General features: G+C 42.5%; 3 protein-coding genes and 1 long non-coding RNA gene across 6 annotated transcripts; 2 read left to right on the forward strand and 2 right to left on the reverse strand.

The window, feature by feature from the left end:
* Positions 1–685: 685 nt before the first annotated feature.
* Positions 686–9,933, reverse strand: LOC133465938 (uncharacterized). 2 transcript variants are annotated; one of them, XR_009784786.1, is made up of 3 exons: positions 9,788–9,933; positions 6,514–6,632; positions 686–1,217 (listed from the first exon to the last, which is right to left on the reverse strand). It is a non-coding gene; the product is annotated as an uncharacterized LOC133465938 (long non-coding RNA). The 2 variants fall into 2 exon arrangements; XR_009784785.1 differs by having other exon boundaries at positions 6,514–7,481.
* Positions 9,934–18,029: 8,096 nt separating this feature from the next.
* actb2 (actin, beta 2) lies at positions 18,030–21,625 on the forward strand. Its single transcript, XM_061748497.1, has 6 exons — positions 18,030–18,183; positions 19,340–19,469; positions 19,549–19,788; positions 20,095–20,533; positions 20,613–20,794; positions 20,871–21,625. The coding sequence occupies exons 2-6, from the start codon at positions 19,347–19,349 to the stop codon at positions 21,012–21,014; spliced, it is 1,128 nt and encodes a 375-aa protein (XP_061604481.1). The 5' UTR covers positions 18,030–18,183; positions 19,340–19,346; the 3' UTR covers positions 21,015–21,625.
* A 5,903-nt stretch (positions 21,626–27,528) lies between these two features.
* On the forward strand, positions 27,529–80,206 carry tnrc18 (trinucleotide repeat containing 18). The gene is given in 32 exon segments (XM_061750330.1): positions 27,529–27,733; positions 29,261–29,616; positions 43,106–43,246; positions 45,989–46,090; positions 46,224–47,984; positions 50,967–51,051; positions 51,236–51,450; positions 52,292–52,438; positions 52,683–52,867; positions 54,037–54,436; positions 54,575–55,501; positions 55,689–55,834; positions 55,911–56,044; positions 56,123–56,236; positions 56,342–56,537; positions 56,615–56,921; positions 57,793–57,938; positions 57,941–58,019; positions 60,951–61,130; positions 63,019–63,455; positions 63,750–63,887; positions 64,702–64,843; positions 64,953–65,070; positions 67,010–67,085; positions 67,425–67,533; positions 68,769–68,885; positions 70,284–70,430; positions 74,257–75,750; positions 75,753–75,970; positions 76,067–76,303; positions 76,434–76,508; positions 77,471–80,206. Coding segments are annotated over 31 exon segments (8,988 nt in total). The 5' UTR covers positions 27,529–27,733; positions 29,261–29,408; the 3' UTR covers positions 77,678–80,206.
* Positions 80,207–85,202: 4,996 nt separating this feature from the next.
* Positions 85,203–105,823, reverse strand: slc29a4a (solute carrier family 29 member 4a). Of its 2 annotated transcripts, XM_061750332.1 has the most exons (12): positions 105,681–105,823; positions 102,645–103,009; positions 100,525–100,656; positions 100,344–100,457; positions 99,566–99,694; positions 97,224–97,298; positions 96,845–97,113; positions 94,177–94,297; positions 93,897–94,084; positions 92,045–92,285; positions 91,544–91,693; positions 85,203–85,317 (listed from the first exon to the last, which is right to left on the reverse strand). In XM_061750332.1, exons 2-11 carry the CDS (start codon positions 102,877–102,879, stop codon positions 91,557–91,559), a joined length of 1,641 nt encoding a protein of 546 aa, XP_061606316.1. In that variant the 5' UTR covers positions 102,880–103,009; positions 105,681–105,823; the 3' UTR covers positions 85,203–85,317; positions 91,544–91,556. The 2 variants fall into 2 exon arrangements, with proteins under 2 accessions (XP_061606316.1, XP_061606315.1); XM_061750331.1 differs by lacking the exon at positions 85,203–85,317 and having other exon boundaries at positions 88,586–91,693.
* Between the last annotated feature and the right edge of the window lie 7,052 nt (positions 105,824–112,875).

A 112,875-nucleotide genomic window follows, 5' to 3' on the forward strand; every position in this document is an offset into this window, starting at 1 on the left:
TGTGTTTCACTGTGTGAGGTCACACACCAGATATTGACTTTTTATTATTATTCCGACTATTATTACGTTATTTTTTTCAAATGTGTGCATGTCATCCGCTCCACCCAATCATCTACGTTGATTACCATACACGCACATTTACAAATTTTTTGTTCTTGTATTTGTCTGTTGCACTGCAATTTGTCATTGTTTTACTTTTACAAGCACAAAGGAATGTGTCATTAATTAATGGGAAGTTTTTTTGTTTCGTTTTTGTTGTGCCAAGTTGTCAAAACTGTATATAATTGACAGTGAACGTTCATTTTTCCATTGACTTTCGTATTTAAGTATACTGAAAAAATATATAAATGCAACACTTGCTTTTGCTCCCATTTTTGATGAGCTGAACTCAATGATCTACCTTTTTCTCCATCCATCCATTTTCTTTACTGCTTATCCTCACCAGGGTTGCGGGCTGCTGGAGCCTATCCCAGCTATCTTCGGGCGGGAGGCGGGGTACACCCTGAACCGGTCGCCAGCCAATCGCAGGCCACATAGAAACAAACAACCATTCACACTCACATTCACACCTACGGACAATTTAGAGTCCTCAATCAACCTACCACGTGTGTTTTTGGGATGTGGGAGGAAACCGGAGTGCCCGGAGAAAACCCACGCAGGCACTGGGAGAACATGCAAACTCCACATAGGCGGGGCCGGGATTTGAACCCCGGTCCACAGAACTGTGAGGCAGATGTGCTAACCAGTCGGTCCACCGTGGCGCCCTTTTTCGACATGAAAACCTTATTTCTCTCAAATACTGTTCACCAATCTGTCCATAGCTAGTAAGCAATTCTCCTTTGCCAAGATAGTCCATCTACCTCACAGGTGTGGTGATGCTGATTAAGCAGTATGTTTAGCACACAGGTGTGCCTTAGGCTGCTCACAATAATAATAATAATAAGAAGAAGAAGAATCACCTTTTATTGTCATGAACATGCATGCATGCATGCACACGAAATGTGTTCTCTGCATTTTACCCATCACAGCGAACACATACACAAGTTAGTGGAACACACTGGAGCAGGGGGCAGCTGAAGCGCCCGGGGAGCATTTCGGGGTATCAGTGTCTTGCTCAAGGACACCACAGCCGTGAGTCCGATGGTCCAGTCGGGGTGTTGAACCTAGGTCCCCCACGGTGGCAGGCGATGATCTTAACCATTGGGCCACGACTGCCCCTAAAATGTACAGTTTTACTGTCGTGGGCGGATACAGCAGATTTGAGACTGGTGGTTAGCTAGCCGTCGCTAGCTTCCAGGGAGGGACTACACCATAGTTAGACTTGATACGCCAGTGCGCTGCAGCAGCAAGGCCCCTATGTGGCAGCCATGTTGGGAGGGTCGACATTTCCATGAAACATACACTAACGTACCGTACACGTTTTGAGGGTGGAAACTCACACTAGCACAGGGACAACATGAAAACTCCAAGCAGGAGGTCCTGAGCTGAGATTCGAACCTGGAACCTCTTGACTGCGTGGCACACGTGGTAACCACGTTTTTTCATCGTGTTGCTAATATTTTTAAATAGTAAGTGATGTACCTTTCCAGCTGTTTTATACCTGAGTAGGTCACCCCCCCACACAGCCCCACCCCCTGCAGAAATGGGCTTGGCCATTTAGAGTAGGCAAGGTAGTCCTAGTTTTTTCTTCATAAACTGTCACCCAAACTCTAATGATATAACACCGCCTTCTCAAACTGCTCAGATGGACTCTCAAGTCATGAGGACGACGGGACGTGTGCATCGTCACACAAAGCTCCATTGATGGCAAGCACGCACATCAGAGGGAAGCAGCGATCTGGCTCTGTAAACAAAGAGGCCAAACAGATCTTGGCGTGCATCTTGTGGGTGCATGTGCATGAGTGTGCAATCAAACACACGTGCAATAAGCATTTCAAGCCATATTTCAGTCCAAGTGAAACTACTGATGTAGCTCAGCCTTTTAAGTTTTGTGCACAGTGAGTGAGCAGTGGAGTCTTCAAAACCTCATTGGCAGCCTGAACGTTATTGATGTTGTTGTTGCTATGCAGAGGGAATCTCTAAGTTGTGGAAATCAACCATCGGAGGTAAAACAACCCTACTTTAAGTCAAAGATGTCTTGTCAGCGGCTCCCTGTGACCTTAGACCCGTTATAAACACATTGAAATGAAAACCCTGTCAGGAATAAATTATTCCCTTTTTAAGAGGGGGGTGGGGGGGTAACGGTGTAAAATCCCCATTTACTCAGTCAGGAATTAGACTCCAAATTCTGTGTTGACTAAGGACTAAGAAAGAAAGTATAACAAATTTTTCCCCTCTATCAAGAGGATTACACGCAAACCGAGAGGAAATTCCAACCAAGACTTCTGTCTAGCTTCAAAGTGGCCCCTATAAATCACACGTTATGGACAAAAGTATAAGAACAGCTGTTTCTCACAGAAGGAACTAATCATGATAGAAAATATTGAGCTGGTCCCGTCATTGCAGCAACAACTGTTTCCACTCTTCTGGGAAGAATTAGATTACAATACTGTATTTTGGAGTTTTTGTTTATTCATCCAGGACATCCAAGGAGGTTTTAGGGACTCAGAGTTGTGTTTTAGGGACTCTCTAGTTCTATTACTTGCAGTGCAGCGTTTGACTTTCAGACATTTTAATCTTTTGCCAAGGTGAACTGATTAGATTTTGTAGATCACGTCATAAGTATGGAAACAACATTATTACAATTTCATGGAACAAATTTTAGAATTTAGGTAGTAAATGTTGGTAGGTGCTTCTGCTAATGTTTGGGCCAGCAGAGACGGCCTTGCTGGCCATGATGCCGCCACAATAATTAATACAGTCAATTATTAAGTCAATCCAGGTCTGACAGTGGCGAAAGCGTGCTTATTTTTGCAAACCCTGAATGCTTTAGAAATCTTATTAGGTTCTGAAACGTACCTAATGTCGTGGCCAGTAAATCCATGTTGAAACGCTACTAAATGCAGTATGCAGCTGTGACAACAAATGATTGCAGATGCGTTACTAAAGAACGCTCCGGCCCACAAATGACATGGAGAGGAAGGAGAAGTGGGTGATGTCTGCTTTGCAAGATGTAGACTCACAAACTGGGCTAGCTGCCTGCTGCAGTGATCAAGCCGCACAAACACACACGGTGTACTGCACACACACTCTGACAACCTGACACACTTGCTGCGCTCACTACACCCGCAGATGGCGCAGCACTACATTGTTGCAGTAAAAGACAAAGATGCCCAATTAGCATCCTTTTTTCCTCACACACCTCTGAGTGTGGACCAATGACAACTAAGGTTTCAACAATTGCGTCACTGTGTGTGCCAAATATGGAATATCACTGACTTGACCAACCCAAAACCAGATTACCTGTATTCATTTTTTTCAATTTTACTATTCTTGTATGTGTTATACTTTGATTGGTTGTCCTAGGATCAGAGATTCCTAATAATAACCATGTGACAAATATGGAAATATGAGGTGTATATATGTCGCTGATGAATGGCAGAGGGAGGGAAGTGGACCAATGACCAATTTATTTATTTTTGGCCATTGTTAAGGGAACAGTTGAATTGAGCATTTTCTGCAAAGAAACTCCATTATCACAGCTGGTGATTCTATTGATTGTATTTACTCTATTCATGGTGGGACTTAGCCCTCCTCATTTCTCTTCCCTGCATCATACAGCTGGGTGGGTCATGTTTCCACACAAGCAAGAGAAACAGCCAGGATCTCATGTCTTCTCAAGACGAAGCGCTCCTGAAGATACGAATCAATCTCGGCAGGTGTTGGACAGCTTTCGCTGGGATCAGGCATTTTATGAAGTGAAGAGACAAACAAGAATCACCACTTCAATGTCAAACCATGACCAATTTGCAGCTGTCTAACTCTATCTATCTGGGCCCTATCTTTTTACAGTGTCTCACAAAAGTGAGTAAATATTAAGTTTTTACGTTTGTTTATAGATCTTTTCATGGGATAAAAACAAAGAAATTGCACTTTGCGACAATTTAAAGTAGTAATAATAATTTATAAACCGCTATCAACAAAAGTGAGAATAACCCGACGTGAAAATGTTCAAATTGGGACCATTTAGCCATTTTCCCTCCCAGTGTCACGTGTCTCGTTAGTGTTACAATGTCTCAAGTGTGAATGCGGAGCAGGCATGTTAAATCTGCTGTTATCACTCTCACAATTTCTCATACTGGTCACTGGAAGTTAAATATGGCACCTCATGGCAAAAAACTCTGAGAATCTGAAAAACAGAATGCTGCAATCTATTTGTCTGTTCATTGAAGTGATGAATCCAGACATGTTTACATCCACAAAGGAGCAACATCAACTCCATCAGGCATCATTAAAATGTGCTCCAAAATTATTGGACTCCAGGTTAAGGACCTCTGCTCCCTTTGGACAACACAGGTGGTCCAGAAAGCAAAGAAAATTCTAACCCAACCCAGTCATGTACTTGGTGGTGAATTTTCCATAAGGTACTCAGGTCGGTGGTATTATGTGCCGGTCCGGAAAACAAACCCTTTTATCCCTTCTGCAATAAGGTTGGTAAATGCACAAAATAGGGAATACATTGAGAAGCAATCATTCATTCTGCATGTCGTTCGGCTGTACAGTCACTGGTTGTGGTTGTTGTTGTGATGCCATGAAATATTAGTGTGTATGTGTATGTATATGTATGTGTATGTACATATATCTATTTCCTTGTTGTTGTTACTTTTTTATTATGGACGGGTTGATTGTAAAACTGAATTGTCTTTCTGGGACTCATAAATAATCTGAATCTGAATCATGACCCCAGGTGGTATTGCTTTTCTTTCTTTCTAATTCATTTTTTTTTCATTTAATACAGAGCTGTGATACAAAATTGAATATTAAATCATTGTGCTCCACTAATTCTCCCTGGCAAAACACGGCAGGAAAAATGTGTGACATGACCAGGAAAAAGATCAAGAGCAATTCTTTTGAACTCTGTTGCTGCCTCTACAATAAAGTTCAGTAAATGCTTCTAATTGGACTTCATTTATAATGAGAAATGAATTATAAAAGTTTAAAGGCCTGTTTAGTTGAGGCAGATAAGTACACAAGTGGTTAGCATGTCTGCCTCACAGTTTTGATGTTCAGTGTTTGAATCCCTGCTTCGGTCTTCCTGTGTAGGGTTTGCATAATTCTCCCTGTGCTTGCGTGGGTTTACTGCAGGTACTTTGGCTTTCTCCCATAAACATGCATGTTAGGTTCATTGAAGACTCAACATTTTCCATTGGTTTGAATATGAGTGAAAGGATGTTTGTCTATATGCGCCCTGTGTTTTGGTGGCAACCAGCTGTGCACTCATGACTCAAGAGGACAAGTGCTTTAGAAAATGGATGGATGGATGTTTTCACTGATATTTGTGAGCAGGATGTGGCATTAAAAAAAAAAAGTCTCTGAAACAATGGCCACAAAACTCAGTGGGCTTTGGTGTGTACCAAGCCCATTTTATTTTGGTCTGGATCTGGATATCGGTGCAGATCTAGATGCATTTTTCTCCACTTTGGTCAACACTAAACATGGGGCATTTTTCTGACTTCCCAGAGAAGACCATTGAGCTGGGGTCAAACTTTGGTATAAAAAGCTGAAATCAGTTAGAAATTCCTCATCCCTGTTCAAAATGGTAAAACGTCAAGCGCTCAATGAATATGAAAGAGTCTCAATTAAAGCACTCTATGATGCTATCTCTGATATAAAGACGTGGCGGTTGTCTAATAAACATGTTAAGCGCTGTACTGTGTATGTATCCGTTGAAAAATGTGAAAAGTTGTTGTTTGTCCAAGGATGTCAGAGGACCTTTATTAAAGTTGAGGGTGCCATATGCGTGTGTGTGTGCGTGTCATGGTACAATCATAAAGGAATGTGCATTTAGTTTGCGAGGGTGTGCACACACAGCTGCAGCCCAACCAAGGGCCTCATCTCCTTTAACAAAGAAATGGAAGCCAGAGCAACTGGGTTACCCCTCAAACTCGCCATTCTGCCTGACAGCAGTCAGGTCAAAGGTCACAATGGAGCAGTGTGTGTCCCCATGCGTGTGTATGCTTTGGCATTGCCCCCCCCCCCCCCCCCCCCCTCCGCTTCGCTTATTGTCATGGCAACAGCAAGGCAGCCTTTACACAGCGTGCGTGCATGTACGTATGGACTGTCTGGCTTGCAGCTGACAGCAAGATGTAGGTCAGTCAACAGAGATGTGAGCCATGAGTAAGTACACTAGCGCTTACATGATCATCAGTGTGTGTGTGTGTGTGTGTGTGTGTGTTTGTGTGTTTGTCATGTAAGGACATAAATGTGTTTACATGGACAAATTATGTGTGTGTGACTGAGCATGATGGAGGTGGCATGAGACATGTGGCTTTTCTTCTGAGGGTAAAAAGGAAAAAAAAAACATTGATACTTCTGACCACAGGGGAAACTTGATCAGGATGCCGCTAAAAATACCTTTTTCTTTCTTTTGACACATCCTGTCCACATGAATGCACTCTGCTGTGCGTGGCGCAAGTATTCCCACTTCCTTCCATGTCTCCTCCTTGTTTGTCTTTTATACCGGCTGCTGCTTCCTTTAGGCACAAGAACAAACCATTTGCACGCTACTATATAAAAAATAGAAAAGCGCAATTGTATATGTTTATAATGATAATGTGTACTGTGCATGCACTTTTTTCCCCACTAAATTCTATTTTGGTTATATTGGGTCAGCAAGGCCTTCTCCGCTGCCCTAAACACTATCAGAAGCAATGACCTATTTACAACCTAAATTGTAATATTTCTTCCATGAAATTGTATTAATTTAATTATTTAGTCTATCCTCTTCATTTCTTAGCATTTCTCTTGGCTGCACTGTTTCCATTATGTATATGTTATATTTTTCATCCTATTAGATTTCAGCCGCTATGTGCTGCCATGTCAGTCTAGTCTGCCCAGGGCCTTCAGAATCAGTAGCGCTTGCTGACCTAACATAAATTATATTAGCAATGGGAATGTTTCTTTAAGCAGTCAGATTTCAAATTCATCCTCACGGGGCCTGTCAGATATCTATGGGGCCAGCAAACTGGCCTTCGATGATGTCATCATTTTTCTGACCTCTGATTGGTCGGTCAGAGCAAAACCTGTGACAGATTGGCAAAACATATTAAAAATGCAATAATCAGCATCTCTGGGGAGTATGATTTATTGTATTTAACTGTTTTAATGTTTTGTCACTTTAGGCCCAAATGCAGATAGCGTTCACATCCTGTCTGCAAGCGTTATGACAATCAATGAGACCCTCTCTCTCTCTCTCTCTCTCTGCCTGGGAGTCTTCGAGTCTCTTCAGCGGAGTTTAAAGGAGCTCCAGTGTGCCACCCACTGGCGACAAGTGAGCATTGCATCACCCACAGCATCCGTAGAGAATAGATGTCACGCCACATCTGTGAATGGATGAACAGTAGCAGGTGTTGTTGGCAATTGCCACCACTTTCCCAGCCCCCATCCAGCCACCCCCATCCCCTTTGGAATCCCCCCACCCTCATCCACTCTCTTTCCCAATGTGTCTTCCGCTACACCCCCTCCTTCCAGTCTTTTCATCTTTCTTTTTATTGGCAATCAGGACTTTTTAGATGCTTTTTGCTACAAAGAGCTGATGGGGCCTCCCCTTAAGACACAGGTGTCAAACTCAAGGCCCGGGGGCCAGATCTGGCCCACCACATCATTTTATGTGGCCCGCGAAAGCAAATCATGTGTGTGAACTTCCATGATTCTTGCTCAAATCTGTTCCAAATTTTTGTTTATTCATATGTAATAAATAATAATGAACTATTGTAAGCACGTTTTGCCTCCAAACCCCTTTTATAGTTACTTGAACAATAGTTGAACAAACCATTATCCTTGACTTCTGATTTCCAAATTAGTTTTAATTAATTAATTAATTTGTTGTCTATGTGTAATAATATGATGAGGCAATAAAACATTGATATGGTTTTACAATCATAATGGCCCTCTGAGGAAAACCTTATCTATAATGTGGGCCGTGACAAAAATGAGTTTGACACCCCTGCCTTAAGAGCTTCAAATACAACACAGCAGTTGTGGGCTCTGCCCGCCTCTTATTACACAGCCCACTGCCCCCCACCCCTCCAAAAGGATTTTTTCCCCCTATACTTTTCAAACGCACATGCATGTACAGGACTCGAATTGGGATATTTAAGCACAAAACTGCTGTCATTTTAACATATACTGTATGTAATTTTTTTTGCCAATTGATTTTACAATGTGTTTTTTTGTTCTCACTGTTTGAATAATTGATGACTGCGAACCTTTAATAGACACACACCATCTGCAAACACATGTGCCAACACACACACGCTCTGTTAAAAAGTACTGAATATGTAATCAAACTCAGCCCTTCTACTGTAAGCGAAGGAAGTAGAGTAACAATCATAAAACGTCTCCATCCATCCATCCATCCATTTTCTGAGCCGCTTCTCCTCACTAGGGTCGCGGGCGTGCTGGAGCCTATCCCAGCTGTCATCGGGCAGAAGGCGGGGTACACCCTGAACTGGTTGCCAGCCAATCGCAGGGCACATAGAAACTAACAACCATTCACACTCACAGTCATGCCTACGGGCAATTTAGAGTCTCCAATTAATGCATGTTTTTGGGACGTGGAGGAAACCGGAGTGCCCGGAGAAAACCCACGCAGGCACGGGGAGAACATGCAAACTCCACACAGGCGGGGACGGGGATTGAACCTCGCACCTCAGAACTGTGAGGCTGACGCTCTAACCAGTCGGCCACCGTGCCGCCCCATAAAACGTCTCTAAGATCCCAAATGTTGTAAATTTTGGGGCTGGGTTTGCTATGGTCCTGATCTACTGCCTATATTCACGCTTGCTCAGATTTAAAACGTCTGTAGCTTCCACTCGGATAGATTCTATTGAACAAAGTTGTTCCAGGAAAAAAAAAAAGAAAAAAAATGTGACTAAAGAATTCATGAAAATGTCACGTCACTGATTTGCAAGCACCGTGAACAGCATTACATGAGCAAGGACCATATTGTATTTCAATTTAAATGTATACAAATTACAAGAGATTATAAAAGTGAGGCGGCACGGTGGCCGACTGGTTAGAGCGTCAGCCTCACAGTTCTGAGGACCTGGGTTCAATCCCCGGCCCCGCCTGTGTGGAGTTTGCATGTTCTCCCCGTGCCTGCGTGGGTTTTCTCCGGGTACTCCGGTTTCCTCCCACATCCCAAAAACATGCATGAATTGGAGACTCTAAATTGCCCGTAGGCATGACTGTGAGTGCGGAAGGTTGTTTGTTTGTATGTGCCCTGCGATTGGCTGGCAACCAGTTCAGGGTGTACCCCGCCTCCTGCCCGATGACAGCTGGGATAGGCTCCAGCACGCCCGCGACCCTAGTGAGGAGAAGCGGCTCAGAAAATGGATGGATGGATATAAAAGTGAGTTTCTAGGAGAGGATTCCAACACGGATGAATGAAAAAACTGGAACTTTGACATAAAAAGGTCCACTGACCTAGTTTTACTTTTGTTACCAAAGAAACAGGAGACAAACAAAGCAAAATGAGGCGTATGGTGACACATACCTTTTTCTCATACACACACACACACAGACATTATGTTTCTCAATGGGTCTGCTAAATCTTATATAACTCGCAACCTTGGTATGTTCCAGGTTATCACCTTACAGTCTCACGAAACAAGAAAGTCTCACTCACTCCATCTTGTATCTTTATGTCCTTCCCCACCTTTCCCCTCTTATTGTCCTCTTAACTCTTTATGAGAAGAGAGTGTGTAAAAGCAGCAGGGGAATTGCAAATTAAAAAAATAAAATAAAAAAAACAGATGCACAGAGGTGAGGAGAGTAAACTCAGGAAGGGAATGTTAAAAAAAAAAGAAGATGTGATCCAATATGAAAAGGGAAGAGGAGGAGCTATGTGGGAGGAGGGATTTATAGCACTACCCGTCCTTAAAAGGTAATTCAGTCCAGGTGATTACCTGCAGTCAACAGCCAATCACTGCAGAGAGCTGTCAACCTGCCAATCAGTATTTACCACTAGTAGAAGAACACACCATGCCGGTTTTACAGAAGAAGAGTTTCCATTTTAACCCCCCCCCCCCCCCCCCCCCCCCCCCCCCAAAAAAAAGAGGGGAAGTGAATACCACACAGCTTGTGTTTTATTGTCAATGTCTTTATGTCTCAAAAGTGTTCTCTGTCAATTGACTGTCTGCTGTCGTACTAGAGCGGCTCTAATTACCGGAGACAAATTCCTTGTGTGTTTTTTGGACATACTTGGCAAATAAAGGTGATTCTGATTCTGATTTTGATACTCATGAATGTAAGTAAGGAAAGTGGTATTGACCTATATTGTGGGGCCCTCCAACTGTGTCCGCTTGGGCTCCAAGCCTTCCCCATAATGATTCCATAATTCCACATAACACTGACGCACTTGTGCATGTACACACTTACACACAAAAGTAGAAGAACACACCATGCCGGTTTTGTAGAAGAAGAGTTTCCACTTTTAAAATACCCCCATCCCTCAAAGAGGAAGTGAATACCACACAGCTTGTGTAAAGCACCTTGTCGGGAACTATGCCGAGGGAGAAGCGAATTTATTGAGAACGAAAGAGAGAAGGGAGTGGTGCTTTGTATAACGCTTGTGAGCCCATCTTGACACAAATACAAGTGTCACAGTTATAACGTGACGCACTCCAAGAATAAAAGACAAAACACACAAAGAGATAAAATGATGGAAAATAAATGTGAGGCTGTGTGTAAGCAGTGAAGTTGCGGGATTAAATGTGATAGGTGCAGTGTCTGAGTCAGGGATCTTGCCAAAGTTGCCTAAAACTTCCTTCCTCATGACTAACATGCATGCTGACACTGCAGTAGATGAAAGTGAAGACGATCCCGTGTTCGTCCGCATCCACTATGTCCATGTGGCGATACCATTAAGTCCATACCTGCAGACTTGTCACCTTATATGGTGCCTCATGTTGTAGGAAGTGGAGGAAGTGCCTCTGTACGTAAAATGACAAGCTCAGGGTTTCAGTGTTCACTCCGGCAGCTTTAGGGGACAGCATTGAGCAAACATGCACCCACACCAGCTGCAACCACAGGTTGTGTTTTTCCACTTCTTTCAACAACACACATGTAGAGAATAGTGTCATGACTCACACATACCGTATCAGGATGGAAGAGTGCATAAAGGGGGAAGATCAGAGGCAAAATGTTCCTACTGTTTGGTATAATAAAAAAAAAAAATTAACCCACTAGTCTTAATTTACCCTCTTACATGCCACACATGAAGTGAAAAATTACTCATCACATTATGAAATGATTAATCTCCTCTTCTGCACTTTCCAGAGACGGAGCATCAACCAAAAGAGAAGTGAAAGCTTTGAGGCCTTGAATTCCCCTAATCTCACTCACTCACTCACTCACTCACTGCATGGACAGAACACACAGTTTTAGGAGTTTATGAGCACACTTGCACACCACACAGTGACATGCACATCATTTCATAGTCCTGAGAGCATTTGAGATTGCATCCCATGTGACCACGGTTGCATTCCTCAGATTGCTGTCATGTGACAAACCTAAAGATCTCCTTTTATGGACGTCAGATTTAGCAAAAGGGTGTGGCCTCGCTCATTCACGTCCAGGTCAACAAATAGATAGAGAAGAATGTGCAAAGCTGCGCACACAGACTGCAAGATTTTCGCACATCTTTGCTAATTCAAACACAAATAAACAAAGACAAAGCAATGAGAGTGGTGACATCACGCTGTCCTCTCCAGTCACAAGGACGGTGAGACATGAAGCATGCATGAGATCAGCATGATCTTTGCTGTGTTGCGTTTCAGTGGGCTATGATTGTCACGCAAAAAGAATGTCAAATTAGGCACAAGTCAAGATGTAAAAGCACAAGACAGCATGAATATTGTCAAATGCTGCATTTTTACAAAAGGTTAATCACATCTGGCCTTGCAGCCCTGTAATATTCATGGATAAATGTACCTCTTGTACTGTACTTTCTACAATAAAAGCTGAGTAACTTGTTTTACTCTTTTGACTAAGCTAGCAGGACTTGTATAATGCTAGCTTTTACTTCATCAAATCAGTTCTGTGCATTTTTTTTAAATATATATCTATATGTCAATGTCTGAATTTTGTAACAGATCTCAATTATGTCATGCTGATGTAACACATTGCTCCACAACGATATTGCTCAACGCAGACTTTGTCCACCCCTCAGTTGTTAAAAACATGTAGCTTTTTTGTGTATGCCACTAAACTGAAATAAATGTTCTTAATGACTCAACACATGACTTTGGACCATGTGAAAGATAATATTGGGGGGGAGGGGGGGGGGGGGGGTCATGGGGAGGATGTTCATTAGACAAGCGTAACAGGAGAACGGAAAGACTTAAGAAAATGCTGGAATGACACGCTTTCAACCAGGGAGCCGGTTCTATACTTCCGCTCTTGTCCACTTCCTGCCTCCTCTGCCGCTGCTGTCATTTCCTTATATGGCAGACACTGCCAGCCAATCATAACAGAGAAGCCTGCTGCACTGACAACCAATCAGAACAGAGGGTCCTGTTCATTCAAACTGCTAAAGATGCCGGGCGCTGCTTTTAATGATGCGTTCAATGTATCTCGGAGATCGGGATTATTTCCCTTCTTTATCAAATTTACATGACATATTACTTAGACTTTGCTCGAAGAATATCTACTCTGTGAATGTTTGGTATATTATACTGAAACCGAAATCAAAACAAAAAAGATGGTGGTTCAAATATATTTAACAAAAAAAGGTGTGCTGATCCACCTAGCTAGGACACTTCTATGAGGTTTCTAAAACGTCCATTCATCTTTCCATACATCTGTACCGCTGGTCATCACTTTATCATATTAATATTCATTCTGTAGGCAAAAGAATGAGAGGAAGAAAAAAAAAAAACCTAAAACGCAGCGTTAACTTTAACTACAGTAAACCATTTGGTGTCTTTATTACGTCACATACCAATGTCCCGCCTGACCGTAACGTCGAGAATATTAAAGAGTTGATTGAAAATGCCCCCTTGCTACGTCATATAGGCATCAAAGAGTCATTGTATATACGCTAAAGCTATAAATTAATCGTGCTCGTACACTCTGAATTCCACTGATATCGTCGCTACTTCGACAGAGAACTTCCAGAACTTTCTCCTGCTTTCATCGCTTCAAGCATCCAATTGAGGTAGGATGGCTATTTATTACCTGTTTAATGCTGTGTTGTTTTTCGCTATTGGTACAAGGATAATGTTATTTATTTGCCGGACTGGAAATCTAGGGGTGTTTATTTGTACAAGTGAACTTGTACTGCATATCAAAATATCCTTGACTGGTTTAGCCATCAGAATTCATTCTGTTGTCTTTATCTTTTCATTTGTTTATAGAGGCTGTGTTTTTGGGACATGTTAGTTGGTACAAGTTGTGGACAGGGCTTTATTTAATGGAATTTGAGAATTAAATACATGGAACTTTGATGAAAGAGTACTGATTATGTAAGGGAAGTGGTGCATGTTAGTGCTTTTAGAAATAGTTGTTTTTTTTAAATACAATTTCAGAATACGTGAAGTTTTGATGAAAGTAAGAAACTGATGTTATTTAAAGGCACTATTTTGGGGCATATCAGTGAACCTGTGGAAATCGTAACATTTTTTTCATACAATTTGAGGAATACATGGCACTTTTTGAGTAAAGAGTAGGAGTAAAGGCCTGTGATGTTATGTAAAGGAACGGCCAAACGGCTGTGTGTCCATGGGTGTGTGTAGGCGGCTGGATTGTGTCACTTGTTGGTGTTGCTGAAGAGGGCATGATGGGATGCGGAAGATCAGGAAGTTGGAGCCCTCATTGTTGCAAGAATGTAATCAAAGGAATGCTAGCATCTGAAATGTGTCAAAACAAAAAGGAGTCTTCCCAACACAGTTGGCTGAGGATAGATAAGCCGGACTGAATAAAGTGTGCGTGCGTGTTATTTTTGCTGAACATAACATTGTATTGCTGTATTATGGCTGTATTATAATACAAAATTGTGTTCTTTTCAAAATGTTGCATAATATGACGTCTATGCACTTTGATTTAAAAGTGATGCTTTTATGTTTAGTTGTCATTTGATGGTTGTGGTGGTTAAAGTTTTGCTCAGTTGTCTGGTTTCCTGAGAGCATGAAAGGGCACCCAAAGCCTTATCTTTGAGCCAATTGGAGCTGTGAGCACTGGGAGGAAGTCAAGTGGGTAGTGGGGAATAGGAACACACGAGCAGGACAGGGGCTCTGTTGTGATTTTACGAGAAACAAAGAAAAAAAACTGCATTCGAAGACTAGGCCTCAAAGCACTGCACTGCATGTGCTTATTATATTTGGCTTTAGAGAATTCAATTGTCCAATACATAAGTGGGTCATGTACTTTTGAGGCATGTGATCATTAGGTCATAATAGTCATTGTATAAAATGTCTAAAGGCCAGAGCAGCTTTGGGCTAATCAATTATTAGTTTAAGATGTTTGTGGCCAGATATTTACTGTATGTGCTGTGATCCAGATCTTAACTGGTTTCTTTGACACATGATGTAAAATACTGGTCAGGATCCCTTGATGTTCTGGGGGTGTGGAGGTGAAGAATTGGGGGTTGTAGATGAAATTGGGATGTAAATGGGAAGCTAATCCAATTTTAGCACGAAACTACAAGCCAGATGGCAGACACACACACACACACACGCACAGCTGGTAACTGGCCCATGCCTTGGAGTAAGACTATCGCCGTGGTGACCCATGGATCAATGACGCTGCAGATGACCAATCTATTGGCTGTTTCATGAAAGCAGGGTAGAGATGAAGGGGGGGGGGGGGGGGGCAGGAAGGGGAGGAGTGAGGCAGCGTTTGTGAATGGCGTTTCGTTTCGCCGTGACCAGCCACAGATGGCAAACAATAGGTGACTCGGTTACTTTGCATTAGGCTGCGGCACAACCTCCTTGCTTACCTTGTACGATTGAGGAAAATGACGCACTCAAATTTAGAAAATGTGAGTCACTGCATTGAATGAGGAAAGAAAAAGTCCTGAGATTGCTGCATTTGGGTTAAATTCAGACCAGACATTACATTTGATGGTTGAAATATTGATTTTTTTTTTTTGTCGTCATTATTGCAATAAGGTTTTTGGCAATCGTGTGTGTCATGTAAAAGTAATTTGCATCATGGCATTTATTAGCAACAGGTCTTCAATGAATCCTGCATATTTGCTCACATTCTCACCTACTTATGGAAAATACGCTGACTTTGCTTTAACAAAAATCTGCCTTTACAAAGATCGGTACTCTAGACCTATCGAACAACGTTTATGTAATTGGAGTTGCCTTGTAATATTTATATTTATGGCATTTAACTACAGTAAAAAAAAAAAGTATGATGCATTGCAAACTACACTTACACTAAGTGTCCAGGCATGTTGTTATTAATAATGTTAATTATTAATGTTGTGGGTCTTGTTTATTCGTATTGTAAACCCCCCTTGTAGATGGTCCAAATATCAAGTGATGTAATATGTTAGTAACGATCAGTGGGCCATTTGGGCATGAATAGAAATTTGTGGTCGAGGAACAGGAAGCTACGGTACAATGGATGACGTAAAGCAGGGAGTGGCAATGAATGCGTGGCCCAACTCGGCTGCCAAGCTGGTTGGTTTGCTCGTTCGACTTTAGTTTATGACCTCGCACGAGGGTGTCGCAACACATTTTTCAAATCACTGGCAAACTGTTTTGTATTGGAACTGCACTGCATATGGCTTGTTAGATTTGTTTGTGCGTGTCTGCGTGGATGGTGGGTGTTGTCGTTATATATTGTTTGGCTGACATGGGTCAGCACAAAGCAAGGCTCATTTTGCTGTCAGAATACAAACACATGCACTGTCATCAGAATGGGCTTGTGCTTATTATTGGCTGTCGCCCTTTGAGTTGCACACTCATATATACACACGTGCTTTAGTGGTTAGTTACCAGTAGACTTGTATATTGACGCAACAGCTGGGTGATCAGCTGTCATTGAATAAGATGATAAAGTAAATATAATTTATGTACCAGAGCCCCAGGCCATTCAGCACATAGTAAATTGTGAACTTTCATTTTTGTTGTAATTGATCAGGTATATCAGTTTGTATATGGCTTGTAGTGTCCGAGTTGAAAATGGACCACCCACTCACCACTCGTCGTCACAACAACAGTTCAAGAGCTTGTGTAAACTGCTGTCTAGATGAGACATTCTGATATATGCATCTTTACTGATGCAGGTTCAGAGAGCATGTGATATAAACTGGCAGTCAGGTTGTAAATACTCTCTTATGATACGTGAGAAGGGTCCACTCAGGACACTATGCCCAACACTTGAAGAGGTGTTGACAGCACACCACTTAACTGGACTGAACAGCTAGCCACATATCTAAATAGCATGCATATCCATAAGCCTTCTTGCTTACACCCACTGGGAGGTCATTTAACGCAATGATTAAGTCACATCATAAAAGTAAAATCTTGTCACATGGTGGCGAGTATCTTGGTTGTCACCATTGTCAAAGTGGGCTCCACAGGAACCACGAGTCACTCACTCACATCCGTGGAAACCTCAGGGCACTCCTCTTGGCTGGTTAAACATTTCCCAGCCAATCCTTTTTATTCTTTACTGGCACCAACTTGGTGGAGGAATCCTCTCCCCAGCTTTTGACATTGAGATTTATCACAGGTCAAATTAATAGCGTCCTTGTAAAATTCAAGTTAGGATGATGAGAGTGGAGGGTAAACTTTTGAGTTTAAGGCCTGTAAATCAATATGTGATCCCGGTGGATGCTTGGACACCCCAAACATGCTTCTTTCTATCCATAAAGTTGACACTTTTCAGTATGAGTCAGCACTCTAGATTAATGTAACTGATTTGCCTTACATTTCATATATTATACTGAATAACTAAGAACGTGGAACCTTTGAGAAAATGGCTTATTTGGAGTATGAGTTGCTTCGCTCATCACATTTGGTCATTATTGTGCTTAAGATTGTGTGTGGTATTGGCGAATGTCTCACGGCTTGTACTGTTGCTGATTTAAGGGAATCTTTGTGGTCATAATGACAGCAGCTACGATATGCATTTAAAGCGAGATGAGGGTTAGTGGACAAGGTCCATAGAAAAAGACATGGGAGTTGTTGCAATACTATAAGAGGAAGTTTTAAGAGGAGGAAGAGGTATGGTTTAAACCTTAAATGCCTGTATTCTACACATTTAAATGCTGGTGTGTGTGACAGATGTTAAGTGGAGGCCTGGGGGTTTCAGTTGGGGTACCATATGGGGAGGCGAGGGCCTCTCTGACTGCACATGTGATCACAGAATACTATTTTTTTTTTTTTATTAGTGAGAACTATCCCCATGCAAGCAAGCAGGCCTTGGCAAAGAGGGGAGAAAGGGGGTGGCCCACATAAGTGGTCTTTCCCAGTCTCCCTCTTATGTGTGTCATGCTAGTGCTGGTGATGCTGTGTCTCACACTAACCTAATAGCTGCTTTGCAAAAAAAAAAGTGCACCGCAACATCAGCATCACCTCATGTAAATCTGATGTATCAGGGCAGCATTTAGATAATTGCTTTCACTGAGAGCGGTGTCCAGTCTTATACATCTAAATATGACAAAGACCTAGTTCTTGTGACAGTTTATGCACGACTTAATTTAATGTATACAATGCTCTTATTGAGGGATTAAGCTGGCTATGTTCTCCACATCAATCCATTGCCACTTTATTTTCGTCAATTCTTGAGCTATGATCGCCTCCCTCTCTCGTCGCCCTCAAATCGCGAGCCGCTCAGTGCAGCGCGGCGTGCACGCGACGTACCCGGCGCATGACGCTGGACCAATCAGAAGGCGCGATTCCCAAAGTTTACCTTATATGGCATGAGCCGGGCCACGGAGGTCGTATAAAAACGGAGCGCCTCGCAAGAGCTGATTCACTCTGAGCACCGTCACACACAGCTTGTGCGGGATATCATTTGCCTGAAACCACTTCCCTTAAAGCGAAAAGCCCCCCCCGCCCAAAGGTAAGGAGACTCACTTTATGGTTAATGTAAACATTTACGCTGCTTTTATTGTGTGTCAAAAATTAGTAACTGAAGTGATGTAACGCGGTTGACAATTGGTTGCGACCACGAGGCTCTATTGTCTGCGCCACGAGACCCCATTTTGCGATTAAAGCTAAATTTATTCAAGTCCTAAGTGCGGGTTCATGTTATTGTGTTGGTGTTCCCAGCCTACTGCTGGCTGTAGCCGTCCTTGGCATCGCTGCACTTCAGTCCGCTTTGTAACCGGCTTAATGATGAATGCCAGCCTTGTGAGTTGCGCTTAGCGGTGGCTTAACGTGTATTTGACGACGTACACTTGCAAGCACCCAGTCTGGGCGTTACTACGGCTTAACTGCTCACGTCGAGCAAGGTGGTTCTTAATTGGCGTTGAGGGTGTCTGGACCCCGGCCGGCTGCTCCCTTTGTGTGAGCTGCGGCGGGGTGTGACCTACTTTAGCATGTTAGCTTTGTTAGCTCCGCCATTGTGCCGCCTGCCACCGCCCTTCATTATGCAACTTGCTTCGGTTCAGGCATTTCCGCTTCCTGTTGGCGCATTTAAATGTTAAATTATTCCACGTTCTTCAGCAAGGGATAGTAATGTTAAGTTAAATAAAATAATTATAATTAAGGCGTGGCTTTCCGGAAACTGCATGGTTTGGACTTCACTAACGAGCATGACTCAAGTCAGCCGGTGCCGTAGGGGTCCATAAGATGGCGTAAACTTTAAAAAAAAAAAAAAAAGCAAAAAAAAAAGCAATGACTACAGGTTATTTCATTTACCAGCGAGTCACTCCCCCTCAAAAAAAAAATAAAAAAAAATGGGGCAACGAGAAGGGAGGCTGTAACAATGGACTGGAGGGAGTGGTCGCTGCAGTACTAGTTGACTGCTCTCTACTCTGCCGGTAGCTGCAAAGCTGCTCAAAACGCGAACCATGCCCTTATATGGTAACAAGAGCACACAGCGCCACTTTCTTTTGTCTGGCCACAAGGAATTTGGCTCGCGCACTCCCCCTAGTGGTCGCTCGCGTCACTAACTTGCGCAAGCAGGAAGTTGGAGCTATGACAAATCAGTGAGCTCAATACGGATGTGATACTTAAGTGTTAATGACTTTCTTTTTCTCTCCCCCCCCTTTCAGTTCAGCCATGGATGATGAAATCGCCGCACTGGTTGTTGACAACGGATCCGGAATGTGCAAAGCCGGTTTCGCTGGAGATGACGCTCCTCGTGCTGTCTTCCCATCCATTGTCGGCCGCCCCAGGCATCAGGTGATTTTGCGTTTGGGTACACAGGAAAATGGTTTTTGTAAGGCTTATGACATTGGTGTTAATTCTTTTGTCTTTTTAGGGTGTGATGGTCGGCATGGGACAGAAGGACAGCTACGTTGGTGACGAGGCTCAGAGCAAGAGGGGTATTCTCACTCTGAAGTACCCCATTGAGCACGGTATTGTGACCAACTGGGATGACATGGAGAAGATCTGGCATCACACCTTCTACAACGAGCTGAGAGTTGCCCCTGAGGAGCACCCTGTCCTGCTCACAGAGGCCCCCCTGAACCCCAAAGCCAACAGGGAGAAGATGACCCAGGTATGCATTAAACTCATTGCAGGAGTTTACCACATTTCTCTTCCTCCATTCGGTTCTCAGTCACCTTCCTCCCTCTCTCCATCCAGGATCTCTCTATGAGATGATCTGTCATCAACAGGTCCCTTGCCTGTGCCTTTTTCTTTCTTTAGCTGATCAGTAGCTTGACATGCACAAGTGTGAAGGAATGTTGAATTTCTGCACCTTTTCTACTAATGTCAATCTGATCTTCACAATTAATGCATGTAGAAAATGTAAAGGTGTTGCTATGGCAGTCATTCTCAAGTGTCCCCTTTTTTCCCCCCACAGATCATGTTCGAGACCTTCAACACACCTGCCATGTACGTTGCTATCCAGGCTGTGCTGTCCCTGTACGCCTCTGGTCGTACCACCGGTATCGTCATGGACTCCGGTGATGGTGTGACCCACACTGTGCCCATCTATGAGGGTTACGCCCTGCCCCACGCCATCCTGCGTCTGGACTTGGCCGGCCGCGACCTCACAGACTACCTCATGAAGATCCTGACAGAGCGTGGCTACTCCTTCACCACCACTGCTGAGAGGGAAATCGTGCGTGACATCAAGGAGAAGCTGTGCTACGTCGCCCTGGACTTCGAGCAGGAGATGAGCACCGCTGCGTCTTCCTCCTCCCTGGAGAAGAGCTACGAGCTGCCCGACGGACAGGTCATCACCATCGGCAATGAGAGGTTCCGTTGCCCCGAGGCTCTCTTCCAGCCTTCCTTCCTTGGTATGTTCAGTGGCAAAGCCTAAAATGCATCCAGAGTGTCTTGTCTGTGCACCTGCTAACAAGTGCTTTGTACTCTTAGGTATGGAGTCGTGCGGCATCCATGAGACCACCTACAATAGCATCATGAAGTGCGACGTTGACATCCGTAAGGACCTGTATGCCAACACTGTGCTGTCCGGTGGTACCACCATGTACCCCGGCATTGCTGACAGGATGCAGAAGGAGATCACAGCCTTGGCCCCATCTACCATGAAGATCAAGGTGAGAAACTGGTCCTCTAATGAGCAAAGCAAATAAATTGATGGCATGTGTGCTAATGGGCCTTCACCTCCTGCAGATCATTGCCCCACCTGAGCGTAAATACTCTGTCTGGATCGGAGGCTCCATCCTGGCCTCTCTGTCCACCTTCCAGCAGATGTGGATCAGCAAGCAGGAGTATGATGAGTCCGGCCCCTCCATTGTCCACCGCAAATGCTTCTAAACAGACTGTTCCTGTTCCCCTTCCCCAACCAAATGCCCAACATTTTCAGCTCTGTGCAAAACGACCACAACATTCTCATACATATTCAAGCGCAGAGCCTGTTGACCAATCATTGGCATGGCTTCTGTTAGTTTTCGGCGCTTGACTCAGGATAAAAAAGAAACTGGAACGATGGTGACAGTAATGTTTGGCAAGGTTTAATAAAGCACCCCAGGGTTTCTGCAGTTACATCTGGGGACTTAAATGTACATGTATTTCTTTGAGTCATTCCAAATGTCTGTTTAACTGCATAAGACGACATGATTCCAAATGGTAACTGCATTGTTCAGACACGTATTTGCCTCTGTGAAGGCTGCCCAGTGGTTGGTGCATACTTAAACATGGTGGTAGTATCGCTTGTATGTAAATTATGTCTGGGTTTTTTGTACTTTCAGCCTTAAAAATATCTTGGTCCTGTTTTTTTTGTTTATGCAAAACCCAGTTGTGACCTGTTCTTCCCCCTGTTGGCAGTTTCATCCCCAGGGTGGTGGGGCAAGGGGTCTAGAGGTAGTGGGGTGCCAGACAAGTACACCGACTATCCCAATAAAGTGCACATGTGTTCAGACCAGAAATTTCTTGTTTTGATTTATTTTAATGTACCATATTCAAAATTTGATTTGTCATTTGCTATGCGCGCCTCTGCCTTGTAGCAGGTACTTGACTTTCCAAAGTGCTCTGCTTACTAGTGCTTATTGACAGCAGTTCAGTTCTCACTTGTTTCCCAATATGCATTGATGATGTGACCAAAGAATGTGCTTAAATAGCTGAATACAACAGCTGTGCAAGCTTTGGTAGCTGTTTCAACCAGGAAATTGCAAAGCTTAAGTAGTTAAAGTAGGGGGAGGTATTGCCACTTATCACAGGCTAACTTTGGTACATAGTTTGCTGTCAATGATGTTACTCCCGAGAAAGTAAATTTCTTCAACTTCCAAGTTAATGCATTGCTGTGATAAGGGAAAATGGTCCCTTAACCAGCATTATTGCAACAGCACTTTTGGCTTTTATTTTTTTTGTAAATTTTAAACTAGTAGTTTGGGATTTCCTGTCAAAAGAAAATTTGAAAAGGCAATGGTTATGTTCAAGACTAAACCCCTCAAAGCTTTCCATTTGGCAGAGTTTATTATTGTACTGGTTAACGTAATATGCTGCTGAAATGAGTGCTCTAGCCTAATTTCCTTCCAATTACGTAAGGACTGTATATTTGCTCATATGGGTGGGTCTCACTAAATGTGTGCAGTTGCATATTTTAGCCGCCAGATAGAGCGCGAGTCATTAAATGCGACAACATGGATTACTAACAGTACAGAAACGATAATGCATTGAAGCCAAGTGTTTGTGTACTGTGTATAGTTAGGCCTTAAGAGCAAGATGAAATTTACATAAGACGAATAATGGCAAGGAATAAAAAATTTTAAATGCTAAAAAGGATTGCATGAGATAAAAGAACAAGATGGTTGATGCTACCCACACCTCTTCGTCTATGTATAACAGGCAATGACAGCATATATGCATCAGTCGCTCAAGTCTCACGCAAGCCCATTAATCAGGCCGTTCCGCTATTACGAAGTACGGTACTGCTGCATAGCGCGACGCGATGGTGAATGATCATCCCAGATGGCTGGCTGAGGATACATAAATGTTTGTGAACGTGCATTTTTAGAGCAGATGTATATACAAAAGCAAATATTTGTGTGCTGTGCTTTTATGAGTGCATGCGTGCAACTCTTATAGCATGCAAACAAGCCAGCTGCATTTTCCGTGTGTGTGGTTTCAGTATTGGAAATGTTTTTCTTATTCCACTGCAGCCCCCACCGCCCTATGATTCTGCTGAGACTGCTTCCCCTCTTAGATCATTTTACTGCCCTGCCAGCAAAACACTCACGGGCAAGAGGAATAGTGCTTGCTGGGCGTGTAGTGTACTCAATTGTTTCTGATCTGATGTGTACACACGTATATAACTACACTTATTTGATTTTTTTTTAAAGAGGTAATACAATGAAGATTTTACGTGGTCATTCATTTACTTCTGCCGAAAGGTCTACATGTCGCCATTGAACCTCTACACATGTAGTACTATTTTTTTCCCAGCAGATGAAGCCAATGCACCGCAAAAATCGTGTTTGGCATGTTAAAAAAGGGGATTGGCAGATAGATGACAGAGGGCCTTCTGAAAATAAAACATCATCATGCTGCTGCTGCTCTTCCTATTATCCTCAAGTGTTCAGAAGCTTCGTGAATGTGAAAATACTAACCCACCGCTCAGTTTTTCCTGAAAATATCATTCGTCCGATTGACTGATGCCAGCAGATGTGGAGTTTTTTCTTTCAGCGAGGTTAAAACTGAGAAAACCCTCTGAATAATGAACAGGAGACTCAAGCTATGCACCTATTTTTGCTCTCTTTTCCATAGCCATATCTAATAATATGCTTTGCACACATGGGGGCAAAATTCATACATGAACATAAATTAATGCTGACCTACAAATTGCATTGGGGTAAAATGATCCCATCAAATATACTGTAGCTAGTGAACATATTTGTCCTGCGGATCCCAATAGAATAGAGGTTTAACAAATTGGAATGATAAGGTTTCCTAAATTTGTACATGGTCAGAATATTGACGTGGACTGTAGGCTTAACCATGAAGGAAAACTTTTTGTTCCGTGTTGACCTTTTAGTGGTATTTGTAACATCTGGCATTAACCACCCCAATCAGTTTGCAAACACATTGCAGATTCATCTAAACATCAAGTATCCTATTTCAGTTATGGTTAAAAGGTAGTAGTAGAGCAGCAAGGTGACCTAATAGTTAGCACGTCGGCCTCCCAGTCCTGAGGTTCAAGGTTCGAATTTCGTGTGTGGAGTTTGCAAGGTCTCCCCGTGCTTGCGTGGGTTTGTTCGGGGGTTCTCCAGCTCCCTCCCACACTCCAAAAACATGGATGTTAGGTTCATTGAAGACTTCAGATTGGCAATTAATGGTTGTTTGTCCGTATGCCCCTTGCAATTGGGCGGCAAACAGTATAGGGTGTACCTCGCCTCTTGCCCCAGAGTCATCTGGGATCGGCTCCAGTTAACCCCAGTCCCCTAATGAGGACAAGCACTGTAGAAAATGAATGATTGAATAGTACAAATACACAAGATGGCTGAAAGGTTTGCAGCTTGGGCATAAAAACAACGTTGTTGCTCAGCAGGAAAAAATATATATATTTGATGTACAATGGAAAGTAGGAGCAGTAGTTTTGTTTGATGGAATGACCTACCGGGCAATGTTTGAGGGACCGAAGCAGTCTATTAATTCTGCAAGAGTCTCGCTACTGCATGGGAGCCAACCGCACTAGAGAATGTTAAATTCGAATAAATGGATTGCTTTTGGGCCTTAGTTATTTAGTACTGATGATTCCCGATTGAGTGTCTTGATTATTGCAGCTTTCAAGGCTAAAAGCAGTGAGCTGGAAACTGTAATATCTATCTGTTGCCTGGCAACAGCAATAAGACAGTAATTGAGGCAGCTTGTTGAAGATAATTAGAGAAGGAATGAGGATTGTGCAAATAAAAGAAACACAAATACAACAGCAAACCTAATGGGAAATTTCGGACAACTGAGAGAAAAGAAAAATGGAAATAGTATCAGGTCGGAAACGTTGCAGGTACTTTTTAATGCAACCCTCCTTTACAACAGCATGACACATGTGTTGCATTTGTGGGTCCTTGTGGTTTGCCGATTGTCGGTTCTTGAGGAAACCCCTGTGTTTTCTCAGAGCTCTGACCGCACGCCTCCTGCACAGGAACATGCACGACTCAAAATATTTGCTGTGCGTACTGCAAGCTTGCCATTGCCCATTGCATGTGACTGTAAATATTATACCATCGATGCTGAGTATCTTTATGCATTTTTGTAACATGACTAAGTGAGTGTGACATGTGACTGTATGTGTAAGTTCTCCAGCACCGAACCCCCCTAAACCACACACACACACACACACACACACACACACCATTAACACCACACCCACTTCCAGTAAAACGCTGCAAGGCACCATCTGGTGATTGACAGGTACCCCATGAGACCAGTATATGTACGTTGAAGTGCTTCATATGGGGGTTGGTGTCACTCATGGCAGAGGGTCATGTTTATTGCATCCGTATGTTTCTTTCTATATCTTTCAGGCCATCAGAAACCACAATGCTACAATTAAGCCTTGCTCAGATTAGCCGTGCTGCAATGCAGTGGTACTTGCCTCAATTCCAATAACAGTAAGGGCTGAGAGCATGAGATGGTGAAGGATTTAGCTTCGTGGGCATGCAAGCCCCCTCAGCGTAAGTGTGTAAGGGAGCGGAATGGGTGAGGTCATCTAAAAGATCTGTTATTTATTATTGCTGCTCCCATGGTTGTGGAAAATAAGTGTGAATGTGTCTCTTCAGACTTTATAACGAACTCAGGGGTGAGTGCTTATGCAGGGGACACATCTTCCTGCATTTATTTATTTATACATCCTTTCCAGAGAGCAGCGAACCTCCAACTGAATTAATCAATGCTGTCTCTGTGCTCAGTCCCCTGTGGGTTTATGCAGTCACATGCTCAATCAGATATTCTTGTCACCAACTCTAATCATTTACCATGTATTGACCAAAACCCCCAACAATATTATTTTGAGATCTGCTTTCATGAGGGTGAAATTGGTAATAAATGTAGATTTGGTGTTACAATTGTGCGTCGTATGCTGTGATTTTTGTAGTTACTGACATTACTGCTTCTGCAGGATGGCTGTCAATCATGATTAATATGTGCTTTTCATCTGCAGCTCAACAAGGATTTGTGTAACGGTGTGAAAGCAGTAAGTATTAAAAAACAGAAGAATTCATTCATATGTTCCACTGTATCAACTTTGGCTGTCTTAAAATGGTTGTGGCATTACATCAAATCACAATAGTGACGTTTTGGATTGTATATTGCATGAGCTCAACTTGCTGAAAGAAGGTTTCATGTTGTTTAACAGTTGTGATTCTTCATTGCAGAGTCTGCAATAACATAAATTGGTTCTCAGTAGTCCATTTCTGACACAATAAAAAAATGGGCCAATAGACGTGCTGTAAATAATATGCATCGTGTAAAACGTCCTAACTGTTCTGCATGATTGAAACCACCCACCTCCAAAGTGGAGATAAGACCCCCACCGTCGCCGCAATATTTGACAAGAAAAACAAGGAGAAGATGAAACCTGCCGAATACTTGTTGGGTGAAGAGAGCAACAATAGGACCCTAATCTGCACCCATTGTCTGGATTCTCAGTCGAAAGGAGGAGAACAATGGGAGCCTCGGTCTCCTTGGAGGGCTCAGCGCACACATCTGATCCCAGCCTGGACACTCCCTCCCCGGGTCCTTTCGAGGGTGAGAGTCGCCGCGAGGTTCTCCGGATGATCGGCCTCTAGTTCTACCTCATCCGGGATATAGTGTCCTTTTTGTGACTAATGGTGATCACGTCGAAACGCGTGTATGTAATTTGGGTTATCCCTCCGTTTATTGACGAAGCAGGACGCGATTCTCTCTTCAAGGACTTGCAGCCTCCTGGTTTACGTTACCGGAGGATCGCCTTGAAACCGACACTACTGAGAGAGGAGGGGCTGGAGGAGTCGGGTCGGGGGGTTGGGGGGCATGGGCAGCTTGAAACCGCGTCAGATTTTTTAATCAACATTTGTTGGAACTGCGTAACGCGCACTCGCGCAGCTTCAGAGGCACTGGAAAGGAGGAGAGCATAGGGAGCGCAGTATGAAGTTTCGGGTTCCCCTTGCAGCAGTTTTTTTTGTTTGCATAAGCAAACTAAAACAACGGCATTTTCCTCCTCTTCTGATGCAAATTTGAATACCCACTGAATGCCCAAAGAAGGCATCCAGCGCTGCACCACCTTCCTTTGGCTTGATATGGGACATTTGCATCTGGAAGGCTCCGTTAGATAAAAACCTGAAAAGCAGTCACGGTGGTTTAGCATATTCCTCCGACTATACGATAAAAACCCAGCATGGTCTTGGCCGAATTTAGATGAATCTATATATATATATATATATATATATATATATATATATATATATATATATATATATATATATGGGTATATGTGTGTGTGTGTGTGTGTGTGTGTGTAATCACACAGTGGGGAAAAAAACAGTTTTTAGCGCTTCCCCCGTGCTTTGCGCGTCCACTCTAATCAGCGTGGAGATGGCGAGCGTGGGGGTCGTCGTCTTCCAACCAACCATCCCAGCACCCCTCGCTTTTGACCGCGCAGTCCAAAAGAGAGAGGGGACCTTGAAACGGCCCTGCCTTTACTCGCTCCATAATTTGTTTTATAGTGCTGGGAAGGGGCCAATGTTTGGAATATGATCGACGTGCGACTTAGCCAATCAGCCAGGAGATTTTGTCAGCCAATGGGCGTGGATTTGTTGAGTGGGCGGTGTCAGCAATGAGGGCGGGGCTTGTAAAACAATGCTATGTTTCATTGCTGAGGAGTAAACGGACGAGACGGGGTCTCTCTCTCGCTCTCTCTTTTCCCTCTTCCCCCCCAGTTCACCTTCGAGTGAGCCTGGAATGGACTACAGCAGTTCTCCAAGCAACTTGGACGCACTTTGCGGGACTCACTGGCAATTAAAAGTCGTCTCCTCGCTTCCTTAGCACCCCTCCCTTTCCAAGTAAGCGCCTTGACTTTGTTTTCGTACTTTTCTTCGGTGGCCTTCCAGAAGAACTGTTGCGATTTCCTCGCCATTTCTTCCAAGATAGGTTGTTTTTGGTCGGGCGCGTAGGTTGTTGGCGGTTGTGAAAACACGACTTTTAAAAAAAAAAAAAAAAAAAAATTTTTTTTTAAACATCACCCACCTCTCCTCTGCCCGAGAAAGTTGAGCCGTTCACGGAATGGTTGCAAACTTTTGAAACGTGGCTCCTATGTCGTGTTTCTCCGCCACATAAACACGAAGATCACAGCCCCAAAATGCTGCCTTTACTCCGCACAGGAGTTAATTAATATCGATGGGGTTAGGAAAACGTGTGTTTTCGGTGCTGCGTTCAAGAAAACAAAACTGTGTTGTCGAGTGAGATCCTGCCCGTCTGGATATCACGAGTCCGTGCTGTAATGTTTGCTTGCAGCATTTGAAGGTTACGTCCACTTTCGCTCCGTTTTCTCCTTCTAAACAAACCGTGTTGAATCACATTATGCTTAGCGGTGACTTTGCGTTATTTTGGTCTTGTTTCGAGGATCCGATTTGCATATTTTAAAATAACTCGTAAAAAAAAAAATCGCAGTTACTTGCCCCGACACCTTTTAAAGTTTACTCGAGTGTTTTGAATAGTAACATAAAAGGCAGCAAATCATTTATTTTACACTTGATTTGAGACGTCGTGGTCGCTCGCAGAAAGTACATTTACAATGTCGGTCGAACTCTTTTAAAAATATCGACTCAAACAATGTACATCGGCGACGTCGTTTTATGTTAAATGAAATTTTTTTTGTGTGTGTGTCCTAATCGTTAAGTTGCAGAAATGCCCCTAAACACAACAAATTGTGTGCAACAAGCACATACCGACTCTGATTAACGACGACAGCCTATTTCCACCTTTTATTTTTAACACGTCCGGAATGTGCATTTGCTTTATATTGACGCTGCATTTGCTGGCTTGCGCAGTGACTACAACATAAAGTGTTAAAATTGAGGTTAAATGGTGAAGCTGCCCGATGTGAAAATGCAAAAAAAAAAAATAATAATAATTAGAAATAAATAAAAAGAACGTATGAGTTACGGTGCAATAATCGGCGAGTATGTTGACGGCGGTGCGGAGCAAATGACCCCCGGTACGTCCTGGTCGTGTTTCCCCGGGAAGCGAAGCTCGGAAGCGGCTGGCTGCTCGCTGCACATCGGAGGGGCGCAGCGCCTCTTTTACGTTTAACCATAAGATTGTGGATTTAAGCACAATTGCGATTAAATGATTTACTTTGGGTTCAACTCGTATAATCCTAATAGCGAACCAACAGTCGCTTGAAGTGTTTTTTTTTCTTTCTCTCTCTCCCCTCTCGAACTGCGTCATTGCACATATGCGCCTCTTAGTCGCCGAGATTATGAAAAATATATAAACATATCCGTCCCTTATATAAATGTTGATTTTTCCGCTGTTCTAAATCAAGTGATTGGTTGTTGTTGTTGTTGTTGTTGTTTTTTGTTTCGCAGGTCAGCAGAATGGCTGAAAATGAGTCCGAATCTCCCGGACAATTTAAGACATTATTATTATTGTTATAGCCAAAACTGGCTTTTTTTTCGGAGTAGTTGACCTATCCGAAAGGACAATTTCTTATCCTAACTTTCCCTGTTGTGGATAATGGATGGCAGAGATTTTGGAGCTCCACGTTCCGTCCACGTCCCTCCCCCGTTGTTGGCGGGGCTCGCCGTGGAGCCTCACCGACTCGGGGCTGCAGGAGCAGCCGGGAGGATCCCTCCTTCCCCCGGCCACTTGGCCGCCACTCACCCGCCACCTCTCCATTCCCGAAAATTCTTACCATCGGCCATTAACCTGCACACGCACCACAGTGAGTACATAATCTTGCACTGTTTGAATACCACCACGTATGCCATAAAATATACTCCAAAGGATAAACTATTAACTTTAAAGGCGGACTGTTTTGCGTCGCTTGGCATGCGTGTTCAGTTCTGGATGATGTTATAATGTGGCAAACTAGACCAGATGTCGACTTGTTTTATGACGAGCAGTGGCTGTAAAATGATAATAACAATAAAAAGACGCTGGGGCATGTTTGCGATATGAAAGTAAGGCATCGTGGGAAGATTCCCACGGTTTCGATGGACAGCACATGAGTGGAAAAGTACTTGGTCCAAACAGGAGCACGGTAGTGGGCTGGCGAGAGTGCAGTGCTCTTGGATTGCATGTGCACCGTTAAACCGCCATTCATGTTTCAAATGTTGCTTGTGCGTGTTTGTCAGAAGTGGTCTGCTCGACGTGTGATGTTGCAGCAATGTGATATTTATACCGCTGGCTGGGCAGGACTGCAGTGTTTATTATAGTGGCAAATGCATCCGTACGAGTCGGGTGCACAATAATCTTGGAACATTCTGCCAGTGGCTGCTGCGCCTCTTTTCATTACTCCTGTTCTGTGTGTTGAGAAATCTATATTGAGAAGGGCCAGCCGAATGCTTTTATGCGTTTGCTGGATAAAGGGACTTTGCTGTAAACCATTAAACCAACCTCCTTGTGTTATTTGTAGCTGATTAGTGAGTGTTTTTGCAATACCTGACCAGTCAGTAGATCAAATGAAGTGTTTTTTACTCCCTTCTGAGCTAGTGATTTATCTTCAGGTTGCACTGCCGTGTCACGTCTGCTCCTGCTATTAGTAATGGAAGTTTTGTGTGTGTGTGTGCATAGTCTTGTGGTCAACAAGGGGAACGTCAGAAGCCTCTAGTTTCTAAACACAAGTTGTATGGAGGAAAGGTTACATCTTTGGGTGTCTTTTTTTGAAAATGGAAAGTCTGACAAATACTGTCATCATGTTACATCCCCCCTGAAGTCATGTCGCTGCAGACAGATATACAATTACAGTTTCTCTGGTTTATGTTCAAGGGTAAACCCCTTGAGATTCTAATGTTTCAGATGAGCGCCATTCTTCGATCTTATTGTCGAATGTGGTTTGTGTCACGTGGGGTGGCAATGTATGATTAAACCTCTGAGGTGAACACGATCCATTTTTTTTTTTGTTACACAATTTTACTTCTGATTTGTTTGAATTAAAAAAATAATAGTGGAAATGGAAAAAAAAATCTGTTCTAGAGACAAATTGTTGCCACTATAGTCTTTATTAAGTATACAGGCAATGTTTTATGTCACAGGTTAAGTGCCTCAAGTTGAAAAATAAACCATACACTGTTAATATTTAGACGTAAAAACAAAACACTCATCCATAGTGCTGAAGGCGTAATGGCAAGGTGACAGACGTCGCAGATGTCATGAATTGTCTCCAAAGTGTGAAACTAAGTTAACTGCTCTTAAAGTAAAAACAGCAAAATGTCTGTCTTAACTGTGACAGCAACTCACTGTAACGAGGTGCGTCAACATGCATGACGGCCAGATGTCATTGGCTTTGTGCGGCTTTAGAGGCATATTTTTCCCAGAATTGTACAGCGTAAGGGGCATACAGCTTTAGAGGTTACACTCTACTCCATGTAAAACGAAACGCGACCCTCTAAAGTGTTCATTTGTGTGTGTGTGTGTGTGTGTGTGTGTGTCCATTCACCCCCCCCCCCCCCCCCCCCCCCCCTCCTCCCCACACACACACATACAATATGATGCCGGCTGTGGAATCAGCATTAGGAGTTAAGAGCATATTGACTGTGTGTGTTGCAGGATGACAATTTTTGCTGATGATCTCGACAGTTTCTCAAGTGTCATGGGGAAACATTTATAGGGCAACTGATCAAAGCAGTGGACATTTTTTAAATATTTGATTTCGATATATACTACTGCGATACTGCGCTGTTAAAAATGACAAGAGTCCAGTTTTTTTTCGTACTGGTATTTAAAGAGTGACAGTTACACAGCAGACGTAAAGCAGCAGTTTGTGTGTGTACAGCCCTCTGTAATGGGCAGCGCCCCACAAAAAACGTCACCCCCCCATAATGTGTGTTCGCAGTGAGAAAGAAATGGCCAAAAGCCTTTGCGGTCATCCGCAACTCATTAAGAAAAAAGAAGCACGGAGAGAGATGTGGAAATGTTTTGCTTACACGGCCAACAGTCAGGGCAAGTAAGTCTGCAGAACCTGATATGAAGCTACACTGACGAGATGCGGGAACAACTACAATACAGTGTGGCCAGATACCCCGCAGAACGGCATCGTCAAAGAGTTCCAAGAGCGACAGATGAGACAATGTGACACAATTTTCAACAAGTTACCTTAAAATGGAAGTTTTATTTTGTGACAAGCAAACCTGTGCCGCACTAGTTGCATTCGAAAAGGAAATTAATCAATAGCATGTTTGTAGATGAGCCACCAACTACGCAGTTGCATTGAGTAATTATACATTTCATTAAGACCTACGCTTGTAAGTAACGATGTAATGTATTTAATATGAAAGAAATAAAATGCTCTAAAATATTGGAATACTGCGTCATGTGTTAAAGCTTATATATGAAATTGAGATTTATGTAATGATTTAAACTCATGATTCTGATTCTGATTCTGAAAAACATCACTGTTAAGAATTTTTTTGGATTTAAAATTCAAAAGAGATTGTAAAATGAATTCAGAGATTTGTTTCTAAATGCATTACAAATGTTTGAAGTTAATTGCTGAATACGTGTGCAAAGACTGAAAACTATGTAGTACTCAATTGTGTAGAGTTAAACTGTTTTTCCTCATTTCCTTTTGCTGCGTGACACACTTTGGAGTGTTTGGTGCCCCACCCCCACTGTATAAGAACTTGAGCACCTTCGTTTGCATCAGCGGTTATCCAGCGCAATTGCAGTGTGCAGTTTACTTGCTAGCTATGGCTACATCCTGAGGATTACGGTAATACTGCCCATATCAAAACCCCCCCTGGCCCTGCAAGTTGCACCCCCCACCCAAGACATGCAGCCCTGTGTGATCGCACACATCCCACATTCCAATTACTGGCAATGGGCATGAGAAAGATGCTAGAAGAAGTAGCATCAATTTTCCCAGGTTGTAGCAGTGGTATTTGATTGACAGTACATAGGACATGGTTTCAGCGTGTTCCCTCAGTGTTTGAGAATGGAAAGAAGAGCTTGATTATTATTTTTTTTTTTTACATTTTGAGGCCTCATTTTATACCCTACTTATTTCAAAATTAATAGGGTTGTTAACAACACTATTTGGCCTGTCAAATTTAGAAGACATTTTTACTTTGGGGACTTTAGTAGTTGAGCTGCTGAGTCAGATTTTTTTCTCAAGAGGGAATGTTTGATAATTGTATTTGAGATCTGTCATTGTCTAATATTATTTTGAATTGCTTTTACCAATGTTTTAGGTTTTTGCCATGATATTGCTTCAGTATCAGTATCGAGGTACTTTATTCTAGGATTGTATAGTGTCGAATTCCTAATTATGGTATTGTGACAACACTTCTTTAATCACCCCCCCCCCACCTTTTTTTTTTTTTTTTTTTTGAACTTATTTTTCTCTGAAAAATCTTAAAAGCATCTTGCATTGTGTGGACTATTCACTGGGAGGGGTGTGAAGTGAAATTGACCCAATCACTGTTACAGTCTAGGCTGGCAGTTTAAACTCTCCTTATGAAACGGGAATGCGTTTTGTTTCTGCCCACACACTGACCCTCTCCCTCCCTGACTCTCCTCCCCTCCGCGCACTCACCAGCCTACATGCCACTGTATGAAACGGGTCGTTTGGCTTTATGGCTTCTCTTCAATATCGAATCCCCAGAGATTACATCAGCCAAACAGGTCTGAGATACCAGTCCCGTGCTTGCAATGATAAAACCCTGGCTCCGCGATGTGAGAGTTATTTGGTAATTGCAAATGGTCGCAATGTTCCACTTTTAATTACCACAAATGGCTTGAATCCAGAATTCAAGCCCCGGTCAGTAATCAAATGAGCCAAGCTTGTGTTTTTGTTGTAGCGAATGTTTATTTTATTCATTGTTATTTTTGGCTGCACTGTTATAGCAGATTGGACTGCTGTCTCACACCCTTATCTCTCAGGTGTCTGCCTTAACATCCTTTTACACAACCTGTAAAAGCTGGTATTTTTCCATTTTTTGCCCTTGCCGCTGTTTGGAATCAGGGACCAAGTCGTTCCGAGCTAGACTACTACCAGAACCGAAACAGAGCTGGGATGCAGTCTCTGTGTAATGGTTTTCTGCAGTGCAAAGAGCGATGTGTAAGGTTTTAACACCTGACACTCACTTCTCCTTCCCTGCTATGTTGAAAATAAATTGTTGCTGTACCACAAGTATTTTATACACACCAGATGCTGGCGCTGACGTCGTCTTGCGTCTAATTATCTGATTTGTTGTTTGATATGTGGCTGTGTGAAAGCACAAACAGTTGTGGTATTATCTTGCTTCGCTGGGTTCTGAGTAGAAATCGTCTGTTATGCCTTGTATACATCAATTTTGTCAGATGTCGGTGTAAAAGAGACTTAAAATTTTCACCTTCTCGATTGAGTCTCCCTTGCAACACTGCATACTTGCAGTTAGATGTCAGAGTGAAGCACATTAACAGTTGTGTATACAAAAACACACACACCCCAGTGATTCTAAGCTTTCTGTCTTGCACTACTTTTAAACTGTAAACAATTTGCTATCTCTTCCATTATGTTTACAATGATGTGATCTGAATCACTGTACGTCTACCGGAGATCTGCTGAAGCCTTTCGTCACCAGATTGAGGCCATCTGTCCTGCTACCTCCCTTGTGCATGGAGGGCAGCAGATGTAGTACCTACACAAATGTAACTACACTGATGAATGAGACAAGGCCAGAAATATCTTTCAACATTACTTTTAAAGCTGGAGGCATTTAAAGGCTATTTTCTTGTGTTCTCACAATCAAGACAGTGTTTAGTTGCACAATTCACTAAAAATGCCCCCTTTCCCAGATTTTGCAGTATTTTCAACCCTTTGTGCTAACTTTCACTGCATTTCCCAGAAAGTGTGGTGTGTTTTTCCCTCTAAACAGCTGCTGTCGACTTGGTGCGCAGCATTGCCTGTGAGCAATGTGTATTGTGGATATAAATCCCAGATGCAGATGCGAACTGGGTGTCAGTTGACTTGCTTATGTGTTTAAAAAAAAATTGTCCATTATGGCAGATGATTACTTTTTGCTGAAGCCTACTCCCAATGTTTTGGAGTAGCTTTTGGAACAAAGCCATACTTGACTGGGGCGAGGGGGTGTCCCTCATCTGTGAGGCTATTCTGCGGTGCCACGCATGCTTGCACAAGTGACCAAATGACGATTGGAGAGAGTGAGGGGCCAATGAAGGTGTTGAGGTGAGGGCTTGAGAACAAACTGAATAGGAAGACTCAATTGGCACTGCATCCCTGAGGTGGGAAGCATCTTTTTTTTTTTTTCAGGGGATAAGATCTGGGATTTGTTTGTGGGAGAAGGAATGTCTTGTGTGTGGGAACAGGAGCATGTGATTGTGCTTATTGCTGCTAGGGCCAGGGGTTTCCCCCTGGGACTAGCTGCAAAGAGATTTATCCTGACCACAACGTACTCATATACAGTCAGATGAATGTTGTAGTTCTTCAAATGCGCTCTCTTTTTCTGACTCACACATATGCACACTGAGATACTCGAGTGCAAGAATAATTCATGCAGTTTGTAGGGCAGGAACGTGTTGTTTTAGCCAACACCAATTTGTCTTCCACGGTGCTTGGATAGCGTCTGTTTACGTTAATATTAATGTAGTAACTGTGTGTGTTTATATATGAGAAAAGCACAGTCCTGTGTGTGTGTGTGTGTGTGTGTGTGTGTGTGTGTGTGTGAGAGAGAGAGAGAGAGAGAGAGAGTGTGTGTGTGCGCGCACGTGCGCAAGAAGACGGAGGACACGTCCCCTCTCAGATAAATTGAATCTTTCAGGAAAGAAAACAGGCTCTTTAAGAGAAGCACAAGGCACTGCTGCCCTGCTACAATAAACCTGTCAGAGGTAGACAAACTGCACACAAGCACACCTAGCACACAGCTGTCAAACATGAGACTGATAGACTCGTGTGTGTGCGCGCGCGGGCACATTGGATGATGCACAAATGAGCATGCTGTAGCATGTTGAAATACCCAGTGCATTAGCTAACTTGTCCGCTCTGCCACAACCATCCCTCAAATTCAGACAAAGGTCACATGCAGCGTGATGTCTTGTCTTTTTGCTTGCCTGGTGAGTCTCTGCATGTCCCCTTACAAAAGGTTAGATATTTGTAATAAGACCCTATAATTACTGTCTCAATGTGTAAAAGCGCCAGAGAGAGGGAAAAGTGCTATTCCGACACGCTGATCCTTCCTTTGTTTAATTAACAATTGACTGTCATCTTCGCACTCCACGCTGTTTCTATTGTATGTCAACTGTGCAAGCGAATTCCACACTTGTTCAACACTTCTGTTTGTGTGTCACTCCTGTCACTCCAAAGCATATGCTGTTTGAAGCAAGGAGGTTCATTAGTACCTCTTCCAAGTAAAAATTGTCCAAGGTGAGAGGTATGTGTTGATCATAATTTTTGGTTGATTTACCTAGCAGTTGCTGGGTTTCGGGACTGACTGGTTGGAGACTTGAGAACTGCTCTGGATGCTTGCAAACCATTGTTTACGGCATTTAAAGCTTTTCTTCAGCCAAGACAACATATTTTATAGCAGAAATATCTCACAACACACCACCAAACAAAAATAGCACAAAAAGTATATGCAGCATTCTTAAATACACAGGTTAATTATGTACCTTGTGCAGTCGAGTGGAAGAGCATGTAATTGTTCTGCCTGTCACTATACGTCACTGGCACGGATAGATGAACAAAGTTCAGTTCAATTTACTTTATTCATACCTGTAGGTAGATTTGTTTCGCAGCACAGGTTATACATGTAGACACAACGACCACAACAGTAGACAGAGATAAAACACAAAGATTAAAAGTATTATCCAAACCTCACTTGTACCTTGTGTGCACAATGTTACTTTGTTGGTATGCCTTGTTTATCTCTATAATCACTGCTGGAACAAAGCAATTTCTATACCGCTTTGTTTTGCATTTTGGGACTGTGAACCTTCGCCCTGAGGGAAGGAGGTGAAATTCACTGTGCAACAATGAATTGAACAATTCATCTTCTAAGATTGAGCTAGTTAACCACTGTAACTGTCTGGTGTACAGGGATGCTGGACTAAGCTGTGACTCACCAATCAGCCTACTCGACCAATTAAACATTTGGTTCAAGGCTTTTTTGTTGTTCAAAGATAAAACATGACACGAGAGAAAAAGATAAAATCGATTCAATAAAAGCCAAATAAAATAGGTTTGTGGTTTTGCCAACATTAAAATAAGCCAGTTTCCTCAAACAAAACAAACACTCTTGCCTCTTTTTGCACACAGCTTCACAATTTGCTTCGAACTTCAGTTTTTGAGTCAACAATTGTCCCAAGATATTTGTACGATTGGACATTTTCCACTGTTAGACCCTTAAGAGGTGATGTGTGTGTGTGTGTGTGTGGGCGTTCTTTCTAAAATCGATGATGATGTCTTTTGTCTTCTGTCTTTATTGTCTTTCATGGCACATTAATGTGCTGTGGCGCAGTGGTTGGGAATCACTGGACTAAGGAATATAAAGGTTGGATGCTAGGTGGAAAGATACCAAAATGTGTGTTAAATATACAGTGGTGCTTTGACTTGTGAGTTTTCTTTGTTCCATGACCAAGCTTATAACTGTAAACACTGAACACAAATGAATAGAAATGCCATTAATCTTTTCCAGTGCCCCAAAAAACACCAAAATATATATATTTTTTTTTAGTAAGAAAAATAGCATTCTACAGTATTGTACTTAGTAAAACCTACAGTGATAATATTTATTTAATGTAAAGAATTAAACAGTTTGGGCATCATGATAATTTAGGGGCATTGTGCTGCTCATTCTGGTGTGTGAGCCTCGGCCACCAGGGGCAGTATAATGCCTACAGATATACTACGGTACATATAGATTTGATGATTAAACAAAAGAAAACTCCCGACTAAGCTGCAATGTTATTAATCGTTTTTATCAGTAGATAAAGAATATATAGCTGTGACTGTAATTTTGTTTGGTCTGTCTGCTTGTGTTCAAATATAAGTTTATAAGGTTTGTAGTTGGTTTTATTAGCCTGTTGAGGGCGTTTTGCATTGTGAGTTAGCATTAAGCTAGTGGACTTTCGTAAGACCAAATTGGGCCCTGGTTAAATACACAACGTGTAATTCTTTGGTTATAATGAAAACTTCAACTGGGAGTGGCAATAAACAGCTCAAAGCAAATACATGGCCTCTTTTGTATAGAAATGTTTACTATCTGCCAACCTGCTGCTTGTTGTGAAGTTCGCTGCCACAAGAGGTCGTACTCATAAATCAAGGTGCCACTGTATTCGTATATTTTCACAAAACCTTGCAGAGTCGTCGCACTCCAGCCAAGGAAGCAACCACATTTTTGGTTCAGATCTAAAGGTGCGACTCAAGAGATTAATTTTTGCTGTTCGTGTATGTTTGCATTTAAGGCCAACTAGCGTAGTAAACTATTAAATCCAGTGAAAAAAGCTTTTTGTGTGTGAAAGTTGCCACTGACTTTGTCATCTGCATTACCTCCACCTGCAGGATTGGAATGTAATAGTCTTGCCTAGCATGTGATGGTTTGAAACCAAAAGTCAGACGGACAAGCTGAGATGATTGATTGGCCTTGGCAGAGGCATGCGCAATCCTGACTTACTTTGTTTCCAAAGTATGTGCAGTAGATATTTGAGATACCAAGACAATCTCACTGCTGACAAATGCCTCCTTTTCTAAAATATTTGAATATCAACTGGGAAAATTGTCTGTGCTGTGGTTTGAAATCTTTGTATCAAAGAGCAGCAAATGGCAGTGTCAGATAATCTGAAACATATCAGCTGCATGGTATTTTCTGTAACGCCAGTCAATGCTCAGCATGTAAGTGTTTCAAACTTTTAACATGTGAATGGCTCTGTTGTAAATCTGCATCCGCCTTCTCTTGTATAATGGAAAGAAAAGTTTCTTATGGATACCAGTGGCAGTGTGGTGCTTGCTGGTGGTGGCAGAGACCAGAGGCAGAACAGTTTTATAGTTTGGATGTTTTTTTTCTTCGAGGAAATAAAAACCAGAAATCAATCAATGACCCCCCCCCACCCTCATCACTCCAACTACTGATGGATAACAGATGGCGCACGTGTGTGTTTGTGTGCGCGTAGGTAGGACATTTCACATTTTTTTGTTTTTGTTTAATCTTTTTTTTCTACGTTTTATTATTATTTTTTCGATCGGATTTTGTTATTTATAACCATGTGCTCATGATTTTTGTACTCCTTAAGTCCAATTCACCGATTCCATTGTTGGCCATGGCATCGTCTTTCCCCGAATTTATTTCCAACAGACCTTTTTAGTCGCTTTCATCGAGGATCTGAATATGGAGGCTCAGGAGATGCTTTGAGTCAGAGCATGTTTCCTGGCAACTCACTCATACCAACATGGCAAAGTAACCATCTTGTGAAGTTGGAAGAATGGATTCGGGGAGGAATTGTTGAAGGGTTGAGAGATGTAGGCAAAAAGAAAGACAGGTAATGAGATTAATTCCAAAACATTTAAGGACACATTTTCCATTCAAGCTACTTTGGATGTTGTTTCTGGAATGAGGAGAACAATCTTTTTTTCTCTTGTACTAGTCCTCCCGCTTTCCTCTCCCCTTCAGTGCGCATAAAAACAAAAAGGGAATTTAGGATGGTACAGTATCTTTTCCCCTTCAGTGTGGGTCACACAATCAACCAGCATGTCTACCAAGAGATCCTGCTGTTTGATTTATTCAGTGTGTGAGAAGAGGCGAGAGTTGTGGCATAACAACTTGTGGCTGCTTCGCCATGACAATGCAACTGCTCACAATGCCCTGAGCATCTGACAGTTCCTGGCCCAGAAAAACTTTGCCATGCTGGAGCAACACATTACGCACCAGACCTGGGTCTCTGTGATTTCCCGCCCCCATTTTCCAAGTTCAAAGGGGTCATCAAAAGGGGACTCGTTTTTAAGATTTGGACGACTTCAAGATGGCCATGATGACTGAGCTGCTGAAGGTGTGTGGAAAAGAAGGCTGGGAAAGTGCATTAGACTCCAGGGGGGATTACTTTGAAGAGGAGAACCTATAGTTTGGAAATATACCTTGCATGACACCAGTCCTGGAACATTTGACACACTCGTTCGTATATGTGTGTGCAAATGGAGCCTGGGCCTGTAGGCAGCTGTGATGCTGAGAATGATCCATACCCCTCTGTGCAACTGTGCTGCTTAACGTGTGTGTTTTTTAGTGAGGCGCTGCTCTTTGGCCTGAAGGAATGTGATCTGCTGGGGAACTAAACCCCTGTGGCAGGTGATGATTGGATGCATTGTGTGTAAAAGTGTGTGACTAAATTTCTCTCACACCCACCCACCCATACGCACTAAGTAGCAATTTGAAAGGGGCATAAATAGATCGAACCAAAAGGTAGTTGTAAAAAGACTGCCTCAACAAATGTTTGTAATACAGTATAGGTTTGTTTTTTTAACTCAGGCCTTTTCTGTATAACATGATCTTTATTATTCTTTATATTAATTACATTACATTTATTTGCATTGTTTTGCTGTTGCAATTTAGTGTTGCATTATATGTTTTAAGCACAGTGTAGCGCACATACACCACACACACACACACACACACACACACACACACTGAATGTGTACTCATGTAGCATAGACACACATGCATACTTGGAGAGGCAGCTTGACTAAATGTGTGTAATGGGGCAGTGCATAGGATGAGCCATATACTGCTAAATGTGAGCGTATGTTCCTATTTTGGTGATTGATTGGAAAGTTTTATTTGGTATTGATTTGAACACGTGTTTGTGTGCTGACATACTGCAGTTTTAATGTACTTATTTAGACGCAGAAGGAAATTCTCAATGGCGTGTGTCTTGCTTCCCATAGGACTAATACACACATGCACACTTCTCTCCCCAGTCTCCACGTAGGAGAGGAGAAAGCACCCTTTCCCCTACACACATGGATAGTTTTATCAGTGTAATGGCTGTGCACTGCTTTTGGTTAATGGTCTGGGTGGGGCAGGGCGGTGGTGGGACACCTAAGTTGAACACAAAACCTTTTTCCAGCTCTTGAGACGTACGTTTGGAGGAAGCAGTAATAGTTCAAAGGTTCAAAGTTTGCTAATGGTCAGATGGTGGTTGGAGGAGCCTACTTAAAAACTAGCCTGATAAAAAGTATCAGTGCTGAGTCAAGGATTTTCTTATACGGATTAGGTAGTCTTAAAGGTTGTTTGATTGATTTCAGCATTCTTTGAACAGTGCATCCTGCATGTGTCTATAATGAGGTTAGTGTGAGTTAAGTAGACGCAGTGGACATCATCATGGTCCAACTGATGTCTGTTTGTTGTAATAATTAAGTTAGAAATGATGTCTGCTGAATCTGAAATAAACCTAATAAAACTTAATTACATTTACCCCAAAAGGGAATACTGTATAGCAGATAGTAGATAGATACAATACAACCTCTAAGATTAATCTCTCTCCGTTCCGGTACAGACGTCGACCGGCGGTTTGTTCGTATTTAAAATCAATCACAATCTGTTCCAGGGCCAAATACTCACCATCATAAAATATTAATGAAAATCGTAATGTCATTTACACTAACATTTAAACATTAACTGTCACAAGTATTGGAATAAGTTTACCGCAGTTAAAATGGAACATGTTCTGGATCTTAAAGTGGCGCTATAAGCAGGCCCAAAAAAATGGCATGTAAATTCGACACACCACAGAGAAGAATGTTAACAAGCCTGCCAAATTTTAATGAATAAATTATAATTTTTTTAAATCGCTAATTATATAAAATCAGGTTTCAGAACTTGAATATTAAGGGCCACCACTCAGCTCTCAGACGCTGTGGGCGTGTTGAACGGATGCACCAAAAGGAATCAAACATACTGAGGGGGTGATAGCTTATACGATATCAAAATCACATTAGGAGGCTCAACTTCAAAATCAAAGGTTTTTTCGTGGACTATAATCATTAAAAATAAGCACACGTCAATTTAGCCTCGCTGTTGGTGACATAATGTCACAGCTGAACATCAGCACCTGACGACAGCGGGATGGTAGGAGGAAGCCCAAGTAGTTAGACATTCGGAACTGCCCCATTCAAGTTACCCAGGAAGCCATGTTGTCTCTGAAAATTTACAAAACTATCCGCCGTAAAATGCACACTGCAGAGTCAGGTGGTGGTGTTGATGTTCAGCTCGCCATCTGCGTGTCTTTAAAAAAAGTCACTCCATTTTTATTATTTCCTCTTTTTTTGTTTTGGAGAGCTTAAAAAAATCTCACTGAGCTGTTCTATAAATTGAGGCATCCAGCGAAGATGCATTTTCGGGGTGTAGCCATTGTTAGCTTGCTAACTGCAAGATGGAGTGGTAAATGGGCCTTGTTATGGAAGCTAAGCACAGCTAACCCACAAGTGAGTTATATCGAGGGGGAGGGAACTCGCGTTAGAAAGTATACGCCCCCAAGCCTCCTCACGGGGCTGTGTTTTAGTCCCGCCCACAAAATCAGGAACATTCAAATGGTGAAAAAGATGCTGAAAGTGATATCTCAACAATTCAGCACTATATTGTTATAAGTCTGCATATGTTTTCAGCACTTCAAACATAGTTAATGTATTTAGATACAGAACATTGATATCTGCTGACAGCCCCTTTGATATTGACAGATGCGTTATAAATGACAGCAGTTGGACTTTTTGTGTCACATTTTTTGCCTGAAAATATTGTTTCTATTCTGAATTGTATGACTTGGGCAGCATCGTTAAGAGTGTGAGAATTTGAAATGGTTGTGACACCTAAAATGTCTCTGATGCACTTATACTTGTCGTTGGAATGCAAATCCATGCGGCATAGTTTGGCTCAGCTCAACACAAGGTGCCCTTGTGGAAAAAAAAAAGAGAAAAAAAACTTTGTCAGGTTGAGTGAAGCCAAATTCTCCTATATTTCTTCCTCATAAAGCTTTCATTCCTAGTAGAGAATGTGACCTCAAGATCCGACCAAATGGATCATTTTGTTGTATTTTTTTTTTACATCCGTGTTCTTTCTCGACAGTGATTACACACGGTAAACACTTGGGGATTAATTGTACTGTATACACACAGGTATACACACAGGCTACAGGGTATTGTAGGCTACTGTATATTGATTGGCTTCGGTTGGTTATTACTTTGGTAGTGATGATTACTATGGAGCCTGACAGTCCTTATTATTTTTTTCCAGGTGATGCCTTCCCAACGGGATCCAATCCTTTCCTGGCTGGTTATCCATGCCCCTCCCCCTTGAACTCTGACCCTTCATACAGATCAGCCAATCCCGGTGGTTTGCCGATGGCTCAGCTCTGGGCATCACACGCTCACGAAGGTAAATGGATGCAAGTCCATCAACCCCCACCATAAAAGACACAAATGACGTTGTGTTGTCGAAAGAGTGCTGTCACTCTGCACCCGACATTTGCCCCCAGAGGCCTGTTCTTCTTCCTCCCAGTGTCATCACCCCCGCCAGTGGCGTTCTTTTCCATTTCTCTTTCTCTGCTGCTGGTAGCTCTGCTCCTGGGTCTGTCCTAAATGTGTCTCACTTCCTCTTTCCTCCAGTCAGCGGGTCTCACTTTCACCTGCCACATTTCGCTGTAATGTGCTATCTTCTTGTTCTTTTTTTAAAGCCTCCTGCCCAACATGCTCTTCAACTCTCTCTACTGCCCCACTTTTCAACATTTTTCTCTCCCTCCCTGACCTAGCTTTTTCAACACACATGCATGCATGTATGGATGTATCAATGTCTTTTGTGTCCTCCTGGGAGTCTTTGTCCTCTGTCCTCTCCTTCTTAACTCTACTAAGTGATTGAATGTGTGTGCCCTCTTTACTTGTCCCCTGATTAAGTCTCGCTGGAGTGGTGGAAAGTGTTGAATGAGGCACATCTTGCAATGGCATCTGGGAAAGGTTATCGAAGGAAGGACAAATAGATCTAATTTGGGATTTAAGTCCAAAATTGATTGCATGGTGTACCTGACGGAGATCTCTCAAGACTTTATGGTGATAAGTGACAGTTTTGTTCCACTTCATCCCCATCTTTGTGCAGTTAAGACAGACCATCACTGTCATGTGAATCTCCGTATAGCACTATGATGAATTACGAACAATAAGCATTGGTAGCTCACAGAAAAACTGAAATAAACCCTGTCTGACCTAATATTCAGGAGATGATGGAATAGATGGAAATTGGACATAAAACTTCACCTGAATTAAGGCACCGGGATCTTGCTAAAACCCCACCGGCTCACTCAAGAGGCCATAGTCACGGATATAAGTAAAATCCCTCATGGACTAAAGGAGGTTTTAATGCCTGGTGCCTGGTTGTAGCAGCAGACGAAGGTAAAAAACTAGAAGCATTTCTGGGCAGCAGATAAGACAAGTGAGATTTTGGATATGGTTGGGACGCACCCATGCCTCACAGGACGTCTGTATGAAAGCTGTGAGAGCTCAATGCTCGCTATTTGCTGTGTTTAAATGAAGCTCAGTGACAAAGCTACCCTGCATTCATTTCCCCTCTCAGTGTAACACTGCCTTTTATATTTCTACCTCACCGTGCCTTCCTCTATGCACCAGCACTGCTCGCCTCTCAATTTCTGCATCTCACAATGTAGACAGATTTATACGCTGGTTCTGTTCCTCAGCGTTTCAGGCAGGAATAGCTGCGGCATCTTTTGAGATGCCATGGCAAGACAGTCCTGGGCAGGTGGGAATGTGTGGCAACACCAGTCAGCATAGCAGTTACAAACAAGCACATCACGAGCATGAAAATAAAAAGGGCCTTTTTTTTTCTCTTTTCTATATTAAGAACAGGTCTCTGAGAGCAACAGCTGGCTCTGAGGCAGATTTGAGTCCACTGCTGACCCCACATATGGAACAACTGAGTGCAGGGGGGGAATGAGTGCAAAGTCTGATATGGAGTATGCTAGATATTGTCATGCTCAAATAGGAAGTTCAGATAAGCATTCAGACTATGACCCAATTCAATTCATTTTCCTTCTGTGCACAACTTCATTGGATCTGAAACCAAATAATATAATCAGTCTTTTTTTGGCTGAAATTGCAGAAGTTTAACAAATAATATTAACATTCAAAGTTACGTTACCTGGTAAAATCCGTCTGTTTAGCTAATATGAGAACTGTCAAGGAGCTGCATGGGATGAAGGCCATCATTAGGTTTCGTGCTGTATATATTGCATGTTTATGGAAGCGGCAATCCAACTCTGAAATGTGTTACTCTACCCAGATATAATGTTTTGTAATCAGGCCAAGTTCCTTGAGTGCTTCTAAGCGCAACCAAATTTTCTTAAGTGGATCTAAGCCACAACTATTTCTTTTAATCAGTATTTTCTGCTTCAGGCACTTGAATATTAAATGCTAGTTTAGCAATATATGAAGTATATAGAGCTGGCCAGTCGTGCTTTGAGTGTTTGAAAATGATAAAAGCTTCAACTGCCATTGCAAAATAATGTTATCATCTTGTATGACATGGGACGTTGTACATTCTAGTGACCCTTGTATTATGCTAATAGGCTATTATTATTGCTCTGATTATTAGTAGACCTTTTATGAATCTGTTGGCCAGATTCCTCAAATGGTTAAGGAAAATTTATATTCAGTGCTCAAAATAAAGTACTCTCCCCTTTTGAAAAGTATTTTTTTTAAATAAATTTCTCAGAAGACACAAGAAAAAAATTCTTTTGTGGTGTGATTCTTGTGAATTACAGTTTTCTCCAAAATAAAATTTAGCTTTGGTGGACTTTAATTGGTGTCTACTGATTTTTGCAACTTTAAATGAAGGAGTTGAAAAATTGCTTTCTGTGCGTGCACATTGACAAATCTAGTTTGCAATCAGTGACCCATATTACTATGTATGTATATCATAAAAAATGAAAAGAACTGAAAATCCGAAAAGAACCTTATGGTCTTCTGACAAATCTGTTGGCGTGAACTTATTTATGTGGCGCAGTGTACATGATCATTTAAATGACTTGAGTGGATTAAATGAATAAAGGCTACAGTTCTGTTGTAATATTTCTAAACGTAATCGAATGACGTTTTCTGTTTATGTCTCTAGGCTACCCACTTCCTGGCAGCCTGTATTCAAGCCCTTACCTATCATTGGGGCACTTGGACCCTCCCTCAATCTCCCAAAATCACCTTTATGACTCTCATAAAGGTCAGTCACTGTGTCTTCCTTTTTTCTCTCTCTCAGTATGACTGGTGCAGATACACTCTACCATCTAACTTGTCCTCATGTCCAAAGGTGTGTATTTGAAGTTGGCTTTCTTTTTTTTCTTTTTTGTTTTTAGAGGGCTTTTTCCTGCCAGCTGGTATTAGCCAGTTACCCCTCCACCCCCCATCTGCTCCTCAAAGCACCCTGTCCAGCTCAACACCGCCCCAAAAGGCATCCCGAGATGGGGGCAGAGAGAGGTCCTATCGGGGAGAACGGGACAGAGACCGAGAGCGATCACGAGAGGAGCTGCGACCACACAGTGTGGTGGACCTCACGCTGGATGGGAGGAGTGAGGAAGACCGCCGGGGGCGACCTGGGGATAAGGAGCGAGAGAGAGAGCGGGAACGAGACACAGAGAGAGATGGATGGTCCCTACATCCTCACCACCATCAACAAAAACCAAGCTGTCAGCCCTCCACGGGGGAGCACAGGTCAAGGCCATCACCTGCGCTCCCCTCATTCCCTCCAAGTGGCAGCGGAGGCATGAGCAGGCTCCTTGGACATGAAATGGACCGAGGGAGTCGGGACGGGGAGGTGGGCTCAAGATCCAACCATCACGCGAACGGTAACGCAAATTTGCTGACAGCCTCTCACTCAGAACGACAAAGGAGGAATGACTCCACGCCAGCAGGGACACTCCACTTCTCCTACGCCCTTCCTGCTTCCCTGCAGTCCTCCATCACTGCTGTGCCCCTCCCTCACCCACTCAGAGAGTCCACGAGGGAGCAAAGAGTTAGCGCGCCGACATATGTACCTTCTGTGGAGGTTTATGATGAGCGGGTCGGCCCCATCCAGATCGCATCACAGGCCCGCGACAAGCACGGTGACAGAGACAGAGAAAGAGAAAGAGACCGAGACAGAGAGCGAGAGAATGATAAAGAGCTGGAACGGGAAAGTTATAGATTTCCTGAGAGGAGCTTGTTAGAGCATCCTCGACTCTCCCAGCCTGGCGACCCAAGCAATCATCGAGAGGAAGGTTCCGTAATTTGTTCCAATGGTTCCATTGGCAAGCGAGGCCAGGACTCCTCACACTCTTCCAATCAATCAAGGTTTAGCCCAGAAGTCCGGGACATGTCCAAACACTCAAGCCGTCTGGGCTTAGAGCGGGCTGGGGTGGACAGAAATTGGAATTCCATCAGTCCTTTGACCAACTATGCTACCAGTCAAATGGCTGCCCTCGCTGCCCAACACGGACACGCACACACACACTCTTCGCCACACAGCCAACCATCACACAAACAAAATTCCCATTCCTCTCACACAACGAACCGGGCCACCAGTAACTCTAACTCACACAGGCATTCCCCGCAAACACACCCCACCGAGCATGGACAGAGCCGCACGGGTGAGGAAGGCAGTCAGAAACTCTACTTGGACCCGTCAGCCCTTTACCGACCAGGAGTGTCCACTGGGGGGGAGAGAGCTGCTGGCCCTTCAGAGGTGTCAGCCATGCAGAGTCTCATTAAATACAGTGGGAATTTTGCCGCTGAGGGGCCCGCCTCCTCCTCCAGACTCACCGCAGACACCCGAGGGCCCTTCGGAGGTTTGGCTAGTATTGGGATGGAAGCTGCTCGAGAGAGAGAGCGTGAAAAAGAGAGAGAAAGGTCAGTTGTTGGTTCAAGTACTTCTGGGTCATTGAGGGTGCCTCCCCAGCTGAAAAGAGAGCAGGATCGGCCCGACAGCGCCCGCTCCTTTGGTCGAGAGATTGAGGGAGAGGTGCGCCACCCTCCAGTTGGCATTGCTGTTGCTGTGGCCCGGCAGAGAGAGAGCACCAGCAGTAAACAGACCACTGGATCCACAGACCCCCAGAGAGCCTTGCTGCCAACAGCAATTAAAGGTATCGATTGTTTTTGCTGCGAGAGAGTGCCAAATCATTTGTGGTGCATTCTTTTTCCATACCTCTGTATTGCCAATTAGTCACTTCAGATCACACATTTTACAGTGTCTGGTAAGATATTACAAGTTTCTTTCGCCTTGCACTTTCAAATCACACGCTGCTTTGTAGCTCCCTCCCAGTGATACTGCAGGGAACTTAGATCTACTTCGTTAATTGAACCAAGAGCAAACGATCCCTCATTTTGGTTTCTATGAATTAATAATGATTCATTTTTCTTTGGCTCAAAGTCATATTTCCCCAGCTCTGTTTGACTTGAAGGCATTCATGTCTCTAATGTGATTGGACATCTTTTTGTCCAGATTACTAATTGCGTCATGTGATGCATTTTGTTGTTAGGCTTTTTTTTTTTTTTTTTGGGGGCGAGTCAGTTGGCTCTCCTTCTGCACCCTTTCTGTCTCTATCCAAATGTCTCTTTTCTGTCTGTCACAGCTCCAAGTGTTTTTTTTTCATCCTGTGCTCCCTTTTCATTTCCTTCAATGTCTCTACTTCTGAGTTATTTGGCAAAGCACTCCCTCCTTGTCCCACCTCAGGGCCTCCCCCCGCATCTCTCCGCACTCTTTTCTGCAGCTTGTGGGCTGCCTGCAGTTCCCAGCCTCACCTCCACCCACTCCACATTAAACATGGCATTACAGAGTGCAGCTAAAAGCTACAAATAAGCCTTGAATGACAATAAGACCATTGGTTTGTTGCTAAGCAATGATGAGCTTCGAGAGTGATGGACTTTGTTTATGTGTGAAAGACTGTGAGTTTTTGTGAGGTACAATAGATGACTCGTGGAGTGTTTCTTAGCTGTGGTTGTGCATGCACGTCCATTCCTCGTAGGGGCTTTAGTCTATTCTTTGCTGGGGATGACTGATTTCTCAAATAGCCCCCTGTCTAAAAGAACCTCTTAACAAACAGCTGAGGATTTGCTATGGAAAAATACAAACAGAAGGAGTTGTGGATGCAGGAATGGAAATGGGCAGCACTGTTGTGATGAGACCGGCAGATGGATGAGACGAGAGAGTTCTCGTGGGATGCAAAGAAGAGAGTATTAGGGTGGTGAGCAAGGGAGAAAAGGTGGTGGCTAATCACTGGCTTTGTGATGCACAGAGGAGGATAGCATGTGGGGCAGGCTCCCTGTAACCTTGGTAACAGTCTTGAAATCTTTCCTGCGGAGCATGTCAGGGTTGGTTAAAGTCCCTTGTCCCTACGCACACACACACGCGCACACACACACACACACTCTCTGAAAGGTCCAGCACAGTTGTATAAAACCTTGCTCTCCATCTTTGTACCTTGGGGACCTTGAGTCAGCTTGGCTGGATGGCGGGCTAGAGTGCAAAGAGATCCTCATGTTTATTCTTTCCTTGATAGAGCGAGGGCATTGCCCAGTGAATTGTTGTACCTTTAGCAACTTAAGTTTAAAGTTCACTGTGCATCCAGACAGCCACTAATATACTGTGACGCTCGGCTAATTAGCCGTGGAGGTCGACAGACTAGAAAAGACTATGTTGAAACAGTAGTAGTATTGTCTGTAATAAATGTATATTGTATACTGTTGCGATATGTAAAAAAATATTTAGGGCTGTTAGCTGAAGTTGCTGCAGATACTTTGAAAGAGATTTTAGTTGAGTATTCTATTTTTTTTGTTGGCAAATCCATCAAAACACAAATGTAGAAGGAAGTAGGCTACTGAAGATGTATACGTACATTATTTTTCAAGGACACGTGCCATGGAATAGTGGTATATAAGAATTGCACATGTACAGTAAATGTAATATGAAATACGCTACATTAGCCCGGTTTACATGCATTCATTTCTGTCATTCCAATCGAAGGTAAAAGGTAAACTGTTTTCCATGTGATGTGATCTGTTCGGATCTGGTGTTTACATGTGCCACTACATTCAATTAGAAGAGCCGTTTTACATACATGTGACATGAGGAGATCGATGTCAACATCACACGATTTATCAAGATGGAGGTCATTTATCCATTTAGCACAGTTGTTACGATTGTTGTTACACTTTTATTAAAGGAACAGCTTGATTAAAAACAAAGTTACAAGTCATAAAAACAGCTCTGGTAGGAAGCCGCATTGTTTTCAAGTGCGTAAATGATAACGTCACCGCGCATTTACGTGAAGACGGATCACAGCCCGACACCATTCACAGTTCACAAGACAAAAATGTATTTCTGATATGCTTGGGAAAACGAATATTCCACCCGTGTGAATCGGAATAAAATTCCATTCGGATTTGGCCCGTTTATTCCCATTGAGATTCGCATTTTCATTCGGTTTGGGATCAGAATACAAGGCTCCATGTGAACCAGGCTATCGACGCAAAATTATTGGCCTATAATTTCCACACTCTCAAAAGGTTTTGCGTGTTTCTGGGAATTGTTGTCCATCCATCCAGAGGAACATTTGTGGGGATTACGGTCAGGGCTTTGAAGTTGTTAGGCATTTATCCTGATTGTGGATTGCTTAATTAAGGGATCACATGATGAGTCCCACATAATATATAATGTATAGTATAAGTGTAGTCAGTGTTAATATACCACTGGAAGACTTCAAAATGTATCTTTATTTGAATTGAGGCCTGACTACTGTGCAGGATCTGTGTGACATGTTGTCATAGAGCAGAGGCAGCAGGAAGCTACAAGACATCAAATAGTGTGAATCCTGTCAGGTCAACACTGTGACGATGCGTTTTAATGGTCGGTAAGATTTAGGTCAACCAACTGACCTGCAGTTAATTAATCTCTCATGCCCACTGCCTTGTTGTCGTGTTCTATAATGAAGCCAGGTTTTGATATACAGCAGTCTATCATATACTAAAGTCGAGCGTTGGCCAAACACATTTTCTCAACCCTGTTCATCATTTCCTGACGCCTTTTACCCAGACTATATGACTGGACTTGTCTGTTGTCAACATAGATGAAGAACGAGGTGAAGAGCGTGTTCGTCATCATGAAGACCGAATGCTCGCAGGCCGACTTGAACGTGATGACAAAATGCTCAGGTGAGTCAGACATTTAACAGTGATGGCCTGTCTTTAATTTAACTGATGATTGAAATAGGCTCCAAGTCTGGACATTTATTTTTCCAAATCAGGCGTATAACCTTGTATAACTGTTACATGCATCAGTTACATTGTGTTGTCTATGCAGTTTGCTCCTTGTTTATCTATTTATTTATTTTTGCAGAGACCCCAAAGAGCTGTCCGACTTCACCCAGTTGCACCCTCCCCTGCTTTCAAGCAGCTTGACGCCCAGTATGATGACAACCAGCCTCATGACCCCCAACCTTATGGTGACTGGAGGGGCGGGGCGATGGCATCCTGACCCCTCAACTCTGACCTCTCACCCCTGGCTGCCTCGCCCTGGAGCCCCTCCAGTTTGGCTCTCCAGCTCGCCATACGGTATATGGATAGACAAATTATTTTATTGGTTGTTACACATTTGTCCTGATGATCTGATTTGATAAATGCATTGCAAACAAAAGTGATCCTTCATATAAATTACTTTATTCGCTGATGCATTGTAAAACAATACTAGTAAAGCAGCGTGAGCTTCTGTTTTATATGTAAACGGGGCCCCACTGCCAGATGTGTGCAGGTGCAGCATTCTGTGTGTTAAATAGGCCACCGTATCCCTTTTCGGATGACCTCTATGCTGCCCTCTTTGACATCTGAATTTTTCAACCTGGTGCTAAGGACAGTCTAACTCACGTTAACACTACTATACGGCATGCTTGTGAAATTCTACATGTGGTTGCGTAGCAGTCTTTGATTGGTGTAGTAACAGAGGGAAGTGTTAGCTTTCTCTCAAGTGGTTGGTGCACCAGCAGTAGCCTCCCGGGGTCAAGTGCCGCAGACATTCCTGAACTTTGCAGGACATTCCAGACCTATGCCTCATTCCCAGTCCAGAAATAACCGCGTCATCACTCACACATTTTTAACTGTACACAGAAAACACATGCCAGGCGTACAGAGCTCCCCAAGGGTCATCCCAGTCTAGACACTTGAGGAAGAAAAACACGATCCTCTCAGAAGGAGCTAAATTCAGTGTGAGCCCCCTGATATAACTCTCGTTACGTCCTCAAAGTGGGTATACATAATGGATGGAAAAAACATGACGTCCAAATGTTACTTTTGAGCTTTGTTAGGAAAATGTTTGTCCTTGTCTCTTTGGTTTTCCCTCCTCTGTCTGCCCTTTATCCACTTCCCACCAATATGCACCCTGCCACCTGCATTTTGTCAGGCTTGAGCTCGCCCTCCCTTCACCAGACGCTTCCCCCTGGCTACCCACCATCCCTGCCAGGCTCCATACCACCTCCCTACCAGTTTGTCAGAGACTCACAGACTGGAAAGCTTATAGTCATCCCGACAGAACACCTGCCCCATTACGGTATAAAAGCCTTTCTCTATTTCTCTCACTTTTATTCTTGTAATGTCTGACAATGATAATATGGTTAAAATTGTTGTTACTATACAGTACAACGCACTGAGAATAATCCAATCAGTGTAAAAGTTGGATATAACAATGCCATCAATTCAATAATACATTTTGATTTTATATTTGTTGCTACAACAGACTGCTGTGTAAAACGTATGTTTAAATATTCCTGTCGTCGCCCTTTCATTGCGAGCAGGAGGAGACTTATTGGAGCGTGGGCCCCCTGTGTGGCCTGGGGTATACGGTACGGGCACATCCCTGCAGCATGCAGCCCATCTCCAGCTCATCTCCCAGCAGCAGATGCTCCGACAACAGGAGCTGCTCATGATCCAGCAGCATACGGCGCAGGTTCTGGAGCTGCAGAGGAATGCGCAGCTAGTTGTAAGTGCTATTTGTGCTCTCAAAACACAGTGGGTCTGATTTACTAAGTTTTGCATGTGCAAAAAAGGGAATAAACTTGATTGTTCATGCAAACAGAGGTGGAAGCTGATCTACTAACTTGGGCGCACTAGGATTGCGCCTGCCAAAAGGTCAATATTGCTGGGGAGTTCATTTCTTGTCTTCTGGGAGGAGGATAATTCAGCACATGCAATGTGGTGCATTAAACCTGAGAGGAATTGCAATATAGGCAAAATGAGCGGCAGCACCGAGAACTTTTATGCTTGTGTAAACATTTTTGAAATGCCAGAAACAAAAAAATATTGTGACATATGGTCTGTTCTGCAGTGCAATTTTGGAGCTCACCTATGACAAAACTCCCTTCAACTCTGCATTTAAGAGCATCTGCATCATTTCAGTGCACTGTGACAATTAGTGGTGCCCTCTATTAGAGCATTTTTTTGGATGTGCTGTCCCAAGTTTTAAACGCATTGTTACACAGGATGGGCAGGTACATCCAATTTGCATGCACTCGGGGCATGTCAAACAAAATGTATTTTTGATGTAGTGGCTGGCTTCCCAAAATTATTATTTTTGTTCTAACCGTTTGTTTGACGTCCATGCTAACACTTCCAATTCCAACACTTCAAACTTAATTTTCCGCTTGCGATGGTCTCTGAAAATTCTCCATGGTAAAAACCATCAGAGGTACTTAAGGCACAAAACCCTCTTTAAAATAAGGTGGCCTCCATCGATTTTACACCTGTTGCCATTAGCGCGTGCCATCTTTTATTAGAGTGAGTGAATATGCAATTTAGAACCTGCTATTTGGGGCTCTTAGTAAAAGGTCGCAATCTCAGTTGTTCATGTGCAACACGCCCACCGACAGCTCACTCAATCTGTTAGTGTGAACACAAAATTTAGCACCTGCTAAATGGGTCCTTTGTAAATTAGACCCAGAGTGAGCAGATTAATAGGTAAAAAAGAGATTTGATAGAAATGTGTACGTGTACTATCGATTGAAAGAGAAAGACGGTGCTATTACTGGCTTGTATGTCTGTCAAGTCAAAACAAAGGAGACTTGCTGAGAGACTCATGATTAGAATATCACCTAATATGTTTGGAAAGCTGTCAATCAACACATTTATAAGCAGTTCATCATATGCTTTTAGGAGCATTTAAAGGCCAGCGAGCACCTGCCAGACACTGATGACAAAGCAGACAAGCAGAATGCCGAACCCAAACCCCGGCCAACCTCAACATCTTCGCCCTCGCCTGTCCTCCAGCCCCGCAAGCCTCCCCCTTCTTCTCGCTCACCGACACCTTCAACGTCCTCCCTCGCCCTCCTGCCACTACTGTCCTCGCCAGTGATCAACCTCAAGTCAGAGGAAGCGAGGCAGAGAGTGTTGTCTCACCAGCCCGCGCCCCTGCCACACGCACCCTCCCCGTGTTCGGCCTCGCCACCTCCAGCTTCACCACTCCTACTGAAACACGAGTCTGCTGATGAGGGACGGGCGGAAAGGGGGGAGCGAAGAGATGGCCATAAGGCTGCTTTTCAAGGAATCTACTCAGGTGAGTCATTAAGTTACAGTTTAGTTATGTCATGGACCTTTTCCTTCAGAATGCCAATATTTTGCTGGGCGCGTGAGGCTGTTTTTTTTTTTTTTTTTTTAACTTTACTAACGTGCTATTTTTTCTTACTGGTTACAGAAATCTCACCTGGTTACCCTTACCAGTCGACCACTACTCCTTTCGGTGCGCCTGTCCCAACTTATCATATCGCAGCAAACACAGAATGTCTTCCCCGGCACCACTGCCACTCTTTGGACATGAGTACCTCCTCCTTGCCCTCAGCCCACCTCCATTCAAGGCTGCCGGATGCTGACATCAAACGGCAACAACTGAAAACAAAGAATGAGTCATTCCTGAAACAGGAACCTGTCGTGGAAAAGCATCAGTCGGATTTGACGCCAGAACCACTGGTTCCTCTCCTGCGTAGCTGCAGTCCGGTGGGAGCTCGACAGAATAGACAGGACGAAGGGGGCTCGCTGAACCTTCAGCCGATACCTCTACAGCTTCCTAGTCCTCCACCGCAGCAGAGCCAGAGAGTGGATGAAGCCAGGCTAGAAGAAAAGGAAGGACAAATCAAAACAGAGGTGCAATCATATCGGTGTCAGGAAGCATATTCTTTGCCACTCGATGGAGCTGAGCCTGAAGCAGTGGTTTACAAGGATCCAGAGCAAATGCAATATCCACCCTCCATCACAGCAGATCTGGACAGCCAGCAATCCACTAAGCCAGGCACCAATGCTATATGTGAATCCCAACAACCACCTACTCCAAAGCAACACACTCCAAGTCGGAAGGAAAACAGCAAAATCCCTGCCACCTCCGAGTCACCACTCGCTCAGATCGTTGGTTCTGAAGATCCCATGGCGGGGATGCTTGCTCTGCTCACAGCCAGTGAAATGTCTCAGCCATACGCCCTCAGCCAGACGACGACAACGCTCATCCAGCCGACTGAAAACTCTGCAGACTGCAGCAGCGCTGGTCCTCTGGAGATAGTGGCGCTGGAAGGCATGGCTCTGCTCAGCCAAATGGCCCAGCGGGAAATGGAGAACATCAGCATGGAGCAGGGTGAGGAGGCTTTTTGAAAACAAAAGGATTGAGGATAATATAGACTACTCACCAAAAGCTTGGAATTTTCTGGTGGAATTTAAGGTTGAACCTTAAATGCACTAAAACCTTGCAAAATGAAAATGTTGTATTTAGGTACTGATAAAAATCTACCCTGCGTCTTTTCTCTTCTCTGCATCCCATTTAGATTTGGCAATTGAGGGTTTGGATTGTCTTCTTGAGGCAAGCAGACAGATTCTACTCGAGGCCATAGAGAAACAGTCCCACATTGATCTGCCCAGAACACTCGATCCCAACAGGAAGTACAGCTGGAGGCAGAGGAAGGAGGAGCCGGTATGAAGATAAATATATCCATCAACAAAGGAAAAAGTGGAAAGGCCTCAACTTTTTTTGTCTCTCTTCCCTGCAGCTCTATAGCAAAATGTCCATGGACATGTTGGACGCGGTGGAGGTGGAATATCGCATTCGCCTCGCTGAGCTGCAGAAAACGTACAAAGAAAAGCAGAGAGAGATGAGCAAGCTGCAGAGACGCAGAGAGAAGCAGTGAGTGCACACTACACATGCCAATGCTGCCACATCACTCGTGCATACACACACCTTTAACTCTTCTCGTCACGTCAGCGAGCGGCAGCAGCAGGACGACGATAGGCGGGCTTTAACTAGGCGAGGCAGAGGTCGACCCAGGAAGAGAAAACACTTGTCCACACCTCCCAAACTGGACTGCAGGCCTGCAAAGTGAGTGTGGCCCACCTAGGTGTATCTATAAATCACAACATGGCAGATTTGACCCATTTTGCAGTTTTAAGTGCGTCCTAACGTAAAAATATTCCCTTGTCTCAGGGTGGGTAGGACAGTGCAATACTCGGAGGACTCTGAAACTGGGGAAGGACACAGAAAAAAGTTTCGGGTGTCCAAAGAAGATGAGGAGACGGAGATGGGAAGTTTCGGCGCGAAGATAAAAAAGAAGAAAAAGAGCAAGGGCTGGAAAGACCAGGATGCACCCAGCAGTCATGTTTTAGAGGTAACCAGCTTGCAAGTGCGTATTGTTTTTATATTCCCAAACTGGCCTATTCCATTCCCCTCTGATTAATGATGTGCCCGTGCCGTTCTCAGGGGCCAAAGGTGAAACGTGGCCACGTGTGTGAGCAGGAGCAGCTAGCGTCCGACCTCAACAGAGCGCTTTCGCTCTCGCGGCTCGACTCCATGGGCGCATCTCGCAAAATTGCTTCCAGCTTTAAAGGAGAGTGGCCAAGGGGCAAGACCGCGGACAGCCAATCGAAGGAGCGAACCATCCATACGTCGTCTAAAGGCAAACACAAGTTGGCGGCAAAGGCATCAGAGGCCATACGGAAGGTGAAAGGTCAGAAGAAGACTGCTTTTTTCTCCCCAATGAGATTAGAGCTCAGCAGCTGCTCTAACAGTGAGTACCTACTTCATAAACAAACTTCTAAGTAATGTTTAATTGGGAGTCCGAGAGAGCTGAAAAATACTTTTTAGTCGGAAAGATTTCAGAACTGTTCACATTCTAGGTGGTTTTAGGCCTCCACACATCAACACAAGTCCTATTCTTTTAAGATTAAACATTGTTACGTTCAAGTCATTTTTAGAAACAGAAGTCATTCTCCATTACATTAGTCACCATGAGTTCCCAAACTTTGTGCTATGTGATTGTGGTTAAAGTCCATTTGTAATAGTTCAATGTTTAAAAATGTTAAAATTCCTAGTGTATGTCAATTGAAATTTTGAGCTTAAGATAATTATTTTTAGCTAATTAAAAATACTGTAGCTGTATGGGGTGTGTACAATACTGTGTAAAAGGTCACCACTAGCTTGGTTGTTTTAAATAACTTTTGCAGAGCAGTTATGGTAAAACAACAACAATAGTACAGACAAATACAGTTAGCAAGAATACCCAACAAATACCAAACTGATTTGCAGAAAACTTTGTAGCGATCAGGCCAACATTTTATTTAGGATCTGAACAATGTTTTCGTAACATACAGTGAAGTTTGTCTCAATTAAAAACTAAACTACAATGTTTTTGGGAGGGCTGGAATGGATTAATGACATTTGAAGCAATTTCAATGTGGAAATGTATTTGTTATGAGTAAAGGGAGTTACGAGCTTTGCCACAGAATGAATTCAACTTGTAAGTCAAGGTACCATTTTATATGTTCATTATAGCATTGCTAAAACAACACATGTAATGGGAACCCAATATTATTTTGCACAGTACCTCCCAATTTTTGTTATTGTTGACTAAACTATTGACCACCGTGTCCTTGTACCAGACTCTGATTCTGAGGGTCAAAATTCTGCAAGAGGGGGCTGGCCCTCTCTCTCAGGGACACGGTCTCACGGAAACCTGACCCGGAAGAGACAAGCTGCGTTGTCGCCAACCAACGTGCTGTGCAGTGCCAAGTCGCAGAAGAAGAAGAAGAAAAGAAGAAACACAAGCACTTATCCCTGCTGCTGGAGGAAGCGGGTCTGAGCTCGTCCGACGACTCGTTCGATCAAGGTTACTGACCCCGTCTTAGAACCCCGCACTCTTAAGTCAGACGAAACCTCTGTTGAGTCTTGTCACAGCTTGTCTTTGTTTGCCCCTTTGCTAAGGCAGCTTCCCCCCACCCCCCACCCCCCCAGACTGTGCTTTAGCTTGACCATCCCTACCTCTCTCTTGCTGCTGGTTTCTCTGCAAAGTTGCCTTTGTTTTTGTTTTTTTGTTTTGTTTTGTTTTTTTAAAGAGTTTACATATTTCTATGGTGTTTTTATTGCCTGGATTGCAAAGCATTTTGTAGAATTTGTACATTGAATTGAATCATTGTGTGAACTGTGAGATTTGTTTTCATAAAGTTGTATTGCAGTTTGGTACCTATAAAGCTTTATTAAAGGTTTGGACTTGAATAGTATGGAAAGCGAAAAGCTGTGGTCCTTGTGTTGGCTTCATCTGTCTTGTCCGTCTGTCTTGTCATTTTGTCCAATTGCAGCTTCACATGTCCTCCCAGAGCCTTCTGTTTGTCCAATATCCCTCAGTTTGGCCCAGGAAAGGTTGGAAAGACCGCTCAGTTTCAGGTTGCAAAGACATTTATTAGTTTTTCCAAATCTATTGTGGTAGCTTCATCGTCTAAATGAATGTGTTACATTGATCCAGATGATGCCACCAGTTAGACGTATGGGATATTTGGACAAAAGAGCTCCTTGTCTGTCAACTAAACCTTCCAATAACACTTTCGCCCATTTACTTTGCTGTCAACCTCTTAGCACTGTCGGCCACCTTCCCTCCCTCCACCCCAAATTGTCTTACCCGTGATGCTTTTGAGTGTCTCTCTGCCTGTTCCACGTGCTTGTGCTGCTGCTGCTGCCGCTACTACGACATTACAGAAGTTTGGCAAGGACTTGCTCAGCCTTAAGCCTGATCGCTCCCTCGCCACAGCTAGTCTATGCCGTAGCTAAAGCGTGGCTTAAGCTAGACTGTGCTAAGGCGTGGCTGCGCTAAGGCTAGGGTGCACTCTCGCCGCCGTGCTGCCCCGCCCTGCCCTGCCTGAGGCCACACCCCTGTCACCTGCTCTGTAAGTAGGACGTGCCCCTCTATTTTCTCCACCGCTAACATGGACAATGCTATATGGAAAGCCGTTTCAGCATTTATTCAAAATCCTCTATATCCAGCTTAAGGTCTGTACTAGTTATCGCTGTCCTCACTAGTAGGACAACTACATGTATCTAGTTTGGCAAAACTACAAGTGGGTATTTTGATGGTACTAGTTGGGTCCAGGAGGCTACTAGTGTGTGATGCATGCCTACTAGTTCAGCCTAGTTTTGTTTATTGTGCAGCAGCAGTGTTCGCTAGTGAGGTTTAATTGCATACCAGTAGGACAAAACGTACTAGTAAGAGAGTCGTTCTCCTAGTGTGCTGAAGTGTTTGATTAGTGAGGACAAAGAACACATGGACTTTAAGATGGATATCAAGGTTATTGAAAGAATGCTCAGACTGCTTCCTGTAATGCTGAAATTAAAAATTCATTCACAGAATATTAACTTCAACCTGATTTTTATTTTGTAATATTGCCACTGACAAATTCGAGCGTTTTTCTCGAGAGCCATGGTTGCACCCTTTCTACCTATTTCTGTCACGGGATGGCTTGTAGACATTAAAAGCTACGCTCGCGATGTCGAGCTGGCATGAAGGCTGTTACCATGGTTACTCAAACTTTGTACGAAATGGAAAGCAAGGGGCCTCACAGGGCTGTCCTCTCAGTGCCTGCCTTGTCCTCTGTTGTCTGCCCGCGGCTGTTAACACACAGCGGATTCACAGTACCACTTATGCACCACATCTGCTTCCTAGATCTACTGACGCTGGAAAATTCATTTTAAAATCTGCTTCCATGTTTTGACAGTATCGCACAGACAACAGCGTTGACCTCAAGTGGTTTAACACACACACGTTTCATACAGTAGCTGGTCAATTTGAATCACGATGAACACTGTGTACACCAACCAGCCACAAAATGTATGACCACGTGCAAATTATAATTATATGCAAAACAAGAGCTGGCTCAAAATACTATGCATTTACAAATATGATAATGTAACAATGAGAGCAGGGTCGAATATTTTGGTTACCTCAATTAGGGACATGAGTCAAAGAAACCCGTATAGGAACAGTTCTCATTATGATGCAGTACAGTTGTATACCAATGCAATCTGCAACCACAGTAAATATCAGTCAATCAAAACTGAACATTATCCTTGTCAAGGCAGAATATTTGATACCGCTCTTGTATTGGATTGTTATTTTCTGGCTACTCTCCTGTACTGTGCATCCACCCCAGTGTTAACACTCTAACCCCCTGAGGAAACTTTCCTCCTGCTCATCTGTTGGACCTAACTGCTTACTACCAGCAACACACCGCTAACCAGCAGTATGCTTCAATATCTGTGCGAATGTGTATGTGTGTGCGCGCACGTTTTGTTTGTTTGCTGCAATGTCTTGTCACCGTTGAAGGGGGAAGTGGATTCCTGCTGTTTTTATATTCCCTTAAGGGCTTTTAAATAATGTGCAGTAATGTATAGGTCAGAGGTCACATGGTCTTTGCCATTGTGTGTGTGGATGTACAGTAAATGGTATGTCTCGCTAAATGCACGTATGCTGTGAGTTCGTGTGTGTAGCAGAATTTTGATTGCACAGCATACACGCTCTTGGATGGTGTTGCTCTGTTTGCACTGTGGGTTCCATTCGCCAACATGTACGCGTGAACGAGTGAGAGTGTGTGTGTGTGTGTGTGTGTGTGTGTTTATTCAGTCCAGGCTGCTGTGTCATTTCAAGCAGTTCACAAAATTCAGCTTTTGCGTATCGAGTCTTATCAACGAGAGGTGTTTTTCTTTGTTTTGTTTTCTTGCTCTGTGAGCACCGTCACATCCATCTCTGAGCAAAATGTCTTTTCCGAAACAGAATCTTCGGATGACGATTACGAAGATGACTACAACAAGGAGTCCGATTCGGAAGACGGGGGCTGCGAGGAAAGCGGCCTGGGCCTGTTGGCCAGGTTCGCAGCGAGCGCTCTCCCTGTCAGCTCCGCCCCTTTGAGCCTTCTCCCTGATGGCAAATACCACAGCCGGCCAAGCACTCTGGGTAAAAACACAACACACAAAAGCAGAGTTGCAGCGTGGGTCGATGTGGATCGTTTTGTTGCTCAAAAAGAAAAAGGTTATCAGTTATCTGCTGTGTGAACAAAAGGCTAACCGATGTGATGGTTCCTCTGATTGTGCTTTTTGTGGTTGAGCAGGTTTATCTGCCTGAGTGTTTTTTCAGCACTGCGGTTTGGCAGTGTTGTTAAATATTAATTCATTTCCAATTGTCACGTTGCGGTGACTGTAATGTTTTAGTCTTGAATTATGCATCTGTTTAGATGTAATCAATAGTAATTAGTGATTGCAGAGAATCCAACACATTTGCATGACTTTACACTGACCGACCACAACATTATGACCATATGCGCCATCTAATGAGATCCAATACAAGAACTTTAAAAAAAAAACAATTCTAAATAATAATGCTGACCTGTGTCCAAAACATTGGAAGCAGCTGTGAGTATGATGTAGTGCAGTTACTGTATATACACCACTGCAAAGTAAAAATGAATACAGTCAAACCTCGACACCTGAATTACATTTTTTTATAGGTTTTTCCCAATTGATTTCCAATGATTGGAAATAGAATTAATCTGCCCTATCACCAGCAAGCTCCTTTTCATTTTTACACATTAACATTAATTTCTTGCGTCATTAAAACAGTCACTCCTTTAGCCACAGCAGCTGCCTTATTGCCTCTTTGTACTTGAAAATAGTACAGCTGGTATATTTCACTAAACCAAACTGTAGTGAGATTATAAGCACAAACACGATTCTCATCTTTTTAAGATTTTATTTCATTCTTCCCCCCCCCAACAGTATTGCATTAGGCACTTGCAGTTTTCAGTTTTTGGGGAGCCATACTGATGGCTAATTTACAGTAAAAAAAACAAAAGATACCTAAAATAGGTGACACACGAAGCGAACAATGTTTACGTTGTGCAAGAGAAGGCAGAAACTGAGCATTGGATCCTGTGACTGTTTGCAAATTGAAACATAAGTGAATCGAAGGAAGATTTATTTGAAAATCTTGCTCGTTAACTGATTTGTTCGTGAACCGAGGTTTGACTGTACCCGTTTAGCAGTGTCAAAATACAGAAATACAGTGTTGCTAGGTGAAAAACCGCAATAAAGAGACCATGTGATTTGTTTATAGGCTATATAGTTCTACACCTTCCACACACTTTAAACACATTTAAACTTAAATAAAACACACTTTTTAAAGTCTGCCTTAGTGGCTGTTCTCACTCTCTCACTCACACATTTCTCCAAATAAGAGGCAAAGCATGCATGCTTCAAGCTGTTTATTTTGTCACTCCCAGTTAGTTTACTGTAAAATTGACACACGAAACAAAAGTGCATTAAACAATGTACATATAAAACACCAACATTTTCAACAAAACCACAAAAGTTTTTAAAGGAAAGTCCACTAGCTTAATAATACCCTATAATGTAAAACGCTAAAGATGGACTAACTCAAATTAGCATAGATGGTACGGTAATCATAAACCTTTAGAGAAACTGATAGTCTATGTTCTGTGACTACAAACTATTACTGGAGATTATTTGGAGACATTGTTTGTGTTTTCTTGCTCTTTTTCTATCACGTAGCACGTCTTTCAGTGGCCCATGCTGCTGCCTGGCATGTTGTGGCACAGCATGGTACTGCACTGAAGGCTCACAACTCTAAATTCTGACTTCCCTGTTCAGTTTCTACTGTAAAAAAGCATTTAAAAAAAAAAAAAAAAAAAAAATGATTGCTTAAGAATCTGCGATGTAGCACGGTACCAAAGGTGAACGCGACGGGGAACACTATATATGCATGTGTGCGTGGACATAAGCTTCATTTGAATCTTCAAGATCATGAGACTCTGTCCTCTCCCCATCAGGGTCATCAGAGTGCGAGTGGTCCGACTCCGGTTCCGACTTGCGCCTGAGGAAATTCCCCTCTCTGCTGCATGGCAAACGCTCTGCGCCCGAACTCCCTCTGTTGCCCCCAGCGACCCGCCGCATTGAGCAGCGCAGCCCGAGCAAGCGCGACGAAACGCTGCCCATGAAACGCAAGCCTCTACCCATCACACAGCGTCCCTCGTCTCGGGCTCAACGGCGATTCAGCTTCGATATGGCGACCGCTTCCGGCGAGGACGAAGCCTGGAACCGGCGACGCAGCGAGAGGATCTTCCTCCACGACGCCACCGCCTCGGCCAACCAGATGTCGTCCTTGTCCGGCGCCAGTCAGAGCTCCTCCTCCACCTCGGCCCCGCCGCTCACCTCTAAGCCCATCTCCAGACCCAAACAGTCCCCTCCCAACAGAGATGCAGTGAAGGTACGTCAACTGGGGAGAGACTCCTTTTCTGTTCCATTATCCACTTGTTTCCTCTCAAAATCCGCTCCCTACACTGTGTGTGTGTGTGTGCGTCACAGTTCCAGCAGGGTTTCCCAGCACTTCAGTCACTGTAGCAACCCCCTGCTCTCTTAAATGTTGTTGACAAGATAGGACAACTTCAGGCATCTCTCACCCCGTGTGCGTGTTTGTGTGCGTGTGCGTGCGTGTATGAGTCCAACGGCTCAGTCGATCTTCTCGTCATTCTAACGATGTGCGTTCTGACGTGTAAAGCAGAAAAAGAAGACGAAGGAGTCCTCCTCTCTGCCCGTGAGCCCGTCCACTCTTGGTAGTCCACTGAGAGACGGCGCCGCGGCTCTGAGCCTCAGCCCGGTGCGGAAGAGCCAATCGAAAGCCAAGACCAAGGCCCGCGAGGTCAGTGAGATGGCTGAGGAACTGAGACGTCATTAGACGGCATCAACTAATTGCTTATTATCCTGGCAAGGACGAAACTAGAATGCTGCAGTTAAGACATACGTAAATGTGCGCAAATACATTTCAGTTTCTAGAATGCGCACGCAAGTCTTGAGTCAGTTAAGTGCCTGCTAGCTTCTGTTTTGCCTCTGAGACATAAAGTAAGCCTCTTGTATGGAGTTGATTGTGACATTTTGTCCATCTGTTAGACATCTTGAGCAACTGTGTAAATGTTAAAGGCTGCCAAAGTGTTAGTAGGACTTTAGTGGTTTGGAGGGGAATCTTTCTTAAAGCAAAAAACAGTACAGAGATACCGACTTGCCGCAACATTGAGCATAATCTAATCACATCCAAAATCTTCCTCTATAAAGGTGATGACCGATTATTATCTTGTTGATTATTATGGTTGTATTTTGCACTTGTCGTATGCCTCATACATATTGAGAGCTACATTATTTTCCCCCTCTCATGTAGCTAAATTTGGCAACCAAAATTTGAAAACTATCTCTCAGTATGATGCAGTGATGCTGAACTACACCCACGATAATAAACAGTCTATCAGAATGATTGTTCCCCCCGCCCCCATACTGCCCTTATATTGAATCTAATTACATTATTCAAGTGGTTATGTAGCCAGCTGGTATAAATAATACCAATAATAAAAGGGCAATAGAAAACCCCATTTCCTCAAGACGAAATAAATGTTTCTAAAATTCAATCAAGGAATATAATGTGTTAGCAGAAAAATAAGGGCCCTGCGGCGTGTGATTTGCAGCAGTCCAGGGGAGCAGTGAGCCGGCTGATGGAGAGCATGGCGGCTGATGAAGACTTTGAGCCCAATCAAGACAGCAGCTTCAGTGAAGACGAGCTCCTGCCGCCACGCAGCAACAGCGTTCCCGAGAGGTCCTCGACACCTGGTCAGCGTTTACTCAACGAGAACGTCATAAGAACCTGCACACGTGTGTGTGTGTGTGTGTGTGTGTGTGTGTGTGTTCATGTCCTGTAATTCGTGTTTGATGTGTCCAGCTCCAGTGCAGTGCGTGTTGGACAAAGACTCTTTGGCCGACGGACTTCGAGTTTTGATCCCGATGGACGACCAACTTCTGTACGCAGGACATGTACACACTGTGCACTCACCTGATATGTGAGTATATAAAAGATTTACATAGATACTACAATATGTATTTTCTATGCATTTTTGTCTAAAATATGGTTACAATGTCTGTTTTAATGTTTCATGTGTGTGTGGATAGGTTAAAACTTATTAAAAATGTTTTCTTATATGGTTTCTATGTTGTGATTGTTTTTTTTTGTTTTGTTGTTGTTTGTTTTTTTTTCCTATTGTGGGTGCGTCCAGAACAGGGGTTCACTCACCATAATGCATTTTGTGGGGACTCTTCCTCATCATATAATTTCTTGTGCATTTATGTTTTTAATTGTCATGTAAGTGCAAATTGAGGGCAAAAACTCCAATTCTTACCAAGAATATTTGTCTTATTTCTAGTCCAAAGTCTCAAAACAAATCTGATTACACTACAATAAGACTCATCAAAATAGACCGTTTTCACTTGTTTCAAGCCAATTTTTACTTGAAATGAGTAGAAAAAACTGCCAGTGGAGTATGTTTTTAAAAATAATTTTATTTCCTTACTCTAATTCTTTGAGAGATTTTGAATTTTTGTAGTCTAACTGTAATGGCAAAATCTAAAAACAATAAAACATGTAGGGAAGCTTACCTTTTGGTGAGTTCTGCTATGAACAAGATTGTTTACAACCTGTTATTGATTGATTTTAGTGGAATGTTTAATCTAGACAGGCTGTGCAAATCAATGTGGAAGTTGGCTTGTTTTCAGTGATGGGTTTTGAGGCTACACTGCATCAAAGAAATTCAGTGCGGTGCAGTCTCTTGCTGTTTCATTTTCAATTTCATGTGCCAAAGTGCCTTGGGACGCAGTGTAGTGCATTACAGGAAGTCCTCGAGTTACGACGCACTCGACCTACGACGTTTCGACTTTACGACGCCCGTGCCTCGTCCGCCATTTTGTCCCAGCACCATAGTGTTTCTGCTTAGCTAGTGGATAGTGCTTGCCTTTTTCGCACTCCTTTTTTCACATTCTCAGCAGTAATGGCAAGTACAGCATCTTATTTTTTTAGACGAAGTGTTAACCTTTCCTGCTACGGTCACCTGAGGTGTTAACTCCCTTCTCGCGTTGCACAGCTGAGCTGGGTGGCGGCGACAATAAAGGCACGAAACACCGATTTGCTGCTTTAATGGCTTTATTAGCTCCTCTGCACATTCAACACCAACGGGTCCTCCGCTAATCGCTACTCTTCCCCGGTCGCCGTCACAACACTTGCTACTGTACACACTCGCACCGGCGCGCACTCCTTCCTCCTTCGCAGTCCCGCCGGACGATGCCTGCGCAGTCCCGTCTCACTCACACATCGACGCACACGCCCACACACACTGACCTTGCTGTCACAATCACGTGGGACAATATCCGTAACAGAAGTATTACGCCGTAAATTTCGATTTTAATGGTGAAATCCGACTTACGAGGAAATTCGTGTTACGTCGCCAGCGTAGGAACGGAACTCGTTCGTAAATCGAGGACTTCTGTACTTAACATCTTAATCACTGGAAGCAAATCAATAAGAGCCTTTGACAAACTCTGAAATGGGGAAAAAAAACATCAGCTCTATTTTGCTCACTTAGATGTGCTCAAATCCAATGTAATATTTTAGAGGAATGTAAATGTGAGCTGTGCAACAATCGAGTCAAAGTACTGTGCATCCATAACTTAATGCAAAAATATCTCTAATTAGACATTTATTATAAAGAATGTGGTATGTGAAGCCTTTGGTTTCTTTTCTTGAGAGGCAAGCAATGTATATGTGTTAAATGGAAGTACCCTGCAAAAAGTAGATCGAATATGATGGTAAGTCTCAGCCAGCTACACTTAATTCAACGCACTCCGAAATGATGCAATGTGGCGTCTAGGTAGGAAATCCCAGAAAAAAAGTGGATGTGGCTCTTCCATTTGTTTGCTGCACATTGACCTTCCTGTAATTCTGGACTGCAGATACAGTGTGGTGGTGGAGGGCGAGAGAGGGAACCGGCCGCACATCTACTGCTTGGAGCAACTGCTGCAGGAGGCTGTGAGTAAACTGGATGTCACTCGCATGAGAATGGCGGGGTTAAATGCGCCACATCGCTCGCGCTCGTATTTCTAGTGACACACGAGAGGAGAGCCGCTGGAGCTGAAAGTGAAACATGAAACATGCATGAAACAAAGTAGGTCATACGTCATGTGACGGCCACATGCGCTAAACCTCCCTGAGCTCTCGCCTCTCGCTTATTCAAGTTGGTCTCAGTAGTCTTGATGAAATAAATCAACGAAGCTCATTTGATGTTGGTAAGAAAGAAACACTTAGCGTGCGCTAGCGTGGCCAGTGTTGTGCTGACATTTTCAAGCCTTTATACTTCTCTATGTTCAGATCATTGATGTGAAGCCTCCGTCGGTGCGCTATCTCCCCGAGGGCACCCGCATTGCTGCCTACTGGAGTCAGCAGTACCGCTGCCTTTATCCCGGCACGGTTGTCAACGGTACGTGAGCGCACGCACACAGAACTTGGATGCCATGAGTCATATTCAATTTACAATTTAATTGTAGCTGGCAGCACAGACAAATGTGTAATATCAACTGGGTATTGTTATACCTGATCTTAGTCACATGTAAGTGTAAATATAGCATACAGTACACACCTATTAGCCAAAGCAAGCGGTCAGGAAGGTTTTCATTTGACAATACGGTATATTTATTTTTGTGGTTGTAGTCTGCAGTTCATCATTTACCGGTACAGGTTTTGGGAGGAGCTGTCAGTGTATGCGGTGTAGAACTTCAAGAATTGGCCTTGAAAGTGCTGAAAAAGCCTTTCCGTTGACATTAAACATGGACCAGATCATTTTTAAGGCCGCTTTACACTTAAGACAAGCCAGAATTACTTAACGGAGACATATTGTTCTTTTTTTTTTTTTTTTTTTCTTCCACACTTTCGAACCATTTCCAGGTGTCTGAATAACATGTCTGTGATATGTTTTGGCAAAATACCCCCAAAGGATCAGGACCGATAGACATAATTCATCAGCATATTTCGTGCAATGGTGCAATTGGCTTGTTTTAGGGGCAGATCTGTTAGATCTCATTCCTCACCACATACTGCTGAGCCAATGGTGAATCTGGCTTTTGTTGACATCCTAATGCACGTAGCTAGGTGGCAGTGTGCGCTGCGCCTAGCTGCTTATTATTTATTACTCGTGAAAGCTGAGTGCGGAAAACAAGCGAACGCCCAAGACGACAATGCAACAATGCGAAATCTTACCTCATGAATTTTTCTTACTTCTAGTGTAAACATCCTACTGTACTGGTTACATTGTTGGCTAATGCTAATATTTAATAACACTACAGCTCTGCTTACCTTTTTGGCTTTGACTTGATAGTTCTTCGGCAGTTGTGTCAAAGTGGTTCTTGATCTTGGTCGGGCGTGACTGCCAAGTCGTTTGTTGAGAAACTGTGTGGGTTATTATGTGAAGGCGACTCACTCACAGACACAATTAAGGGAATAGGCAGTTGACAAAAGATTACTTTGCTATTTAATTCCCCTCTGACTAAATGGTGTGAAGCTCGTGTTGTTTTTAAACTCAGACTGGATTAATTAATATCAGTAAACGATAAGCAACAATATTAATCACAATGTAAGGATAAACAAATTGAGACAGTTGCTCAACTTCCTGTCAAATGCTTACTCGCAATTTGCCTCTCCCCCCCACCCGCCAAACAGGAAGTTCCGACATCGACGAGAACGACGATCTCATCACTGTGGAGTTTGACGATGGCGACACAGGACGCATCCCTCTCTCTCACATCCGACTTCTGCCTCCGGACTACAAGATCCACTGTGAGCACATCATTAACATATACACTGCTCATGCACAATTGTTCCTTTTTCTTTCCTTCCCCATTTCTACACAGAACAGCGAGCTTGAAACAAGAAAAATCAAATGCTCCGAGTTGACAAAAGAGGACAATTGTTTTACACAGTCGCCTTTGGGCTTTCGCTTGACCTCTGTGGCAGTAAAACACAAAGTTGGTTTACTATTCAGCTTGGGGGTCTTAGGTCACGCCTGTTTTTATTTGCAAGATGTGTGTGTGGTGGGGGGGTCACAAACATTTTTTTTCACTGCTTTTTAACCCTTTGTGTCCACACAAACTATGTTTTAGGTCACAATGAAGTGACTTGATAAAACTTTTTATAACAGCAGTTCCAGCGTGGATAGATAGATAGATACAAGTTTTTCTAACCTTTTGGCTGTCTGTTTTTTGCTTGTTGTGTTTTGCTGACTTTAGTATATATGAATGTGACTCTGCTACTCTCAGTGCAGACAGACACACACACACGTACATTTTCCTACATTTACCCTTGTTCTCAAAATAACTTACTTCGGGCCTTTGATTGGCCGAGCTGGCCTTAGGGTTACAGCACCACCTGATGTTTTAACTTTATCTTGACAGCCTACAAATGTATTTTTTAATCTACAAAAACAAATGTGTGTGTGTATATAATGCTTAAATCTTAAGCACAAAGACTCAAGCTTCATTGTTGTGTATATTTGCTAAGCTAAAGATAAAATGGAGAGAAATTGGGCAGAGGCATTAAAGAGACGCTAAGCCTCTTCCCAACCTGTCGATGAGACCTCTTACATTGCAGTCAACCACACATTTGACATCTCTCACTTGCTAACGCCTTCAACCCATTTTGCAAAAGTGTATGTAACAAAAATAACTAAGTGAACAAAGAGTTTTCCCTCAGGAGATTATTGCTCCATTATACAAAAAACAAACGAACATTCAAATCCGTCAAATTAAGAGACAACTTTTGAGAAGATGAATCGAACTAGAAACACTTCCAACCACAACTTACTGTGCCAGGCGCTTGAATAAATATCTTCCAGTTTTGCAGCTTAGGGACTTCTGGCATGTTTTGTGTTGTTACTTTGTGAGAGAATAAACTCTGGGGGGAACTGTCACAAAGATCATCGAGTGCTAAATGTCTTCTAAAAAATAGATATTTACTGTAGTCCTGATTGGGGATAAATGGTTTCTGGTTTACTGATAAACTGCAATAAAATCGATTTATTTAGCAGCACCATAACGCTGATAATTTTGGTCACTACAATCGTGATACGGAATGTTCATCCAGTTTTTCAGTATGGCAAACATATGTATTAGAATGTGTGGTGCCACACAGGAAGCATGAGCCCTAAATCCTGTTGGTTATGTGCCCCCCCCCGGGCAGGCGCCGAGCCTTCCCCTGCACTTCTGGTGGCCAGTTGCTCCCGCAGGAGGGTACGCAAATGCAGCAAGGAGGGCAAAGAGACCAAGACTGATGAAACTGCTCCAAAAGTCAAGGGGAAACCTGGTCGCAAGCCCAAACCCAAACCAGGTGAGCTCACCTCACACAAAAATGGTGGAGAACAACAATACGTAAATCATTCTGAGATTTATGATGTGAGTACAATTCAACAATAATGTGTATTTCATGGATATAACAAAAATGAAAACTGCAAATCCTTCTAGAACGCAGAGGTGGATAGAGTAGCCAAATATTGTACTCAAGTAAGAGTACTGTTACTTTAGCATAATATGACTCGAGTAAAAGTAAAAAGTAGTCCTTAATTGCTTGAGTAAGAGTAAGAAAGGACGCATTAAAAAAACGACTCAATTATTGAGTAACTAGTGAGTAACTTCTGATTATTTTTTTTTTAAATCAGCACGAACGTCAAGGAAAATAAAAATAAATAAATAAAATATGAATGTGTAAATTCAGATACTGCTTAATCTAAAATCTTTGTAAAATAACAAATTAAGGCAAATTCAGCACTAAAAAATGGTCTGATACAAAATTGTTTCCACTTGTTAAACAGCACAATACTGTAGGCTCACCAGGCAGATTACAAAAACAGGATATAAAAAGTATACACACCCCTGTTCAAATCCCAGGTTTTTGTGTTGTAAAATAATTTTGACCAAGATAAATCATTTTTAAACCTTTTCCACCATTAATGTGACCTAGAATTTGTACAACTCAATTGAATTTCTTTTTCTTTTTTCTTTTTTTTTTTTTTTTGAGAGGGGAGGTGAAAATAAACAACTGAAATAAGCTTGCATGAGATTGACTTGGACTTGACATTTAACTTGCTGCCTTCTTGGCCAGGTCACAATTGCAAAAGCGATGTTCTGTTTTAACTGCTCTTTTACCTGGTTAAATAAAGTTTAACTAAACTTAATAAAAATAAATGTGCTTGCACAAGGATGCAGTCCCCCTTATAAGTAACATTCAAACTCATGTTCAACGGGAGTCCACACACACCTGCCACCATTTAAATTTTTAAGTGGAAAACATCAACACATGCATAGGGCCTTACAGAAACATTATTTGCATTAGCCACTAAAATGACTGCATGAAGAAGCTGTGTGTGTGTGTGTGTGTGTGTGTGTGTGTGTGTGTGTGTGTGAGAGAGAGAACAGAACGTACCCCAGAAGATGCATGTTTTACAGTTACTTGTTACAATAAAATAAGGCTAATGTTGCCTTATGCACAGCCAAAACAACAGCAGAAACATGTGCAAGGCAGAAGTGGGCTGAAATAGTTGGGGCAGTGTCAATACTCCGCTACATGTTAAAGCTGTTGTTTTTCATAGTCTGTAATATAAACAGGAGTCACGCGCAGCTGTCACGATTCACTTCGATTGGCCCGCGAACCCCAATGGAGACTGTGTGCAGACATGTGACTCGCTTGTGTCCTTTGACTGGTGAACTTGATTCAAACATCACTGTGGTAACGTTGGACTGGAGCAACGGCACCCGATGCGGTAGTCGAAAACCAAAGTCTAAAAATAGATCGTGCGTGCAATTATTGATAAATGAAAGTAGCGAGCGGCATGTAGCTTATTGTAACGGAGTAAAAGTACCATTTCTTCTTAGCAACCATACTCGAGTAAAAGGTATGCTTCATTCAAACTACTCTGACAAGTACAGTATTTATACAAAATGTTACTTGAGTAAATGTAACGCCATTTCAACCCACCTCTGCTAGAAAGACAAGTTGATATTTCCCACTGGAGGTCAAGTATCTTAAAAATAAATCCGCAATCACTTTTGCTTTTATTTGCCTTTATTCTGCCCTTCTTCAAGTAATTCCTTGGGCCCAGTAAAGGATCATTCCTCTCACATGAAACTAAATGTGTTTGCATAGAATTATAACTAAAGAAATTAATTTCACATAATTTGCCTTAATCCTCATGATGGACAGAATGTTTTTCTGTTTTAGTGTTTGAAATATCCATTAAAGACAAATGCCAGCGTCATTTGTGTTAAGTAAGAAAAATGGAAACAAACCTAATGTTGGACTCCTACAGACTATTAAAGGGCTAAAATAGAACTAGCCAACATTATGTCATTGCTTGACGAGTCATAGTCCTCAAAAAACAAAGTAAGCAAGGCTAAAAAAAAAAAAAAAAAATGTCTAATCATTAGATCAATGCTGTCAGGACCACTTTAGTCTCTTGTTTTATTTGCTCAAACAGCCTTTTGTTCTGGAAGGACCAGGCTACTGTAATTTTGAGTCTCATATATGACAAGTTGCAAGACTAAGCATTTTCAATTCTGCCTGGTTTCCCTGCTGGTTTGTGAAGTGCAAAAGTCAGAAAGTGGCACAATGAAAATTAGACAATATCCTGCGTAAAAGTTTCTTTGTCGTATAAAAATAAAACTTATGTAGGCTACGTAGCTGGAAAACATTTGATTCATTGTCAACCAACTACTGATGCTGAGATTTTTTTGTGTCCCAGGTCAGTTTTATTTGGACAAATTTTGTGTATAACAGTATTTGCAATCTTAACATAGGGGGAAATTTTAACGGGAAAAATATCTTTCTTCAAATTTCAAAATACATTCAACATTGCAATTGTATTATTATTTTTTGTTTGTTTGTTTATTTGTTCTCCTTATTATAAATAGCACAGACAACCCAAAACATGATTTGTTGCACGCCCCCAGGCAGAATTCCTGTAGCACAATCATTTGCGCCTCGAAACCCAATTAAAAAAACAAAAGTCATGTCTGTCATGCATGCTAACCTGATTAAACACGAGGCTGCTGATCAAGAGTTAAAAGGAACAGGAAGTCCAACAGACCTAAACTGAAGCAGCGCTTACACTATGTTCCCGTGGCAGTTAGTGATTGCCATGGATGCCTGGCGAGTTGTTTCAATTGTCCAAAAATTTGCAACAGCAGTCATGGGTGCAGATGAGAAACTTGGTTGGCCGTAGTAGGACGGGGTGAACGCAACAAAACGTGACAATACGTAATAGATCAACTTGAAACACAACTCGGAGGCCGTCCTTGGTAGGGCTCACATTTTCTGTGAATAATGGCTCTTTTGGCATGTTTTGGTACAGAAGACGGATTAGTGAATCAGTTGTTGACTGAAAAGTAACATTAGCAAACATTTATTTCGACTCTGGCAGGGCAACAAACGCTGTCCAACTCTGCCTGGCCTCTACGTTTCATCTGTAAAAAGCCTCGACAGAAACATGAGCGATCCCATCAGTACTTGAGGGAATGTACTGGCGTCCGTGGTAAACCGCGGCCTGAAACGTAAAGCGCCGTTGATGCTCCGGGACTCGGCAGCCTCGTCCCAGCACGGCCTGTCACGGACACCTTGATAGACCGTGAGAAAACTTAGCAAGACTTGAATACTGAGAAACGAAAGGCCAAAATCCCACGATGCACTACATTTCCATGGCTGCTGTGGCCGCCACGAACATAGTGTAAACGTAGCGTAAGAAAATTACTCCAGAAAGATCACTCGTAAGTAGGGCTCGGACTTCATTCTTTGTTGGACAGTAACGAATGACTTCCGAATGAGAATCGAATTGTTACTCTTTGTACTAGCAACATGACAAGTGGCCACCATCTTTGTGGAATTTAAAAAAAAAAATGAAATGAGCACTTGAAATGTTTCTAAAATTCTCCATAACAAATAAAATGTTGAAGCACATGAACTATTCTATTGCCCACACTGCTCTTCTCACCAATAATCTTCCATTTGCGCTTGTTAAGTCGAGTTTTCAGGGCAAATGCCGCCGTTTGGAACGTCACGGTAATTTTGACGCGTCGACGTCTTGGAATTTCGGGCCGTGTGAGTGATTGGTGGATATTCTTAACTGAAACTAAACTTTGGTGTTGTTGTTTCCACACACCCCCAGAAATCTCCTTGAGCTCTGATTGCAAGGAGAAAACAGAGTCTCCATCTTGCACCCAGGCTGCAGACAAAGCCCAGGATTTGGCCAAAGCCGCCCAGGAGAGGGCCTTGTCAGTCAAGAAAGCAAATCAGGAGAAGCCCCGGCCTGCCTCACGGCCCGCAGTTGGGGGACAAGCAAAACCGGGACACAAGAGTTCCATCACGTCCCCTTCAAGTAGTCCTACCTCTGCAAGACCCAGAAAGACAGGCTCAGCTCCTGCAGCTAAACCTAAAGCTAAGCAATCTTCTTCACTCTATCCATCCACCTACGGAAAGGTCCTGACTGTGGACCTGTACAGCCAGCCTAATCTGACCTCATACAACGGCCAGCGTAGAGAGAGAGAGAACAGCAACAATGTTAGTACATCCAATAGGCCTGTGTCCAGACCCAGCATGACAGCATTACCAAGTGCAGCAAAGGCCAGTGTGTCCTCAACTCCCAGGTCCGCCTCTACATCCACAACCAAAAATAAACCCTCCTCGGACCGTCACGGCAGCTCCAGACCCGTCGGATCTGTTCTCCTTTCCAGCCCAGTTGCAAGGCTGTCAGCAGGCAAATCCAGCTCCTCTCTGAGTCCTAGACCTTCATCAGCAACTCTCTCTGGACCCAAACTGAAGATGCCGCCCGAACAGTTGTCATCCAGGCCCAACTCCATCTCCAGGCTCAAGCCCGCCTCCAGGCACGGGGACGTGGGCGCGGTGATGAAGCGGAAGCCCGTGTCCGCCGAGCCCCTCGTCAAGCTTGATCACGAGGGCGTGACCTCGCCCAAAACTAAAAAGACCAAGGCTCTGATGTTGCTGGAGGGCCAAAGTGTCAGACGGGATCCTACACCCATGGCCACAGCTGAACAGAAACTGCTCAAATCAAAGCCAAGAGGTCCTGAGTGCGAGTCAGGCCTGCGCGACAAAGAGTCCACTTACACTGCGCAAATACTGGCTAAAGAGAAGGCGGAGAGCCACGGTAGAGGACAGGAAGCCGAGGCCAGGGAGGGGAAAGGCAAAAAAGAAGAGCAAAAGCAGGAGGACAGAAGGAAGGAGAGGAAGATAAAGGAAGAGTCTCCAAGCAGCAGCAGCAGCAGCTCCGAGTCAGAAGAAGAAAGCGGCAAAGGGAATGTCAAGAAGAAGAAGAAGAAATGCACCTCAAGCTGTTCCTCCTCCTCTTCATCCTGCTCCGGCTCTTCCTCATCTTCATCGTCCTCTTCGTCTTCCTCCTCATCCTCGTCATCGACAGATGACTCCTCCTGCAGCTCTGACGAAGAGAGGACCCTGACCCCTACTCTGGGCCCGGTCTCTCCTTTGCCTGCAGCACAGGACAAAGTGAAAGAGGAGCAGCATGAGGAAGAGGAGGATGTGAAGGGGGAGCCAGATGTAAAAGTGGAGGAAGAGGAGGCATCTCCTCGCTCCCATTCTCCGTCAACCCCTCAGACTCCCACCGCTCCAGTGAAAATAGCCAAACCAGCCACGGCAAGGGTTCCGGGCAAAGGGGGCGTCCTCCTAAACCGAAGCCCAGCGGAGGAGAGGGGAAGGTGGGGAGGCCGAAGCGGAGAGAGGGGGTGCACCTCCCCACCACCAAGGAGTTGGCCAAACGGCAACGGCTTCCCAGTGTGGAAAACAGGCCTAAGATTTCTGCATTCCTTCCAGCCAGACAGCTGTGGAAGTGGTTTGGGAAGCCCACTCAGGTGAGCAGTGAACCCTCACGCAGATCGCGGAGAATCACCCACCGTATTTCTTGTTCCACTCTGTGATCGTCTCTCCTTTGAAATCCCCTTTCACAGAGACGAGGGATGAAGGGCAAGGCCAAGAAGCTTTTCTACAAGGCCATCGTGCGTGGCCGAGAAATGATCCGCATCGGCGACTGCGCCGTCTTCCTGTCCGCCGGAAGGCCCAACCTGCCCTTCATTGGTCGCATCCAGAGCATGTGGGAGTCGTGGGGCAGCAACATGGTGGTCAGGGTCAACTGGTTCTACCATCCAGAGGAGACCAACCCTGGCAAGAAACTCACTGACAAGAAGGTAGGAAGAGGTCCCAATAAAAGAGAGATTAGCAGTTATGAAGGATGGGACTACATTGCTATTAAATTAAACGTTTTGCGGACTTTTTGATGAATTTTTCTCCTAATTGTGAAATTTTCTCCCCTATGAGAACTGGGAACAAATATGTGGGCAGTCATTACCAGCAGCTCTGCATTCTTCTATTCAACGAAAAGACTTCATGGAGGTAAGAAATCGGATTATTATGATTATGATTATGATTATCTCCTTAACACTTGCCCTTTTATAATCCCCAATGCTAGCTGATTTGTTAGCCACCTAGTAGGACATATTATACGACAACAATGAGCACGAGCACGGCACAATTCCTCAAAAATGCATGCAGCACACTTGTTTGACCTTGTCCAAGGTTATTGTAACACCCAAAATGTGTCTTCATTGCTAATGAATGTTATATTTCACCCTGGAAAAAAGAATGAGTAAAACAACATAACATTAAACTTGTTCGGTTTTTACACATCTCGTTAAGATTTGACACCATTTGAGCAAGAATTGGCTCATGTTATAAGATGATGAAATTTTGGGACACCCTGTCTTGTGTTTGCAAGATTAGAAAATCCTGTTAAAGTGCTCTGAAGGGCAAATTGTTACAATTTCATTGGCATGTATGATGGTAACCACTCGAAAATGCGATGATACATCTCAAGGGGTTTAGCCATATGTTTTTATTTACCAACAATAGAGAGACATACAATGTCTCATATTCGACGTTCACCTATTAATGAATTTCTTTTTCAATTTTGTTTCCATTAAAAAAAAATATATATATATTTTTTTTTGTAAATGTTTTATCTTTCTTTTTGGGGGGGAGGAACCAACCCTGAAAACGCTTACTGGCAATAGGACCCCCCCCCCCCCCCAAAAAAAAATCCCAATGCAATTAGAATGGCCGTCAGTTATTTGCAGATTTTCGCTGTTTGCGGTTGGGCCTGGTCCACGGGATTGTCAAATTAATAACAACCTGACCTGCCCCATCTGTCTGTTTTTAAAATCAAGGTTGGCCCACCTCTGGTTTACACCGTAATAAAATCTCTTTGCTTAAAAAGTACACTGGTAAAGGTCTATGACCCGTGATGTATGCGGTATGCATATGCAGTCATTCACGTGCGTGTTTGTGCCTGTGTGCAGCGCGCCCTGTACCAGTCGTCGCACAGCGACGAGAACGACGTGCAGACAGTAAGTCACAAATGTCTGGTGGTCGGCGTGGAGGAGTACGAGCAGATGACCCACACGCGTCGCTACGCCGAGAGCGAGGACCTTTACTACCTGGCTGGCACCTACGAGCCCACTACAGGCATGATCTTCAACACGGACGGTGTTCCAGTCATCTGCTAAGCAAAAAAAAAAAAAAAAAAAAAAAACAAAAACAAAAGACACAAAATGTGTATCCAACCAAAATGTGACCCAACCAACAGTCAAAATCCACCTGGTAATGTTTTCCAAGTTCATTAGTGAAGACTCGATACATGGACAGTCCACTGCAGACAGTATTAAAAGGACACATAGACACAACTCATGTGCTCATTAGAAAACACACACAACCCTTGGATTGACTTTTATGACCATGCTCGTGTAAATACTCACATGTAACAAAGCTCTATAGAGGCAAATATGAGTGTTTTATTTTCATGTAATAGCTATGTCAGAGTACTTTTTTCTCTAAAAGGTAAACAGTCGAGAAGCTTTAATGAAATGTGAATGACGACACCGGTTGTGATTCTGATGTTGCCGTGGTGATGTTACAGTCATGTTTGAGTCATTTCGATGTATCTAGAGAACAGCAGGAGCAACAGACGCGAAGAGAGGAAGCAATGCACAGAATGATAAAGAGGTAGACTCCCTCCAGTTTGCTGTCCAAGCAGATAGCACTTATAATAATAAAATATGATACTTATGCTCCTTTAAATGCAACCCCTTAGCTTCCCGTGACAATCCAAACTCGGGCAGGTTAAACTGTCTCAAACTCCCTCAGACACTCAGGCTAAAGAGAGAGTAAGTAGACTTGTAGATATACTTTTTAAAAGCACTTCTCCGTTTTCATTCACCTGAAAATCCAAATCCACCCTGAAATTGGTTTTAAGCAGTTGCTCAGTTTCAATAAAGAAAGCAAAGCAATAGATTGTGTCCACATTCTGGGAAATGTGGGATACAAAACTGGGTAACCACCCAAACGGATTGCACAAACGTTGGCGGCACAGCATGGATTTTTCCTACATTTTTCCCCAGGTTGTAAAGGCATCATCAACCTGTACATGTTCAATGTGTGTCTTTTTTCATGCATTCATCCTTTGCCGCCTTACAAGCACATTTGGGCCTCTATATAGTGTTTACCACAAGAGTGCACTTTGAATAACTTTTTGACAGGGAGGTCAAGGTATTTCTAACTGGAATTTTTATCATAGCCCACGGCCACCCATCCGCCCCCCCCACCCTCCCCGACCGCTTTTGCTCACACACACATAAGTATAGCACCTATTTTTGCGCTTTAATTTTTCCCCATCCCACTTTTCGACGTGCCTATTTTGACAGTTTTTTAGGGTTCAACTGTTGAATGTCGTGCTGCGGAATAACCGCTGGCCGTACTCTCCCAGCCAGGCCTTATAACCATAATGATAAGGATTTTTGCCAAATCGTTAAGCATACTCCATCACGGCCCTTTTGTGGTCACTAAACAGGAAACTGTTATCTGTATTTGTGCTGAATAGCTGTCCAGTTAGTGTGGAGTAGAATATGTATCAGAAGATATGTTAGAGTCTGCTTTATACATGTGACTCTCATGTCGTGTTGCCCGTTTTCTGCGCTGCTGCAGACGTTAAAAATTGTCTTGTTGATAATTCAGTCAGTTCCGTTTACCATCTTAAATTCCATTTCATTATGGTTACAGTTTCCAGTTAAAAATAGAAGTCATAAGTAGAGGTGCGCATTTATTCAAATACAGGAACGTTTGATCATATGCTGCTAGTTTTGTTCATATTTGAGGTTTGACAAGGTACAGCGAGATGACCCACACTAGAGTGCAGGTCACACTGAATGAACACACAAAAAGTGCCCATTATGAATGTTTGTTAAAAGCACTTTTCTTATGATTGTGTGTGTGAGAGAGAGAGAGCTCTCATCCATACACACACACACACACACATTTTGTAACCCATCTGGGTGTGTTAAGGCCTTCCATTCTCTCTTGGCCCCACCTCCATCCCAATCCCAGCCTTACAGGGTCCAACATGCATGCCCTCATTCCCAAACTTGTCCTCATTCTTTTCATTTGCTGTCACATTGTTATTTTGTGTTATCACTTTGTGTTTTTCTTTGGCTTGCTTTTGCTGTGACCTTTTGTTGTTGTTGTTGTTGTTGTTGTATACATTATATGCATAAGTCTTATTTTTACCCCTCTCTGAACAATCGTTCACGCCTGCTGACAGGCACTGGGAGCTAGCTGCTAGAGAGAGAGAGCATAAGAGAGGATGAAAGAGAGAGAGAGGTGGACTGGAGGCTGGTTCTTCGTCTGCTGTTCCTTCAGTATCGTAAATCGTCCGGTTACAAAAAAAAGATAAGATTATTTTGAAAATGAATAGAAAAAAATTATCTACGTTTTGTAAATGATCCTTCACTGACGAGGGAGAGAGAAAATCTTATCAGAATATACTTTGTACATGTCTAATCTTGTAAAAATGCAAAATAATACATTTTAATGCAAAATCAGACACCAGATATATACTGTTGCGCTATACTGTATGTGGAATATTTTTATTTTTATTTTTTTTTTTTTTTTTTTTTTACAGACAACGACCACGTTTACCAGTGTTTCTTTTTAATGGTTTTAGTAACTCAGTATTTTATAGTTAATAAACAGATGGAACTGTACTTTTGGTGTTCTGTGTGAATTATTATTTTTTTTTTTAAAGGGGATTTTGAAATGTCTGCTCGACAAGCGATAGAACCGATTGCATTGGATTTCCAGTTACTCTGCACCTGCGGATTCACCTTTTCACATTTTTTTTTTTACAATTATCTGCAGATTTTCGCTGTTTGCAGTTTGGCCCGGTCCCTATCGAATAGTGGGGGTCCACTGCACAGCAATTTCGTTCCCTGACTATTTTTTTTTTCCCTCTTCCCTTCCTAGTTCCCTAATTTCTAAGATCAGTGTTTCCCAACTTTTTTTGAGCAAAGGCACATATTTTACATGAGGAAATTTTCACTGCATACCACCAAACAAAATGTCACAAAAAGTGGACATGCAGGTTATGTACTGTACCTTCTGCCATCTAAAGGAAAAGCTATTAATTGTTGTGCCTTTCACTCTACGTTGCTGGCATACATTGATGAACAAAGATATTTTAAAATAACACTTGTGGGACCCATTAAGTGAAATTGGATAATTTCCCAGAGCACACCAGATGAGCTCTCTCTGCACACTGGCTGTGAATCACTGTCCCAAGTGAATAATGATTAAGAAAACAAATAATGACAAAAATGACATGCATGTATGAAGGTAAACAATAGGTACGTTTCAGAATTCAGCCTTAGCGCAGGTCTGCATGAACTATCGCACAGGTGTCAAACTCAAGGCCCGCGGGCCAGATCCGGCCTGCCACATGATTTTATGTGGCCCGCAAAGGCAAAATCATGTCAACTTCCATGATTCTTGTTAAAATCTGTACTAAAATTTCAAATTGTCATATATCATAAATGATAACGTTGCTATTGTAAGCATGTTTGTGTTACCAAACATTTAATAAGTTGAAAAACCCATTACCCTTGATTTCTGATTTCAAAACTAGTTCATAGATTTTGTGTATAAATATGATGAGGCGAATAAAGATTTTTATGGTTTCACAGTCATAATTAGTTTGACACCCCTGAACTATAGGATTGAAATGTTTTTAACTGATAATAAGACTTTTTCCGAATAAAGCGGGCTAATAGTTGCATTCAAGTTAAAAGTGAGTATTTGGCAGCGTCTGTTAGTTTTGGCTGCTGTGCTCCCTTCCAGGGAGCTGCTGTCAGGTTTGTACTTCTCATTTTGCTTAATTCCTCGTGTGCTCGGTGTGGACTGCCCCCTTTCATCATCAGTGGACTCCATTTTGGCAGCCTTGTAATGAAGCTGCTGGTCGTGATAAAATGGAGGGAACTTCAGCTTCCTCTGCTGAGCTGCACGGGGACCGCAGGAGACTCATTTTCCACCGCTTACCCTTCATGATGTGTGTGTGTGTGTGTGTGCACCTTTTTCGGATTCCACTGTGTCTGTGGGTCATTAAATATTTGCTGACATGGTGTGTGCGTGCGCGCGTGTGTTGAGATGGAGATCCAGTTTCATGGAGAGCGCCGCAGCCCAGGGTTTTGCTACCTCTCCGTTTCTCCCAAAGTTCCAACATCAGCATAACATCAGCACCTGCGGGGAGAATCTTCTCTCTCTCAAGAGGCATCTTTCTAGCATACATGCACACTGCCTCTCCCTCTCTCCTGCCTCAGCAGCACTCTGCCCCAGAGTAGACGCACACACACTTCTGTGGGTGTGTTAGCAGGAAGGATTGTTATTGGCTGACGTTGGATGAACAGCGATCTCCTATTGGCTGAGGCTTCTCACACAAAGGGAGGTATGTCTGTGTGCCATTTCTGTTTGTCTCACTTCAAAAAAAAATTTCTATAATTCTTGGCTCCATCCAAGCACCTGTGTGTGTGTGTGTGTGGTAAGCAGCAGTTTCCCAGGAGACAGGTGTCTAAGTGAGAGGGCGTTCAAAAAGAAGCAGTGCACAAACAGTTGAAAAGCTTTATATTACCGTATATTCTGACTTTTGAGAATGTCACAGCATCAAACAGTGTTACTCCTTCTGTTTTGTCACGGTGGAGAAAAAAAATGGGGAAAAATGTTGTCTCACTGACAGATACCCTCAACATAGCAGTTGTCATTCCAACTGTCAGTTTATTGGACAAACTGACACAAAAAAAAAAATAGAATCTCAAAAAGGACGTACAAAACAAGCTGCCATTGTCAAGATGCTTCCAGTCTTGTCACTATCAGATGGATTTAATCTTTCTTAAATGTTCAAATCATATCAAGACGCCAGCTTGATATAAATGACTTTCTTGATTCGGATGGTTTATCTTACACGGGCAATTCTTGGACTTGATGATTAATTATAAATGCTCAAATATCAACTATCTATCCATCCATCTTCTACTGCACTTGTCCTCATTAGGGTTACGCGTGAGCTGGAGCTTATCCCAGCTGATTTGGGTTGATAGGCAGGGTACATCCTGACCTGGTTGCCAGCCAATTGCAACCATTCCCAATCACATTACCTATGGAGAATTTTGAGTCTTCAATGGACCTAAAAAGCAATTTTTTTACTGTCGGAAACCAGCCAGATTACCCGTAGAAGACCAATACAAACAAGCATTGGGCGAATATGCAAATTCCACACTTTCTGATTCGCTCCCGATTTACAAGTCGATCTACGTTCCGACCCTCGCCTCTGGTCACAAGCTGTAGGTCGGTCATCCAGGAGGTGTTCAGAGGAAAGCGGCCAGATGAGGTGGCTCGGGCATCTAGTTAGGATGCCTCTTGGACGGCATGGCCCCCGGGGAGAGACCATGTCTCTCGGCTGGCCTGGGAAAGCCTCGAGATTTTTCTGGAAGTGGACGAGGTGGCTGGGGAGAGGGAAGTCTGGGATTCCCTGCTTAGGTTGTTGCCCCTGTGACCCGATATCAGGGGTGTCAAACTCATTTTGGTCACGGGCCATAACTGTTGGTATGGTGTTTCCTCAGAGAGCTGCTATGACTGTGAAACCATATACTAAATGTTTCATCGCCCCATCATAGTATTACAAATACACAACAAACTAGTTTTGATATCAGAAGTCAAGGATAATTTTCTGTAAAAAAGATTTTGGTAATGAAAAAATGCTTGCAATATCTCACCGTTATTATTTACTACATATGAAGATTTGAAATTTTGGTACAGATTTGAGTAAGAATCATGAAAGTTGACGTAAATGATTTGCTGCTTTCACGGGCAACATAAAATGATGTGGCGGGCCGGCCTTGAGTTTGACCCCTGTGCGATAGATTGTGTATAAAAAACTGTAAATAATGCTATGCTCTACCATGCACACGTTTTATGACCGCAAAGAGGAGATTCAGGGATGTGATGACTTGGCAGATAATTGCAGTTAGAACAGAAGATGCAGAGGACAGGAAGAGATGGAAGATGACTCACTCTGATGACCCCTAAATTTAGTTGTTCAATTATTTTTCCTACATTTTAGGCACAGGTAGCAAAAATATTCAGTGCAGAGCCTCGTGCAAAGAGATTTCCATCAAAGTAGAAATACTGATGCAACTCTGGTACTAGAGTAAAAGTACAAAAGTAGGGACGACAGCAGCGCTTTGAGGTACGAGTTTAATTTGTTCCGAGACCACAGTTGTAACTCCATCCATCCATTTTCAACACCGCTGATCCTGGTTAGGGTCGCGGGGTGTTGGAGCCTATCCCAGCTGACTTCGGGCGAAAGGCGGACTACGCCCTGAACTGGTCGGCAGTCAGTCGCAGGGCACATATAGACACAGACAACCATTTGCACTCACATTCACACTGTCACCAAAGTCAGGCGAATGTACCACTACACCATCAGCGACTCAGTTATAACTCTTGTATTGCAAATCATCTTTTTCCATTGAAATGAATGAAAATGCCATCGGTCCGTTCCAGCTGTCCCCCATAAACAATAAAAAATTGCTGTAATGTGTATTTTAATGAAGAAAAATACCACTCCATAGTATAGTACTTTATAAAAACATACAGGAATAGCCTGACTTTCAAACAATTGTTTTTTTGTCACACAATTGAATGGCGATTGTGCTGCTCTTTGTGTGCCCGCCTTGGCCACCAGAGGGCAGTATATGACGGACAGATGGATAGACTTCATTGAGATGACTAAACTCCTCTCAGCTCATCAGTCATTAATGTCATTCTTTGCAGAGGATAAAGAATACATGACGTGACTCTAGACTACTGTTATATTGTCTACATGTGTTGCTGTGACCTTACAATGCTTGTATCTCAAATCTGCGCTTGCTACTCGAAGTAAAAATAAATAAATACATACATAAAAATGGCCTAACGGCTCGCATCTCAAAAAACTTAAAAAGTCGAGTCACTTCAATTCTTCAGTCAGTTATATACAATACCTGTTTTGCTAAATTGGCACAATGGGATAAAAAAAACAAAAAACAAAAACAAAACTGCACTCAAAATAGTTTCTCTCTGATTAACTTACAAAGTGTACGGAGAAGAAAAAATGTTTCATGGCAAAATCATATTTCAGGTCAGGTTTTTTTTTTTTGCATCCCGTTTAAATCAAGAGCTGGGTAGCGTTGGCTCGACTTCTCAAAATGTTCCCATAGGTTTGCTGACATTAAGAACCGTTCGCCACCTGTGTATTGCATTTGTAGCTTTACTCAGGTCCCATTTAAGTGGAGAAACAAAAGTAACTGTGTACTGCTGCCCTTATTTCGATCTATGTACATCCGATTTGAATACAATAAATACAGCAAGGTGACAAATAAATAAATAAACCTAAACATTTAGACTAGAATCTTGTGTCATTTTTCTGCATCTCCACTATTGAGCACCTTTGGTTTGTGTCCTGCTCATCCGCTGTGAACACGTGAAGTTGCACGAGTTCGTCACTGCGAGATAGCGAGGCTCGCTTCAAAGCTCTCCTTGTGGTCCTCCTCCAAATCCATGTCAGTGCAGGCGGCTGTGCGCGTGGACTCTGCGGGCCCGTGGGCCACCTGTCGCCCGCTTTGGGCACCGGCCAGGGCCGAGTAGTAGAGATCACTGGAGGATTCGATCATTTGGATGAGCATGAGGCTCCGGTGAAGGTGCTGTCCTCCTCTCTGGCTGCGAGAGTTGTGCAGTTTCCCCCACGAAGTGAAATAAATCCTCAAAGCCTGGGCGCTCACCTCCATGTCTGTTCACATCAATCCAAAACATCACTATCGGTATATTACCGGTATATTAAACTATCTTTAAATAAATAAATACATAAAAAATAAAAAAACAATCTATCTATCTATCTATCTATCTATCTATCTATCTATATATATATATATATATATATATATATATATATATATATATATATATATATATATATATATATATATATATTAAAAATCAAGCAGCATACCTTTATTGTCTGGCGAAATTTCCCATCAGTGGAACGTGTTCTTTCGCTTCCAGGCTTTGCGAAACGCGCCCGTTACGCCACGTACGCGACTACGTCACAAATGCAACTAACCTTTCAACTTTGAAGTCAAACTCACGCCTGTGACGTATCCGCGCGTCTGCGGGACAATGCGACACACGCACACAACAGCTGTGAAGGAAGTAACGCAACCATTTTATGTAAACACCCGTTTCAGTGTTGGCTTTTCACTTTGAAGTTGAACACGGGCTATGCGGATCACATTTTTTGAAAGTGAGAGGTACTTTGGGAGAGGTACTGATTAATACTAAGAGCTAGCAGTTTGATACACACTTCTGAAATAACAAATTGGATCAAATGACCTCAATTACAGGTTATTTTTTAATAATTAATTATATTCATCTATATGAAGACACTGATCATGTTAATGATTTCTCCCAAAAGTTATAAACAATCAATAACTACAGTATAGGATACAGATATACTGAAAGCAGAAGTTTACATACACTTACACTGCATAAAAGGACACATACCGTTTTGGATATCCTTCCACAAGCGTCTCAAATTAGTGGCTGGAAATTTGGCCCATTCCTCCTGACTGAACTGGTGTAACTGAGCCAAGTTTGTAGGCCGCCTTGCTCGCACATGCCTTTTCATGTCTGCTCATAAATTTTCAATAGGATTGAGATTAGGGCTTTGCGATGGCCACGCTAAAACATTGACTTTGTTAACCTTGAGCCACTGTGTAACCATTGACGCTCAAGTTTTAACTTCCTGGCTGATGTCTTGAGCTGTTGCTTCAGTATGTCCACATAATGTTCTTTCCTCATGATGCCATCTATTATGCGAAGTGCACCAGGCCCTCCTGGAGCAAAACAACCCCACAACATGATGCTGTGTGTTTCAAAGTTGAGATGGTTTTGTCAGGCTTGCAATCTTCCCTCTTTTTCCTCCAAACGTAACGATGCTCATTAAGGACAAACAGTTTAATTTGAGTTGCATCAGACCATAGGACATCTCCCAAAATTGATTTTTTCGCCCCTGTGTGCATTTGTGAAATGTAATCAAACTTTTTTGGAATGTTTCTTTTGGAGTAATGGCTTCTTCCATGCAGATTGGCCCTTGAGCCGATGTGGACGCTGAAACGCTCTTACCATCTTCAGACAACATCTCCACAAGGTCTGATTTTCTTCTTGGGTTGATATGCACATTTCAGGCTATCCGGTTCAGCATACAGGGTTTCGGAACAAGCCCGTCACTAATCTACGCCAAAGCAGAGGTAAAGTTGTAATTACCATGAAAAACACTTTTCGGCCATCAATATAAAATAATCAAATGAAAAGCAGCGGGTGCGGCGGTAACTGAGGGTGCCGGTCGCCATATCATCAGTTGGAAACACTTGATCATTGTCTTCTTCAGCCCTATGCTGCCCCCTACTGGCCTAAATTTAAAATGGTAAACTGTATTAAATCTTGATTAATGTTCTTATCCATTACAGTAAAAGCATTGAAATGAGTCACCTGTTAGATAATAATCCTCAAAAAGGATTTTAAGGACTTTATCATCGAAGGCTTTTGTTGGGGAGAAATGAAACTGTTGTCAATGAAGTATGTGGAGGGCCCCCATGACAAGGTTTACCTTGGGCCCCCAAATGATTAAATCTCCCTATATAAGTAAGACTTTGCTTATCACACGAAGCACTTCAAGCCATTAAGTCACCTTAATGCAAACATGTTGCAGCGAGAATGGACACCAGAGCGAATGTTAACACTTCTATATGAGCAAGCTAGTTTGTCTGAAAGAGGAGTTCAAATAGACTCAGATATATTGTGAGGCCAATGTGTTTGTTATGAATCACACTATTTATTATCACACATATTTATTTTTTAAGAATAAAAGGGATTTTGTCACTTAAGAAATTGTTTCCTTTTTTTTTTTTCTTCTTTTGATATTATAGATTTCACTAGGAAGTAGCAATGAAAATGTATATTAAACCTTTGGTGTAGTTACTTCCTTATTGTTCCTGCCACTAAAAGAAATGTCATTTAACAACATGATGCACACACATTGACAACAACACACAAGACAGCAGCAGAAAATATTCCAACAATTTCTGCAAAGAAATCAACAAGATGGTCTACAAATGACAGTTTAGACTCGTGTGCATATTTTATATGATGCCCCTTCTGCGTTTATGTTCACAAATGATTTGCTTAGATCCTACTGGGCTTATAGTCATAATTCAGTTGCTGAGTGACAGTTTTAATATGCATCTCCCAATTAAGTATGACACGACTGCCCATTTCACATGACCTTTTTATATTTATTTGACTTCACATAATTTTTTTAATGTGCCATACTGTCATTAAACAAGTCCAAATTGTTTGCACTTTCTCTGGCGTCATCATTACACTGTCCACAGCCACTAGGCGGCACATTAACATGGTATCCGGGGATATTTAGATGATGATGTTTATTTACAGTATTTTGGGTGCTCAGTGCCAGCCGTTAACAGGAACACATTTGATTTGCTGTTCGTCTGATAAATACATTTCCAATGCAGGTGTTTCTGCATTGTCTCGCAATACAAACGCATCCTTATGCCCACATTGGCATTACATTAACGGACATACAAACTTGAACATTTAGGTTTGAATCTAACGTCAGATAATATATTATGAAATGAATTATGAAGTTGCTGTGCTTTTGAAGTGCCCTTAAACGGTTATAAAGAGTTTCGTCTGAAAGGTTCAGACGGAAATTAGTTCACTTCCTGTTTATTTGCATAACACTACTGTGATGTTACAATACAGCTGCAAACTTAATTTAAATTGTAAAATTAATAGAACTCAGTTAAAATGCTCATGTACATTTAATGTTTCTTCAAATTTGGCCTGAATGTTTATTTGTTAAAACCAAAAACACCAAAACCCCTAACCACAACAATGAAAAGCAATCCACTGAACACATTGACCTTTTTCTTACAGTTAACACAGAGACTGCAATGAAATGCAATTGGAAAGACATGACACAATTTTGATAACAGATTTAATATCTTACTTTCTTGTATGCTCATTCCTAGTAAATGCCTGTCAGCCGTAGAGCTTTGCCGACATACAAAGTGCACTGCTTGTCATCGTTCCACGCACAAAGACATATATTCCACAAATACGCAAAACTGCTTCCAAGAGAAAACAAAACACATAATTAAATCAACACAGCTTGAATAAGACAATAAAATAACTGCAATTGAAAGGAAACCAGACAAGGGAAAAATTGATTTAGCAATATATCGTTTGTAATGTTCCTTAATTGAATGAAAGATATTTTATTAACTTTGCAAATTGGTTATGAGTGGGTACGATCATTCGTAGAGTCCATTTAAAGCCACACCCCTAAGGGTTGCGTCAGAGTTTGCGCCTTCCCTTACTGAGATTTGGTTAAAATTGACTAAACAGTGACAATCAGTTCTGATCAGAACCTGGCCAAACGACAGCAATGTATTTTTTCTACATTGATGACAAGTAAGAGGCCATTAGGACAGTGGGACAAAAATAATTTTGGTTCTAACAAGTCCAACTCAGGCTGTCCTCCACATGATGCAGTGCACTTGAGGCCTGCACTTTCCATTGTAACGTATAAACTCTCAACTCCACATTAGTCCCACTGATCCACAAGATTATTTAAAAAAATAATCCTCACGAAACACAAGAAAGGGGCTGCATCTTTATAAGACATACAGAAATAAACTAACAATAATATCGTTACCCCTGACATGTCAACATCTCCTTGCTGACAGTGACACTGTTGTTTTTACATTCACTCTTTTCTCAGTTAATAACATTTCTTGTAGATGTTTTTGGCACTCATTGTTTTTACCCCTCATAATGCAACATTGATCCAGAAGAACCTCCAAAGTGGAACACAATCGTTCTGTAGTGCTGATTGATTTCGAAACAAATTTTCCAATAATATAGTGAACACATTTTTTTCAATCTTCACAACAGGGGTCACCAACTCTTTTGAGGATGGGAGCTATTTATTTAATACTGATTAATCGGAAGGGTTACCAGTTTGATAGACACTTCTGAAATAACACATGATCAAATGACCTTGATGTTACTATTAATAATTAAAGATATTTATCTACTGTCTGTGAAGACTGATTATGTTAATGATTTCTCACAATAATCATCAACAATGATTTAAGCTAGGAAACAGATAAATATCATTATGCAACACTTCACAGTATTTCTGTAAATCTCTGCATTTATATTTCCAATTGATCACTTCTACAACAATCCTAGAAAATCACAATGTCCCATCACTGGTGAGCTATTTTCAAGAACAGGCCTGTAGGCATTTTACAGTATGTGCTCCATGTTGGTGACCCTTAATTTAGAACATGTACGTATATTAACTGCACAAGCAATATTTTAAGTAAAACCTTAGCATTCCTAATGGTCAAAAATAAAGAGAAGTTAACCACTGTGTGATAAAAGCTAAATAAAACCACTCACTCTTTGACACTTAATGGAGAGCGAACAGTGATCTTCAGAGCAATACTGTCACCTAGTGGCATTTTATAAGTCTGGTCAGAATTATTACGCAGACTGTAGTGCACAATAAGTGTGTATACGTTACTATCGCTTGGTCAAATTAATGGACTATTGTACTTAGCACTAGACAGACACTTCTATTTGCGATTCTATTGTCATCTCACTTTTCCTCTTTGCCATCATTGGTTTTCCTCTATGGTGGGATCACAAAAATATACACACAAGTCAAAGAAGAATCAAAACAATTTCATGTTAATCCTTCTGCGAGTCAGCCTTGACGTTACAAATCATCGGTTTAAACTCCAAGTTTGAAAACCAGAACATTTTGGTTGACTCCCAAATTGTACTACATTTGGGGTGTTCGACTTCGGAGGTTGCACTCAAATGGAGAGCATTTAAGCTAAAAAAAACAAAAACAAAAATTAAACAATAACAAAAGAAAAAACACGACACTCAATACACGAAGAACACGGTCGGTCAAAGATGATCAATACTGCTTTATGAAGAATTTACAGTATATGGTCAATGTTGATCCACTTTGTATGCCACTAATTTCATTAAGGTCGTGGGTGAGCCGGAGCCTTTCCCAATTGACTTTGGGCAAGAGGCGGAGTACACCCTGAACTGGTCGCCATGCCAATCGCAGGGCACATATACAGTAGACAGACAATCATTCACGCTCAAATTCACACCTATGGACAATTGTACAATCCTCAATGAGCTGATGTGCATGTTTTTGGAATGTGGAAGCAAGCGGAAGTACCCGTAGAAAACCTACGCGAGCACGGGGAGAACGTGCAAACTCCACACAGGACGGCCGAAGCCTAGATTCAAACCTCAGACTTCAGAACTGCGAGGCAGGTGTGCTAACCAGTTGCCCACCGTACTACTCCAACATTATTGTATGTAGTTGAATTTAAATTTGGTCAGCCTCCTACTTAAAAAATACCAAGTTAAGACAAACTGACCGAAAAAACAAAGTTGTCATTAGTTTTTTTTCGCGGGGGTGGGGTGGTGGGGAGCAAATGTCAGTTTGTGCTCTGTAATGTCCAGATTTCATCCAAACAGCATTTTAAGATTCATCTTCAACTCTTAGCTATTTAATTGTTTCCCCTCTGTGACCAACACAGCATAGTTTTACCTTATTGATTTCAGTTGTTGTTTTTAATGGTGCATTCAGGGACCGTGGGCACTAACCTTCTCCAGCTACACAAAAAGTGACATAGTAGTGAATGAATGCCATTTGCACAACAGTATGCAGAAACTAATTTCACAGCGAAACACTCCAAAGGACAACCACTGAAGAGTTCGTGAAAAAGTTCCCATCAACATCCTGGCTGGAGAATAGAACGATACTGTATGTAATGCTACATCGGTTCCTTAAAATGGGAGCGCGCCACCTTTTCCCGCTGCTTGTGTCGCATATTTACCTTGTGAAGACATTCAAAAGCCGGTAGTGTTGGCATGTAAGTTGTGCGTGAAGAAGCCTGACTGTGGAGGAGCGGCGAAGCTGTAAGCTGCGTACGCCACAACAGAGCCCACCATCAAGCCTGTCATGTAGGACACCGTCATCACGTTGCCTGCACACACAAAGAAGCCACATCCAGCCATCCATTTTCTTTACTATTAGGGTCACAGGTGAGCTAACTTTCAGATACTACAGTACATAGTAGTACATAAACTGTACGTGAGTATTTATTTTTTTCATAACTTTTGACTTTCACTCCCTACACCTGAAAGTGTTGAAAAAAAAGTTATAGTTGAATGAGAAAAAACTGACCCAAGCACCAGGAGAACAGACAAACTCTACACAGGAAGGCTGGAGCTTGGATTCAAACCCCGACCCTTAGAACTATGAAGCAGATATGCGAACCACTCACCCGCTCTCATTCACACAAGCCTGACTTGAATGAAATGTAACCCTGTCTTACCTGCCAGCTCCCTCTGTTCCGGTGCCACTTTTCCAGCTGCCTGAATCATGGGCACGGACCCAAAGTAGCCGTTGGTGACGCCCATGAGCAGGGAGAAGAGACACGGCCAGGCGGGGTGGGCCAGGGTGGGCGCGTGTGCCGGGTACACGCACATGATGAAGAGAGGGATGAAGACAACTCTCAGGCAGGAGAAGAAGAGCAAGCGGCCTCCAGACCAGTCGTAGGGCAGCGCTGCCAGGATCTGAACACACATTGACGCTTGATAAGTTTTGTTTTACTTCTTTACCAAAAAAATCTCACAGCACACCACCAAACAAAAATACTGAAATAATGATGATCTCAATATACACAGAAAAGTGACTTACTCAATGTGAAATCTGGCGTTTAACTGAACACAAAGCTGATATCTTTGTAGGTAGCCATGCCGTTTTCTGCTGGTCGATACACAGGTTTGTAGTACCTTCTGCCATCTAATGGAAGAGCATTTAATTGTTCTACCTGTCACTATACTTTGCTGACATAGCTAGATGAACAAATATATATTTGTAACTAACATTTTTTTGGGGATAAATTAAGTGAAATTGGAAAATTTCCCATGGCACAGCCGATGATCTCTCACAGCACACGAAGGTGCCGTGGCACCCGGGTTGGGAAACACTAATTTAATGAATGGAAACTAAGGACAATCGTGACAGCCAACATTTTCCAAAGTTGAAACTCAATTTGTTGCAAAGTATACGATATAACGCTTGCTTGCTTGCTTGCTTGATTGATTGATTGATTGGATACATTTTGATTCATTTGGACATAGGGTAAGCGGTATGGAAAATGGAGAATGGAGAACTTAGTTTTACTACCTGGCAGGCTAATGTTAACAATAGTACTAAGCTGTTTGTTTTTGACTACAATTATACAGTACCTATTATAATGTATTAAACCAGCATTCTGTCATGAAATGACTTATGAAAATGAATTTGAATATGAGGGCTTATGTGTCATTGCTGATAATGGAGGCAGCTAAGTGGAAAAAAAACAAAAAAACAACAACAGCTACTGTGAAGTGGAATGAATCCTGGGATGTACAATTCTTCATAATTAATGTTCATAAAATATTATCTTGGGCGCCAGGCAAAATCATCAACATTTTCTATTAACACAGTTGATTTAATAAAATACATTATGAGTATGGGCAGGTGGCACCCACCGTGCCCACCGTGTTAGTACATCTACCTCACAGTTCTGAGGACCGGGGTTCAATCCCCGGCCCCGCCTGTGTGGAGTTTGCATGTTCTCCCCGTGCCTGCGTGGGTTTTCTCCGGGTACTCCGGGTTCCTTCAACATCACAAAAACATGCGTGGTATGTTGATTGAAGACTCTATATTGCGTGTAGGTGTGAATTGGAGTGTGAATAGTTGTTTGCTTATATGTGCCCTGAGATTGTCTGCCGACCAGTTCTGGGTGTAGCCCGCGTCTCGCCCGAGGGTAGCTGGGATAAGCTCCAGCACGCCCGCGACCCTAGTGAGGATATGTGGTACGGAAAATGGATGGATGGATGATTACGGGCAATATGGTGTTTGAGCGGTTGCACATCTGCAGTTCTGAGATTCAGGGTTCAAATCTTGCCTCGGGATTCCTGTGTTGCATTTACATGTGCTTGCATGGGTTTTCTCTGGGCACTCGGGCTTCCTCCCACATTCCCAGAACATGAATTGAAGTGTATGTGACTATGAATGATTATTTGTCAATATGTGAAAATGGATGGATTACTACTCCTGTCACTACTGGTAATTTTAGGGGTGCCAAAATGGATTTAAGGGGTGACAAATGTAAACTAGCATCAGAGGCTCCTCACCTTGCCAACAAAGTCTGACATGTTGAAGGTGGCCATGATGAGGATGGGCAGCCACTCCCCTAAGGTGCGGTTCCTCATCTCTGACTCCAGGCCGGGGAACAGGCAGAGGGTGATGCTATAGGTCACCGCTATGGACACCATGTAGGCCCAAATCACCCGGGACACCACGTAACGATGCAAAATCATGTCTGTTTGGACAGGATGAACATTAACAAGCTTAAACACCCAACATAGAACAAGTTGAGCACATGAGATACATAATAAAAATATTTTAATATACCACGGACACCAGGCCAGGTTCTTCTGATCTTGCTTTTTGGGGCATCAAATCGGACATATGTCCCACTGACAAAGTCTTCAACGCCATCTTCTGCTGTAGGCGGCCCCATTCCACCATTCCCCTGATGAGAGATAAAAAAAACAGCTTGAAATTGTGCATGTTTGCCAATTTGGCAGACCGGTTTGCGCCAAGCTGCACGTTCCGGCACATTGAGGGTGTGTCCTTAGAGATGCGCCTGGCGGGGTGACAATTTGAGTGGTCTAAAGTTACGCATGCTCAGACCACATCTAACTGAATGTGCAGGCTAAACCGCTGGTCTAACACGATTTTGGTGAATTTGATCGGGGCACAGGCAGACAGATACTGAGCTCACGGATGTACATATTTAAGTCACCAGTGGTTATCACTAGCTCATTCTGTAGACAATGCTCACATTGTCAGTTGCCACATCATGGCCACTGAAGTGACAATGCTCCACTCATGCAGAGTGAGTGCGCCACATTTAAAGGGAATGAGAGGATTTCCTTTAATTGGCACCAAATAAAATTGGCTGTAAACACACCCACAGAGGTGCAGTCCGCCCACTTTCGGATCTGCCAGGCTGGATTGGTCAACGAAACACCCGCCACACCAGATTTACACCGGTCATGAAAATACGGCCCTTTGTATCATCATCATGTATGAAATACCACTGAGAAAACATTTCTGGCCTGTTTGCTTTCTTCTTTTAGTCACAGAACATGCTTGAGAAAAAAATGTACAATGAAATGTTACAATTGTGAAGTTGCAACTTGTCACTGTCCAATGAAAAGAACGTACCTGCAAAGTTTTTTTTTCTTTTTATGCAAAAAACTAAGTACATGTATAACTTCAAATTTCTAAGAATTGTCAGTGAATGAGGCTCAAAATGTTGTCATTTCATTTTTGAAGGATGCAATTTATTGACACAACACCAGAGGAACAATAAATCACAGTTCATAAATATATTATCTTACAAGGGTCTGTATTTTTCTCGTTCATTACAACGACACCATATTGGCTGCATGCCTTCAGTTTATTACGGCTACAGCTATTAGTCGATCACTGCGAGTGACTGCAGGTTGACGTCAACACAAACGCACACACACAGGCGCACACACACAGACTAATCCATTAGTTGATTAAAGGGTCTTGGGAGCCAGAAGGAACCACTCCTCCTGATTATAGCCATAATGTGAAGCACTGCCTTTGGTTCCCCTGGCAACCAACACAAAGAACTCCCCGAATCATCCCCCACATGCAGAGGCAATACGCACACACACAAACACATATGCACGCACGCACCCACTGTGAGTTAAACAAAAGTGGGATGTCCCTCTCACACAACAGGACAAATGCACAAATTTAAAAAAAGGATAGCCTGAGGTAATGTGGGGTCTTTAGAAGGCTGTACACGCATGCACACTCGTGATACTCGTGACACTCGTTTCAGCTTGTCCACAGGTGCAAGATGTTGCTTCAAATATAAAAAGCACTTGTTATGAAGCTTTCTTCTCCTTCCTCTCTGACCTTCTCATGTTTATTCATGAGGATGCTTTTGCTCCAAGTCCTCACCTCCTCCTGGTATCAGAGTATCAATCATGCAGGAGGCCCCAAGCCCTCACTTCTACATCTTAAAAGCGACATCTGTTTGTCTGTTTTTTTTTTTTTTTGCGCAGCAAATACTCCAGCGCACCACTCAAGTGACACTCATTTCTTGCTCCCTCTCAGCGTTCTTCCACCTGAGCAGCAACCAAAACGTAGCTGTAGTATAAATTCATTATTTTCTGAGACAGCCTTCCCTGCCTTGCGCAGATAAAGAGATAAGATATGAAAGAAAATAAATTGGTTCAAGTAGTAGTCTCTTTTTGTAGCTCCATCGTATATTCTAAATCAAATAACCTGATCGTAATATTGTACCACATTAAAGGGAAAGTTTGGAATTATAATTATTAGTAACAATAGCAAAAGGATGACGCGCTGTGGCGACCCCTAACGGGACAAGCCGAAAGGAAAAGAAGAAGAAGAAGTAACAATAGCAAACAAAAGAAAGAATTGGACAAATCCCGAGACAAAACAAGAGTAAACCTTGTAGTTGCTTTTTAGAGGTGGAGGGAGAGAGGATTTAGAAGCAACAGGCAATTAGCAACATTTCTGCTTTTTGATTGTACATTCTCAAAAATGTAACTTGAACCGATAACATTTAGTGTTATAGTTAACACTGTATTACGAATAAATCATGCTAATATTGTAGCAGGTGTGGCTAAAGTTGGCCTTTTCCCAGTGCTAATGCTAGCTTAGAATTGCTAGCGCTGCTAATTTGTCAAAGCTTTATGTGCGTCCTGTATGACTATTTATCTTTATCTATGCCAGTGACGTAGAGTGTCAAGTAGAACAACTGAATGCTCGTCCATGAGCTGGCTGAAGTTACAATTAACCTGTGTATCCTCCTGCTCTCATTCACACACGAACCTTCGAATAATAGCTTTGTGTGTAACTAAACAGGCCCAGATTTTGTGAGTAAATTGAGATGAGATCACTTTATTTCAGTAGATACACTTTGTGACAAATATTTTTGTTGTCATATGTTCCTCGGCTTGATAAAAGTTAGGAAACACTTCTGGAGCGTAAACGTAAGGCTACAACTTACAAATTTAACCTCCTCCGCAGTGACGTCATGATGAACCCTGTAGCCGGTGGAGTTGCCGTGGGGGTCGTGGCCTTTGCCCGGAACTTTTCCCTGGGTGTGGCTGGTGTAGTAGCGGATGAACCGGGAGCGGCGCACCAGCAGGTGAAGAAGGAAGCACATCATTTCCATGCCGATGGAGATGAGGAAGAAGATGAGCGTGTTCCTGCTCTCGTCTGGGATCAGCAGCTTGGTGAAGATGCGCGAAAAGGAGATGATGACCCCGGCAGTGCCTGGACGAAGAAGAAGAACAATGTTTAGATGTGTAGCGACACTTTAGAGAGGAAGATAAAGACCATTGTGCAACAGTGGTAAAAAAGAACACAGATATTTTTGAACTCACTCTCTCCAGTCATCACCCCTTGTGTGTACCTCTTGGGCAGCATCCCCATGTAACCATAGAAACTGGACTGCTGCACTGGAAGTGGATGAAGAAGTAAACAATAAACAGTAAACAATGGTGTTAACAGTCAACCAGTGGTGTGATATGTATTTGGTACTTGGGCCTTCAGTAGGAATTTAGTCACCTTAATCCACCTCTCAATGCTACCGCTGTCATGTTGCAAATTACATAAACCATTAAAGCGCAATATAACAGCTCGCAACTATGCCATGTCATGTACAGTACATTATCTGGAGCAGTTCAGAATCAATATTTACAGTGCCGTGAAAAAGTATTGGCCCCCTTCTCAAATTCTTATATTTTCGCACAGTTTCCACACTTTAATGTTTAAGATCAGCAAACAAATGTAAATATCAGACAACTGTAACCCAAATGAACTTAAAATGCTGTTTTTAAATGGTGATTTCATTTAGTAAGGAAAAAAACTATTCAAGGTTACCTGGCCCTATGTGAAAAAGTAATTACTGCCCTTGTAAAATCATGAATTCATTGTGGCTAATCACAATCACAATTTTTGGTTAATTTTCACTGATCACACCCAAGTCTGATTAACTCCAGACCTGTTCAGTGAAGAAATCACTTAAACAGAATCTGTCCCTACAAAAAAAAAAAGTCGACCAAAAGATCCAATCAAATTCCAGAACAGTCGAGAAATAAAGTAATTGACATCTATCATTCTGGAAAGGGTTACAAAAGCCATTTGTAAAGCTTTAGGATTCCAGTGAACATTCGGGAGAGCCATTATCCTCACGTGGAGAAAACATGGAACAGTGAACCTTTCCAGGAGTGGCCGGCCTACAAAGATTACCCCAAGAGAACAGTAATGACTCATCCAGGAGGCCACAAAGGAACTCAGGACAACTTCTAAACAACTGCTGGCCTCCCTTGGCTGTAACAAGTTTTGCTCTGACCAACCAGTCAGAGGATGGAAAAATACAGACATAGCATTGAGGGCATGGCAACACACACAATAGAGGCTGAAATCTGATTGGACAAAAAAAAAAAAATAATAATAGTAAAAAAATCTACATACACATACTACAATCAGTGCAGCCAAGAGAAATGCTACAAAGCGAAGAGAAAAGACTGTTGGGAATAAAATATTACAATTTCACGGAACAAATATCAGAATTTAGGTTGTAAATGTGACTTGAGTTTTTCTGATAGTGGTTTAGGCCAGGAGAGAAGGCCTCCGGCAGTCAAACACATGTAACACGTTTGCTCACATGCTGGAGCGACTGTTGAACTACAAGCCTAAATAATACAAGCAATTTAAAAATGCGTTGTATTTGTATCATTTTGTTTACATGCAAATAGGATGCAGTGGTTGTTTCAGCAAACAAGTGTTTTAATGAAACATCAAGCACACACTCAACATTATTTAATATTCATAAGCAGCCGTCTTTTCGATCCTGTCTGATGACTAATAAAGCATTTTCAGTACCTAATGTGTTAGTTATGACTTTTTGACATTCTTTAACCACACAAGTGATGGCATGACGGATTTTTAGCTAATTTACTCTAAAAATGATGGATGTACTTTATGCATGCATGATAACTGACTGGGTGGAAAATGGATTGGTGAATTAGCCAGTCAAGGGTCCTTCCATCTGACACTTATGCTGACCCAGGTTTGAGAAGTGTGTATATAGCATAACGTGTATTCATACTGTATATTGTTGTCAGTCCACTGCTGATAGCTAATCTTGCTATTTTAATTCCCAAGTCGTTGTATAGTATTGTTAATCCATGTATCGTTTCCACACGCAATGTCACTGCTTATACTTGCTTTTTGCTGCTTTCTGTTCACATTCACAGCTACATACAATATATAGTGTCCATAGTATAATAAAGTAATCTGGTTATATCATGTTTATTCACGTATAGTCACTCAATTGTTGATTATTAATACTGCTGATGGTTTATTTCATTCTCAATTGCTCTTAAAGAGATGACTTATTGACACATGCCGCATAAAATGTTGGTGACTATTCTCACTGTTGTTCACATTAATTTTTGTACTGTACGTAGTGTCTATATACTCATGTGCAGTTAGCATAGTATTCATTAATGTGTACAGTTGGCACATACACTGCCCAGTTTTATTGCCTGGTGTAAATATGTGCATAGATATTTGGGATTTAGTATGATTTGAGTATTTTTCTTGCATGCTGCTACTGTCCACGTGGTTCTATAAAATGCTAATTTCCCTGTTGTGGGACAAATAAGTGTATTATACGGACGGATGGATGGATGGATGGATGGATGGATGGTTTGCTTACCTGTACATCCAAAGGCAACTACCCCCACCGAAACCAGGTTGATGATATAGGCTTGACCGGTAGTAAATTTTGCCAACCAGACATCAAATACGCTGACAAACACCAGAGGACCCAAAGCTAAAATGTAGCCTGCACAAAGAAAAACAGATACATACATCATACATATGTCAAGACAAACATCAACTGGAAGCCTCCACACTTTAATTTGGGCTTTATTAACCCGAGTGTTGAGCACTCTAGACTGGACGTTTCCTCAAGGATTCAAGTGGAGTTCATTTAGGCTGCAGAGGGCACCGTGGTGCAAAACTAATATGGGAAGTGTTATTTAATGTTTTGTTTTGTGATAGAATTATTTTATTTAAATAAACCATTTACTAAAAGCATCCTACTGTATAGAGTTGATCTGAAAATGTTTTCATCTCCCTTTGCAAATTATATTTATTTGCAAAGTTAACTGACCAAACAAGTACAATTTAAGCAGCTCAACAAAGCTAATATTACAAGGCGACATCGATTCAGAGTTATTCTTTATTCTTTTAATATTTTACACCATGTCGGCATGCAGGTGGACACCAATGTGAGAATTTCTTTGTACAGGGCAAACATGTTTCCTGACCGTTCATATGATAACAAACACATTGAATCTTGAATCTAATTGCGAGTAGCAAGAGGTGCACCTTTTTCCTTTCACTGCCTCCGAGTGGCTTCTTAGTTTGATGGAGGTTATCAGAGAGATGTTCTGACAATCGGAATTGTTTCTCTGTAATGTGTGACTCACCCACAGTGATTCTGGTGTGCATACTGAGCCTCTCCACCAGCACATTGTTGAGGAGGACGGCCAAAAGAGCCACCAGGATGTACGTTAGACTCATGTCAAACACGATGGACGTCCCTGGAAAATGTGTTTGCATTACGTTCTTACAAGTTGCAGTCACATTCACACTGATGTATGCTTGTACCTCTGAACTTGTGGTGAAGGTAGTCCACATCTGTGATGAAGCTGTTGTAGGGCAGCAGGAACCCCACTCCAGCCAATAGCATTGCAAAGTAGATGCCATGGTAACGGTCGTCAGGGATCGGCTCCTCAAAGTCTGAGCGTGAAGGTAGGAGACGAGGGTTATTAATGATGAGAATATGAAATCACGAGCTTGGGCCTACACACCAGATCTTCATTAAAGCTAATTAAGATGAAAGATGTACACGGGAACAGACAATCTTCTGTTTGTCTTCTGTTTTTCTGTGATGCCGTTTTACGATGTTGAGGTTTTTGTTATCATTTATCTTCTATAGTTTATCCACATGAAAAAAATATTTTGTTTATTCGATTCCCATTAGGATAAGCAACAGATTAAACATCTGCATTTAACAACTCCTGTAAATTCATAAACTTTGTCCATGTTATTTATTTATTTTACATGCAACATTATTCTCTTAAAATAAAGTTGTTAGGTTTTTAATACAAGTGAAAAAAAAAAAACTTAGGGGATTTTTGGGGGCTGTAGACCAAAAGGAATCTTGTTCTTCCTCGAACTCCTGTTAACAAAAAAATGCTGATAAAAGCATAACTTTCTTTACGGGGTAATAAAAACAGTACATGTACAATGGATATGAAGTCAACACACCTCAATTTACGTGTGTGTGTGTGTGTGTGTGTGTGTGTGTGTGTGTGTGGGTGGGTGGGTGGGTGGCTGGGTGGGATGGTGTTCCACTCCACCAATAAGCAATAACTGACAGCTAGCGGTGGTGGTGGTGTAAGGGAGGCAAATGGAGGTTATCTGATTAGTGTGGCATCTCTGCAATGTCATTGAACAAGCAACACTGCAGTTTCCTGTTAACAAGGTTGTTCCTTGACATTGGCACATGCTCATTTGTGTCCTTCTTAAATTCTCTGATATTTAATGACTGGGGTGAACAACTAAATTGAAAGAGAGTCTCCTTTAATATGTCCCCCAGATTGGTATGGCTTCACTGCATGTCTGTGAACCGTATTGAAATAATCCCAAATTTACTTTATGGGACTAATAAAACAAAGCACATAAAATGTCTTGTTTTGCATTATCAGCCAAACACTCAGAGAAGTGGGCCTTGGAGCCCAGCTTAATTTGAAATGTGAGGTCACAAACTCTTCAAGTCCACAACAACGAGGACATGAAAACAATCCGGTTGGAGATTTTGTAATGTAATGAAAATTAGCATTGTTTGGGCTTACTTATTAAAAAGCAACATCTTTCTGAGGTGTTCGGTGTTAATCTTACTGTACGACCTAACCCTTCCTATGTGTTGTGCTATGGTGTTACTTAATATACCCAGCCATCTTCACCCTCATTAGGGCTGCGGTTGAGCTGGAGTTTATCCCTGCAAACTGCAGGCAGAATGAGGGGTACACCCTGACTGGTTGCCAGTCAATCAATGGGCACATGAATACAAACAACCATTTACACTCACATTCACACCTACAGTATGTACAATTTAGTCGTTAACCTAACATGCATGTTTTCAGGATGTGGGAGGAGGTCTGAGTACCATGAAAGCAGATGCAGAACACGCACGCTCCATACAGATGACGTTCCAACAGAGATTCGAACCTGACTTTGAGGCAGATGTGCTTACCCCTATTCCACAATACTGCGTTACTCAAAATACAATAGTCACTAACCTATAGGTTCCCATGAGAGTTCCTTGGGATTTCATACGAAAAATAATGTACGGTAATTAGTAGGAAAATGTGGCATTTAACGTAAAAACGTATATTCATAAATGATTGTTCACGGCCAATGTCTTTGCCATGTTTGTTAAATGTTTTGAACTAGGATTTCGGTTTAAAAATGTTATGCGTATATTGCTGCATATCATCTGGTTTACTCGTAAACAATATCTTTGCACAATTTCATACTAAATTCTTTTAACAGTGCATTGAATGATATGATTGACTGGCTAGCAGTCCAGGCGAGGCTCCAGATGACCCCTGAATCTGGGCGAGATAAGCAATGGAAAACGGGTGGAGTACAGTTTGAACAATGACCCCTACTTGACTTCAAAATAATATGTTATGTGTCTGCACAGTCAGATAGTCACGTACCAGGCTCAGACAGCGCCAGAACTCCTCTCTCCGGGATGCCTTTGCTGATCTCTTCCTCCTCAAGCTGGTAGGAGTCAAAACTATAGCTCTGCACCACTCCGCTCTCTCGTCTGTCCCTCCATCCCTCTCTGCCTGCATCCCTCCATCCGGCTCTCCCTCCATCCTTCCACACGTCCCTCTCCTCGGGAGTCTGCGCCGGGGTGGGCCTGCGACGCTCTGCTCCCACCACGTCCATCTTCTGCAGCCAAGTCCGACGCTCGCTAGACACTTTTGGGAGTGTGCATGTTGCACTCAATTCCCAAGAGACACCCTGTTCCAGCAGCGGGTGAGGCAGAGAGGCAGGTAATCTTTAGACGGTGGAGGAGCTGCAAGGACGGTGAAACCATGGGAACCAAATGTAAAAGATGTTTAGGTAGAGAAGAAGAGACATCTGTCATAAGCCTTAATAAATGTAGACAGCGTCAGACGAGACAAGGTTATACGAGATGTGCAAGCTCAGTGTGTGTGTGTGTGTGTGTGTGTATGAGAGAGAGAAGCCTATTTACTGAGTTAGACAGGTGACAAAAGATGCATGACTGTGTAACAAGCCAACTGAGGTATATGTGATGCATTCAGCAAAGCATGGAAGCATAAAAGCGAAGGAGAAAGTGTGTTATAAATTAAATATTGAGCTACAAATTAACGGTGTGATGTGAGTATTTGCACTTTTTCCCTTTTCTCTTTTTACTTTTCACACAGGAAGTCGATCCAGTGTATGTATATGTACATATGCTGAGACTATTTGCTTTTTTGGTGGATACAGTATGTGGGAAGTGGATATTATGGGGAGAAATTAAGACACGAATGCAAGGTTCAACAATTAAACAAAAGAACAATAAGATGAATTTAAAAAGAAGGATGGACTTTGGGGTCAACGCTGCTTGCTGTGCTTATGTTACAAGAAGTGTACAAAAAGGCATTTTAAAAACAACAAAACACTTTTAAGCAGTTTTTTTTTTTTACATAGCATAAACTGTTAACTAGTCTTGGCCTCATAATATTTTTCCAGAGATGTACAGTATGTATGTGCATCCATCTTGAACACATTACATTGACTTTGGCCATGTTTCACATTCCGAAGTAACATTTACTTGATTAAGGCAGACAGAAGCTAAATGAAAGCGAGTGCAGATTATCCAGTCTACAGTTTATTACCTGCAACAAAATATAATGTGCACACACAACACCCCCACCCACAGCATCCAAGTACCGTGCCAGTATAGCAGCTGGGCTCCATCTTTCACTGGCTCTATTTAGCTGAGGACCGTTGAGGAAACCATTACATGGCCGATGTGCGGCATTGATGTGAGACATGCTCTTCTGTGTCATGTACACGCAAACGCTTGCGGCCAGCTGCACAATCCACACAGTAGCCACTGTGCATTTGCAACCACACTGTGCAAAGAGTACATACTAAACCACGACATAACCTGAACCAAATGACATAGACATGTGAGCAGTAACAGGCATGCATCCATTACTCAATAGCAGTTGTCCTCATTAGGGTCATGGGTGAGGTGGAGTCTATCTGAACTGACTTCCCGAGAGGTGGGGTACACCCCGGACTGGTCGCAAGCCAATCACAGGACACATATAGACAAACAACTGTTAGTCTTCAAGGAAGCCTGAGTGCAAGGGCAATGGGTAAGAAGCACAGGGAGAACACGCAAACCTCAACAAACAAAAGAAGAAGCAAGAAGGCCACATGAGCCAGGTTTCAAACCTGGAACTTCTATACTGTGAGGCAGATGGGTTAACGCCTTTTTACTGTGCTGCCCCCGTAGCATAAAGATGATATGAATGATCTATTCCAACCTATCAGCGGTGTCGGGCGGAATCTCCATATCTCCAAAAGCCTCACTTTAAAAAAAAAAAAAAAAAAAAAAAAAAAGGCATCTTTGTTGAGCCGTTAACATTGCATCGTCAAAGAGAGCCAACCATTTTCAACACTTTATATTGGTCAATAATTTAAAAAAATAACATACCCACATAATGACTGACCAATTGTATTGGTTTGTGAAAAATATGAAATTGACCAAATTTGGACATGCGAGGTTTCAGCTCAACGCCACCGATATGCAACCACCATGCGGAGAATGTATTATCTGTTTTTAGCATACATCGGTGGAAACTGCTAAATTTGTGACACGTTTTGAGCTTTAGAGCCAAAACATTACAATCAAGTGCAAAATCTTCGTTTAGGCACGCTTTCTAATAAGACTAGATATGTTTTGATTTATTCATATTTTCATTTGATTTTGTACATTTTGTGGTTCTCTTATTTTATGACTTGCATTTTGATTATGTGATGCAGACATTGCAGAGTCCTTTTTGTGAAAAGTGCTGATTAAATAAGATTAACCAGCTTACTGACTGACTTACTTACAATTTAATGACATCAAATAGAAGCTCTGCATCATCAATGGTACCTTTCCAAAAATAATAATAGGTGTATTTCAAACATTTTTTCAAACCAAACTACAACCACAAAATGAGCATACTGATGCAAGAATACCTGACGTACTGTACAAATGTAGTTATAATATGTCACATACAAATGACAACAAAGCCATCTTGAAGCAGCCACCATTGAAATAAGAGGTCATGTTAGGTTTAGTCCCCGGGGACGGTGTTTGAGTTAAAAGCTGTTTACTTGCAGGTGGAAGCCATTCTAATGACAACCGAACGAGGGCGCTCGCGAGCTTCTTGGTTTAAATTAAAAGGCAAGCCTGTGACATTAATGAAACCCAATCGAAGATCTCGCAGGCTTTTTTTTGTTTGTTTGTTTAAATGCGTTTTAGCATGTGCCGATGTGTTTTTGTTGTTTGTGCATATACGCTTAACTGACCAGTGCAAAAGATGATTGCTGTTTATTTTCTCATATTTTCTACCCAGTCTCTCGCGCTCCCTCCAATTATTCTCCCTTCGCTTATTGTGCTTTATGACCCCCCGCCCCCCTCCCGCAAAAAGGCAAAGACAATACCAACAACAGGTTACCTTTGTGCCGTTGGTACCCCCCGTCTGACCGCCCCTTCTCGCCGGCCCTGGTGGGTCCTCAGTTGGTCTCCATCCAGACGGAGCCTCGCTCCTCCTGACGCAGCATCCAGCGGCTGAGGAGGAAGAGGAGCGCGGTTGGATGGGTGAGGCGGAAGGGAGAGAGAGAGAGAGAGAGAGAGAGAGAGAGAGAGAGAGAGAGAGAGAGAGAGAGAGAGAAAGAGAGAGAGAGAGAGAGAGAAGAGAAGAGAGAGAGAGAGAGAGAGAGAGAGAGAGAGAGAGAGCTTAGCTGCTTCCTCGCTGCAATTCCTGAAACAAGCTCTTACCGCAGCTTTAAATCATATGTGCATTTGACATTATAGCTGAATTTGCCAACAAAACCTTTACAAACAACCAACTATGCTTAAATTTTTTTTTTTTTTTTTTAAAGAAAAACACTGATGCGTTGGGGGCACTCAACACAATGCTGTCACTGCAGTTTGTGTCACTTTAATCAATCCTTTTAAAGATGTTAATTGTTGGAGACTCCGCCACGCATGCATATGTTGGAATATGTCTTGAAAGGGGAATAATTTGAGACGCATTCAAGCATTTGCGCTAGATTCGCTTTTAGTCTTTGATTCAACATTTGTTTATTCATTATGTTTTAACTTCATTATTGCAGTCACACCTTGCATAGCCATGTTTTAAATATATGTCCGTCTGTCTATCTTTCTATGAAAATTATTATAATTTTTTCATTAAGATATTACATTACAACCGAGAACTGTGGTTTTACACTAGGATGTTTAAAAACAAGGTAAAGGTTGCTGTTGTTTTTTTTTGGATCTCTGAAATTTTAGAGGCACTGGGATTCATGTTAGGGGTTGGCAAGATTCATGTAACTGCTTGGCAAGACAATAGCAAAGTGAATGTTGACTTATGGGCACGGTGGGCGACTGGTTAGAGCGTCAGCCTCACAGTTCTGAGGACCCGGGTTCCATCCCCGGCCCCGCCTGTGTGGAGTTTGCATGTTCTCCCCGTGCCTGCGTGGGTTTTCTCCTGGCACTCCGGTTTCCTCCCACATCCCAAAAACATGCATGAATTGGAGACTCTAAATTGCCCTTAGGCATGACTGTGAGTGCGAATGGCCCTGCGATTGGCTGGCAACCAGTTGAGGGTGTACCCCGCCTCCTGCCCGATGACAGGTGGGATAGGCTCCAGCACACCCGCGACCCTAGTGAGGAGAAGCGGCTCAGAAAATGGATGGATGGATGTTGACTTACATAATGTTACTCTACCTGTGACTAGACTACCTCAACTCACACGCTAATAAGTGAAGAAAGGAACGATGGCGAGAGAGAGATAGAGGCAGAGGAACAGCAGGGGTCAATCAGGTGAAGAAGAGAGATGAAAGCAAAGAGAACAGGTGCAGATGTGCAGATAGAGAGATCAAGGGAGGGAGACAGATGGAGGGAAAGAGGAGGAAAAGGAGAGTTTATTTGTTGGGTGATGAAGATGAAGAGTTGAAAATCTGCAAAAGATGGGAGAGAGGAGCAAGCCCGCAGGTATTACGGGTCTGTTCATGTGGCAAGAAGATTTGCATGCAAAACTGTGCAAAGGTCATGGGTTACCATTAGCTTTGCTGTTCAATGACATTTCTCAGACAAATATTAAAACAATACATACAATATTAAATATTAAAACAATACATACGAGGACAGATATGAGTCCATGCTATACATGTACTGCATGTACAGTAGATATAAAAAGTTTACACACCCTTGCTAAGATGTCAGGTTTTACTCATATAAAAAAAATAAGATCCAGGTAAATCATTTCAAAACTTTTCCCACCATTAATCGGACCTATAAACTGTACCAACGCAATAAGATTTTTAAAATATTTTCGAGGGGAATTAAAAATAAACGACTGAGATAATGTGGTTCTACAAGTGTGCACAACTTCTTATAAGAGGGGTGTGGCTACGCTCCGAAATAATGTAACCAATCAAATTGTAACTCATGTTAAATGGGAGTCAGCACAGACCTGCTACCATTTAAACTGCCTCTGATTAACCCCCAGTACAGAACGTTCACAGGCGCAATATAGTATGCGCTATTTTTAAAATAAATTATCTATATGGGTCCACTGGGTGGAGGTACTGTATTTGTGAGTTTTAGTGTCTGTGATACAGTGTTTCCTTCTCTGTTATGGCATTAAGTATGGCGCTTTCAAAAATGTCATTGCATTTTACTTAAATATGTTGTAACCCCCCCAAAAAAAAAATGTCATGGGCTTCAACAGTGTGCCATGTATATAATCTACTGTACCTATGATCGGTGTCAAAGACAGAGAGAGGTTTTCATTGTGCTCTTTACAGCTTGTGGCTGTGAGTATACATAATAGTTGCCTAGCACACTATCTGATAATATAAGCTGCAATATACAATAAAATATAACACACACAGTGAAATTCACTGAGTCCCTGAGTGGGAACTTAAACCACGCTTCTCCCACGGAAGTCAGGCAAGTGAACCACTACACTGTCAGTGACACGCTACTATCATAATAATAGTCAAAGTAACAGCCAGCTGGTTTACAAATTAAAATGTGAACAGCGCTGTGCAGCATGTCTTTTTCTGACACGGTTGCAGCAGGTTATTTCATGACAAAGCAAGAGAACCACTGTAAATCAACAAATGTGCTGCATTCTTGTGTACATTTCTAATTCTAAAAGCATAATCAACAAATGGTCACAGAATAAATAGCGGTTCACTCACAAGACGTACGATCATAATCACCATTTTAAGATGCCCGATAGTCATGTGATGGATAAGGAGGGCTGAATGGAAAATGGACAGGTGGCTGGATAGATAAGAAAGTCCAAGACAAATCAAAACACACTTATGGAGTTAATCCTTTGGACACTCTGAAATCTCATGTGATTTTCTGAGCAGGGGTTCCATCTCCAAGTTTTTATTTTTACAAATTTGTTTTCCAGAAAATGTAGGTTCAACTCCAAATTGGTGCAACTTTTCTGACCTCCGACTTCGATGTTACCGCCGTTTGTGTACAGTACACCAAGTTTCAGTTTTTCTGAGACATCCATCCATTTACTGTACCACTTATCCTCAGGTGTAATAATAATATTTTTCTTTTGTTTAACCAGGTGAGGCAATTGAGAACAGTTTCTCATTTACAGTGCTAACCTGGAGGCAATTTAGGGTTCAGTGTTGCCCAAGGACACTTTGTCAGCGGACAGTCAAAGCTAAAATTTGAACCGCCGACCTGATGACCTCCTCTAACAACTGAGCAACAGCCAACATTAAGGTACAATTTGCTGTACACTCAACAATATAATAATCAAAAACAAAATGATAATAAAAATGGTGAGACTGCACTTATTTAGTCCATATTGTGTGAGTGTGGTCTAACTTCAATAAGCTTGTATGCATCACATTTAAGAGTGTGAGTGAAGGAGTTTGATTCAGTGGACAAGACCAATATCAATATTTGGGAAGATATAGTCCTTCGGGAATTTTCCCACACAGACTGTCTTGTCTCTCTCTGTTTCCATATCGTTCATGTCACTTGTAAATTGAACGCCTCACAGCAGGTCCCAGCGCTCTAATGGGATTGTTGCAGAAACAGGAGACAGTCCTATAAAGCATCTCTGTCTGACTGATAGGTCCCATGTTTATTGGCCACAGAGGAGAAAAAGAGACATTGACAAGCGTAAAGGACACACAGGGGGAAAAGAAGATGTGGTGCATGACGGATGGATGAACAGGAAGTGGCTGTGTATTAGATCGCCCCCCTTGCCCCCTTTATTCTTCCAGCTTTTCCCCCTCTTGGTTCAGACTGCCATTTCTTTTTGTATTCCCTGGCATCCTTTTCCACCCCTGTCTACTCTGCTCCCAAATGTCTTTTATTCTCTTTCCGCTATTCTGACCGAGCGCTTCTCCGGCCTCCTCTTCTTCCTCCACCTTCATCTCTCTCCATCAGCTTCAAAGAGTTGTCTCTGTGGCAGACCTCCAGGGCACCTGCCTCTTCAAGTGGAATCAAATCATCCGTCTCACACTGGTTTCCTATGTATGTGTGTGTGGGACAGTGGGTGCGTGCATGCGTGCCTGTTTGTGGGTAGCCGGTACAGACTACTGTGTGAAGTGCACTAAGGCCTAAGGCGGAGCTGCAACAAACAAGTCAAACACAAAAGCAGTGAACAAGCACGTGAACCTGGACAACATGTTTATTTCTTCTTATCAGTTTATTCTAGAAATGCTCTAAGTCATGTTGCAATGCTTCTAACATTAACTGCCAAAATCAAGAGTGTTTGTTTTGTTTTGGTACTTTGTGTGTGTTCTCGAGCAGGGTGTCAGTGTGTTATTGTTTGCAATTTTGATGGTTGTTTTTGACAGTGTTTCATTTTATTTTTTATTACAAAGTATAGTGTATCTTTTAACAAAAGTACCTTTTATCTAATGCTATTTTGTACTGTATATCTTCTATTTTCATGGATTTATTTTATAGTTGTGCAATTATCCATCCATCCATTTTCTGAGCCGCTTCTCCTCACTAGGGTCCTCCTTGTGTACATTCTTCAGGTCCCTGATCAAATTTGTGTTGAGGCATTTAGATGACGTTCCCCACAACGTACTTCAGTTGTGCACAGACTGCAAATAAAACTAGGGTCGCGGGCGTGCTGGAGCCTATCCCAGCTGTCATCGGGCAGGAGGCGGGGTACACCCTGAACTGGTTGCCAGCCAATCGCAGGGCACATACAAACAAACAACCATGCGCACTCACATTCACACCTATGGCAATTTAGAGTCTCTAATTAATGCATGTTTTTGGGATGTGGGAGGAAACCGGAGAGCCCGGAGAAAACCCACGCAGGCACGGGGAGAACATGCAAACTCCACACAGGCAGGGCCGGGGATTGGACCCGGGTCCTCAGAACTGTGAGGCTGACGCTCTCACCTGTCGGTCACCGTGCCGCCTAGTTGTGCAATTATTTAAAATAATATTTTTGTATTTTAATATAGTGTAAAATAGTCCACATGCATTTTTTATTTGCATACGGACTCATATGAGTTTCACGTGTACATGCAGATAAGAACAACTATACCCTTTTAGTCGTTATAGCTTTTAAAAAAAAATAATACATTTAAAATGTGATTCAAAAAGTGAAAGAAACTGAGCAACATACTAAATACCCACACAATGCCCTTAGAGTTAATAGTAGCCTAGACGTTGGACTTTTAAATTAGAATATAAACATTTTGAGTTTATAACCATTGGAGATGTCATCATGGTCTAAAAAAAAAAAAAAAGAGTATTCGTTCTTCACTTTTGAATAATTTAGGTATTTTGTGAAGGGTTAAAGGGGTGGTTAAACTAACGGAACAGCTTAAATAGGCCGAGCAACTTTTCTCCACATGAAATGGAAAACATGAAGAAAAAGAGTTACAAAAATCAAAGGTTTCACTGCTTTCATGACATAAGAGAGCTTGTCAAAGGTCCACTGCTAAGTCTACCCAACAAATCTAAACGTATTTAATGCGCTTTTCTTTGAATTACTTGTGCGTTTACTATAGTCACTGGTTTACAGTGAAAAGGACAAAGGGTAAGAAAGGAAAAATAATTTTTGAAGTCAAAAGGGGTATCATAGTGGCAACTGGTCAGCACATCTACCTCACAGTTCTGAAGACCGGGTTCAGATCTGGTCTCGCCTGTGTTGAGTCTGCATTTTTTTCCCGGTGCCTGTGTGGGTTTTCTCCGGATACTCCGGTTTCCTCCGACATTTCAAAAACATGCATGGTAGGTTAATTGAAGACTCTAAATTTGCCCATAGGTGTGAATGTGAGTGTGAATGATTGCCCTGCAATTGGCTGGCGACCAGTTCAGGGTGTCCCCCACCTCTCGCCTAGAGTTAGCTGAGGTAGGCGCCAGCACGCCCGTGACCATAGTGAGTACAAGCGGTACGGAAAAGGGATGTATGGCTGGATGGAAGTCAAAGTACATTTAATTATAAACAGCAGGCTGGGTGTGGGACATTTATAAGTCTTCCATCTAATTAAAGTAATTGCAGAGAGGCTGGCAAATCATTCTAATAAAGGGAAGGGAAAGAGCCTTGGATGAAGGCCAAAACCACTTCTTTGCAAAGTGTGTGAGTGTGTTTGTGTGCGTGTGTGTATCGATCTACAGTCCATCTCTTATCCTTCTCTTGCGCCTGGCCCTTCTACTCACACATGACAAAATTAGATCTCTTCTATATCTGCACGTATGATACCTTATGTTTGACAGTGCTGCGGGCAGATTTGCTGTTCTTTGATCGACCACTTTCACATCAAAACAATCCCCCATTTGAGTCTCTGGAGACTTGACTGAAAGTACAATTGTTTTTTTGTTTGTTTTTATAAAAAGCCTTGCGATGCATTGGCAGCCTGTTTAGGGTGTAGCCCACCTCTTGCCCAAAGTCAACTAGATAGGCTCCTGCTCGCCCGTGCGACCCTAATGACAACAAGCACTATAGAAAAGGGATGGATGGATGTTTTGATAAAAGCTCAAGGTCATTTTTGTTTTTTTAAACAATTGCGAAATGACCCCAGGCAAGCAGGAATAAAAGGTCAACCTAAACATATAAAAAAGGTATAAACTAATAAATTAACTAATTAAACAAATAATGACCAGTTTGCATAGATATTAGATTACGTTGACTACAGTATGTGTAAATTGTAATTTATTCCTAAATGGTTAAAGTTTGTCCACTGTAACTCAGTTGCATGCCATGTATTTGGTACAAGGGACTTCAGTGGGGACTTACTCGACTTAATGCATTTTTTCATACCACCATCACTATCACATCGCAATTATAGAAACCATCAAAACTACACACACAAAAAAAACGCAATATGACAGCACATAACTTTGCCAGGTCCATCATCTATGACAAAAATGTTTTTAAAAAAAATGAATACAATATACTTACCAGAGATGCTGGTAACTAAATGGATTATCGTGTGCAGATCGCTCCAGCTGTGTTTTGCTAGTCGAACTTTGCTTGCTCTCACCAACCAATCGGAGGGTGGAAAAATACTCACATTACCCTGTATGGTGAACTTGAAATCTAATTGGGTAAAGAAACAGTTCCATTGCTAATACAGTATACAGTAGTTGAGGTTACAGCAGCAAGCGCTACTGATTCTGAAGGCCCT

This window comes from Phyllopteryx taeniolatus, chromosome 16, assembly GCF_024500385.1.
Source record: "Phyllopteryx taeniolatus isolate TA_2022b chromosome 16, UOR_Ptae_1.2, whole genome shotgun sequence".
NCBI classification, from domain to species: Eukaryota; Metazoa; Chordata; class Actinopteri; order Syngnathiformes; family Syngnathidae; genus Phyllopteryx; species Phyllopteryx taeniolatus.

Bases quoted from the DNA above. Each gene is read 5' to 3' on its own strand.
- slc29a4a (XM_061750332.1), bottom strand. From the start codon at position 102,879: ATGGACGTGGTGGGAGCAGAGCGTCGCAGGCCCACCCCGGCGCAGACT. The intron at 100,657-102,644 runs GTACGTGACTAT...CTTCACGCTCAG, and splicing joins TCTGGCGCTGTCTGAGCCTG to ACTTTGAGGAGCCGATCCCT. The intron at 100,458-100,524 runs GTACAAGCATAC...CACATTTTCCAG, and splicing joins CCTTCACCACAAGTTCAGAG to GGACGTCCATCGTGTTTGAC.
- actb2 (XM_061748497.1), top strand. From the start codon at position 19,347: ATGGATGATGAAATCGCCGCACTGGTTGTTGACAACGGATCCGGAATG. The intron at 20,534-20,612 runs GTATGTTCAGTG...TTGTACTCTTAG, and splicing joins CTTCCAGCCTTCCTTCCTTG to GTATGGAGTCGTGCGGCATC. The intron at 20,795-20,870 runs GTGAGAAACTGG...CACCTCCTGCAG, and splicing joins CATCTACCATGAAGATCAAG to ATCATTGCCCCACCTGAGCG.